This window comes from Bos indicus, chromosome 6 (assembly GCF_029378745.1).
Source record: "Bos indicus isolate NIAB-ARS_2022 breed Sahiwal x Tharparkar chromosome 6, NIAB-ARS_B.indTharparkar_mat_pri_1.0, whole genome shotgun sequence".
Lineage (NCBI taxonomy): Eukaryota > Metazoa > Chordata > Mammalia > Artiodactyla > Bovidae > Bos > Bos indicus.
The window spans coordinates 113,747,194-113,859,247 of NC_091765.1; the positions used below are offsets into that span (position 1 = coordinate 113,747,194).

The 112,054-nt window shown below is 50.3% G+C and overlaps 1 protein-coding gene across 12 annotated transcripts; it reads left to right on the forward strand.

The window, feature by feature from the left end:
- Positions 1-25,996: 25,996 nt before the first annotated feature.
- On the forward strand, positions 25,997-108,916 carry KIAA0232 (KIAA0232 ortholog). Of its 12 annotated transcripts, none has more exons than XM_070791853.1 (11): positions 25,997-26,152; positions 36,624-36,743; positions 57,556-58,054; positions 73,461-73,598; positions 84,058-84,124; positions 85,341-85,422; positions 89,528-92,837; positions 99,411-99,522; positions 103,870-103,967; positions 106,371-106,497; positions 106,720-108,916. In XM_070791853.1, exons 3-11 carry the CDS (start codon positions 57,824-57,826, stop codon positions 106,806-106,808), a joined length of 4,254 nt encoding a protein of 1,417 aa, XP_070647954.1. In that variant the 5' UTR covers positions 25,997-26,152; positions 36,624-36,743; positions 57,556-57,823; the 3' UTR covers positions 106,809-108,916. The 12 variants fall into 12 exon arrangements, 11 of the variants coding, with proteins under 11 accessions (XP_070647954.1, XP_070647963.1, XP_070647960.1 ...); XM_070791862.1 differs by having other exon boundaries at positions 57,556-57,617; XM_070791856.1 differs by having other exon boundaries at positions 25,998-26,152; positions 99,414-99,522.
- The last annotated feature ends 3,138 nt before the right edge of the window (positions 108,917-112,054 follow it).

Sequence of the window (112,054 nt, forward strand, 5' to 3'; positions counted from 1 at the left end):
CTCCACCTGAACACATCTGACCTCGCGTGGGGGGCACAGGTGTTCAAAAAAAAAAAAAACGAACACAGTGATATCATCACGATTGTGCCAAGGGCCCTGAAGGAAAGCTCTGGGTGCGGGGAGCATACAGCAGCCGGCGGGCGGTCAGGGGACGCTTCCCAGAGAGAAAGTGGGGCAGTGTGCTTGTGGAGGCCAGGAGCCCGGCTGGCAGGGAGGCAGAGGCGTGATCTGGACACGCAGTCCTGGGGGAGCCCGGCCTGCTCTTGGTGCCCTTGGCTGACCATCCCTGACCGCAGCCCTTCCGCAGACACCCCACTGTTCCCCATGGCTTTGGCCAGGAAACAAAAGAAGAGCCAGCCTGCATCCATGCATATGAAGTTCAGAAACAGACAAAACCAAACCCATGGGGCGGGAATCGGAACAGGGGTGGCTTTTGGAAAAGGAGGGTAGTCCATTAGAAGGGGTGTGAGGGCAATGGATTCATTCAGGTGGTGGAAACACTCTTTCTCTTGGGAGCGGAGGTTACAGAGTGCATATGTTTGGAGAGACTCGTCAAGTAGTTAAGTTCTGTGCATTTTACTTGGAGAAGGCAGTGGCACCCCACTCCAGTACTCTTGCCTGGAAAATCCCATGGATGGAGGAGCCTGGTGGGCTGCAGTCCATGGAGTCGTGAAGAACTGGACATGACTGAGCGACTTCACTTTCACATTTTACTGCATGAAATTATTCCTACAAAAAGAGAGAGCGGGGTGGGAGGTCGGGGGGAGGTTCAGGAGGGAGGGGACATATGTACACCTATGGCTGAATCATGTTGATGTGTGGCAGAAATCAACACAACAGTATAAAGCAACTATCCTCTAAGTAAAAATGAATTAATTAAAAGCGAAATAAAAGGCAGAGAGATGGAAGCGGAGAGGGCGAAGGACGGGAGGGAGAAAGGAAAGAGAGACGGAAAGTAGGAGGGAAGGAAGAAAAAGGTAGTAATAAGAAAATGTGAGATGAAATATCAGAAAAATGAAATAGGGGCCTCCGTGGTGGCTCAGGAGTTAAGGCTCCACCTGCCGATGCGGGAGACATGGGTTCAATCCTGGACCTAGAAAGATCCCACGTGGCATGGAGCACCTAAGCCCGTGGGCCACAACTATTGAGCCTGTGTCCTAGAGCCCGGGAGCCTCAGATACCGAGTCCACGCCCCATGACTACTAAAGCCCGAGTGCCTGGAGCCTGCGCGCCGCAGCAAGAGAGGCCACCACATTGAGAAGCCTGCATAGCGCAGCCAGAGAGTAAGCCCCGCTTCTCTCCAGCTAGAGGAGGGTTCCGGCAGCAACGAAGACCCAGCACAGCCAAAATAGAAAAATAAATAAAAGAGAAAGAAATGGAAGGAGTCAGCCTCGTGACCTCAACTAGGCCGTTTAGCCTCTCTGCACCCCAGCTGCTACATCCGTAAGACCTGATCCCTGCACAGAGTCTGGTGCCCAGGGCTCCTCCTGGGCCCTTCTGGACTCTCCCTCCCCTCCTCTCTGAACCACACCCTCCTCACCGTGAACGGACGAGGGGCTGATGGCAGCTTAGAGAGGCCCCCGCGACTCCGCAAGGATCATCTGCCCCAAACCAGCTTCGCATCCCGCCGCCTGCCCCAGACACATCAACCCGGAGAACGATCCTTGTTCGCGCTCCACCTGCGCATTGCAGTTCACAGCTACCTGCAGCTGAGCCGTGTTCAGCTCCTGGGACCGTGCAGCCAGCAGCTCCTCCTTGGTCCAGGGCTCGTGGCTCGGTCATCCACTCCCATCGCTCAGAGTCCTCTGCTTCCATCTGCAAGGGGGCGGGGGGAGGACCCCAAGGGGACCGTGGTGACAACTCCCCCACAGTGAACAGAACTGCTTCTTCCACATCACCAATAACCCGGGGCGCGTGCACTCCCTAGAAAGCACCTCCACACTGTTCCTTCTGTAACCTTGGCCTTGGCCTGCTGCCAGTGCCGGGTCAGGACACTGAAGATAACATGGAGTAACCTCCACGGGACTTTCACCTGGGGATGAAAATCAGGCCCGGGGACAAGGAAAGTCCTAGGGAGAGGTGGGGCATGGCAGTAGAAGCCCAACAGTGAAGGGCTTGCAGCTCTGAGCAAGAAGTCTGAATTTTGCATGTCCACACGAAGGGCAGTGGGGATGGTTCAGCCAGGGAGTGAGAAGGCTGTGGGAGAAAGACAGTGTTGCAGAGATGGCTGCATCCTTCTTCTCCATTCCAATGAAACCCTGATTTAAATCTGTCCCACCAAAGACTACATTTCCCAGCTTCCCTTGCATCCAGGTGTGTGGCCTGTGACCTAGTTCTGACCAGTGAGCCATAGAAGAATTTGGTCAGAGCTCTGCAGAAAGCTCATTGAAAAGGGGACAGAGAGCTGGTAAAGGCTTATTTTGCCCATCCCCTCTTTCTCCTGCTTCACACCTGGGATGACGTGATGGTTGGCGTTCCAACAGCTATTTCAGACCCTGAGGTGACACCCAGGCTAGAGGCCAGGACTCAGGCAAGCAGAGCAAAGAGACACGTCAGTTGTTCCTGATCCCAAGCCAGTGGCCAGCAGTCCAAGGCTGTTGGGCAGAGTGGTGGCTTAACCCTTCATCTGCCTCAAGCAGAAAAGCATTCAGCTTTGCCCAGCTTATTCAGAACTCTTGATGCCAATCTCATATCCCCTCATACCCTCCCCATCTCTGTCAATGTACCGTCATCCCTCAGTTTCTTATGACAGAAACAGGTGGCATCTTCCACCTGCTCTTTCTCATCTATAAGCCCCTCAAGCAGTCCTGTTAATAAATCTCTAATGCAACCACTTCTCTTCTTTCCCATCATTGTTCATCTGACCAGGTCGCAGCTCCTCCCCCCTGGGATTCGACAGGTCTCTTAGCTGCTCACCTGGCTTCCACTTCCCTCCCGGCAGCCTCAGTGCTGCTTTACAAACATTAATCAGATCGTGTCTCTGTCTTGTGACTTCTCGCTGACCTTGGGAAAGAACCTGCATGCCTTACCTTGACCTCAAGCTGATCTTGGGCTTCCCTGGTGGCTCAGCTGGTAAAGAATCCTCCCGCAATGCGGGAGACCTGGGTTCGGTCCCTGAGTTGGGAAGATCCCCTGGAGAAAGGCTACCCACTCCAGTATTCTGGCCTGGAGAATTTCATGGACTGTATAGTTCATGGAGTTGCAAAGAGTTGGACATAACTGAGCGACTTTCACTTTCTTTCTTTCAAGCTGATCTTTCCACTCTCAGCTCCTGCCATTCTCGCCCAGGTTTCAGTCGAGGAAGCTGGGTGTGAGGATGAGACCAAGGTCACCTAGCTTAGCATAGCTCCGCTGGGCACTGCAGGCTCCCCGCCCCTGCCAGGAGCCTCCAGTCTGGAGGGAAATGCAGATGAGAGAGACGGTGACGAGACAAGGAAGCTATTTCTCGTCTCAGGGTCTCCTCGCATGCTGTTCCCTCTGCCCAGTTACCCTTCCCTTCGCTCCCCACCTAGTTTAGTCCCAGTTCGCCTTCGGGCCTCACTCAGATGTCAGTCACTCTGAGAAGCCTTCCTTGAGTCCCCCAGCCCCTAATCTAAGTTGGTCCCTTGTATTCTTACAGTCAGCGTTGCACCTGTGAGCAGGCAGGACAGGGGCCGGGTGGGAGAAGCTCTAATTTGCACCACCTGACAATGTCTGTGGTGCAAATACTCGTTCAGTCAGTAAGTCGTGTCTGACTCTTTGTGAGCCCGTGGACTGCAGCACCCCAGGCTCCCCTGTCCTTCACCATCTCCTGTAATTTGCACAAATTCACCTCCACTGAGTCCGTGGTGTCAGCCCACCATCTCATCCTCTGTCGCCCCCCCTTCTCCTCCTGCCTTCAGTCTTTCCCAGCATCAGGGTCTTTTCCATTGAGTCCGGCTCTCCATATTAGGTGGCCAAAATATTGGAGCGTCAGTCCTTCCAATGAACGTTCAGGGTTGGTTTCCTTTAGGATTGACTGGTTTGATCTCCTTGCTGTCCAAGACACTCTCAAGAGTCTTCTACAGCACCACAGTTAGAAAGCATCAGAGCAAACCGCAAAGTTTCTATAAATGACCTCATCCTCCACAGAAAGGATATCGAGAGCCCACCACAATATCTGCTCAGAAATGGGGTCCACTGTGTATTAGGGTTGTGTGGTTAATATGATTTTAGTCTTATCTGCTGGATGCTTTTACCTGTACCATCTGATTTTGCCCTGCCCACAACCCGTACAGTAGATTTTATTAATTGCATCTTGCAGGTGAGGAACTGAGACTCAGAGAGGTTAAGCAGCTTGCCCAATGTCACACAGCTGGTAAATGAGACAACTTGAATTCACAGAAGTCCGGGACATCCTATTGTGGAGGGAACACGATGTTACAGGATTTAAACACTCTTAGAGTTCTTATTTTATGAGTTTAAGGTTCAAATCAGCAATACCTAATGTCAGGGGAGTAGGAGAATTCTTTCGTGCACCCATCCAGCCTGGTTCTAGGCCCCGTCCCAGGAGTCCTGGCATGGGCAGGGTGGGGATGGGTACCCACCATGAGGAATAAGCTGTGGGTGGCCCTGCCTTCCAGAAGTTTAGGGTTTAATAAGGGCACCTTAGATGGGAACCAGAGTCCCAGTGATGCTTTGGGGGTGCTCTGATAAGGCATGGGTGAACACCTTTCCATACTGGTGTTGATTAAACACTTCCCGTATGACAGGGCTGTTCAGGGCCTGCCCTGCAACCTAGTTCTGGGCTTGTCATTCCCTTGCTATGTGACTTGGGGCGAGGCTTTGTCATCTCTGGACGTTTGGGCACCACAGGGTGTGGGCTGCCTGGCATGGGGCCCTCCAGCCTGACACTGGTGACTTCAGGAGGAAGGTGGGGCCCATTGGATGTGTGGGTGGCTGGGCAGACACATTCCTCCCTAAAGCTTGTCCAGAGACGTGGGGCCTTCACAGGGACAGCCTGGGTGTGCCTGACACTCTTGGAGCCTGGGACACTTGCCTGGAGCCGGGTCACCAGAAGCCAAGTGGCTCTGAGCACTAGGTTTTGGAGTCAAAAACCAGGGCTGATTCCTGGCTCTGCCATCAGCCAGCTGTGTGACTGTGTCAAGTCACCCAGCCTCCCTGAGCCTCCGTTTCCTCATCCATAAAACGGGAATATTTTCAGGGAACCCAGCACAGTGCCTGGTAGGTGCTCAGTCAATAAACAGTAGTTGACACTGACAATCCTGAAGCTGGTGATGTCAGAGGGTGAAGCATCAAAGCTAACATTTACGAGCACAACTGTGTGCCAAAGCGTGTGGCAAAGAATAGCTGCTCCAGTAACGAGGCGTGTGCGTCGCTGCTGTTCAGTCGCTCCGTCGTGTTCAGCTCTGTGACCCCCAAGGACTGCAGCACCCCAGACTTCCCTGTCCTTCACCATCTCTCAGAGTTTGCTCAAACTCATGTCCATTAATTCGGTGATGCCATCCAATCATCTCGTCCTCTGTCGTCCCCTTCTCCTCCTGCCTTCAATCCTTCCCAGCTTCAGGGTCTTTTCTAAGGAGTCAGTTCTGTGTATCAGGTGGCCAAAGTATTGGAGCTTCAGCTTCAGCATCAGTCCTTCCAATGAATACCCAGGATTGATTTCCTTTAGGACTGACTGGTTCGATCTCCTTGTAGTCCAAGGGACTCTTAAGAGTCTTCTCTAGCACCCCAGTTGGGGCTTGTTTACCTGTGTATAAAGATGAACACTCGGATTCTCATAACAACTCTGACTCACTCTCTCTGTCTCTTTTTCCCCCTCTTTTAGGCCACATGGTGCAACATGTGGGATCTTATTTCTGCAACCGAGGATCGAACCCTTGTCCCCTGCAGTGGAAGTGCAGAGTCTTAACCACTGGACCACCAAGGAAGTCCTTCTCTGCGCCTTTCTATCTATCTACCTATCTCTATTTCTCTATCTAACTATATCTGTATATCTATAGAGAGACAGAGAGAAAAGGAGAGAGGGAGAAAGGGAAAGAGGACTTTAGGGAAGGTAGCTGTGTGTCTGGGCACAAGGTCTGGACTTGGGAGTAAATAGCCCTTTCTATATTTTGAATTTTGAATCATGTGACCATTTTGCCTATTTAAAGTCTCATTCAAATTAGACGTATCTGTTTATCATTCTGATCATTCTGTCCTCCGGATGACCTGCAAGAGAGAGAGAGCAGCTAGGCTCCCGCCCACCTGGCAGAGGAGGGCGGTGCCGTGACTTGCTCAAGGTCACTCAGAGAGGGCATGGCTAATCCAGGCCCCGAACCCAGCTCCATGTTACAGGACTCTCCTGCGGCCTCGGGTTGGCGGCTCGGAGCCTTCAGTCTCCGGGTTGCTTGCGGTTGCTCCGTCCCGGGGAGGGGCCTCCCCGGCGGAGCGAGCAGCGTCTTCGCTGGATCTAGCAGGTCTCGCGGGTTCTGTTTGAGAACCTGCCCCGCCGGCCTCAGCTCTGCAGGGGAAGAAGTAAAAATAGCCGGGCCGAGCGGCCAGCCACCGGGCTGCGGGCAGCAAGGCATGCCTTTCCCATGACTTGGGTTCTGCAGAGCAGAGTCCTTCCCCGAGGCTGCTGTGTGCCAGGCCCCAGGGCCGCGCTGAGTCAGGCCCAGCTGCCCGGGGGCGGGCCACGTCCGGGGCAGCGCCCTAGGGTGGGGCGGGGGCCCGGGAGGGGCCGGCATTGGCCGGGGCAGCAGACTGTGCAAGAGAGGCCTCTGGCCCAGCCCCGGGGGTGGGGCGGGAAGGCTTCCAGAAGTAGGTCATGTGGGTGAACGCGGGGATTAAGGAGAGGTGTGTGGACGGGAGGCGGGGAGGCGGTGGGGTGGGGAGGGCGCGTTCCAGGCAGTGGGAACAGCGTCTGCAAAGGCCAGAAGGGCTCTTAGCCACAAGATCTAGAGGGTGGAGGGCCTGCTGGGGGTGGGGCCCCACGACAGGGGCCAAACGGGACTGTGGGGAGTAGGGAGCCTCGGGAGGACGTGCAGCCAGGGGAGGAGACGTCAGATCAGCATCTTAGAAAGGCTGTGAGTTCAGTGAGGCAGCTTCACAGAGGCTGAGACTCCAGTGTCCCCTACCCGTCCCTGGTGTACCTGCCCCAGGCTCTACGGAGGCCTCTTCTGGTTCCTGGCACCTGCAGCTCTTGAGGCTTCCCGGGTGGGACCAGTGGTAAAGAAGCCACCTGCCAATGCAGGAGACAGACACGGGTTCGATCCCTGGGTTGGGAAGATCCCCTGGAGAAGGGCATGGCAGCCCCCTCCAGTGTTCTTGCCTGGGAAATGCCTGGGACAGAGGAGCCTGGCAGACTGCAGTCCATGGGGACACAAAGGGTCTGACACGACTGAGCCACTCACACTTTCACTTTCTTTCAGAGGCTTCCTGAATTCCTTGCTTCGTGGCCCCTCCCTCCATCATCAAAACCAGCGGGTCAAGTTCCTCTCACTGACCCACTCTTCTGTCTTCCTTCTTCCACTTTTTAAAGGAAATATTCATTTTTATCTATTTCTTTGGCTGCCGCAGGGTCCTAGCTGCAGCATGCAGAATCTTCCAGCTTCGTTGCATCACACGGGATCTTTCTTTGTAGCATGCAAACTCTTAGTTGTGGCACATGGGATCTAGTTCCCTGACCAGGGATTGAACCCAGGGCCCCTGCATTGGGAGCTCGGGAGTCTTAAACACAGCACCACCAGGGAAACCCCCTCCCTCTGGCACTATTTTAGGACTCATGTGATTAGGTTATTGGCCAGATAATTCAGGATAATCTCCCCCTCTCAAGGTCCACACTATATTCACATCTGCAAAGTTCCTTTTGTCGTGAAACCTAACACATTCGTAGGTTCCTGGGAGGAGCAAGTGGACACCTTTGGGAGCCATTATTCTACTGACCCATCTCGATACTAAGCCACTTGCACTTAAACCCCTGCCCCAAGGTCTGAAATGGGGGCCCTCAACTAAGGATCCCAAACTTTACTTGTGGGCCCCTGGCCCCCTTCCTCATACCCCAGCTCTAGTCGGCATTGCTCCCCCTTCTCTGAGAATCTTGGCAGTTCAGCTCCAACAGACACTGGGTTTAGCTGACCTTTCACCATGAATTGCCTCCTCCAAGTCCACACCCCCTGACCAAGGCCTCGGCCACAGCCCTTGGAGGCTCTCTTAATCTAGGACAACCGAGGTGAAAAGCCAGGCAGAGAATTGGAGTCACACCTGGGATGAGAAAAGGGCTCAGGGCTGGTCACTGCCAGCTGTCGTGTAGTGGCTAAGTCGTGCCTGACTCTTTTGCAACCCCATGGGCTGTAGTCCTCCAGGCTCCTCTGTCCGTGGGATTTCCCAGGCAAGAATACTGGAGTGGGTTGCCATTTCCTCCTCCAGGGGTCTTCCCGACCCAGGGCTTGAACCCATGTCCCCTACATTGCCAGTGGATTCTTTCCCACTACCAGAGCTGGGTTCAAATACTGCCTCTGCAGCTTCCTTGCCCTGTGGCCTTGGGAGAGTCACTGGTCCTCACCAGGCAAAGGAGGGAGGGGTCTCAAGGGGTCACTAAGTAGATTAGAGAGTGGAAAGTGCCTAGGGCACAGCGGGCTCTCAGGAAACAAGAGCTGTTGTCAGAGACCAGGTGGTTCTAGACCTAGGTGGTTACTTTCTCCTTTACAGAAAATAGCAATGATAAATAAGCAACTGCTTTGCTACCATCCTGAACTGCCAATCCGATTAGGGGCCTGAAGAAGTGTGTTAGTTTCCTGGGTGCCAAGAACCAGCTGATTTCTCCAAGCTTGGTGCAACTGGCAATTATCCCAGAACAGATCAGAAGGTAGCTGAAATGTTGGGCTAACACAGGAGAAGGAGAGGGCTCTTCAGAGGACCCACAAGCACCTTTGCCCTAAAAGTGGGCCCTGTGCCAGCCAGCAGGGTAATTAGGCCAGATGCTGTTGAGGGAGGAATCCCAAGCCTCTTCTGCTGTATGGAGCCCCAAATGGGAAGGATGTCTGACTGTACAACAACTTTCCCCTTCAGGTGAGTCGTCCCTGGAAACGTGTGCTCTTCCTCCCATTTGACAGTGGAAATAAAGTTAGATGATAGGGTATTATGTTTCTTGGCATTAAATTAATGTGCTGTTCCCTAAGAATATTGTTAGATATTCCCCTTGATGATGTCAACTAGATGGAATGTGGTTTTTAGCCTTTTATTCCAAGGAGCTGTATGAAATAGGAGTTTCTACAGGATTCTGGAATGTGTTTTGTTGTGGTTTTGGTTTTCAAAAGCTGGGTTGAGGGACTTCCCTGGTGGTCGAGTGGCTAAGACCCTGCACTTCCAACACAAGGGGGGAAGGTTCAACCCCTCGTGGGGGAATTGAGATCCCACATGCCACGTGGCATGGCAAAAAAATTCTTTTTAATTTTAAATTAGAAGAAAACTTGGGTTAAAGGAATATCTTAATGTCTTCTGCTTCTGTCAGCTCCATACCACTTCTACTTTTAGGAACATCTGGGTGTGTTTCTGCTGACTAGATGGTCCACAGAGACCTCTGGTGCTTTTCCCCATCTTCCTTCCCAGGACTGACCCCCTCAATGACTTGCTCCCGCCACCAGGAATGCTTGGGATGCGTCAGGGAGTCAGCAGCCAGGGGTCATGAGGACAGTTCCCTGTGAGTTTGTGAGCACACTGCCTTTAGGCACCGCGGACAGGAAAACCTAGTCACGTGGGAGAATACGTAATTGACAGATACCTGACTTTGGAGCCTGTGACTTTCTGTCTCAGTTCTGCCACTTCCTTGCTGCAACCTTGGGCAAGGTCACTGCTTCTCTCTGCTTCGGTAAAATGGGATAACAGGGGCACCTGCCTTGCAGGGTTGTGAGAATTTGATGAGTCAACACACGTAAAGTCCAGAAGGGCACCGGGTAGGCAGAGAGTACTTGGCAAATACAAGCATTTTTACCCCATTTATGAGACCTCCGTGGCTTATTAAGCAAATGTCGAGGAAATTAATTCATCTAAAATATCAGGACAGGGACACCATTTTCCAAACGAGGAAAGAGGCTTAAAAAGAAATGAACCACTATTCACAGTAGCCAAAAGCGGGGAGCAGCCCAAGGGTCCATTGAGCTGTTTGTTGTTCAGTTGCTTAGTGGTGTCCGACTCTTTGCCACCCCATGGGCAGCATGCCAGGCTTCCCTGTCCTTCACTATCTCCCAGAATTTGCTCAAGCTCATGTCCATCGAGTTGTTAATGCCATCCAACCATCTCATCCTCTGTCATCCACTTCTCCTCCTGCCTTCAATCTTTCCCAGCATCAGGGTCTTTTCCAATGAATCAGTTCTTTGCATTAGGAGGCCAAAATATTGGAGCTTCAGCTTCAGTCCTTCCAATGAATATTCAGGGTTGATTTTCTTTAGGATGGACTGGTTGGATCTCCTTGCAGTCCAAGGGACTCTCAAAGGTCTTCTCTAACACCACAGTTAAAAAGCATCAATTCTTCAGCTCTCAGCCTTCTCTATGGTCCAACTCTCACATCTGTACATGACTACTGGAAAAGCCATAGCTTTGACTGTACGGACCTTTGTCAGCAAAGTGATGTCTTTGTTTTTTAATACTCTCTCTAGAATTGTCATAACTTTCCTGCCAAGGAGAACCCCATCAACAGTCCATTGAGGATGAATGGATAAACAAAGCGGATCCGTACAATGGAATGCTACAGAACCTTAAAAAGGAGGGAAGTTCTGACACTCGCTCCATGGATGGACCTTGAGGCCATTTTGCTAACTGAAATAATCCAGTCCCCCAAAGAGAAACTATGATTTCACTTCCACGAGGTCCCTAGAGTAGTCACCCTCATAGAAACAGAAAGTGGGATGGCTGCCAAGGGCTCAGGGGCCAGGGGCGGGGGATGGAAGTTATTGTTTAATGCATGCAGTTTCGGTTTTGCAAGGTGAAGATTATGGAGATGGTTGGTGGTGAAGGTTGCACAACATTATGAACGTATTTAATGCCACTGAACTGTGTATTTAGAAATGGTTAAGACAGTATAATTTACGTTATGTGTATTTTACTACAGTTAAAATTATTTGTAAAACTGTACCTCGCCTGGCTCCTCTGTCCATGGGATTTCTCTGGCACTAATACTGGAGTGGGTTGCCATTCCCTCCTCCAGAGGACCTCCCTGACCCAGGGATTGAACCCAGGTCTCCCACATTGCAAGCAGCTGCTTTACCATCTGAGCCTCCAGACTTAAAAAAAAAAAAGAAATGACCCAACTTTCCCAGGTCCCTTCCTCTTCTGAGAAGTGTGAGAGGCAGGGTTTGGACTCAGGACAGAGTGACCCCCTACCCAGCCAGTGGCTCCCCAACACAAAACCTCCCTGCCTTATGTCTGATCAGTGGGTACAATTCAGGGGAAGAGAGTGGTGCCCAGACAGACTGCTGAATATATTACTGAGGTAAGACAAGAAAAAGGCGACCTGGGAGAGAGGAGCGGTCAGGGGGCATGACATCAGGAGGGTGGGGTGTCAGGCGACTTCTGCGTGAGCTTGGGCACACCCCTCACCCTCTCTGTGCTCCTGGATGAGGGTTAGGTCAGAGGGCATCCTGATGTGTCCAGCTCTAAGGTCTAGGGAGGAGTGAGATGAGACACCCAGGGACATGCTGACAGATCCAGCAGGCCTGAGTGCCCACCCCACCTGAAGGTCCTTGCTGGGTGCCGGAGACTGCCTTCCCCCCTGGGCACCTACCATGCATTAATACCAAGCACCATTCTGGGCCAGGTCCCTGCCCTGGGGCTGATGTCCTATTGCGGAGGACAGGTGCTAGAAAACAAATAAACAGAAATCGAGGCTATGAAAAATAAAGATGAATAAGACGGCAGGTGTCTTCATTGGCGAGGCCAGCAGAGCTCCTGGGGAGGGAAGTGGCCCTCCCTAGGCCCCAGGGAGGCGTTCAGGAGGAGATGGCATTTGGGCCCCCAACTTTGAACCCGGTTCCACAAGCCCATACTGAGCACAGACTGTGCCAGCCAACCGGACGTGCAAGAGATAAAGATGTCGGGGGCCCAGTGTTGCGGGGCAGACAGACATGGCAACAGACACATTCCCGCTGCGGGGTGGGAATGGGGGAGGCGGGAATGGGGGGAGGCGGGAATGGGGGAGGTGGGAATGGGGGAGGCGGGAATGGGGGAGGCGGCAGACCACCTGATGGGAGAGCTTCCTGGGCAAACGGACACTTGAGCTGAGCTTTGGAGGATGGATGTGCTCATCAGAGCTGAGAAGTGCCTGCCTCCCCAAAGGCTTGGGGTCAGGACAGGCAGGGCTGGTGGACCTCCTACTACCGAGGTCTCCCAGGTTGAGCGGAAGGGGCCTCGGGGATCTGCCGCCCAGTCCAACTTGTCCACGTGGGAAGCAGAGGCTCTGAGACGCAGAGCCCCCCCCGCCTCTGGCGGCTTGCTCTGTGGCAGGCTCTGTGCCAAGCGCCTTACCTGACGTGTCTTCTCACCTCAGGTCACCACTTTCTGGAAGATGCCAGCTTCTGCTAAGGGTACTTAAGCATTGTCATCAGACTGTGACATAATTATGGCACACAAGCCGTTAATATTGTATCCATTTTAATAGGCATCAATTACACCTGTTTCCCCTGTAAACACCATAGTATCATGGGCTGTGAGGGATTGACCCGAACTGGTCTGTAAATCTTTGGCATCCTCTGATCTTTATTTATTCACTCAACTGGTATTTATTTTGAGCACCTGCTGTGTGGGAGGCCCTTGGCTAGGGGCTGGGAATGTAGTTGTGCTCAACATAGACAGAGCCCTGGGGACTTCCCTGGAGGTACCGTGGTGAGGGCTCCATGCAGCCCTGCAGGGGCATGGGTTCAGTCCCCGGTCAGGGAACTAAGATCCCCATGAGCCAGTCAAAAATTTAAAAACAAAACAAAGAGAAAAAGCGAGAGACACACGTATCCATATGCAGGAAAGCACGTGTGATTAGCGCTGTGAAGAGCAAAACCAGAAACACACCTGGAAGGAAAAGGGGCTGTGCTATTTTGTGACCATGAAGCATTTTTAGGGCCATAGTGTAGTGGGTTCAATGGTGCCCCCCAAAGATATGTCCATCTGGAACCTGTGAATATGACTGTCTTTGGAAAAAGGGTCTTTGCCAATGGAATTAAATTAGTAATACAAATATCAAGATGAGTTCATCCTGGTTTATCCAGGTGGGCCCTAAAGCTAATAACAAGTGTCCTTATAAGAAGAAGAGAAGACAGAAAAGGCCATGTGAAGGCCCCATGTGACCACAAAGGCAGAGACTGGAGCAATGTGGCCACAGGCCAAGGGATGCCTGGAGCCCCTAGAAGCTGGAAGAGACAAGGCACTTGTCCTCAGAGTACTTGGAGGGGGCATGGCCCCCGATGACACCTTGACTTTGGACTTCTGGCTTCTGGAACTGTGGGAGAACCAATTTCTGCTGTTTAAAGCCACCCATTTGTGATCATTTGTCACAGCAGCCACAGGAAATAAACACACATCATTTCTCTTCTTTTCCTTAGAATTTTTTTCTTTACTGAGCTGTAGTTGATCTGTAAAGTTGTGTTAGCTTCAGGTGTGCAACAAAGCGATTCATTCGTGTACACTTGTGTGTGTGCGCATATGTTCTCATGCAATTAACTCTCGTTTTTTCAACCTTTCATTTGATATTGGCATTTAGCCAATTAACCACGTTGTTATAGCTTTAGGTAAATAGCAAAGGGTCTCAGCCATACACATACATGCATCCGTTCTCCCCCAAACTCCTCTCCCATTCAGGCTATGACACTGAGCAGAGTTCCCTGCTCAGTGGGGACCTAAGGACAGTAGGACCTTGTTGGTTATCCACTTCAAACACAGCAGAGGGACACACATAATTTCTGACTGAGGCTCAAAAGCAATGAGGAAGTAATCACACAAGTGTGGGGAAGGAAAGTATTACAGGTCAAAGGAAGAGCAAGTGAGAAGGCCCTAAGGCTGACTGTGCAGAATCAGGGAACAGCAAAAAGCTGATATGGCCACAGCAGAGGGCGTGGGGGGTGCGGGGGGGACGTCAGAGCAGGTCAGAAGCGGCCTGGTGGGGAAAGGACTGAGATTTACTGTGTGACGTGAGAAACTGCTGGGGAGTTCCGGGTAGGAGGGGTAACATGACCTGGTATGATTTGTAATCAGACCACTCTAGCAGCTGAGATGGCAGTAGACTGAGGGAGTGGGGCTGTGGAAGCCCCCTTGACATGAGCTCCGAGTCAAACACAACTCCAAAAGCGTCGCAAGGCCTTATGGCTTACGGAAGGTTTGATGGGAAAACAGGGCAGTTACACGGCACAGCGTCCAGCAAGGCTCCTGCTTTCCTCCTTATGCTTCCCAGTTCCCTTCTGAGCTTCCCTGACAAACTACTGAATCTCCCTCTCTCCAAAGTCTCTTACGGCCAAACAAAGCCTCCTGCAAACCCTGGGAAATGACCCCAGCCTTCCCGCGTATCATTGTCCTCGTTATCTGCTTATGGTTCCGACAGGGAGCCAGACCATGAACAGGCAGTTAGTAGATGATCTGTCTCCCTCCAAACTCATAACACCCTAGAAGTGGAAACAACAGTCCTCATACCTATTTTACAGATGAGAAAGCTAAGGCTCGGAGAGGGCCAGGGACTCTGCCCGAGGCCATGCATCTGACAAAGACAGGAGTCAGTCCTTTGAACTTGGGCGAGAGTGTCAATTTAGCTTCAACTGGACAGAGGCGGGGAAGCGTCGATACGTATTTGCACAGGCGTGAACTGGCAAAGGCGTCTGCCCGCCACCCTTTTCACTGAGTTTTCACGGTGGCTTTGGAAGTGACCAAGTGCAGCCGGGAGACTCGACAGTGGCCTCTCTGATGTCAGAAGTTTCCAGGCCTCCGGCTATATCCCAGTTGACTGGGACTCAGGCCTCCAGACTCCAGCTGTAACCACCACCCTCTCTGCCTCCTCCCTAGGCTGTAGCTTAATTGATGCTCTCTTTAGCCAGTCTTCAACCCTATTGTCCCAAACTTGGCAGGATTGAAGGAGCCCTTGGAGCTCATTCAGCCCAGACCCCGTACCAAATTCTCCTCCTGTAGGATCTCAGCTGAGTGATCAGACCACACACAGATACTCCACTTAGAAGCTTCTCACCAATCCTCAGAAGCTCAGTCCCATCTTGGGACACCCACGCTGTTTTTTTCTGTGTTTTGTTTTCTGGCTGTGCTGGGTCTGAGGTACAGCATGCAGGATCTTTGGCTGTGGTACGCAGGATATAGTTCCTGACCAGGGATCAAACCTGGGCCCTCTGCATTGGAAGCATGGAGTTTTAGCCGTTGGACGACCAGGGAAGTCCCCCGTGGCTATTTAAAGTGAATGGAACGCCAGGAGGGGGAAGATGGGTTATGATGCTTGGTCCAGTCACCTGGGACCAGTCACTTCATCTTTCTGAGCCTCACTGTCCTCTCCTGTAAAATGGGGCTTTCGTGGGGCAGTGGGTGAGACTGAAAGGAAATAGCGCAGTCGAACGGTCTTTGCACAGACCGTGCACATGGTAGGTGCTCAGTAAAAGCATCCATTGCCAACAGTCCAAATATGTACAGCCTTCCCGGAGGTAATTCCAGGCGTAGCAAGCCTTCTGAATGCTCGTTCTCTGCACCAGGCACGTATTATTAAGCCTCTCTTACAGAAGAGGAAACTGAGGCTCAGTGGTCACCCAGACAGCATTGGCCACAGTCTGGCCCTTGGCACGACACAAACTTGCCACTTCACGTGAGTCTGAGATACGGTTAGAAGTCAAGGGCAGGGGGTCACTGAGAGGAAGCTTTTCTTTCTCTTTCAGAGGTTCTAGGAACACACACTCCACAGACAGCTCTGCAAGGGAGGAGGTAGGAGCCCCAGGAAGGGACATAACTCATCCAGGATCACCAGCAGGTGAGACTCGGAAACCTGGCTCTTTTTCCCAATGCACAGCTCCTGAATGGTGGCCTTGTCTTGGGGGCATTTTTGAACTGATACTTGAACTGGCATCTGGGAGAGCGGAAACTCCTCACAAACCCAGGAACTAGTCTTTCTCTGCTTTAAACCCATCATAGCACGAAGCATATAACATGGGCTCAATCTGAACACGTTGAAAAGGTGAATGAATTATTCCATAGCACACTCATCACAGAGTCATGCACTATGAATAAATTCCAAACTCTTTGCCATAGCTTACAAGGCCAGGTTTGACCTGCACTCCCTTCACACACACACACACACACACACACACACACACACACACCCCTCCAGTGTCTTCTGGAATCCTCCAGCCATGCCAAACTGCTTTCACTCTCTCATTGCTCTATGACCTGCCCTGCATCATGACCTTTGTATTTGCTATTCCTCTTCCTGGAATGCTCCCTTCAACCTACCTTCCCATACTGATCACAAAGAAAGACCTGGGTCCTCTTCATTTTCCAAACCTCAAACTATATATCACTTCCTCATAGAAGCCTCTTGCTGATAAAAGGCTAAGTAGATTCCCCCTATTGGTCTCTTCTTGTTGCATTTATCATGTTGTTGCTGTTGTTCACTTGCTTAGTCATGTCTGACCCTTTGCGACCCCATGGACTGCAGCACACCAGGCTTCCCTGTCCTTCACCATCTCCCAGAGCTTGCTCAAACTCATGTCCATTGAGTCAGTGATGTTATCTAACCATCTCATCCTCTGTCGTCCCCTTCTCCTCCTGCTCTCAATCTTTCCAGCATCAGTGTCTTTTCCAATGAGTCGGCTCTTCACATCAAGTGGCCAAAGTATTGGAGCTTTCGCTTCAGCATCAGTCCTTCCAATGGACATTCAGGATTGATTTCCTTTAGAACTGACTAGTTTGATCTCCTTGGAGTTCAGGGGACTTCCAAGAGTCTTCTCCAGCACCATAGTTTGAAGGCATCAATTCTTCAGCCCTCAGCCTTTTCTACTGTCCAGGTTAGTAATGGTATATTCATGAATTTTTCTTTTATAGTTGGTTTATCTCCGTCCTTAGATTGTAGGCTTCATGGAGCCATGCTCGCCTTACTTACCAGTGTCTGCCATCAATGCCTGCCAGGCTTGCTGACTCAGTGGACAGAAAGATGAGAGGGAAGAGAACTAGATTTGGGTTGATGGGGACCTACTGTTTCCTGGTCCTGAATCTGAACCAGTGGACCAGTAAACTGGTGAGAATTACTTCAGTTCCCTGAGCCTCAGTTTCCCCATCTGTAAAACAAAGATAATAATAGTTCTTCCTTTCTTATGAGAATTAAATGCAATAGTATGTGGAATGGGCTTCCCAGGCGGCACAGTGGTAGAGAATCTGCCTGCAATGCAGGAGCCACAGGAGATGTGGGTTCCATCTCCTGTGGGTCGGGAAGATCCCCTGGAGAAGAAATGGCAACCCACTCCAGCATTCTTGCCTGGAGAATCCCATGGACGGAGGAACCTGGCGGGCTACATCCATGGGGTCCCAGAGAGTCGGACACGCCTGAGCATGCACACGTGCCCGGTGCGTGTAACACACAAGTCCATGTTACAGGTTGAAGTGTGTTCCCTAAAAAAGATAAGTTGAGATCCTGATCCTCAGCCCCTCAGGGACCTTGTTTGGAAGTAGTCTTTTCAGATATAATTAGTAAAGATGAGCTCATACTGGAGCAGGCTGGGGCCCTACTCTAATACGATTGGCATCCTTATAAGAAGAGAGAGACGTGGAGAAGATGGCCACATGATGTCCAAAGCAGACACTGGATTGTTGGGTCTGCAAGCCACAGAACACCAAGAATGGCTGGACAACAACAGCGGCTGGAGGAGGCAAGAGAGGATTCTCCCCCAGGGCCTTTGGAGGGACACAGGCCTGCTGACACCTTGATTTCAGACTTCCAGCTTCCACTGCTGCAAGACAACCGATTTCTGCTGTGCTTTTTACAGCAGCACTAGGAAATGGACACAGTAGGCGCTCACCCAGCGTCAGGTCAGCGTGCCCTCCTCCTTTTTCGCTCTGTCATGTTCTGGTACGTACACGGAGGCCCAGAGAGAGGGTGCAGTCCTCAAAGCGTCTTAGTGTCTGATCCTCGTCACGTGGCTCTGACCCCAGAGTTAGGAAGTGGGAGTCAAGCACACCAGTGCCCTCGTAAGGGCCCTGTGCCCTGAGTGCTGGGAGGTCAAGGGCCCACGTCCTGTCGGGCTTGCCTGGCTGGGAACCACCTCCCCATTGTGCACTGACAAGAACGGTGCCGAGCTGGGCCGGCCCAAGACCTGGAGGTAAACGGAGAAAATCTGGGTTTGCCCAGACTTCCCAGGGGTGGGACCTGCTCTTCTGAACAGCATCCTCTCTTATGACTTCCCAGACTCTCCCCCGGGACAGCAGCTGGGGAGCCCCTCTGATGAGATGACTACCTTCCTGCTCACCTGCTCCAGGCTCTTAAATATCACCTGGATGGAGCATCCTCTCCTATAGAAGGCCTGGGTGCTGGCAAGCTGCGGTAGGCTATCCTCACAGTTTAATTGCTGTTTAGTCGCTAAGTCGTGTCTGACTCTTTGCAACCTCATAGCCTGTAGCCCGCCAGGCTCCTCTGTCCATGGAATTCTCCAGGCAAGAATGCTGAAGTGGGTAGCCAATTTCCTTCTCCAGAGGAGCTTCCTGACCCAGGGATCGAACCCAGGTCTCCTGCATCGCAGGCAGATTCCTAACTGCTGAGCTAATCCCTTGATTAAGAATCACCCCCAAGCCCTTTGCGTCTCAGTCGCCCAGATGCAGGGTCCTGCTGAGCATGGAAGAGCAAACCAGTGTAGAAGCAGCCCCCATTATTAATAACAATAACCTTATTATTACTGTGCTGAGGCTGGGAGTGCAGTCAGTGTCCAGCCTCCAAGCTGCTGGAGAGGGATATCAGCCTTTCTTTTCCTAGACTCACAAGGTGGGGGGTTCCCCAATCTCAGGATGGGCTTCAGATCCCGGGCAGCCCCATCAAGAGACTGGTGCTTGCTCCTGGAGTGTGCTTCTATTTTTGAGGTTTGAAAGCCAGCTCAGAGAGAGGAAGTAACTCACTTAGAGTTGCATCGTGGCCAAACGGCAGCATTGGGCTCCCACTCTGGTCTGCTGGACCTCGGAGCTGAACTGCAAGGGCATTGCCAGAGCAAATTTAATAGGACTGTGACAGGCTGGGGGAAGAGGCACTGGTTGACTGGGGAAGGCGATGAGTCAGCCGTGGACACGCTGGGGTGGGGGCCCCACCGGCAAGGCGACAAGTGCAGGGTGCAAGTCTGAGGCCTCAGGCAGAGATCAGGGTGAGGAGAGAGACACACGAGTCCTTCATCTGCATAAAACTGCCTCAGGGGTGTGCTGAGCCTTGGTGTGAAGCAGTAGGTGGGGCAGAGGCGGGCAGAGAAAGAAGAGGCCAGAGCTGGGACAGGCTGGCAGCAAGTGAAAGGGCCGGTGTGGGCCTTGTTTCCTGTGCTCCAGGCACTATCCTGACCCTCTCCATGGATTTGCGCATCCCCCACACAACAGCCCTCCCAATTGGGTATTTTATTACGAGACCATTTTGCAGATGAGCAAATTGGTGAGGCTAAACAGCTCATGCATGTCAGAAAACTCCACTAAGCGGTGGAGCACAGCTTCAGCCCAGTCGGACGGTCCCTGGTACCGCTGCTGAGGTTCCCTGTGGATTGGGGCAGAGGGGCGGGAATGAGGGAAAAGCCAGCAGCCATTGGACCAAATTTGGAAGCATATGGACTTGACATTTGTACGGTATCTTAGAGTCTGCAGAGGACACCACATCATGGATTCTGTTTGGCTTTGAACATAACCAACAGCTGAGCAGGGCACGTCCATGACCCCTCCATCTTCTCACAGAAATGGAAGCCCTGTGAAGTCCGTGGGCTCTGCAAGGTCGTACCAGGAGGCTGCGTCAGAGGCTTAATCTCAACTCTTCAGACGCTGGAAGGGTGTCTGCCACCTCTAAGAGGAATGCAGGGCCACTCAGAGGAGGGATGGCTGGTCGGGAGGGGCTGTAGGCCCAGCGGGCCTCCTTGACTGACAGCGTCCGAGCTGCGAATCTTATAGGAAGGAAAGGAACACAAGGGGGAGTCCACGGGGAGCTTCTCTGGTCAGAGATCATTCAGTCAAAAGCTGACTCTGTGGACTTCCCTAGTGGTCCAGTGGCTAAGACTCTGCACTCCCAATGCAGGAGGCCCCAGGGTCGATCCCTCGTCGGGTAACTAGATCCTGGATGTTGCAACTAAGAAATTGAACTAAAAAAATAAATAAAAGCTGGCTTGGGGTGGACTCACAGGACAGAGTGAAGTGCAAGGCAAAGAGCAGGCTACAGTCAAATTCCGGCGCTCGCCACACAGCAGCAGCGTGACCGGGGGCCACCTAACCCCTCCACAGCCCACGAGTCTCTAATTGTGTCTTCCTCTGCCGGCTGGGGTGGGGGTCGGAATGCTGTGAGGAAGGTACCTGACACATGGCTGGGGGTGGGGAGGCGTGTCAGCGAAGGGACCGCTGGTGTCAGGGTTGCACCCAGCTGAAGTATGTACACATTCTTTTATTTTTCAAACCAGGCTTTATTTCCTAGAGCAATTTAACGTTCAGAGCAAAATTGAGCGGGAAGGTCAGAAATTTCCCATACACCTCCGGCCACTGCTCTCCAGCCTCCCGCTTTCATCAAAGTGGTAGCTTGGCTGAAATTTTCCAAAAGTGAAAGTCACTCAGTCCTGTCTGACTCTTTGCAACCCCATGGACTATACAGTCCATGGAGTTCTCCAGGCCAGAATACTGGAGTGGATAGCCTTTCCCTTCTCCAGGGGATCTTCCCAATCCAGGAATTGAACCCAGGTCTCCCGTGTTGCAGGCGGATTCTTTACCAGCTGAGCCACGACGGAAGCCCTTGTTTCCAAAGTTCACAGGAAAAAGTTTAAAAAAAAGGAGACTTTTGAAATCTTCTTGCGTAAGTCCCCTTGGGAAGGGGAAACTGAGGCCCAGAGCAGGAGATTACACACCCAAGGTCACAGAGCCGAGGAGGACCGGCCCCTGCTCTCTGTCTGTCAGCATGGGGCAGCAGAGCATCACCAGGTACTCTGGGCTCAGCCTGGTCCCCACACAGGCTGCAGAACCACCGCACCAGCTGGCATCCTTGGGAATCCTTGCTGGCATACCGAACATCTAAGTCAGAGGGCACTTGGAGTTGTCACATTCCACTCTTGCTGACTTGTCCTCACGCAGGGGTCAGAGAGCCCAGGCAGGAGGTTTTGAGCCTGGCGAAATGAATGATGGCAGCCAGACACAGAGGCCTGCATCGGGACCACTCCGTCTCCACACCGACTGTGCATTAATGCCAGAGTCCTCGGCCCCCCTCTGCACTCCCTGGGGACCTCAGCCCACAAGAGCAGAGAAGCCACGGTAATCCCCAGTCTGTCCAGGCTGATTTCTACCCAGGGGCTGTAAGGAATGTCCAGGGCGGGCTGGCACACTAGAGTGTGGGTTCGTGCTTGGGAACACGGTTCCCGACCACGCCCGTGAACACAGAGCTGTTTTCTCACCTGTGTCTGCTTGGACCACATTACAGATAATCACTTAGTCCTTCATCTACAAACTGGCAGAGCCGGTGGTGGGTCGGTGAGCACCACGGACAAGCTAACTGCTCTCTGAGGATACGAGGATACGGGTCTTGGGCAGGAGGGAGGCTGAGCTTAAGGACTAAACACACATACAACCAAGATAGTTTCAGATACTGACCAGCGCTATGAGAAAACACCAACACGAAACATCGTGACTGGGGAGCTGGGTTCTCTAAAGTAGGGAACAGGGAAGGTGTTTCTGAGCAGGTGACATTGTAGCTGAGCCTTGAGCAAGGAGGAGAGAGGACGGATTTTTGAAGAGGAAGCATCAAGTATAAAGGCCCAGGTGACACTGTAGCTGAGCCTTGAGCAAGGAGGAGCCAGCTGTGCAAACATCTGGGGAGAGAGCGTTCTGTGAAGAGGAATCAGCAAGTGTTAAGGTCCAAGGCTGGAGTGACCCAAGTCTTCTAGGACTTTTATTAAAACAAATAATCTGAAGGCACCGGGGCATTTCTGTTAAGGAAACAATAAACAAGATGCTCATTCTCTCACCTGTAATCTTCCCCTGCCACCTCAAAATCATACTTAGTCCTAGTTCATTCCTGCTGCTGCTGCTGCTAAGTCGCTTCAGTCGTGTCCGACTCTTAGCGACCCCGTGGACTGCAGCCTACCAGGCTCCTCCATCCATGGGATTTGCCAGGCAAGAGTACTAGAGTAGGGTGCCATTGCCTTCTCCAAGTTCATTACTCAGCTTAAACACCTTTTCCACCAAAGAAGACTTCTGGTTCTACTAGTTTGTGGTTTATAAAAATTTGTCTGTGGCAAAATGAGAAAAATGTCAGTAAACCCTGTGTGTGTGTGTGTGTGTGTGTGTATGTACAAAGTTGCCAACCATGTTGCCTTTCTTCTGAGAACCTCTGAGATTTATTGTTACTACCGTCATCCCTCTGTTCAGCCACGGTTGGTTCCAGGACCCTTTCGATACCCAAACTGGAGGATACTCAAGTTCCTTATATAAAATGGCACAGTATTTGCATATAACCCATGCATATTCCCCTCCTCCCTACTGTAAATCATCTCTGCTGCTGCTAAGTCGCTTCAGTTGTGTCCAACTCTGTGCGACCCCATAGACGGCAGCCCATTAGGCTCCTCTGTCCCTGGGATTCTCCAGGCAAGAGTACTGGAGTGGGTTGCCATTTCCTTCTCCAATGCATGAAAGTGAAAAGTGAAAGTGAAGTCGCTCAGTCGTGTCCGACTCTGTGCGACCCCATGGACTGCAGCCTACCAGGCTCCTCCGTCCATGGATTTTCCAGGCAAGAGTACTGGAGTGGGGTGCCATTGCCTTCATTACCTATAACCCTTAACGCAATGTAAATAGTTATTACAATGTAAATGTTATGTAAATAGTTGTGGCAAATTCAAATCTTTTTTTTTTTAGAACAATTTTTTAATTTATTTTTTATTTTATTTTTAAACTTTACATAATTGTATTAGTTTTGCCAAATATCAAAATGAATCCGCCACAGGTATACATGTGTTCCCCATCCTGAACCCTCCTCCCTCCTCCCTCCCCATACCATCCCTCTGGGTCGTCCCAGTGCACTAGCCCCAAGCATCCAGTATCGTGCATCGAACCTTGACTGGCATCTCGTTTCATACATGATATTTTACATGTTTCAATGCCATTCTCCCAAATCTTCCCACCCTCTCCCTCTCCCACAGAGTCCATAAGACTGTTCTATACATCAGTGTCTCTTTTGCTGTCTCGTACACAGGGTTATTGTTACCATCTTTCTAAATTCCATATATATGCGTTAGTATACTGTATTGGTGTTTTTCCTTCTGGCTTACTTCACTCTATATAATAGGCTCCAGTTTCATCCACCTCATTAGAACTGATTCAAGTGTATTCTTTTTAATGGCTGAGTAATACTCCATTGTGTATATGTACCATAGCTTTCTTATCCATTCATCTGCTGATGGACATCTAGGTTGCTTCCATGTCCTGGCTATTATAAACAGTGCTTTGATGAACACTGGGGTACACGTGTCTCTTTCCCTTCTGAATTTCACAATTTGTATGGAAATACAAAAAACCTCGAATAGCCAAAGCGATCTTGAGAAAGAAGAATGGAACTGGAGGAATCAACCTACCTGACTTCAGGCTCTACTACAAAGCCACAGTTATCAAGACAGTATGGTACTGGCACAAAGACAGAAACATAGATCAATGGAACAAAATAGAGAGCCCAGAGACAAATCTTGCTTTTTGAAACTTTTTGGGAAATTTTTTTTGACCCATTGTTGGTTGAATGTGTAGAGGCAGACCAATGGATACAGAGGGCCGACGGTATTTTTATTTTTTACTGTTAACAAGTCCTTTTCACTAAATACTGAAGATGTCGTTGTTGTTCAGCTGCTGAGTCATGTCCAATTCTGCGACCCCATGGACTGCAGCATGCCAGGCTCCCCTGTTCTCCACTATCTCCCGGAGTATGCTCAGATTCATGTCCACTGAATTGATGATAATAAGTATAGATGACAACAAAGTTAACAATGTGGCAAAAATTAAAAGCTGACCACTCTGCCAATCCCTTATATTGGTAGGGAATTTCAGAGGTCTGTGAAATCCCAGGTCTGGGGGCACCTAAAAACTAGACTCCATTATTTGCCCTTTCTTTGCACCCAAGTCATCCTGGATTTCATACACCCTTTCATCCTCTCCCTCTTTCCAGAGTTTGATTTCCAAGAGGGCAGAGCCACCCGGGCTTGGCCTCCAGCCAGACCCAGAATAGGTGCTCAGAAGATACTGGCTGAATGCACTGTGATTCATGTTGACACACTCAACTGAAATAAAAGGGTGAGCAAGCTGATGAAGGGAGAGAGCTGTGTAAAGGAGCAGACAGACCCCAGACCTTAGAGCCAGGCACCTGGGTTCAAATCCCGCAACAGACTGCAGTTCAGGGGAGCCAGAAGACCTCATCTAGTCAGAAACAGTAAAAGTGAGAGTCGCTCAGCCGTGTCCGACTCTTTGGGACCCCATGGATTATACAGTCCATGGAACTCTCCAGGCCAAAATACTGGAGTGGGTAACCTTTCCCTTCTCCAGGGGATCTTCCTAACCCAGGGATCGAACCCAGCTCTCCCACATTGCTGGTGTATTGGTTACCAGCTGAGCCACCAAGGAAGCCCAAGAACACTGGAGTGGGTAACCATCCCTTCTCTAGCGGATCTTCCCAACCCAGGAAACGCAACGGGGGTCTCCTGCATCGCAGGCAGATTCTTTACCAACTGAGCTATCAGGGAAGCCAGAAGTTGAGGTGGAATCCTTTACTTTCTCAGAGCCTCAGGTTGAAGGATGATCATGCTTGATCCAGCATTCTTCTCAAGAACACAAGACAGGTGTACAGAGAAGGACTTGGTAGATACTGTGCAGACATCAGTAGCTCATGGTCATTTCTCCAGCACCTGCAGCTCATAGTGTCCAGTTTCGCGTCCCAGCCCGCAGGTCAGCTTCTCCCCCAAGGAGCTGGTTTGGGAACCTGGCCTTGGAAGTTCTGAACAGTAAAGCTCAGAGCCCGGCACCCAGTAGGCGCTCAACAAATCCATCAGGGCACCATAACATCTAGGCAGGTCACCCTCCCTCCGAACTTAAGTAGGTAACCTCTCAGGCTCCTTCCTGTCTGGTGCCTTTTTTCAGGACAGGTCTAGGAATCACATTTAGGAAAAGTAGGTGGGTGTGAAGAGAGTCTGCTTCAAAGGTTAGTGCCTATTTTTGGTTCCCACTTCCGAATCTTCCAGAATTTATTTTTGCCTCCTTAATAAAAAGAGCCCTGTAGCATTTCCTTAGCTTGTCTTCTGGATTTTTTCTTTTCTTTTTTTTTAAACCGGTATTTTAAACCGCCCACTGCAGCCATCCCAGGACGCGGAGAGGAGGTGGGGGGAGAGGGGGGTGCACAGACAGGTGGAGCGTGTGCCCGCGAAGGCGGGGACCCGGGCGGCGGCAGCCCGGGGGCGGGGAGGGGCGGTGACGGAGTTCAGGAGCCCCACGAGCCCCTGCACCCGGGGGCGGGGGGAGGGTGTGCATCTCCGCTCCGACACCCCGCACACCGGGGGTGGTGGTGGGGGGGCTCCCGCCTGCGACCCCAGCACCCACCCGCGGCTGCCTCGCTCCCACCAGGGAGAAGGCCCCTCAGCGCGCGCCCGCGCGCGCCCCCAGAGGCGCCCCTGAGTCGGCCGGAGGGGCGGGGCCGGGGCGGGGCGGCAGCGCTGATGTAATCCCGGCGCCTGGGCGGAAGGATATGGAGCACGGCCGGCTGGCGGGGCGCTGAGGCCGGTTGCCGGGTAACGGAGCGGAGCGGCCGCGGTGCACCGCCCCCCCCCCGCCCCCCCCGCCCTCCGCCGAGTGGCGCCGCCGCCGCTGCCGCCGCCGCCGCCGCCGCCGCTTTACGTCAGGCGCCCGCCCCGGCCCGCCCGGCGCTCGGCAGCCGCTCGGAGCCCGCGGAGCGAGGAGGCGCCCCCGCCGCGGCCGCCGCGCCGCCCGGCCGCTCGCTCGGCAGGTACCGCGGGCTGGGCCGGGGCCGGGCCGGGGTTGGGCCGGGGCGGGCGGGGCCAGGCCCCCGGCGTGCGGTGCGCTCCGGGCGCGGGGACCCCGGCGCCTGGGGGGCGCGGGCGGCGGCGGCGGCGGCGCGCGGGCCGGACGATGAGTGCGCACAATGGGCCGCGCTGGGAGCGGCTCTCCGGGGAGGCGAGGCGGGGCGCGCGGGGCCCGGCGGGCCGGGCCGGGCCGGCGGGGTGGGCACTCGCGGCGGCGCTGCCCCCTCCCGTCCTGCATTGTCTTTTAGGGGCTCTCCCCCGACCCCGGGAAGGGAAGCGGCCGGCGGGGGCGGGCGGGCGCGCGGGCCTGTGGCTCTTTGCGCGTGCGGGGCGGGCCCTGCGGCGCCAGGTCCGGCGAAGGTTATACGGCCGCGCGCGCGCCCGCTCCGGAGGGCCGGAGCCGGCCTCCTGCGCTGGCCTCCAGCGCGAGCGTACCCCCCGGCGCCACCGAGGAGCGGGCTGGTCGCCGGGGAGAGATGCCTGCGCCCCGGGACCCCCCGGCGCCCCGAGCAGCGGGGTGGTCACCGGAGAGAGAGATGCCTGCGCCCCGGGACGGAGCGGGGCGGCGCGCGCTTGTACTCGGGCCTGCCCCGGCTCCTGGAGCAGACAACCGAAATCGTGGCAGAACCCGGGTTTTCGATTTCTCTCCTTCGCCACCTTTCAGTTTGTGTCCTCTAGAGGCAAGCTCAGGAGAGCCAACCCCCCTAGCCAAAAAAAAAAAAAACAACAAACTGTAGGAGATTTAGCGGGTTGGGGGGACAGAACTAAATATGGTTTCTGCTAATCACTTGCGGGTGGATGCTTGGATGTCTAGCCCGTGCGTGTGTGCTGTGATCAGTCGTGTTCTGACTCTTTGCGACTCCCCATGGACTGTATGTAGCCCGCCAGGCTCCTCTGTCCATGGGGATTCTGCAGGCGAGAATACTTGGATGGCGTTGACATGCCCTCCTCCAGGGGATCTTCCCGACCCAGGGATCGAAACCGGGTATCCCGCATTGCAGGGCGATTCTTTACGGACTGAGCCACCAGGGAAGCCCCCTGGATGCCTAGGATAGTTGGATATCGGATACTTGGTCCAGGTACCTAAGAGTGAGTCTGGGTCTTTGCTTGTTTAAAACAAAAAAAGTGGTAGGAGATCGGTGAAGAGTTGGGGGCAAGCAGTTTTGATAATAGGTGATGTCCGGGGTAAAACTAACTATACAGTCAAATCCTAGAGCTAGCTAGGTGCCAGAGCACCTTGACCATTTCATAAGACTTTGAATCCGATGTGGGGAGTTCTCCCACTTTGCAGCCTGAAGGTCAAATATTCTTCCATCGGTTATTGTGGGTTGATCCATTCATAAGTGCCTTTTAGGCTCTTGATGACATTTCTTTGTGACAGAAATGATTCCTGAAATTGTGTCTTTACATGCCTGTATGTGTGCGTAGGTATACCCTATTGGGGCTTCCCTGGTGGCTCAGTGGTAAAGAATCTGCCTGCAATGCAGGAGACCTGGTTCGATCCGTGGGTCCGAAAGGTCCCCTGGAGAAGGTAATGGCTACTTACTCCAGTATTCTTTCCTGGAGAATCCCATGGACAAGAGGAGCATGGTGGGCTGCAGTCCTTGGGGTCCGAAAGAATTGGACCTGACTGAACGACTAACATTTATACTTACATGCAAGCTTCTTGCAATGAATGCTTATTGTGTTCTATAGTCAGTTACTGTACTTGCTAAATAATTTTTAGTAATTCAAAAAATATTTACTGTTTCAGTTTGGGCACATGTATAACAGTTTTTACGTAAGCCTGTGTCATCTAGTTTGGCCACTGAAACATTGAAGGAAGTAGAGAGTATTACTCTTAAATATTTAATATTGCAAAAGATAGAAGTAGAGGTACAGATGCATTGTTTTTCAGGAAAAGTACAGGTCTTTACCATGAGGCTAGCACAAGGCAAATCTGTAACTATTTTAAGGGTAATTAGCTTATTTGTTACACAAGTTGCAACCATTTAAGAAAAGTAAATGGAATTTTAGCAACTCTTAAAGATGTCATAGATCACTCTGTGCTTTATTTTGCAGTAGCGTTTTCGAAAGCAGTAAGATTGTTTTTATTTTGCTTTGTGTGGAGCAGTGGGGAGCCTAGGTTCTCCCTGTTGTAGCAGCATTTGACTTGGAGCAGTTAATGGCCCTCTGAGCCAATTTTCTCATCTGTAAAATGAGGAGAGTAATGATACCTGTCTCACAGGATGGTTGGAATGATCAGGTGAGGGGAGATGTGAAGTCGTTCTGTCAAGATTCAGTCCCGTTTAAAATATTAGTTGGTGCTAATGTGTCAGGGCTTCCGATTCCTCTTCTGGCTTACAGCTTTCTTAGGCTCCTCCCTGACCCTTCCTACCTGCACTTTGCCCGGCTGTCAGGCCATGTCTCCTAAACACAGATTGGATCTTGTCAGTCTCTGGCTCAGAAAGCTTCTAAGCCTGCCTGTTGTGTGGAGACCGGAATCCAGACCCGGCAGCACCGCGTTTCAGGCCCCCGCAGTCTGGCCCCAGCTGCTCTGAACCTCACCTGTCCTCTTGGTTCCCTTCTCACACTGCCCCGCGAGAGGGCTCTCGGTTCTCGCATCAGCCTAGCCGCTTCATCCCTCTTGTAATCTTTTTCTCCGGTTGGAATGCCCTGTCTCACTTCCACCCACTCCACTTTTTTAAAAGTCCACATCTGATTTTAGGTCCTCTCTGGAGCCCTTTGGAAACCCTATCAAAGTGAATTATTCATTTCTGCAGTCACAGTCCTCTATTTTTACTTTCATTATTGCCTGTGTCACGTGTTGTGCTTGTTCAACTCTGGCTGTGGTGACCGTGTCATTGTTTTATCCCCTACATGAAAATGTCTAAATGTTTGCTGAATAAAGCCAAAGTCTGTAATCCACCTTATGAAGAATATTATTATTATAAAGTATTTTAATAACAAACATCAGTACCAACCACGGCACTGGGAATCTGGGAATGAGGTTTTAGGATGTTGAAGATACTGAGCATATTGCTTTTCAATTATTTTTGATCTCTCATAAAACACCAAGTGGTATTTTTATACAAAAATAACAGCCACTTCTGCCCTGTGTGTTGAAACTTTGAGGGTTCACAAAGCCAGCACTGCCGACTGAAGCCAGTCTCTTGGGAGAGGGGATCGGAGCACACGTTTTAAGACATTCCTTACCTTTGAAATAAAATTGCATTCCCAGCAGATTACCAGCTTTTTGTTTAAAACATTTTTGGTGGGTTTATTTTTTGGAGATTTTTATATTCATAAAAAGTAAACTGCTTTTGAGTGTGCTTGTTTAGAGTCCGTCAGGTCCGGATTTGGAAGACTCAGGTTTGTGTCGGCTCATCCCTCACCCGTGGGTCACTGTAGGCAAGTTAGCTGAATCTCTCTTGAACTTCTGTTTCTTTATTTCGTGAGAAGTCTGTGCTATTCTTGCTTTGCAGTGTCACTTAGGGTGGCTGTTCTTTGTGTACCGTGTGGCCTCGTTCAGATAAAAGGTAAGAGGATGGCATAATTCACAGAACGTTCGTCCTCCTCGTCCCCCAGCCTGCAAACTTTCTTGAGTCTTCTTTTTCTTGACGAGATTTTTACCAAGTCTGCCTCCGTGTGCCTTTTCCATCAACCTTTTTTTTTTTCCTTCCCCCAGTAGTTCCTCTGTCCCTGCCGTCCCTGGCTCTTGTCTGTCCTTGTGGAGGTTGTTCCTGTAGGTAGGCCTGCTGACCGGCCTCCCTTTCTTGAGTCCTCCTGTGTTCTGTTACCAGAATTATTCAATATGTAAAATCAGGTCATATCATACCTGCCTCCCCCAACCCCGCCCCAGGCATATAGCAGAGGTTCTTAACATTTCCCTCCATTCCATCACACCTGAGGGTTATGACCTAGTTCTGTTGGTAGGCTTACTCCCACAAAGATTTTCACCTTGGAGGCATCACCACCTGGCCAGCTGAGAATTAGTGTTAAAGGGTTAGGAAATCATTGAGACCTGTGCCATCTGGCACCATTGTAACTTTCAGCTTCATCTCTCACCACCTGGTATTTCGACAGTTAGACCTCTGGCCACTTCCATGATTATTTGTCCGACTTCTTTACTCTGGAATGGCTTTTCTGCCTTTTTTTTTCTTCTTAGCAGAATCCTTGATACCGAAGGCTTGACTTCAGTGCCGCTGCGTCTATGAAAGAAGCTTCCTCTGACTTTCAGAATCAGCTCCTCACTGTCTGCTCACACGGTGCTTGAGGCTGCCCCACTCAGCTGTTTTTTCTTTCCGACTTTTTAGTTTATTCGTTCCATGGATTATAAACTCCTTAAGGAAAGAGAGGAAGTTCTTGGCCGTGGCTGACTCTCCCTCTACTGTGTCACGCCGTCTCTCACACAGTTCTTGCTGGTTAAAATGCTGGGTTGAGTGCACGCGAGCAGGCTCTGTTCCCTGAACTAGGCAGAAGGGGCGTGGGGTTGGGATGGCTGCACGTGCGAGCCTCATGGATCCACGTGACACTCGCAGCAGGGCCCAGCGCGTGGTCAGTGCTCAGGGAGTGGCAGCCTTCACCTGGTAATTGCAGCAGGTATAGTGGTTGGGTAGGTGTGTCGATTGAGTGTATACGTTGGTTACTGTAACAGCGTTCCCAGATTTAGTTCTGGCTCCTGTGTAAAGGGAAAATAATAATCATCCGGTCTCCCCGCCTTCACTCTTCCATTGGTTTTGGGAAGAAGCGAAACAGTGAGTGTTGGGTTGGAGGGCGCTTTTACAGAAGCAGATGCATGGTGGTGGTCCGGAGTCGCTCTGAAGACCGAGTACGTCTTTCTGTCGGTGAGCTTAAGAGAGTGGAAGAGGGATTGCCGTGTTTTCTCCTCTGTTGTTCTTTGGTGTTTTTGTTGTAATCTGGCAGTAGAATCTTACACCTATGTTTCTGTTTTCCTCTGCGGCTGCGCGGGGTCTGGTTGCAGCACGTGGGGCCACTCCGGTCGCAGTGCCCAGGTGTCTCCCCAATGGGGCTCCTGCTGCGGAGCGTGGGCTCGAGGACTGCGGCTTTGGCCTGTGTGGTGCCCAGGTTTATCTGCCCCTCAGCATGTGGACTCTTCGCAGACCAAGGGTTGAACCCACGGCCCCTGCACCACGGGCAGCTTTTTAACCACTGAACCAGAGGGCCGTCCTCCTTCTGCAGTATCTGTCATCACTTGAAATGGTGTTGCTGCCATCACCTCCGAAGCGCCTTCCTGTCCCTGGGGCTTCTCCGTAGTTCTCTGTCGCTTCCTGTGTCTGCTCAGCAGTCTTGCTCCCAGGCTGGAGAGGGAGAAGCTTGGTGCTGAAAGCCAGCTGTAATTCTGAAACTTTTAATTAAACATTTAGTTACTGTTTTTAAGATTATACGCATTACTGCTTGACAGGTTGTATCCAGCGTGGTGTCTTTGATTCTAACGTAATATGAAATTCCCTAAACTTGCAGCAGCATAAGAGTGTGTGTCGATTGCTACTTTACTTACGTTGACCTTACTTATGATTATGAACTTAAAAAAAAAGAATCATTGGAAATCTATATATTCCTAATCAGTCTCTCTTAAAACCCGCCCCAGAGAGTTGAGGGCGACAGGCCTATCCCAGGGGAGGAGCCTAGCGTGAGTTAGAACTAAAAGCAGTGGGACAGTTTAGAAGGTGAATGATCGAAAAACCGTCTGCAGGCGTGTGGCTTTGTGTCCGTGCTCTTCGTTAAGGGAGTGGTGGGAGAATGTGCGTTCTGTGAGCGCGGGCTGTGTGTGTGTGCGTGTGTATCTGCATGTGGTTATGTGACAGGAAGCAAGGCCGGGCGCCGTGTGTGTGTGTGTGTGTGTGTGTGTGTGTGTGTGTGTGTGTGTGTGTGTGTGTGTGTGTGTGTGTGTGTGTGTGTGTGTGTGTGTGTGTGTGTGTGTGTGTGTGTGTGTGGTCTCTAGTACTGGCACAGGCAGTGGTCACTCAGCCCAGTGCACCCCCTGAGCCAGTCACGTGTGGAGGCGGCGGCGGGCCTCGGCACGTCTTCAGATTTCTTTTTCGGTGATAAGCGTTGCTAACCTCAGTAACGGGGTGAGGTAGAGAGCAGACAGGGATTTGTTTTCCCTTCCAGCCAGGGGTCTGTTTCTAGCCCAGTTACATTTCCCAAAGTACCTGTGGTGTCTTAATCCCAGGACGCAGGACTGTTTCACAACTGTTTGCCCAAGTTTGGGCATCTAGTCAGACTTTTATTTATCTATTTTTCCTTCGGTTACTAGCCTTTTCTTAGGTGTCTGATAACCTTTTGCTCCTCGTTAGCATCTTCCTTGAAGATTTTCACGGTGAGAAAGTTGAAAACAATACTTCATTGAAGTATAGTCTACTTACAAAACTGGATTAGGTTTGGTCTCACGACATACTGATTCAGTTATTTTTACACATCGACAGAATGTCACCAGGAGAAAGCGGAAATTGAATAGACGCGTTTGTGGCCCTTTATTTGGCGATGGTGGTGGTGGTGACTTGCCACTACTTCCTTTGATTACCACCCTAGATAATGATTACTGATCATATTGTTAATTTTTTGTTAGTATTATCAAAGCTGTTTCTTATTTTTGTAAAATATAAAACTTAATTTATTAAAACTGTATTTTGTATGGTTTACCAAAACACTGTTTTGAATACCCGTGTGTGCTCAGTCACTAAGTCGAGTCCGACTCTGCAACCCCATGGACTGTAGCCCTCCAGGCTCCCCTGTCCATGGGATTCTCCAGGCAAGAGGACTGGAATGGATTGCCATGCCCTCCTCCAGATCTTCCCGACCCAGGAATTGAACCTACAGTCTCCTGCTTATCCTGCCTTGCAGGTGGATTCTTTACTCACTGAGCCACCTGGGAAGCCCCTGTTTTGAATACAGGCAACTCTTTTAAAACCTGTTTATTTACTTATTTTTTTAAGCCAATTTTTTTTTTTTTTTTTAAGTACATGTTGCAAGGCGATCCAACCAGTCCATTCTAAAGGAGATCAGCCCTGGGTGTTCTTTGGAAGGAATGATGCTAAAGCTGAAACTCTAGTACTTTGGCCACTTCATGGGAAGAGTTGACTCATTGGAAAAGACTCTGATGCTGGGAGGGATTGGTGGCAGGAGGAAAAGGGGACGATGGAGGATGAGATGGCTGGATGGCATCACCAACTCGATGGACATGAGTTTGGGTGAACTCTGGGAGTTGGTGATGAACAGGGAGGCCTGGCGTGCTGCTATTCACGGGGTCGCAAACAGTCAGACACGACTGAGCAACTGAACTGAACTGAAATCTAAAAAAGCAGTAAGTTTCAGTTGATTAGACAAGCCTCCTCTTTCACTCCCCGCCCATCCTGTACTCTTCTTAAAGAATGACTGATCAACTTCTTGGATGTCATAGAAGAAAAATTATGTCTGTACTTGTAACTTGTGGAGTCATAGTGGAGAGTGTGATGTGCAAACACTTTGTATCTGGAGTGCTTTCCGTGTCAGCATCTGTATCTTTACTGCTTGTGTAGATCCACTTCACTGTTTTCTTTGATGTGCCTGGTTTTCTGTGGTATGGATGTGCCAGAATTTAGTTGATGGAGCAGACTTCCAAGTTGTTATTGTAACACAATAACAACATTTTTGTACATAATGTTTTGGTGAACTTTCATGAGAAACCCCCTTACTCTAGGCAGCCTAAAAAAAGAAAAATGAACCAGCAAGTTTCTAATTTCTTTAAATTATCATTGATAATGATTATGATCATATTAATAATTGTCATAATCATAGTATTAATGATTGCAATCATTAATTGATCAATTAATGTGCTCGATTAAATGATATTAAACATTTTCTTGGTGGCTTTATTAGTTTTAATAATTTTAGGACATCAACCTGGACATTTTCTTCTTTAAAGTAGTTGTGAGGATTCAGTTCAGTTCATTCGCTCAGTTGTGTCTGACTCTTTGCAATCCCAGGGACTGCAGCACGCCAGGCTTCCCTGTCCATCACCAACTCCTGGAACTTGCTCACACTCATGTCCATCGAGTCGGTGATGCCATCCAACCATCTCATCCTCTGTCATCCCCTTCTCCTCCCACCTTCGATCCTTCCCAGCATCAGGGTCTTTTCCAAGAGTCAGCTCTTCACATCAGGTGGCCAAGTATTGGACCTTCAGCTTCAGCATCAGTCCGTCCAATGAATATTCAGGACTGATCTCCTTTAGATGGACTGGCTGGATCTCCTTGCAGTCCAAGGGACTCTCAAGAGTCTTCCCCAATGCCACAGTTCAAAAGCATCAATTCTTCGGTGCTCAGCTTTCTTTATAGTCCAGCTCTCACATCCATGCATGACTACTGGAAAAACCATAGTTTCAAGTAGATGGACTTTTGTCGGCAAAGTAATGTCTCTGCTTTTTAATATGCTGTCTAGGTTGGTCATAGCTTTTCTTCCAAGCAGCAAGCATCTTTTTATTTCATGGCTGTAGTCACCATCTGCAGTGATTTTGGAGCCCAAGAAAATAAAGTCTGTCACTGAGGATGACAGTCCTTAGGGTACTTACGGTCATTTGGGGCTTTATTTAATTTACAAGTGGTCAGAGTTGGTGGTGAAGGAGGAAGGCGAGGGATTCTTAGAAGCAGCTACAGAGGAGAGTGAGCTCACGCTTGTTAAAGCACTTCCTCCACATGAGGCCTCTTGTTGGGGACCTTAGGTGAACTGTCTGTTGTACTCCTCCTGACAGCTCTTGAGAGAGGTGGTGGCGTCTTCATTTTACAGATGAGGAAGCTGGAGCCCAGAGGTCTCAGGACACTTCCCTAAAGTTAACACACGACACATGGCAGAGGAGGAGCCCCAGCGACTGTCTCTGTAACTTAAAAATGGATGTCCTGTCCACGGCCTGGCTCTTCTGGAGATTCATTCATTTCCACAGTACTTGGCTGTGCTCACAGTGTCCCAGGCGTAGATGCCAAGATGGTTAGACGTGTGGGAGACTTCCACGAGGGGCCGAGGGAGGGAGTGGGGTGCTGGGAGGAGCCCTCGGCTTCCCCCTGACGCCATCCTGCTCATGCAGGAAGGAGCGGTGGCAGAGGGCTGGGCAGTCTGGAGACAGCCTCGGCCAGGCTTTGGGCTCTGTTGGAAGACGAGGGCTGGCACCCCCTCTTGGTCAGCACTGCTGGGAGCAAGCAGCCCGAGGGACACGTGGCCTGATGTCTTGGCCCTGGAGACGCTGCATGTGCAGCGGCCGGAGGCTCTGGTCAGCTGGGCTGCCCATGGCAGGCGGTCTCAGGGGGCTGTCTGACCACCCGTGGCCCCCCACACCATCCTGTGCCAGTGGGTGGGGGTGGGGGAGAGTCAGCAGATGGACACACAAGCCATGTGAAGACGTAAGGCCAGAGGGCTGCTGTGTGTTTAGGGTGGACAGGGAATGGCTCCCTGGTGAGAAGACCCTCGAGCGGAAACCTGGGGGAAACGAGACAGATGGAGAGCCATCTGAGAGGCAGAGCAGCGCTCAGGAGGGCAGAGCAAGTAGAAGACCCCCATCCTGGGTCATCATGAAGGCAGGACCAGGAGGACTTGCTGATGGGTTGGATGATGTGCAATGTGAGAGGGACCGGAGGAGTCCAGGCTGATTCCAGAGCCTTTGGCTTGAGTAGCAGGAGCATGGACTTGCCCTTGATTGATGTTGGGAAGGTCATGGCAAGGATGCTGGTGGTGGTGGTGAGAATGTGTGGGTTTTTATTTTTTTTATTTTTAAGAGACGTGAGTTGAGATACTGATTAGACACCTGTCTGGTAGCTTGATGGCTCTATAATTTTGGGATTCAAGAGAGAGGAGGAGGTGAGAGGAAGTGCGGAGTGATCTCTTTGTAGACATATTTACAGTCATGAGAGTGGAGGTCAGCTAGGCCTAGCTGTTTAGTAAGGTAGCCGCCTGAGCCACATGCAGCTTCAGAGTGCATGAAATGGGGCTAGATTGACTTGAGATGTTCTGTGTCAAATATGCACCAGATTTCAAAGACTTAGTATGGGGGGAAGAACGTAAAATAAGTCACTAATGACTTGTACCTTGGTTATATTTGGAGTGATATTTGGGGTCTCAAGTTATAAATATATTATCAAAATGAATTTCATCTGTTTTTCTTCTTTAATATGGCTGCTAGGAACTTTTAAATTACATTGGTGTGACTTGGGTTTTGCTGCTGGATCGTGCCAAAGGAGGAAGTGAGTGTAAATAGAGAAGTGCCAGTGAGGCCAGGGCAGAGGAGGGGTGGGGTGGGGGTGGGCATGGTTGTAGTCTCTGCAGCTTGAGGGAAAGAAAAGTGCCAGGGAGCAGGGCACCCCGAGCCCCTCTCCCAGACGGGCGTGATTCCAGGAGGGAGCAAGGCTTGGAGCTGGGCTGTCGAGTGGGCTCTCCCACTACCTTGTTTTGTTTTTGTGTTTTAAGTGCGTCTCATCAGAACAAGAAGGCACCTTTCCCACAAGAGCTATAACATAGCCTCTGCGGACGCAGCCCTCGGCAGCAGGGAGGAGCCCACATTCAGAGGACTGGACGCAGTTCACACAGGCAAGTGACTGTAACCCTCAAAGCCTTGCTCCCGAGGCTTCCCCTCATCTTGCAACCTTCCCCTGATGAAACGACCGTGAGAATCTGTTGCCTTCCTTTCCCCGTTCTCAGCCCCGGAGTGAACCTCGCTACCGTGTTACTGTCCGCTGCCTAAACCTCTGTTTGGTTTTCTGGTTTACAGGTAGCTCGGGTGGTTGGTACCTGCTCGGCGTGATTTCCACCCAGCCCCATTCCCCACCCCCAAGCCCACTTGTGGCCTGCCCAGGGCTCTGGGGCTGCAGGCGTGCCTGGGCCTTGGCTGGCAGCATGTGGCCCGGGGGTGCCTGGTGCCACTCGGGGCTGCTGTTTAGCGTGTCAGGAAGTGGACCAGGCGTCCCTGGTGGCTCGGGGTCAGCATCTGCCTGCAAGTGCAGGGGACCTGGGGTCAGTCCTTGAGTCAGGAAGATCCCCTGGAGAAGGGAGTGGCAACCCTCTCTAGTGTTCTTGCCTGGAGAATTCCATGGACAGAGGAGCCTGGCTTGTAGCATTGTACAGGAGGCAGTGACCAAAACCATCCGAAAGGAGAAAAAATGCAAGAAGGTAAAGTGGTGTTCTGAGGAGGAGTCAGACACGACTGAGCAACTGAACTGAAGTGAGGAGGCTTTACAAATAATTGAGAAAAGAGAAGCAAAAAGCAAGGGAGAAGGGGAAAGATATAGCCAACTGAATGCAGAGTTCTAGAGAATAGCAAGGAGAGATAAGAAAGCCTTCTTAAGTGAACAGTGCAAAGAAATAGAGGAAAACAAGAGAATGGGAAAGAGTGCAGATCCCTTCAAGAAAATTGGAGGTATCAAGGAAACTTAACGCAAAGACGGGTATAATAAAGGACAGAAACAGTAAGGACCCAACAGAAACAGAGGAGGTTACGAAGAGGCGGCAAGAATACATGAAGAGTTATGCAGAAAAGGTCTTAGTGACCCGGGTAGCACGACGGTGTGGACACGCAGCTAGAGCGGACATCCTGGACGGTGAAGTCAGTGGGCCTTAGGAGCATCGCGGCAAACACAGCTAGTGCAGGTGATGGAATTCCAGCTGAGCGATTTCAAGTCCTAAAAGATGATGCTGTGAAAGTGCTGCACTCAATATGCCAGCAAATTTGGAAAACTCAGCAGTGGCCACAGGACTGGGAAAGGTCAGTTTTCATCCCAGTCCCAAAGAAGGAAGGTGCCAAAGGATGTTCAAACTACCGCACAATTGCACTCATCTCACGTGTTAGTAAGGTTATGTTCAAAATCCTTCAAGCTAGGTTTCAACAGTTTGTGGACCAAGAGCTTCCATATGAACAGGCTGGGTTTAGAAAAGGCAGAAGAATCAGAGACCAAATTGCCAATATCCACTGGTTCATTGAGAAAGCAAGGGAATTCCAGGAAAACATCTGCTTCACTGACTGCGCTAAAGCCTTTGACTGTAGATCACGGCAAACTGTGGGAAATTCTTAAAGATGGGAATACTAGACCACCTTACCTGTCTACTGAGAAACCTGTATGCAGGATAAGAAGCAACAGTTAGAACCGGACATGGAAGAACGGACTGGTTCAAAATTGGGAGAGGAGTACGTCAAAGCTGCGTACTGGCACCCTGTTTATTTAACTTCTATGCAGAGGACATCATGCAGAATGCCAGGCTGGATGACTCACAAGCGGGAATCAAGATTGCTAGGAGAAAGGGCAACAACCTCAGATACGCAGGTGACACCACTCTAATGGCAGCAAGTGAAGAGGAACCGAAGAGCCTGTTGATGCGGATGAAGGAAGAGAGTGAAAAAGCTGGCTTAAAACTCAGCGTTCAAAAGACGAAGATGATGGCATCTGGTCCTAAATTCATGGCAAATAGATGGGGAAAAAGGAGAAGCAGTGACAGATTTTATTTTCTTGAGCTCCACAATCACTGTGCACGGTGACTTCAGCCATGAAATTAAAAGACACTTGCTCCTTGGAAGGAAAGTTATTGACAAACCGAGACAGCCGTATAGTCAAAGCTATAGTTTTACCAGTAGTCACGTGTGGATGTGAGAGTTGGACCGTAAAGAAGGCTGAGAGCTGAAAAATTGATGCTTTCAAACTGTGGTGCTAGAGAAGACTCTTGAAAGCCCCTTGGACTGCAAGGAGATCAAACCAATCAATCCAGAAGAAATCAACTCTGAATATTAATTAGAAGGACTGAGGTTTCAGCTCCAGTATTTTGGCCACCTGGTGCAAGGAGCCAGTTCATTGGAAAAGATCCTGATTTGGGGAAAGCTTGAGGGCAGGAGGAGAAGGGGGCAACAGAGGATGAGATGGTTGGGTGCCATCACTAACTCAGTTAACATGAGTTTGAGCAAGCTCCAGGAGATTGGTAAAAGACAGGGAGGCCCGGTGTGCTGCAGTCCATGGGGTCGCCAAGAGTCGGACACGACTTAGCAACTAAACAACAACCTATATCAGGTGAATGTTTGTGCTCTTAGATGTTATACGTTTTTTTCCCCTTCATTTCATTCTCTTGTTTCCAGAAAAACACACTTGCAAATCGAAGAACAGTGTTTCTAAGCTTTTTCACTGACCATGCGATAGACACTGTCACAGAACCGAAACGCGTCTGAAGTGGAACGTATCCGGGCCCTGCCTGTGCAGGCCGGTGGTAGCCTTGAAAGGGCTCAGGGAGCGCCCTGCCGTCTCTGTGGCTGCACTGGAGCAGGGCCCATCTCGCTTTCTCTCCAGCTCAGGCCTCAGGTCTCCCAGCTTCTCAAGATGCCTCCAGACCTGTGGGGACAGTGAACCGTATCCAGAAACCACGATTAAGAAAGATATGCTGGGGGTGGGGTGGGGTAAGAATCTGCCTACGCACACAGGGGACACAGGTTCGATCCCTGGTCCAGGAAGATCACACCTGCCTTGGAGCAGGTAAGCCTGTTCACCACCACTAGCTCAGAGTAGCCCTGGAGCCTGTGCTCTGCAACCAGAGAAGCTGCTGCAGTGAGAGACCTGGGCACCGCAGCTGGAGAGGAGCCCTCGCTTGGCTCAGCTTAGAGAAAGCCCAGGCGCGACAGTGAAGATCCAGCACAACCAGATGAGCAGATTAATAAAAAGAAGGATGTGCTAGATGTGAAGCAAAACGGCTTGTCTTTGACTTCAAAATCGTATGCCAGCAAGGCTGCAAGTCAGATGAGGGGTGAACGGTATGGCAGAGAGGACACAGCTTTGGACCTGGGCCCACAGTGACCCCATCCTGACCCGGGACCTTGAGCGCTCGCTTCAGTTTCGTAACCCCTAAGACGAGGAGGTTTGGCTGAACTCAGTGCTTGTTGATGGCTGTGAAGGCAGGATCTGCACAACTTAGGGGCCCAAACGTTTGCTGAATGAATGAATGGGGAGAAGAATTCTTAGCCCAGGGGACTTACTGCATGAGGCAGTGGGTGGGGGGACGGGCAGGCCCCCCACCCCTCCCTTGCCTGTGCCCCTTCAGCCCCTCTCAGATTTAGTCCTGGGATCTACCACTTGATAGCTCACATGGTAAAGAATCCGCCTGCAATGCAGGCGACTCCGGTTCGATCCCTGGGTTGGGAAGATCCCCTGGAGAAGGGAAAGGCTACCCACTCCAGTATTCTGGCCTGGAGAATCCCATGGACTGTGTAGTCCGTGGGGTTGCAAAGAGTCGGGCACAACTGAGCGACTCTTCCTTTCACTTTCTACCACTTGGAGAAATGTTTGAACAACCCTGGGTTAGGTGACCCCTCTCTGAACGTGAAGATGGTGTGCTTCCAAGGCTTCCCCTGTCACTTCCCTGGACACCTTTTACCAGGATAGAAGTTGCAGGAGAATAAACGCAGTTGAAGTCACACGTAGGGTGAGCTGTGCCGCAGACATGTTTCCTGGCGCAGCTGAAATAGGGTCCCACTGCCCCGGCGGCTGTGAACCACAGATGTTTGTGCTCGGTCCTGGAGTCAGCAGTCCCCTGTTGTCGGCAGGATTGGCTCCTGGAGACTCTGCAGGACGACCCTCTTCGTGCCCCTCTCCTAACCTCTGGGACTGCATTTCTCGGTCTGCAGGCACACCAGTCTGGTCTCTGCCTCTATCTTCGTGTGATGCCCTTGAGTGTGTCTGCCCAGATTTCCTCTTCCTTCTGAGGGCATCAGTAGCTGACACAGGGTCTAAACAGGTAGATCGAATAATGAATAGTGGTTGGTGGGAGAATGAAGAGGAGTTACTAATGGAAAGTGATTACGTTGCCTAGAACTTTGGTTAGCGCACTCGAGTTCTTAAACATAAAACAGCGTTTCCATAGAGCGGAATCGTGGATTCTGCCTCTTCTGCAGAGCGAACGATGTGCAAGCACGATCGTTCCGTGCATGTGCTGAAGTCACGCTCTCTGAGCTTTTAAACCACTGGGCAGCACGCCACCACTGCCTTCCCGGTGAAGCCGCCTGTGCCCCCCACGGTGTCCTGCACGAAGTAGACTCACCCCAAGTGGCGGCTGTTTCTGATGTTTCAGCTGAGGGACCTGTGACTCCGATGGGGCCTTCGATTCCTTTGTGAGTCCTTTGGTGGGCGGGTGCTCTGGAAAGCAGGAGCAGACAGTTCAGCATGCAGAGTGGGGATTCGGACCTGCCCGAGGGGGCCGCACCTGCACGCGGGAGGGAGCCGTCGGGCTGCCGGGCAGGCCCCAGCCCAGCCTTGCTCCCCTCCCGCCATGGGGAGCCGTGTATGCGCGCCAGTCAGTCACCGCTTGTGGGGCAGTCCTGGGGAGGGGCACAGTGCAGCCAGTGGGGTGGCGTTTTTCTTAGAGTGTTTTTTGAGTGACTTGGTTTACTGGTTGACCTTCTGGAGAAATGCAGGATAGGGCTGTTCCCCTTTGTCTCTGACTCCACTCAACTCCGCCCCCCCACCGTCTGTGTGACATGTACATATGTGTGTAGGGGGGTGACACCCCCTGTGTATGTAATGTGTACATATGTGTGTGCAAGGGTGATACTCCCACTGTATGTGTAACATGTACACATGTGAGAGGGGCTACACCCCCACATGTATGTAACATGTACATGTGTGGGGTGACACCCCCACTGTGTATGTAATATGTACGTGTGGGGAGGGACACCCCACCATGTATGCAACATGTACGTGTGTGGGAGTGACTCCCCTCACTGTGTATGTCACATGTACATGTGTGGGGGGGGAGACAACCTGCATGTGTGTAACATGTACATGTGTGGGAGTGACTCCCCTCACTGTGTGTGTCACATGTACATGTATGTGTGGGGAGACAACCCCCATGTGTGTAACATGTACATGTGTGGGGTGACACCCCCACTGTGTATGTAATATGTACGTGTGGGGAGGGACACCCCACCATGTATGCAACATGTACGTGTGTGGGAGTGACTCCCCTCACTGTGTGTGTAACATGTACATGTGTGTGTGGGGAGACAACCCCCATGTGTGTAACATGTACATGTGTGGGAGTGACTCCCCTCACCGTGTGTGTACTATGTACATGTATGTGTGGGGAGACAACCCGCATGTGTGTAACATGTATGTGTGTGGGAGTGACTCCCCTCACCGTGTGTGTAATGTGCATGTGTGAGGGGGGGTTGGGTGGTGAACAGAGTGATGGTTCACATTAAGCTTTTCTTTCCCAGATTAAACACACTGGCTTCCTGAAACTTACATTATTTCACGTGTTATCTATGCTGACCCACTGTTTTCTTGGTGTGGTCTAGACTTCCTTGATTTTCTGCGTGTTTTCAGATATTTATCAGTCGCATGGAGATCCTTGGAGCAACAGCTTCTCAAAAATTTGAAACCCTGTATGCTTCTGCTGCTGCTAAGTCGCTTCAGTCATGTCCGACTCTGTGCGACCCCAGAGATGGCAGCCCACCAGACTCCCCCATGCCTGGGATTCTCTAGGCAAGAACACTGGAGTGGGTTGCTATTTCCTTCTCCAATACATGAAAGTGAAAAGTGAAAGTGAAGTTGCTCAGTCGTGTCCGACTCTTAGCGACCCCATGGACTGCAGCCCACCAGGCTCCTCCGTCCATGGGATTTTCCAGGCAAGAGTACTGGAGTGGGGTGCCATTGCTTTCTCCAGAAACCCTGTATAATGTGGATTAAACTCTCATCTCATTTAATCCTGCCTCTCTCTTTCCCCTGCTGGTTCAGCCGCTTTGATGATCATTGGGTCTCTTATAGAACCTGTGGTCCACTTGTGCTGTGTTCATGCAGGACGGGATCCCTGGAAAGCCAGACTTAGATGCAGACCAGCGCCTCAGGTCACCCCCTTTGGGGCCAGAGGACCCTCTTGGGTTGTTGTGAGTCCTTACAGGATGGTCTGCATCGGTGAGGAGCTTGACTGACTCTGGCGTCAGCTCAGCCTGCTTTCAAATCCCAGCTCTTCCTCTTTTTTTCTGGGGAAATTCATCTTCTCAGTTTCAGTTTCTTCATCTGTAAAAAGGGGACGCTTAGGTGGTAAGGCTTAAGTAAGCATAAGCTGCTTCTGCTGTTGCTAGAAGAAAACCATAGCTTCTGCTATAAGGAAGAAAGGATCTTTGCTCACTCATTCTGGATACAGGTGACTGAGCTGTATCTATGATCTTAGATGTCAAGTAGCAGGAAATGTGCTTAACCAATAAAGAATGTTTGTGGAAAACCTAGACAGACATCCTTCTTAGTGAGGAAGTGTGGAAACGTTTCCTGAATAATCACGTACATGACACAGGACGCCCCGCTGGGGCTGCTGCCCTTCCCCAAGCTCCGCAGCCCAGACCATGCGTCAGTGGGGGCGGGATGCGGGGAACAGAGCCACCGGCCTGCGCAGATGACGGCCGTGGAGAGGACCTAGGAGCATCTGGAACCTGGTATCTGGGAATAAAGCTAACAGCCATGGTCCATGTAAAAAACTTAACGATTTGAACACATCCATGAAATCTTAAGGTTTTGACCTGTATTGGGGCTCTTTATATAAATCATTTCACTCTGTCTTTTGAGGGAAGGAGTTACTTGGTTTTGTTTTTACATTTAAAAAGAAAATTTTTTTTGGCTACACCTTGTGGCTTGTGGGATCTTAGTTCCCCAACCAAGGATCAAACCCACGGCCCTGCATTGGAAGCATGAGTCTTAACCTCTGGGCCACCAAGGAAATCCCAGAGAGTTTTAATTAGTATCAAATTCCAATCCAAAATGTATCACCTTTGTTGAGTACAGTTTTTTAAATATATATTTTTAGGAATGTTGTACTGTTAGTTTGTCTTTAAAGTACTTATATTTTGGGGGTTTTGGAAAAGTATGTCTGTTTCACTGATCTAAGGAGAATTACATAAGACAAGTAGGAACTTGGGCTCCAAGTATCATCGGGCCTCTCAGGGTGTTTCCCAGGTTCAGGAGTGCCTCGAAGCCCACTGAGTCAGTAGCATTTCTGAGGTTTTCCGCACATTTGTTGGATCAGGTACTGTACTTCTAGCCCGTGTCTCCACCAGCCCCAGAGTGTACCCTCTGAGAATCATCCTTTTTCCTCCAGTGTGGATCCACTGGCCAGCTGGATCACTCTTGGCTGTGGTTTAGCCCTTAACATCGTGTGTTAACATCAGGTGCCTGCCTTGATCCCCTGAAAAATAGCTTGGTGGTTGTGTGAAATAGAAGCAGACCCGAGACCATCTCAGTGGCTGTGGGCACCCCCACGGTGTTCAGGTGCCTGCCTGCCTGCTGTGCTTGTCTTCTGCGCCAGTAGATAGTCACAGCGCGGAGGATTCGGGCATCAGCTGGTGGCCTCTATGTGTATGTCATCAAAGATAATAAATGAGGACCCAGGCATGCCTGGGGAAAAGGGAGACTCTGGAAGTTTCCAGTACCACAAAGGGGTGCTGATTGATTTTACTAAATAGAATAGTACAATTTATGCAGATTATTTATAGAAAAGGAGAAGGATACACCTAATGATCTCATTCCTAAATTTTCAGTTTTCTTTTTAAAAATTTTTTTAAATTGGAAACTTTTGAAAATTATTGTTTTGGCTGCGCTGAGTCCTTGTGGCTGCTTCCTCTGGGTGCAGAGATCGGGGACTGCCCTGCAGTTGTGTTGCGGGGGCTTCTCATCGCGAGGGCTTCTCCTGTTGCAAAGCACAGGCCCTGGAGCACTCGGGCTTCAGTAGTTGTGGTGCACAGACTTAACTGTCCCGCAACATGTGGGAGCATCCCAGACCAGGGATCGAACCCTTGTCCCCTCCATTGGCAGGTGGATTCCTAACCACTGGACCGCCAGGGAAGTTGCAGGTTAACTTTTCAGCCCTCTGGAAACTGAGGCTGTAAGGACCTTAGGTGATCTGTGTCTTGCTTACAATGTGGGCCTTAGAGAAAGTGTTAATTCTTTGTGGTTAGAAGATTATGTTTACCAAAGCACATTCTGAGGAACACAGAACCAGTTGGTCTTCAGCAAGCGTGGAGATGCAGCTTTGTCTCCTTCCTGGAGGCGCCACAGGCCTATTACTCCCATAGTAAAAGTTTCAAGGTGTCCTAAAATTAAAAAAGAAAACACTGCTTTTATTTCAGCCCTGGTATTTTCCTAACTCATGCAGAAAGGAAGTAGTTCTATAACAGAAGTGATACATTTTTATGCCACCTAGCAGGCTCTCTCTTAAACCTTGACACTGTTCATTTAAATAGCTTCCTAGGGGCTATACTATGGTGTCTCAAGAGTCGCATCTAAACCTTGGTTTAACCTTTGAAGCATGTGATCAGTGGGCGCAGAATGGAAGTGTGTATAGCAGCCCTGTTCTGAGTTCTCAAATCTATATCACTTTGCAAAATCAAATAGACAGTTTTATTTTGATTCTTTAAAATTTCTGACTAGTAAGATACGAGTCAGATAATCTGTATAAAATTTTTATACTGAATTAGGTATCTCTCGTTGACAGACCTAAAACATTACCAAATATTGTTTATTACCTAGGTTCATTTTAGAGAACTGTAATATGTATTAGTACTACTGTTCATGGGGTTCTCGAGGCAAGAATCCTGGAGTGATTTGCTGTTTCCTCCTCCGGTGGGCCACATTTTGTCAGAACTCTTCACTGTGACCTGTCCATCTTGGGTGGCCCTGCACGGCGTATTTCATAGCTTCGTTCAGTTAACACAAGCCCTTCTTCCATAACAAGTCTGTGATCCATGACAGGGGAGCCTGGCATCTGCATTCCACGGGGTCACACAGAGTTGGACGTGACTTAGTGACGGAACAACAACAATACGTATTGAGTAATACAGTGGCTTTTAATAGTAACTACCAAAAAATTGGCTCACTTGTCTTACTCTTAGTGAGTTGTAGGATTTCCGGCCATTTTTCTCCCACTCATTGAAACTCAAGATAGATGACTTTGTAGTTTTGAGATGAGTAGTTGAAAGCTGTAAAATTTCTGTACATAGACATTTTGACAAGCAGCAAGTATTTGAAAATTTACTGTAATACACAGTGATCTGCTCTTTTACTTGATAGAATGTTTCATCCTTGACAGAGTAGTTTTCATTATGTTGGAGCTTTTTGCATTTTTAAAAATTCCAAAAATCTGCCTTTTTTTTTTGTTTGTTTTGTTTCCAAATAAACTTGCTTTTGAAACTTCACCGGGATCCAGTGGTTAGGAATCTGCACCCCACTGCAGGGGCACAGTTGCCATCCCTGGTCAGGGAAGATCCCTGTGAAAACAAAACTAATAAAATCACTTTAGGTTTGTGAAAATATGCATTTCTTAGAGTAAGATCAATTTAACTTGCTCCTAACTGAAGTTTTTAGGTTCCTAAAATTTAGTTTGTCTCTTTTCCAACATTTTTTCTAAAAGCTGTTTAGAATTTCATAGTAGTGAACTTTGTTTGAATTTTTGGGTTTTCTTTGATAGCTGCTTTGTAATCTTTGAGACTACTTCTTCACTTCATATATATTTCCATCTCCCTTCCCTGGTGGCTCAGACGGTAAAGCGTCTGCCCGAAATGTGGGAGACCCAGGTTCAATCCCTGCGGTGGGAAGATCTCCTGGAGAAGGAAATGGCACCCCACTCCAGTACTCTTGCCTGGAAAATCCCATGGACAGAGGATCCTGGTGGGCTACAGTCCATGGGGTTGCAAAGAGTCGGACATGACTGAGCAACTGCACTTTCCTTTTGACCCAGATGGCTTCATATATGTTTTTTAATCCTAGGAACTGTATGACATGAAATTTGCCCCTTTTAGGGGAAAAGGGGGCATTTTTCTAAATCTCTATAAAGACTTTTTTAAAGGCATAAAAACTACCATTTTACAGCCCTGCTAAAGAATTCTGATGTCTAAGCTAAATACCTCATTGGTTACTGTACTGTGACAACCTGCAAATAAATTATAATCCTTGAAAAAGCAGTTCAACTTTTCAGACCGGAAGTATTAAGTGGTGAGTAGTGAATCAGCAAGTAACTGCCAGTCAGGTCAACACTTAGAAACAAAGCAGGGTTACTTGACGTAAGCAGTTCATCTCCTTCATATTTAGCCCAGGTAAAGCTATCGGAACATAAAGGCTGGTCTGGACTTTGGTTTCTATAAGCATTTGGCAACAGCACGGTCAGTAGAGAAGAATCCCCCCAGGTTGGACAGTTCTTGCCTTTTATTCATTCCCATGTCACACTTGATCTGCGCCTCATCTGTTTGCTTTAATGGGAGTCTGTTCGGTGCTTCTGGTTCTTACGCAGAGCGGAGCGCTTTCACCTGTACCTTACCTTCACGTAGTCGGTTCTTCCTCTTAAACAGACACTAACCAGGGTCTGCTACGTGCAGCAGTCTATTCAGGCATTTGCTGGTTACTTTTGCTATCAGGTGGTAGTCTGATTTTACCCCACTCCGGTACTCTTGCCTGGAAAATCCCATGGACGGAGGAGCCTGGTGGGCTGCAGTCCATGGGGTCGCTAAGAGTCGGACACGACTGAGGAACTTCACTTTCACTTTTCACTTTCATGCATTGGAGAAGGAAATGGCAACCCACTCCAGTGTTCTTGCCTGGAGAATCCCAGGGACGGGGGAGCCTGGTGGGCTGCCGTCTACGGGGTCGCACAGAGTCGGACACGACTGAAGCGACTTAGCAGCAGCAGCAGTAGTCTTATTTATAAGAACTATCTTACATTCATGAAAAAATTCATTTTGTTTGTCCCTGAAGAATCTACATTGATCATTTCTGGTTACCTGGCTAGTAACAGTGGAATTTCTTAATCTATTATGCAGTTCTTCCTGTTTGCACAGAAGGAACTCATGTCCTGCACTAGATTTGTTGATTGCGTTATTTTATAATGGAACCTTATTTCCTAGGTCTGGACACACTTCTAGATGGGAAAGAGACTGTAGATCTGATTGTCCATTTCTGTGTAGTTTTCCAGTTACATGGCTGAATAGGTGTACATGACCAGCTTTTAGCCCCTGATCCTGTCCTCAGTGACAGAGCTGTGGGGTAGAATCCATAGATTCTCTGTGGGTTTTCCCTTCTAGCCATACATTGGCTCTGGAGCCAGGCTACCTACTAAAGAGAATAAGCTGTACCTTGTGTTCCAAATCTGTGCACTGAGATCTGAAAATAATTGGCAAGGATTAGATGTATATGCTTAACTCACGCGTTATATGAGTGCCCACTCTGGTTTCCTGGCAAAAGTTATTTAGGAATTTTGTGAAAGTGGTAGAATATGAAGAGTCAGTGTTTCAGACGTCTATCTCTTTATTCTCGTTTCTGTGTTCTTTTTTCTATTTTATACCCTTTACCCTTCCCCTTCAAAGGCTTTTCAATCCTTTGGACACCCAAATTGAAAAATTATGAAAAATTATGAAAAGATAGTCTCAGGTAATATAGGCCCCTTTGATGAATACTGAGCACTTTTTAACAATTTTTTGATGAAACTGGTAGTGAAAAGGACCAGTTAAAAATAGAGTGAAGGCATGAATTACCCCATACTAGGCCACAGGGAGGGCAGTGGGCTCGGTGGGGAGAAGTCTGCACCATGCCTGAGACGCGGTGAGCCCCTGGGAGGCGTGTGTGCTTGGGGCTTCCCAGGTGCCCCCGAACACCCCCTCCCATGCCAGTGTATGAATACTGTTTTCTCTCCCAGACTCTCTCCCTCAGAATTCATTCCCCCAGTTAGACTGGGGAGTATTTGGCCAGACAGTTTTGATCACCTGCTAAAGGGCTCAGCACTCTGCTGTATAGCACCTGGACCATGTCAGGCTAGGCCCTGAAGACCAACCTCATTTGGAGGGAACCCCCGCACAGGAGGCGCTTGCAGAAGCATGTGAATGGGGGGTCCCTGAAGGACGAGGCTGCTGAGGACAGTGAGAGGCCTCAGTGTCGCCAGAGAGCACAGATCGCCCTGTGCGGAGAAGGCTGCTTAGGGGCCCAGGGCGGGACTCCACCGCATTACCGCCTAGCTGCTTTTATCTCTGCAGCGTTCATGCCTGCCAGAAACCTTCCTGAGTGTTAAAATGAGTCTCTTGTATGGATTCTTTTTGCAATGTTTTAATTCATCCTTGGCTTTGAATATTCCATCTGAATATTTACCAGATGGCTGGGGTCAATGTTTGGAGAAGGCAATGGCACCCCACTCCAGTACTCTTGCCTGGAAAATCCCATGGATGGAGGAGCCTGGAAGGCTGCTGTCCATGGGGTCGCTGAGGGTTGGACACAACTGAGCGACTTCACTTTAACTTTTCACTTTCGTGCATTGGAGAAGCAAATGGCAACCCACTCCAGTGTTCTTGCCTGGAGAATCCCAGGGACAGGGGAGCCTGGTGGGCTGCCGTCTATGGGGTCGCACAGAGTCAGACACAACTGAAGTGACTTAGCAGCAGCAGCAGCTGGGGTCAACGTTAGACTTACCATGTCAGACTGTAGAGTTGTTTCTTGTCTAGCCCCCTATTTGTTGCCCCTTGAAGTAACAGTGAGGACTGGGGCTGTTGACGCCTGTTGCTGCCCGCCCTTCTCCTCCCTGGCACCCCCACCCACCCACCCACACCCCTTGTGTAAATGAAGTGAGCCCCTGAAACTTGGGTTGGTTGATGAGGTGGGAGTGACTCGCTCCAGGAGAAGCTTTCAGAGCTCGGGTACACACTTGGGTTCAGATAGTCTGTTTTTTCTCTCACTTCTGGACTGGCGGGGTTCAGGGCTGGCGGCCAGGGTCGTCCTGTGTCCCAGAGTGGTTCTGCTCAGTGATCATGCCAGGCACCCATGCCCGTCCAGGACGGACACGTAGCATGAGCAGGATACTGGCATTGGTGTTCGTCTCCAGCCATTGGGAGTGGTTTCTGCAGCACACCCACTCCTGGACTAAATAACCTTCCTCCCAGATGTTGCCCTTGGCCCCCCTGTCTTGTGTATCGTCAGCTTTCTTTTGTCTTTTATTTTTGCTCTGTTCAGTTCAGTCGCTCAGTCTGTTTGCGACCCCAGGGACTGCATCCCGGAGCCTGCTGAAACGCATGTCCATCACGTCACTGATGCCATCCAACCATCTCATCCTCTGTCGTCCCCTTCTCCTCCTGCCTTCAATTGTTCCCAGCATCAGGGTCTTTCCCAGTGAGTAGGTTCTTCACATCAGGTGGCCAGAGTATTGGAGTTGCAGTTTCAGCATCAGTCCTTCCAATGAATATTCAGGACTGATTTCCTTTAGAATGGACTGGTTGGATCTCCTTGCAGTCCAAGGGACTCTCAAGAGTCTTCTTCAGCACCACAGTTCACTGCATCTCTTACCATTCTCTACAGTCTCGCTTTGTTGTTCCATAATCATAACTGTGTGCGTATGTTCTGCTGTAATGGAGTCTGACTTGTTGAGATGTTTGAGGCCTCTCAGACCTAAGGGTGACGCTTTGCCAGGTCCCTCACACAGCTCCTCTGGGACGCAGGTAGGCACCCCATCTTCTGGTACAAGGAGGAGTGTCAGTGCAGTTTGCAGGCACGTGAGGGGCGTGGGAACTCTAGAAAAAAGAGCTGACGGTTCTCATTTAGCCCAACACAGTCATCTGCTGGAGAGCATCAGAGCCAACCTTGTCAAGTAGAACTTCTGTGATGAGAGAAATGTCCTGTGTTCCGTATTCACAGGGTCACCGCTAGCCACATGTGGCTGTAAGAGCACTTGAAATGTGGCTGAGGAACTGATTTTTTTTATTTAAATAGCCAGTGTGACTAGGGGCCACTATTAGACAACGTAGTAAGGCTCTGGAGCAACACTGGGGTGACATAATGTTAGGTGAAAAATGCAGAATATGAAAGTACATATTCATATTTAATAAGTAGAAGTGATGAAAGCTTTTAAGTTCTGTGTGAAAATAGTCACACAAACACTGACAATCATACCAGTATACTAACAGTGAACTACACTAGAGTGGAGAAATTGTGTATGTCTGCCCTTCTGCTTCCATATTTTAAAAAAATCCTTTAAAAAACCTGTACAGTAAGAATTACAGTGTATTATAAACTTGCACATAAAGAAAAGGGCTCCGAGACCCTAAAAGAATGCTTCAGCAAGTGAATATTTGCTCGAGCAGAGCTTCGCAAGATTTACACCTGGCCCAAAGAAGCCACGTTTACGACTGGTCATGGTCCAGTGCTCTCTGCGATTGGCTGTGCTGTGACACAGCTAAGTTGAGAAGACAGCCCACAAGTAACATGTATGTTCCGTGTCAGAAAGAGTGTGCTTTTTGAAATAATTTTTATGAGTCTTCGAGCAAACCTAAAAATATGTATGTCACCAAAAAAGAAGTGAGGGGGAGCACCTTAGTATGTTTTAGTTTCTGCTGCGTGTCTTTTCCACTTGAGCACTAAGGAAGCTGAGCTGCAGAGAGTGTCTCCTGTAGATTTGAGAACACTGATGGGAGCTGCCGTTTGAATTCTTTTCATCACTGTTTGTGGTGCTGCAAAGAGTGTAAGAGGAGGGCACTGTGTTTCTTACAACATTGTTACACAGGGGAGGAAAATTTGAAAGGTCAGTGGACTTCTTCAGAACCCCCCATCAGCACCCCCAGCCCTGCAGGAAAAAAACCGAAACTGCTTCATCATTAAATTACTCATTTGAAGATTGTGGCATTACCATGTTTTGTCTGGCAGTTTGCTGAAAAAATTCTTACGTAATGACTTAGGTACTTAGACGTGTTTTCTTTTCTTCTAGATAGAGAAATCATTTGGGACTAATTGTATCACTCTGAAAACATGTGGACCAGATAATTAAAGAATTAAATGCTTTCATGTTTAGGATTCAGTTTGTGGTTCTGGTTCCCTGTCTGATCGTAATGTGTCACAGGCCCCAGGGCCCTGACTGCTGGAGACGGAGGGTGACGTGTGGTTTCTTGTGTGGGGGGCGGCGGCGACGTGGGAGTGAGCAAGGCTTGACGGACGCTACCCGCCCTGCCCCCCACTCCACCAGGCTCACAGTAATAACTTGGCCTGGAGGCTCTCTTCAACCCCCAAGTGTTCGCGGGGTGATGTTCATTCACTCCCCAGACTATTTTTAATTCTAGAGCCCTTGAAACACGTGGAAATGGTACAGTGGGCCGCACAAGGAAAGTGCTGTGTGCTGAGCGCCCGCGTCTGTATTACTGGGGACAGTGTGGCCTAACAGTGCATCTGCGCATGGTCCAGACCACGGGAACCGGGCCGAGGGGTCCTCGGTGCGCCTGCGGATGCGCGCGGTCCAGAACACGGGAAACGGATCCAAGGGGCCCATGGCGGTTCTGCGGATGGGCACAGGCCGGAGCACGGGAAACGCGGCCGAGGGGTCCATGGCGCTTCTGCGTCCATCCTCTGCACTCCACCACTTGAGCTCTTCACAGTCCCATTGGAACTTGTGCTAGAGACAAGACTATTCCTCACAAAAGCAAAAACTCTGCTATGACTAGAACTAGGTTATTGTAAACGAAGGTGATTTCATAGTTTTTTTTTTTAAGGATAGTGAGGTAATTGAGTATTTTTTGTACTAAAAGCTTAACGTATTTTACATAATTACTGTTCTTCAGATAATCTTATTAGTGAAGAATCCTGTAAGAGTAAGCAGACAGTTGACAAGGGGAGTTTACAATAATACCCCCTTCCACGGGTGTGACATTTGGTGAAATGCAGAGGCCACAGATACTTGGAGGCGTTTCTCGCTTGCTCATTTGCAGCAGCCTTGTGAGAAGTCGAGGGGTCGGGAGAGCAAGGATTTACTATTCTCTTTTCCAGATAAGTTACGGGCACCAAACCTAGGTCTGTGCGCTTTCCACTCGTCTGTCTTGCCTACATGAATTAAAGAAGGCGCATCCTCCCATGGGCATTTGATTAGCTATATATGTATTTTTTGGTTTCAAACCATTTAAAATTTAAAGTAAAGACAAATTCTAAAATGAGAGTATTATTGTCGGACCTTTAAAATGATCATTTATGCAGCTCACTCATTAGGATGGTTTGGGTTAATTTTGCATGGGAGAAGGATGCTCAAGATAATTTGAAGGCCCTTTTTTCTCAGTGTAAACCTTTGTAGAAGAAAAAGTTGGAAAAATGGGACAAAACAGCCTGTGAATATATATGGTTGTGCTTTTTCTCTTAGAGAACTTTAACTAAATGCAGTTTACCTTCATGCTAACTAAACTTCATGTTCTGAAATGAGTGTGAAGGCAAATAGACAGAGTTTGGCATTTTGGTGTTTGCCAGCTGTGTTCTTGAACTTGCCAGGTGAATAATAAGTGGGTTTTGCATATGCTTGTTGCTGCTGCTGCTAAGTCGCTTCAGTCATGTCCGACTCTGTGTGACCCCAGAGACAGCAGCCCACCAGGCTTCCCCATCCCTGGGATTCTCTAGGCAAGAACACTGGAGTGGGTTGCCATTTCCTTCTCCAATGCATGAAAGTGAAAAGTGAAAGTGAAGTCGCTCAGTCGTGTCCGACTCTTCGAAACCCCATGGACTGCAGCCTACCAGGCTCCTCCGCCCATGGGATTTTCCAGGCAAGAGTACTGGAGTGGGGTGCCACTGCCTTCTCCAATATGCTTGTTAGATCCCGGCATTGTTTTGGCCAAGTGGTTAAGCAGGTAACTCTCAGTTCAGAACTAGAATATAAAGGCTTCCATTGGGTCAAATGTTTGCTCCTTTGCCAAAGGCTTGCAGCTTAGGAGAAGGGAAGCTTAGTTAACAGCCCACTGTTTATCCCTGGGTCACCTGTTAACAGTTCAGGTTCATAGCGAGGAGCTTCAGGAACGTTTAGACCTGTCACTGTGGTACTGGAGTGCTGTCTCAGACCCTTGTTGTTAGGGTCCTCTCCCCGGCACTGCTCCGCTGACCACGTAGTCTGATGCCCCTCCTCCCTGACACACTGGCCTTTCCTCTCTTTCCTCCAGTCCTCTGAGTCTGTTCTGTGTGGACAGTAAAAGCAAACTATAACCCCTAATGACTGTAAGGATACGGGCAATTTAAAATTTATATGAAATTGACTATGAACACATTACGGCAAGACTCTCTTAGGGGTAATGATGCAAGGTTTTAGCTGGCTTTGATGAGATTATGGGCACTCGGTGTGTTTGGCTTTATTTTGTCTCTCACCTACTTCTTGGATCCTTTCCCTTGGCTAAATCTCTTAATGACAACAGAGAGAATCCCACAACCATTTTAAAATAAACATAGTACACTAAATAGTTTTTGTTTTGTTTTGTTTTAATCAGTCTTTACAGTGAACCGAGTCTGTTGTGTGAATTTTTAAAGTCTTTATGCATTTAAACAATGGAGAAAAGCCTTCCACTAAGTTGCTCGCAGTGAAACAGATTTGTAGAAGTTCTCTGGCCAAGACAATTAACATCCCCTTCATTAATGGTGTTTTTCTGATTCCACTGTACTCTGGATCTGACGTATATTGTTGGATTCAGGTTCCTAAACTTTTGTTTAGAATTTTTTGCATCTGTGTTCATGAGCCATCAGTTCAGTTCAGTCGCTCAGTCGTGTCCGACTCTTTGCGACCCCATGAATCGCAGTACGCCAGGCCTCCCTGTCCATCACCAACTCCCGGAGTTCACTCAGACTCACGTCCATCGAGTCAGTGATGCCATCCAGCCACCTCATCCTCTGTCATCCCCTTCTCCTCCTGCCCCCAACCCCTCCCAGCATCAGAGTCTTTTCCAATGAGTCGACTCTTCGAATGAGGTGGCCAAAGTACTGGAGTTTCAGCTTCAGCATCATTCCTTCCAATGAACACCCAGGACTGATCTCCTTTAGAATGGACTGGTTGGATCTCCTTGCAGTCCAAGGGACTCTCAAGAGTCTTCTCCAACACCACAGTTCAAAAGCATCAATTCTTCGGCGCTCAGCTTTCTTCACAGTCCCAACTCTCACATCCATACATGACCACTGGAAAAACCATAGCCTTGACTAGACGAACCTTTGTTGGCAAAGTAATGTCTCTGCTTTTGAATATGCTATCTAGGTTGGTCATAACTTCCTTCCAAGGAGTAAGCGTCTTTTAATTACATGGCCACAGTCACCATCTGCAGTGATTTTGGATCCCAAAAAAATAAAGTCTGACACTGTTTCCGTTTCCCCATCTATTTCCCATGAAGTGATGGGACCAGATGCCATGATCTTCGTTTTCTGAATGGGGAGCTTTAAGCGAACTTTTTCACTCTCCACTTTCACTTTCATCAAGAAGCTTTTTAGTTCCTCTTCACTTTCTGCCATAAGGGTGGTGTCATCTGTATACCTGAGGTTATTGATATTTCTCCAGGCAATCTTGATTCCAGCTTGTGCTTCTTCCAGCCCAGCGTTTCTCATGATGTACTCTGCATAGAAGTTAAATAAACAATATACAGCCTTGACGTACTCCTTTTCCTATTTGGAACCAGTCTGTTGTTCCGTGTCCAGTTCTAACTGTTGCTTCCTGACCTGCATGCAGGTTTCTCAAGAGGCAGGTCAGGTGGTCTGGTATGCCGATAGTTGCATCCTATATTTTTAATCTCAGACATTGTAGTTTTCATCTTTAGATATTTGATTTTTATTATATTTTTTGAACTTATGGAATATAGTCATAATTGCTGTTTTAAAGTCTTTTTCTCCTCCTTCTAACTTTTGTGTCAATTCTGGATTGGTTTCAGTTCATTTTTCTCCTCATTTCCACTCCCTTTGTGTTCCATTTCTTTGCATGCCTCCTAATTTTTTAATTTTTTTGGCCACACTGTGCAGCTTGTTGGATCTTAGTTCCCTGACCAAGGACTGAACCCAGACCCTCGGCAGTGAGAGTGCAGACCCTAAGCCCTGGACCGCCAGGGAATTCCCACATATCTGCTAATTTTGATTAGGTGCCAGATGTGGTAAATTTTATCTTCTTGGGCGGTGGATATTTTTGCATTCCTGTAAATTTCTTGAACTTTGTTTGGGGGCCTTAGTGAAAATAGTTGGAAGCAGTGTGGCCTGTGGGGCCTTGAATTTTAAGATGTACTAGGCAAGTCCAGAGCAGTGTTTACTGTAGGGCTAGTGACTCCCATTACAGCGTCGAGACCCACTGACCCCTCTGCCTCATGTGGCCGGAACTGTGAGGTTTTCCAGCCCCGACTGGCGGCAGCAAGCAGTGCCCCCGGCCGTGCTGAGCCCTGGGCCCGTCTCCGCCTGTGCTCTGTGATGACCCTCTCCTGTGTACTGGCCGGGTCCTCGCCTGCGTGCCCCGATCAACACTCTGTGGAAGGTGCAGGAGCAGCCCTTGCCAGTGTCTGCTGATTTCCTCTGGGCAGCTTTCCCCTCCTGGTACATTTTCCCTGTGATCTTCAGCTGCCTTACCTTCTCTCACCTCCTAGAGCCCCTGCTTCAGGTCCCCGCCTCGTCGTGGGGCGCCGTCATTGGATGAGCACTGCCTCGTCTACCTGCTTCAAGTGGTGTCCTGATTGAATGTATTGTTTAATTGGTGATCCGCCTGGCATCCTGAGATCCACACATGTTAAAAGAATTTCGGAAGATGTTTTAATTTTGAGAGTCAGCTGGAAAAGTTTAGCAAGTAAAAACAGAAAATCTTTGCTTTGATTTATCTAGTTTTTATAATTCAGAAAAGACAGTATGGTAAGGAAGATTTTAGAAAGTAGCAGAAGCCATATGACTGTGTTTGCATAGTCAGTCGTGTCCAACTCTTTCTGACCCCATGGACTGAAGCCTGCTAGGCTCCTCTGTCCATGGAATTTTCCAGGGAAGAATACTGGAGTGGGTTATCATTTCCTACTCTAGAGGATCTTCCCGACCCAGAGATCAAACCTGCCTCTCTTGTGTCTCCTGTGTTGGCAGGTGGGTTCTTTACCACTGTGCCACCTGGGAAGCCCAGAATACATTAACCTAGTAATACATTAATCTAGTGATATCGTCCTGGGGTGGATTTAAACCTGTATGTAACATCTAATGTGTAGTTCGAGATGAAATGCAGGAAGCTGAGTCTAAAATTTTTGGTAAGGAGGGTCTGTCTTTCTGGTTTATGCTCTTACTAGAAATAACTATTGATACATTTTTTAAAAGTCATTTTTGGTAGCCCTCTGATTGTCTGCCAAAATTCCTATAAAAGCTGATCCAATGAGATTTACCTATTACTGTTAGTCTTCATTTTCTAGTGGCATAAATTAATCAGAACTCTAGCATAAAGAATATTATGACTTAATAAAGCCATTGTTAGATTAGTTTGACATGTTGAAAGGGTTAATTTAGTGAGAAAAGCTATTAAAAGAGTGGCCTGTATCACAAGTGATCAGAGAGTCAAACAGGAATCGTTTATTTGGATTTTTTTCAAAAGATCAATAATTTATATCTGTACATAATGCTACCTTTTTTCTCTCTTATTTTTGTAGGTTCTGCTGGAGACTTACATTTGGCCTCGATGTGAAATTAAAGTAGAACATCGTATCTAAATGTATGTTAATATCAGGATGTTGATTCATTGGTCATGCCTGCAGAGGGAAATTCAGTTGTAGATGGCTGACTGCCAGCAGAAATAAATGTTTACCCTAGATGTCCAACATCTCTCCTTTTTACTGGAGTGAATATCCCCTCCAGACACCAACAGAACGTCACTGCAGAAAATGCTTCGCATCTTAAGGATGTCAGCCACCTCAGTTCATGCGCCCTGTCTGTGCAGTTGCTGTGGACGATTTACCATCTGAAAGCTCCTCCAGCTCTTACCCAGGCCCCGTATCTGTCTCTGAAATGTCTCTGCTTCATGCTCTGGGTCCCGTGCAGACCTGGCTGGGACAAGAGCTAGAGAAATGTGGCATTGATGCCATGATTTATACTCGATACGTCCTCAGTCTTCTGCTGCACGACAGCTATGACTACGACCTGCAGGAACAGGTATTTACGTGCTGTGAATGTTTTGTGAAAGCTCATGATTGTGTCTGCATGTCTGCATTTTCCTCCCGAGAGTGCTTTCGTACTCTGGAGCAGGTAGACGGCTGTGGTCCAGAAACTTTTAAGCTGATGAGCCAAGTCACCGAGCACACTGGTGCAGTCACTGTCTCTGAGACTTGATCGACGTTCTGGCAGACTCTGGATCTTCTCGTGGATGGTAGTAGTTAGGTGACCTGCTGCCTTGGAGTAGCACTGCTCCAGAATGTTGGTTTAGGAAAATGAGACATGATGATAACAAGTTTTAATCATTGTGTCTATTAATACTGCTTAACGTTTCAAACTTGAATATTTCATCTCCAACAGTGATGATAAGCTGCTTATTAATCCAAGTGTGTGTTTTGAATCAGGAGAGTTAAAATTTTGATAAAGCATATAACTTTAAATACTCAGTGGATATGAATTTGAGGAAACTCTGGGACATAGTGGTGGACAAAGAGCCTGGCATGCTGCAGTCCATGGAGTCGCAAAGAGTTGGACACGATTTTTCGACTGAACGATAACCAAATGACCTTAAATGAGCCATTATACATATTACTTGATTTAGGTGCATAGGTGAATAAAGCGAACAAATCTGTGTTCTTGACAAAGATCTCAACTTTGGTCTCACTCACCAGGAGAAGCTGCTGAGTATGAGGCTTGCTGAAAGGGAAGCAGAGCTCTCAGCACCGAGCGGGTGGTTTCTGAGTGACTGCGGGGCACAGATTTCACCTAAAAGGGAGTGGTTGGGGACTTCCCTGGTGTTCCGGTGGTTAGGACTCTGCGCTTCCATTGCAGAGGCCACAGGTTCAATCCCTGGTTGGGGAACTAAGATCCCACATGTGGCGAGGCGCAGACAAGCCAAAAAAAGAGTTGAGTGTTTTGTGGGCAGTTCTTAGTTGTTGTTTTAAACCATTGTTAGGAACACTGAAAGCAGGAACAGACGTTCATTGACACCAGAAACTGGCTTTGACGTTCCGAACCGCAGAGGAGTCTCATAAACACGGGGGCTTCACGGCAAGCCCCACCCATCACGCGTTGCTGGTGCAGCGTGCTCTTCACTGCTGGGGTTTGCTCGTTCTTTCCACATTTTCCTCGCTTCCAGATTGGCTACTGGCCTGTCTGGTGACAGTTGGGTCAAGTAAGGTTTTGAGGGAGTTGACGTGTAAAAACCTAATCATCAGAAAATGTGTTATTTTGGTGGTCAATAGTTTGTATGATTTTCTTGCCGAAGCTCTATTATTTTCCATCATCTTTCCAGTAAGTGTAAATATACTTTTTTAGGGGCAAGTAAAATGTTAAATCCACCAAATAGACTAGAGATCTGTTCAAGAAAATTAGAGATACCAAGGGAACATTTCATGCAGAGGTGAGCACAATAAAGGACAGAAACTGTATGATTCTAACAAAAGGAGAAGGTATTAAGATGTGGCAAGAATACACAGAAAAACTGTAGCAAAATGGTCTTAATGACCTGGATAACTGTGATGGTGTGATCACTCACCTAGAGCCAGACATCCTGAATGTGAAGTCAAGTGGGCCTTAGCATGACTATGAACAAAGCTAATAGAGGTGATGGAATTCCAGCTGAGCGATTTCAAATCCTAAAAGATGATGCTGTGAAAGTGCTGCACTCAATATGCCAGCAAATTTGGAAAACTCAGCAGTGGCCACAGGACTGGAAAAGATAAGTTTTCGTCCCAGTCCCCAAAAGCACTGCACAGTTGTACATATTTCACATGCTAACAAGGTAATGCTCAAAATCCTTCAAGCTAGGCTTCAACAGTATGTGAACCAAGAACTTCCAGATGTACAAACTTGATTTAGAAAAGGCAGAGGAACCAGAGATCAAATTGCCAACATCTGTTGGATCATAGAAAAAAAACAGATAATTCCAGAGAAACATCTACTTCTGCTTCATTGACTTCACTAAAGCCTTTGACTGTATAGATCACAACAAACTGTGGAAAATTCTGAAAGACATGGGAATACCAGACCACCTTACTTGCCTCCTGAGAAACTTGTATGCAAGTCAAGAAGCAACAGTTAGAACTGGACATGGAACAACAGACTGGTTCATAATTGGGAAAGGAGTACATCAAGGCTATATATTGTCACCCTGATTATTTAACATCTATGCTGAGTACATCATGGGAAATGCCGGGCTGGATGAAGCACAAGCTGGAATCAAGATTGCAGGGAAAAACATCAATAACCTCAGATATGCAGATGACACTGCCTTATGGCAGAAAGTGAAGAAGAACTAAAGAGCCTCTTGATGAAGGTGAAAGAGGAGACTGAAAAAGCTGGCTTAAAGCTCAACATTCAGAAAACTAAGATCATAGCATCTGGTCCCATCACTTCATGACAAACAGATGGGGAAACAATGGAAACAGTGACAGACTTTATATTCTTGGGCTTCAGAATCACTGTGGATGGTGACTGCAGCCATGAAATTAAAAGATGCTTGCTCCTTGGAAGAAAAAGCTATAACAAACCTAGGCAGCATATTTAAAAGCAGAGACGTTGCTTTGCTGACAAAGGTCCGTCTAGTCAAAGCTATGGTTTTTTCAGTAGGCATGTATGGACGTGAGAGTTGGACCATAAAAAAGGCTGAGCACCAAAGAATTGATGCTTCCGAACAGTGGTGTTGGAGAAGACTCTTGAGAGTCCCTTGTATGGCAAGGAGATCCAACCAGTCAATCCTAAAGGAAATCAACCCTGAATATTCACTGGTAGGACTGATGTTGATGCCGAAGCTCCAATACTTTGGCCACTTGATGTGAAGAATCAACTTATTGGAAAAGACCCTGATGCTGGTAAAGATTGAAGGCAGGAGGAGAAGGGGTTGACAGAGAATGATATGGTTGGATGACATTATTGACTCATGAGTTTGGGCAAACTCCTGGAGACAGTGAAGGACAGGGAAGCCTGGCGTGTCACAAAGAGTCAGAACTGACTGAGCGACTGAACAACGAGCAACAACCAAAGTACAAGAATTAATATTTCCAGAAATGAGGAAGGTGTTTCTGTTAACTTAGAAATCATATACTTCAGTTGTAAATATATACTCATGAAACAAGTCAGAAGTATTTAAGTGTTAGATGCTGTAGGACATTGAAAGGGAAAAAACGCAGGACTGCTGCTGAGATTCCAGTTGAACACTTAGGTGATCAGAGTTGTCTGTGAACTCCTGAGTTCTTTCTTCACTGTAGGAAGCTGGGGACGGGTCCTGGCCGCCATCAGCACGCTCCGTGTTTGCTCCTCCCTGTTCTGGTTCATGTTTAGGACACAGGACAGATAAAGGTCAGTGGAAACAGAGCATGCCGAGAATCACAAGGAGAATCCACTGGGAACCAGAAGGATCCTGAAATCCTTTTCTGCTTGTCCCAGGCTAGCACGGTGCCAATAAGTCTCATGCTGATGGGGAAGGTCATATTGGAAATGTCCTTTCATAGGAGAGGACCCAAGGGTCAGCCAGCCCGTCGGTAACTTTTCCGATCCTCAAGGAGGAGGAGGATATGCTCAGAGTCAGGGCAGGGAGCCACGGAAGGCGCTGAGCTGACCTCCTGTGGCTCAGTCTCCGGCCAGCAGGTGTGCTCGGGAGCCCGCTGTAGGCGACGAGGCATGCCACCTCCCTGGTCCCTGGGTCACACCCACGGTGGCCTCACCCCCCCACCCCCGCCCTGTCCATTGGAGGTCAGGTGACTCCGCCTTGGGGGTGTTTGTTTTCTCACATCTTTTCTCATCCCTCAGTCCTTGAATTAGCCTGACCTTGAAGACGACTAGTTTTAAGGTCATGGCTGCAACTACTGACCTTATTTGTCATGATGAATTCATGGCTTTCTCAGTTTTGGTTAAAAGAAACAGAGCTCCTGAGGTCTAAGAAACAGGTCTGTGCTTGTCCCACCCTCCCTGGACCACCAGGGAGGAAGTGAAGCTGATCAGGCCCTCATCTAGGTCGAGGCTGACAGGCAGCCAGGGTTTTAAGTGTGACCCTCTGATCTGGGCGGGGCTGGGAGTACATTGTGGCATCAGCTGATGCCTGTGTAGTCCTGGGCAACAACCGCCTTCTAATGTGTAGATACTGTAGTTGGGTCACAGTAATTTTACTTCCACAAAGTTTTCTTCGTTTTTTTTTTCCTTTTTGGTTACGATTACCATATTCTGATAAACGTATGCTTAGCTAAACCAGGTATTCAGTATAAACTACTTTTAGCTGTAAATATAAACCACTTTTCTAATGCATCCTTTCGAGGCCCAGATCACCTTTCTGTGAATGCACTTCTGACAGCTCCTGACGAAAACAGTGTCTTCCAAACTTGACCAGGTTTCTGCTCTTCATTATGGTTATTTGAATGTCTCTCCCAGTAATTTATATGATGTTTAATGGCAGAAATCCTATAATCATCTTAAAAATTTTTTGAAATGATTTCAAACATCCGAAGAATTGGAAGAATAGAGCAAAGACTTTCAGTCAGCCCCTTATTGCTAACACGTTCCCACTTTTGCTTATTTCTCCCCTCTGCTTTTGATGCCCATCTCTCCTACATGAATCAGCCTATTATTTGTTGGTTGCATTTTCTCTAAGCCACAGGACAATTATAAAATCCAGGAAATTCACTCCAGCACGTTATGGCCTAGTACACTGCTGATGCTCAGTGATGTCCTCCACTGTAGTTTTTTCCTCGCCTAGGGTCACGCATTGACTTTCGTGGTCACGTCTCTTTATGATTTCTTTTAACCTGGAGTGGTTCCTCCTCTTTCCTTTGTGTCTCATAACGACATTTTTGATGCGTACAGGCCAGTTTTCTTGCAGAGTGTCCCCCTATGGGTACGTCTGCTTCCTCTCATTTAGAGTCCGCTTACGCCTCAGTGGGGAGAAGGCAGTGGCACCTCACTCCAGTACTGTTGCCTGGCAAATCCCATGGTCGGAGGAGCTTGGTGAGCTGCAGTCCATGGGGTCACTAAGAGTCAGGCATGACTGAGTGACTTCCCTTTCACTTTTCACTTTCATGCATTGGAGAAGGAAATGGCAACCCACTCCAGTGTTCTTGCCTGGAGAATCCCAGGGACGGGGGAGCCTGGTGGGCTGCCGTCTATGGGATCGCACAGAGTCAGACACGACTGAATCGACTTAGCAGTAGCAGCAGCAGTATGCCTCAGGGCAGTGGCATTACACAGGCGGCGAGCCTCCTTCTTGGTGCGTCACGGCAGACAGCACGCAACACCAGTCTGTCTCACTCTGGTGGACGCTGACTTTGGTTCCACTGGTGGCCGCCAGGTTTCTGCACTACGAAGCTGAGCCCCTCGCTGTGTGGTTTTCAGGTCACCTGTTCAGAGGAGACTTGATGAGCTTACGTCCATGGATGGCTCCCACCTGGATCCGTTGTTACTCTGATGGTCACGAAATGGTGATTCTTTGTCTGACTCAGTTATGCCTGCTCCTTCAGTCGTCAATGTTCTGCTTGCAAGAGCCTTCATCTTCTTAGCGTTCGTGTTCCTGTGGTGTAGAGAGCAGACCTCAGGCCAGGTGCAGTGCCGCCGGCCGCTTCCCGCCATGTCTTGAATTGGTTTACTTTTTAAAAGAGGGTATTTGTTTGTTTACCTGTTTAGTTAGGTGTTTATTTGGCTTGTCTTAGCCTCAGTCTTTCTTTGACCACCATATTTAAAAAGAAACCTCCCATTCTCAGTCTTGTTTTCTGCTTTATTTTTCTTCATAACACTTGTTTAACCAGTGAAGTTGCTCAGTTGTGTCCGACTCTGCGACCCCATGGACTTTGGCCCACCAGGCTGTTCCATCCGTGGAATTTTCCAGGCAAGAATACTGGAGTGGGTTGCCATTTCCTTCTCCAGGGGATCTTCCCGACCCAGGGATCGAACCCAGGTCTCCCGCATTACGGGCAGATGCTTTACTGTCTGAGCCACCAGGAAGCCCGTGACACTTGTTACTGCCCAGAATTGTGGGATTGTTGGCTGTGTTTTCTGTCTGTCTGTAAGCCTCCTCCGCTGGGATATACAGTTCACAGAGCTAGGGACCTTGCTTGCCATGTTTTCTGCTGTATTCGTAGCCCTTGAGACAATTCATGGGATGCAGGAAAGGCTCAGATGTTTATTAAAGAAAGGAACAGACGTGTGCTTCTTTCTCAGGCGTGTGACTTGTGTGTGGGTCGGGAGGGGAGCATGGTGGAGGTGAGTGCAGAGGCCGTAGCTGCAGGCTGGGGCCTGCCCTTCAGAGAAGCTACTGAAGTTTCTTCCTTCCTCAGCACTGCCATCTCTTCCATCTTGAAGTGTACACATTTCCGTGGTATCATATGCACTCATAATGTTATGCAGCCATCATCCGTCTCTGAACCCTTTTCATCTCATAAAATGGAAGCTTTACAAAATTCCCCCTTCCCCCAGCCCCAGGCAACCACCATCATGTCGGTTGGCCAAAAGGTTTGTTGAGGGTTTTTTCCCCAAAAATGTTAACGTAAACTCTAGTGAACTTTTTGGCCAACCCAATGCTTTCTGTCTTTATGATTTTTGACTCCTCTTAAGGACCTCTTATCAATGGAGTCATGTGATATTTATTTGTTTCTTTGTGACCAACTTATTTCACTGTGCATCACGTCCTCAGAGTTCATCTGTATTGCAGCAGGTGTCAGAATCTCCTTCCTTTTTAAGGCCAAGTAGTAGTCTATCATCGGAGAAGGCAATGGCACCCCACTCCAGTACTCTTGCCTGGAAAATCCCATGGACGGAGGAGCCTGGTGGGCTGCAGTCCATGGGGTCACTTAAGAGTCGGACTCGATTGAGCGACTTCACTTTTCACTTTCATGCATTGGAGAAGGAAATGGCAACCCACTCCAGTGTTCTTGCCTGGAGAATCCCAGGGATGGGGGAGCCTGGTGGGCTGCCATCTATGGGGTCACACAGAGTCGGACACGACTGAAGCGACGCAGCAGCAGCAGCAGCAGTATTCTATCATACGGATATGCCACATTTTGCATATCCATCCATCCAACAGTGGACACTCGGGTTTCTCGAATGTTGAAGCTACTGTGAGCAGTACTGTTGTATGAACGCAGGTGGGCGAATATCTCATCAAGACGCCGCTTTCAGCTTTGAGAGGTATTTGTCCGGAAGTGGAACTGCTGGACCTGTGGTGGTTCTGCTTTCACGTGAGCTGCACTCTGGTGCACTCCCACCAGTGGTGAATGGGGTTCCGTTTCTCCACATCCTCACCAGCACTTGTTCTGTCCTGTTGGTTTGTTAGTTTTTCACAGTAGTCATCCTAATCGGTATCTTGTAGGTTTCACTTAACATTTCCCTGATGAGTAATGATGTTGAGCATCTCTTCATTTGTTTATTGGCCATTCGTGTATCTTCTTTGGAGACTCTCAAGTCTTTTTCCCGTTTTTGAATCTCTCTTTGTTGTTGCATCTTAGGTATTCTCTACAGGTTTTGGATACTAACCCCTTATCGGATATGTGGTTTGTGGATATTTCCCCCTCCTTGGGGTTTGCCTTTTCACTCTGTTCATAGTGTCTTTCATTGCACTAAATTTAAAAAACTTAATGAGCCCAGTTTGTCTGTTTTTTCTTTTGTTACCTGTGTCTTTGGTGTCATATCCAAGAAATCTTTGCCCAGCATTTCTAAGTTTTAGCTTTTGCGTATAGGTCTTTGATCCGTTTTGAATTAACTTTTATATACGTTGTGGGTTAAGAGTCAAATTTCCTTCTTTCGCATGTGGTTATCTAGTTTTCCCAGCATCATTTGTTGACAAGACTGCCCTGTCCTCATTGAATGGCCTTGACACCCTTGTGAAAAACATTTTGAGCATGACTGTAAGGGTCTGTTACTTGGCTCTCTGTTCTAGTCATTGGTCTGTATGTCTGTCTTTATACCAGTACCTCACTGTCTCGATTTCTGTCTCTTTGTCACAGTTTCTTGTCTCTTTTTTGGCTTCTCCATGTGCTATGTGGGATCTTAGTTCGCTGACCAGGGATAAAACTCCAGCCACCTGCATTGGAAGTACAGAGTCTGCACTGGAAGTACAGAAGACCACTGGACTACCAGGAGAGCCCCAGTTTCAGTTTCTTTTAAATCCTTTAATTAATTGTATCTTCTCCCTCAGAGTCCATCATTCTACAAATGTAGCTGGATTACTGCATTTTCTATTTTTGCCTACAGGTTGAGAAAGAATAATCCTAGAACTAATTGCTCGTTGAGATGGATCATTTCTGTATTCAGCAGAACTTTTTGTTCTTTTAGCCCACTTGTAAAGTACTTTGCAGTATATCCCCATTAGCTTAGCATTTCACAGCTTGGAAAGGCTAGCATTTGCAGTGTTTTCCTTTACCATAATCTTTAACAATAGCAACTGACCCATCCTGCGTTCCTCAGGCGTCTTGCTGCATATACTGTATTTCAACAACCATTCACTTAACAGACATTAAATTAACTTTATACATAAGGAGTAGGAGTTAGTAATAATGGTGGGTGCACAAGTTCATGTCTGCAAACTCCCTCAGATACCATAGTAAAAAGGGTGGGGTTTTTCAGTAAAATCTTTTCATGCAATAGAGAAGATGGTCTGACTAGAAATACTGCATTTAGTGCACATTTATAGGTTTTTACTCACCACGTGAGTGCCCATGACATGCTGGGCATTGATGGCGGCAGGATGGTGGAGATGACTGGGGATGGGCCCTGAGAGACAGCTGCCAGGTTAGGGGTCCCTGCCACGCTCTGGCTGCAGAGTCTGGAGCAGAACAGTCTTGAAACAAACGAGCGGTCGAAGAGGCAGCAGGGCCTGATGCTGGGAGCCCGGTGGGGGGGGCGGTGCAGTGAAGGGTGGGAGGAGATCAGCCTGAGAAGGGTGAGCAGGAAGCAGGTTCGCAAACCTGTCATTGTGCTCCACTGGGGGATGGATATTTTAGTCCCAGAGACAAGACCACCTGCTGCTGTATTTAGTCAGCAGTGCCAAATGGCAGCATTGTGGTGGGTGAGCTGGGTTGGGCAACTGAAAGCAGGAAGGCCAGTGATGAACATGTTGTCTGATGACCTAGTAGGAAAAAAAGGATGTACTTAAGGTGACATTATGCTCATTTAATTTGTGCTACTCACTGAGAGGCAATTTACAGTTCCTTTGAGCTGTTAGAAGTGAATTTATTACTGAGGCCCCTCTTCAAATTCTAGCTGCATCTTTCATTCACACGCAGTCACAAATCTGGCATACATTGGCTTAATTGGGAAGGAATGTCATATATCTAGAAGTCCGGAATCAGGACTGCCCCCGCCTGGTTCAGCAGAGCTTCCCTGGGTGTCCTCAGGGCATCCGCTCGGCGCCCCTCCCCGCCCCCGCCTCCCCTTGGTTCTGCAGCTTGGTTCTGCAGCTACTCCCCAGGGCTGGAGGGCACAAGAAGGTGAGCATCACATTTGGCAGACGTCCTGTGCACACGCTGTGGTTTTTCCAGTGGTCGTGTATGGATGTGCGAATTGGACCATAAAGAAAGCTGAGCACCGAATAATTGATGCTTTTGAACTGTGGTGTTGGAAAAGACTATTGAGAATCCCTTGGACAGCAAGACAATCCAACCAGTCCATCCTAAAGGAAATCAGTCCTGAATATTCATTGGCAGGACTGATGTTGAAGCTGAAACTCCAATACTTTGGCCACCTGATGCGAAGAGCTGACTCATTCAGACCCTGATGATGGGAAAGATTGAAGGAAGGAGGGGAAGGGGACGACAGAGGAGATGGTTGGATGGCATCGCCGACTCAATGGACATGAGTTTGAGTTCACTCCGGGAGTTGGTGATGGACAAGGAGACCTGGCGTGCTGCAGGCCATGGGGTCGCAAAGAGTCTAAGCGACTGAACTGAACTGAACCACAGGCTCCAGAGGGTGTGGTCCCTGCGTTCCCAGCAGAAACCTTTCTGGGCAGGGGAGGTGCTTTATTTAAACTGCTCACTTCTGATTGGTCGTCTGCCTCTCAGCCAATCCTGTGGCCAGATGCATGAAACGAGCTTATTACTATTCAGCCAATCAGGGCGCAGAGCTGGGAGGAGCCTTAGTCCCATTCAGGCGCTGGTGGTTCTGGAGTTCCAGGACTGCTAAGGGGAAGCAGTGGGCGACGACAGCAGACATCAGTGATACCAGCTGTATTTCAGAATGTTGTGTTCTTTTTCTTCCTCCAGCTCTCAATTGCCTTTGTGATAGAAGACAGCAAGACAAAGTCAATCAAAACTCTAGCTTTAAGTTCCCTCGCGATAGTGTCCTAAGAAGTACCTAATAATAGGTTCTCGGCCGTAGCTTCTTTGGGGACTTGATAATTGCGTTTTATCTTCAGGGTTATGACTTTGAAAAATCATAAGTTGGTGTAGTGAATTCATTGTTGATCAGTCGCTCAGTCATGTCCGAGTCTTTGGCGACCGCATGGACTGCAGCATGCCAGGCTTTACCGAGTCTACCTAGTGCATGTTCTGCACACGCTTAATGTTATATGTTCGTGTCCAAGTGGACTTTTAATGACTTTGCAGCATAGAAAATATAACAATAGAAGTATAGAGCTTCTTTTACACTGTTCTTTTAAAACCTGATTGCTAGTTTAATTCTAAAGGTTAATAAGTCATAATACATTCACAGAGTACATGAAGCCCGAAAATAGAAAAAGGGAGCTCTCAAATATAGTAAGTGGAAAGAGCAGAATACAGAACAGTTGTCGCATATGCTAGCGTGTGTATAGCTTTACCTATAGACTTGATGCTGTTTCTTCATGAATTCAGCCTAAAATCACAAGGCAAAATAGCACTTAAATGAAAATTTGTAATATGGTAGACTCACTCTGGAGAAGGCAATGGCACCCCACTCCAGCACTCTTGCCTGGAGAATCCCATGGATGGAGGAGCCTGGTAGGCTGCTGTCCATGGGGTCGCTAAGAGTCAGACACGACTAAGCGACTTCACTTTCAGTTTTCACTTTCACGCATTGGAGAAGGAAATGGCAACCCACTCCAGTGTTCTTGCCTGGAGAATCCCAGGGATTGGGGAGCCTGGTGGGCTGCCGTCTATGGGGTCGCACAGAGTCGGACATGACTGAAGCGACTTAGCAGCAGCAGCAGACTCACTCTAACAGCTAATGTTGCTTGAGTCACAATTAATGTCAGGTTGCATCATTCATTATGTCAAAAGTTAAAACAAGAAGCAAAACCTCCATTCCCGCACAAATCTGCACTGGGTATGTTGTGCAGTTCCAGCAGCATCTTTCATGCCTTAACACAGTGCAGAGGAAAATGTCTTATTTTGGAATCTGTAACGGTTCGATGCAAAGCTCCCACTTCACTTTCACTTGGGAGTGATTGATCTGCAATGTGATAACACGTTGAAAAGGTACATATCAAGAGAGGAAGCGAGCAGAATTTTATAAATGCCTTCTAAGCAACAAATAGTTTCCATTAAACCCATGCCTGTTGATTAATACCAGTATTCGGCAGTATCTATTTGTGTGAAAAGGCATTTTCAAAGATGAGATACATAAAATCTTACAAATCAGCATTAACAGGACAGTTAGGTAAGGGGGGAAAAGTCATCAGGTTGGAAAGGAAGAACGAAAACTCTTTCTAATGACTTGATGTAGTGTTATATAATAGAAAATCCTAAGGAAGGAAATTAGAAAAATTCCATTTACAGTAGAATCAAAAAGAATTAAATTACTAGGAATAAGTTTAACAAAAGAAGTCAAGACTTGCACAGTAAAAGTTACAAACATCATTGACAGAAATCAAAGAAAACCTAATAAATAGAAAAGCATTCCATATTCATAGTCGGAAAGCTTAATATCCATAAAGTTTCAGTGCTCACTAAGCTGATCTGCAGGTTCAAGGCAACCCCTGTCAGAATCCCAGCTGCCTTTGTTGCAGAAATTGGCAAGCCAATCCTGAAATTCATGCAAAATGCAAGGGATCCAGAATAGCCAAAAGAATTTGAAAAAGAACAAAGTTGGAGGACTCACACTTCCAATTTTAAAACCTACTGCACGGCCCCTCTAAGCAAGACGGTTTGATCCTGGCCTGCATGTGACTGGGTGTATGTAACAGAACTGACAGTTCAAAAATAAACCTTTGTAATTTCCAACTAGACCCTTCAGTGGGCAAAGAAACACCTTCAGTAAAAGGTGCTGGGACAACAGGGCAACCGTGTGTAAAAGAATGAAGTTGGACTCCCACCTCATACCACATGTAAATATTAAGTCAAAATGGGTTACCGGCTGAAATGTAAGAATTGAAACTGTAAAACTTGGGAGAAGACATGACTGGGGTTAGGCAGTGATTCTCTAGATAAGGTACCAAAGCACAAACAGCCAAAGAGGACATCAGTGAATTGACTTCATCACAGTGAAAAGCTTTTATACGTAAAAGGACATCATCAAGAAAGTGAATAGACAAGCCTGGTGTCTCTTCAGAAGGTTGAACCCTAGAGTTAACCATGTGACCCAGCAGTTCCACTCCTAGATATATCCCCAGCAAGACTGGAAATGTATGTCCCTAGAAAAACTTTATTTGAATGTTCATAGCTGTGTTATTCACAGTAGCCAAAAGGTGAGAAGAATTCAGATGTCCCTCAGTGGATGAATGGATAAACAAAATGCGGTGCATCCATGCACTGAAACATTGGTCATAAAAGAGGATGAAGTACTGATGGTATGCCACAACATGCTTGAGCCTTTCAGGTATTACACTGAGCAAGAGCAACCAGGCAGGAAAAGAAGTGGATTGTGTAATTTCATTTATACAAAACACCCAGCCCAGGAAAATCCATAGAGACAGCAGGTTAGTAGTTACCAGTGAGCTGGGGGAGAAAGGAGATGGGACCTGACTGCTGGTGGGCGCAGGGCTTCCAATTGGGGTGATGAAAAATGTTTTAAAATAATGATTTTGCATTACCCTGTGAATTATACCCCAAACCCCTGAATTGTATATTTAAAAAGTAAATTCTGTGGTATGTGACAGACGAAGCAAGTACCAGACACTTGTTCTAGGCGAAGAGCTATAGGAACTCTTTTCATTTCTCTATTTTTGACTTACAAATTTTCCATTAAAAAAAAAAAACAAAACAACTTTTGACTGTTCAGGGAGTCTGACCTACAAGAAAAATTGTAGACTCCTCTTCTGTTCACCAAGAGTCAGGCTCCTTGGTGGTCTCTTCGTACATTTTTCTCAGACATTTGAATGCACATTAACAGGTGTGTGTGTTTACTTGAACCAAAAATGAAATCATACTGTTGTATGAACACCTTGTCTCATATATGTTGGGAATAGCTTCTCATGTCAGTGGGTGTGCTTCATAATCTCCTTAACGGCTGTGTCTTACTGCCTGGTCAGTTATAACTCGTGCACCAAGTCCTCCTCGCTTGACATTTAAGTTGTTTGTCCATGTTTGCTGTTGAGAACTATATGACGAACATCACTATAGCAAAATCTGTGCACATTTTGGTGTGTTTTTTTTTTAGGCTAAATTTCCAGAAGTAGAGTTACTGATCAGAAGTGCATATTCGTGTTTAAGACATTGGATGTGTATTGTCAAACTGCCCTCCCGGAGGACTGTGTGTCCATGTGAATTTTGAAAGTCCCTCTGTCTGTCTATGAAAACTTTATTTGGACCTTTAAATGTGTTATTACTCCTGCTGAGCTTAAATATGGCTTCAGTAGAGAAACGTGTTCATAATGCTCGGTAAAGGGAAAGCCAGTCTCAGCAACTGAAACAGAAAGGAGCTCTGTTCTGAGTAATTACACAGAAGTTTTCTACCTTTACTTTATACACCCTGAGCAGCAGAGCCAGATTATGACGGTTCTCTGCCTTCAGAAGCTTTGGCTCTCCATTGTCATGGGTCTGTTCCCATTCTGTGAAAGGACAAGCTCTATCTCCAGAAGATATCACTGATAAGAAATGTCAGTGTCAGGCTTTAGATGTCATGTAGCCAAACATTAGATAAGCTGGAACAGACTTGAGAGCTCTCACTTGGCCATCAGGCACATTTTCCCTTGGCAAATGGAATCGACACCACTCAGCCAGAAAATGGTTTTTGGATTCATGAGATCATGAGACGTGCCCAAGAAATTACGTAAAAAGTATGTTAATTACAATGTGTATGGAGAGAAGGGTCCTCCCACTCTTTACCTGGTGTTAGAAAAGTAATTTTTATGTATTTGATCAAAGTAAAGACTAGATAGTTGATGGTATATGAATTTGATCCTTAAAGATCTTTTGAATTAATTATTATTGTGCTTTTCCTTCTTTATTCCAGCTCATTCATTAATTCATATCCATTTCCTGAGGGCTTACGGTAGGCCAGATATTCTTTGGAGTAGTTTTCTTAATTTGCCTTAGTCTTTCTTTCTAATCTTTTTTTTTTTCCTAACTTGTTGTATGTCCATTGGTTTTAATAATAACTTACCAAATGAAAGGCAAAGTGAAATAGCCGAGCAATTAAAAATATTCAAGTCCCTGTTTAGGGAAGTGAAGTAAACCTATTGGAATATTATGTAGCCAAAGAATTTGTAGTAACATGCAGGTAATTTTTACAATATAAGTTAAGTGCAAAATTATACAGACAGTGTGAAATCAATCATGCTTTTTCTTTTTTAAGTGTGTGAAAATTGTTCTAATTTTCACTGGTGGTAGGATCATGGAAGATTTGCTTTCTTCCTATTTTTCAAATTTTCCTTAGTTTTTATAACAGGCATATATAATCAAGGGGAAAATAAGAATACTAACATAGAATATTTTATATCTGTTGCTTTCTGAACTGCAAGATATAGAAATAGGAATGAACCATCCAACTGTTAAATGTTAAAATCTGTTAGTAAGGGACTTCCCTAGCTGTCCAGGGGTTAGGACTTTGCCCTTCTACTGCAGGGGGCCATGGGTTTGGAGATCCCGCATGTCATGTGGCATGGCCAAAAAAAAAAAAAGTAATATGAACACTTGCTATTGACAGGTGGGAAGTACAGAAAAGAGGACATTTGTGTGTATAGTTTTTTATACTGAAATTTAAATAACACTGAAATTTGCATATGAATGTCTGAGTTGTTTATTAGCATTTCCTACAAACATAAATGGGTGAGATTTATTGAGATCATAAATCCTAAATAATAATGTAATACTAATCTCAGTAATAGGTATTAAAATGATGGATTATCCTGAATAGTCTGGTTGATTATTCATTACTGTTCTGATTGACAGCGTTCTATGGCCTCATAATTTATTAATGTGTACCAACTTGTGAATGAAGATATTTGTAGAGGAAATGTGTATGTAAGTATGTGGGAAATAATAAGTGTTTGAAACTATGTTGATCATTGAATCTGGTCTTAATTTTATTTCAGGAGAATGACATCTTCCTGGGCTGGGAAAAAGGAGCTTATAAGAAATGGGGAAAGAGTAAGAAGAAGTGCTCAGATCTAACTCTTGAAGAAATGAAAAAACAGGCCGCTGTCCAGTGTCTTCGATCTGCTTCTGATGAAGTGAGTTTACATTTGGTTTCTAATACTTAGGGGAGAAAAAGGGGGGAGGTGTTTCATAAAAGTTTATAAATAATAAATCTTGACAAAAAAAAAAACTTAGAAAAATAAAGTACTCATTATCTTACCACTGTTATGTAAATATTACCATGTTTTCCTTTGTAGCATTTTTCTGTATGTATTGAGTTTTCTATGATGTGTTTTTTTTAAGTACTATTGTGATTAGAGAATACCTCATTTTATATCTTTTCCCCACTCAACATATATTTCATTTTGTTATTACATTACCTTTTAGTGGCTAAGTTGCATTATCCAGTAATATTCCAATAGCCATCTGGTATTGGCGTGCTGCGATTCATGGGGTCACAAAGAGTCGGACACGACTGAGCGACTGAACTGAACTGAACTGATGCTCTTTGTTACTGGATGTGTAGATTGCTCTTTATTTTTCGTTATACTGTCTAGAATATTTTCATGTGTGCTGTTTCCACGTCTCTATTATTTCCTTTGGACGCGTTGCTAAAAGTGTGATAACGACTCTCCCATTTAAGATCACTATATTTGCTTGATTCATAACTTTTTGGTTGTTTTTAAAGAAAATACTGTAGGATGATGTTATTGCTCTTTTAACATTTCATGTCAAATATTTCTCATGTCCTTCAGCAACCTGAAATAGAATCGTTTTAGAGTATAATCACCTATTTAAATTCATGCAACGAGTTCTTTATTACTCACTATAAGATGTAATCTCTAAGATCATAACTACTTAGAAAATTATTTTGCTTTTACCATGCTATTTGACCTAGGCGCTTTAGGTGCCTTTATAATACAGAGTTAAAGTGAGAAGATTCCTACAGCGTTTCTATTATAGAGAGGCTTCTGGCCTTCAGAAACTTCCTCCCTAAATTATCTCATGGTCTGACATTGGGGTAGCCAGCTTCGCTGCACTTGATAATCCGCATATTCTGTCTGACTGCCGCCTACCATATGTGTCTTTCCAAGCTCGTTCAGCGCTTCCCAGCTGTGTGTTCTCGTCCCGCTCGGAGCCGTCTGTGGGAGCCCTGTCTGTGCGTTCCTGTCTTCCCTTCACAGCTGTGCCAGGACTCTTGCGTTCCCCTGCTTTTCATCTCCGGGTGCCAGCAGAGTGCGTGCCTGTCACGTGGAAGGTACTGGCTGTCTCTCGAGCTGAGTGAACCCCAGTCTCTGCAGGAAGAGTTCTGCGTTCACCCCGTCCTCCTCTTCCTTTCCCTCCCCCACTTCAACTTTGTTAACTTCAGGTTTCTTGAAGCTGTTGCCTCATAGACTGTGGGCTAGGAGTTTGGAAATACCGCTCAGGTGGCTGTCTTAGGAACCTTTTCGTTACAGAGCGTAGAAACGTAATGAATCTCGTTTAAGACAAAGTGGAAATATACGTGAAGGAAACAAGGGTCTCTCACTGCAAATGCAGCAGCCTGAGCTGGGAGCCCAATGATTGACAGCCAGAGTTATTGTGTCTAATGACCCACAGACTCTCATCTGCTCCTCTCCCTGTTTCTGGGTCATTCCTTCTCTACCTGAAGTCTGGTATCCAAGCCCGTCCAGTTAGAGGGAAAATCTGATTGGCTGGACTCGGGCCATTGTCCACCTCTGGTTTGATAATCTGCATCAAGGGGACAGAGCCGCCTGGAGCAGGGGCTGAGTGACAGAAAGTCCTCAGAGAAAAGGGGGTGGCTGGACAGTTACCCAAAGAGTGTTTCCTGTGTGACCCTGAAGAGGGTAGTAGATTGGGAAAGGAATTCAGAGCTTTTAAAGGAATTCAAAATGCAGACGGCTTTTGAGTGAGAGGTTAGTTCAGGTAAATTCTCTGGGCCAGACCCAAAGGCACTGCTGCTGAGTCATGGCTGGGAGGAAATCTGAGTAGGGGCTTCAATCTGGGAAAGGATCTTATTTCTGCTTTGGACCAAAGTTGCTGAGAAATGACTCTAGCCTTTAACTCGTGGCGAAGTGGAGCGAAAGATGAGGAGCTGAGGTCAGTGGGCGAAGGGGGAGTAGAGACAGCTGAAGTGCAGGACAGGACCCTGTCCTCCTGCAGCGAGGAGCCGGTGGGGGGTCGGGGGTGCCCACGGGAGCTTGGTCAGGCAGAGAAGACAGCTCTTTAGCCTGGCTGTCAAAGGTGGGGTTTCTGTTTTCAAAACCAATGAAGCATATATGTCTTCTTTCCTCCTTTTATTAAAAACTGTTGCATTGCTTTTCCCTAACAAGGTTTTTTTTTTTTTTCCTAATCTTATCAAATGAAAGTTGGCTGAGGAAGTGGACGTGCCAGGCATTCACCAGGAGCTTGGTGTAGGCCGTTTGCAAGTCCCCTGGTTTTTCTTTCTAGACTCTGCTTCATTGAAAAGAGCAGAGCCGAGAAGGCCCCGTGTGGGTAGTTTCAGCACAGATGTCTTCTATTTTGGACACAGTGTCTGTTGTATGCGGGTGTGTTGTTCCTTCCCCAAGTACCGAGGACGGTGATATCTGCGGTTCTGCGCTTTGCTCTCTCCCACGCAGGTTTGATACCAGCTTCACGTCCTTCTCCGTGCAGCTCTGTGTGGTCACGGCAAACTGATGAGGGCCAGAGCCACTGACAAGTTTACAAGCTGATCGACTGCAGGGTTAGTGGCGCAATCGCGAGACAGGGACGCAGGTGATGCTCCTGCTGTGTTAGGTAGGTAGATAGGTAGCGGTGACGTCACGTGTTACGTGTGAGATGAGTCTTGTTTCTTGCCTGTGTGTGCGTGTGACCGCTGCAGCTGCCGCGCTGGCCGTTCCTGTAAAAGCACGAACCGTCTTCAGGCTCTCAGCCGCACCGTGGTTTACGCAGAACGGCGGCCTTCTCTGACTGCACTCCACATCCCTGTGATGTGATGCTCGTCCCCATTCAATCCTGGCACCAAGCTGTCCCCATGCTGGAGTGGGCCTCTGGACCTGCCCCCCCGTGTAGTCCTCTGAGAGGAGCTCAAAACCGCAGGCGGGTCCAGTCATGTCAGAACCTCGTACGCCGGCTGGTTTGGTGGCACTGTGAAGCGGCGTGAGCCGCGGCTCACTCCTCCAGGGGACCCTGCTCTGGAATGGGCTTCGTGGTCGTCAGGTCCAAGCTGAAACTGCCTTTGCTACACTCTTCATTCGCACATGCAGACAGCATGGGATTCTCTGGTACTCGTTGTTCTCTGTGACATTTCGCATTCTCTCCGAGTGCAGCTGGTCCCGGGGCCGTAGAGAGGATGGTGCTGTGACTCGGTGATGGCCACTGGACGTCCCCAGTGGGCGTGTCTCACACGTGATGTCAGCCTGAGCTGCTGTGGACAAGGGCATGTGCTGCTGTGGTTAAGTGGACGTGGCCCCCCTTTCCCCCTTTCGAGAACGTAAAACAGAAAGTTGAACTGTGCCAGTGATTGTTTCTTGAATCCTCAAGTTTACTTGGTTTTGTTTTCTCTCCGTAGAGTTAGAGCTTTTCGTATCGTTTGGTTTTGTCTTTAATAATTATATTTCTGTTTCATTTTTATTGAGCTAGTTAAAACTGAATCAAAGCTAGTATTTCATCTCCCATTTGGGGAATGATTAGGATATTAGAAACTCAACAAGGGCCCTGTTTGGGGAAGAAATAAAATTAGGATGCAATGATCACTTATTGAAAGTTATTTCTGTTAACTTAGTTTTGAAAGTAACAGCATGCTGCTTACCCGGGGTCCCTGACTCGATCTGGTTATTTAAAGACCAGAGCCTTGTAAAGAATCTATGTCTTTGGTACAGTGGAGTCTCATTGCAGTTGCTCATGTTTTCTCAGTGAGCTAAGTTCACCAGTGACATTCTTTTTGCCAGTAAAAGTTCACAGTACATCTCAATATTTCACATACGTATTGTTTATGTGCTCTACAGAGATGTGTATAAAAAAACACGGAAGGTTGTTCGTGGCGGTTTACTGTCAGGGTGAATTTTGACCAGGTCCATTGTTCCTTTGCCCGCCAGCATCTGAACTTAATTCATTCTGGATTGCAGAGCGTCCAGTGATGGCTGATACTTACCGAGCCTTTGACTGTGCAGGGCCCGTCTGGGCGCCCTGTGTGCACCGCGAGGGGTGACGCCGTGCTCCCTCTACAGGCCAGACCCCCGAGAAGCCAGCGGGTTTCAAAGCTGAGATGGTCCCAGTCGCTGTGTTTCACAGCCAGCCCTGCCCGCGGAAGCCCAGGCCTTATCTCCTTGGGCAGAGATGGAGCTGGGCTTTCAAGGAAGCCTATAGGCCCTAATGAGGGCTCCGGCTCTTCCTCGGAGAAGCCTCGAGTGTTGGAGAGCTGGGAGCAGAGGAGGGATGCCACTTGACTCACCTGCCAGCAGCATGCCATTGGCCGTTACGTGGAGTGCACCGGCTGGGAGAGGCTGGGGAGGTCGCCGGGTCACCTGCCAGCAGCGTGCCGTTGGCCGTTGCGTGGAGTGCACCGGCCGGGTGAGGCTGGGGAGGTCGCCGGGCAGAGGTGGACCCAGAAAGCAGGTGAGAGGCTGTTACAGGAGTCCAGAGGCTGACGACGATCAGGCCTGGTTGGATTCTAAATACATTTGGAAGCAGAGCTGACAAGCTCGGGTGTGGGGTGGAGCCGCAGCCCCCAGCCTTTTTGGTACCAGGGAACAATTTAGTGGAAGACAGTTTTTCCCTCTGATGGGATGGGGGGCAAGGGGGATGGTTCAGGCCGTCCTGTGAGCCATGGGGAGGGCAGATGAAACTTTGCCGTCCCCCCCAACCTCCTGCTGTGCGGCCCCAGCCCTGGGGGGGTGCACCCCCTGCAAGGACGGCAGAATCAAGGAGGACAGCCCTGAGCACCTGCAGGAGTGGACACGTCCCTTACCAAGGAAAGGGAGTTCGGGAAGGAACACTAGCTCTGAGTGGATGCGTATGAATTAAGACTTGAACGTGAGGTGCCTGGGAGAGCTGGCAGAGATCTTGAAAACGCAGTGGGATATGCGTGTCTGGGGTGCAGGGGCTGGTGGTCTGGGCCGGGAAGTCATGTAACAGCCCACCTGACGCTGGTCTGGCTGGGGGCTGAGTCTGTGGTCTCGAGCGTCTCCAGGGGCTGAGCCGGCTGCTGGGAGAGGAAGACATTGGGGAGCGCAGTCCTGGGGGTGTCGGGTCTTTTTCTCTCTTTAGGAAAAGGTGGGGATATTTATAGGAAATTTCCTGAACTCTTAAGCACTCTAAGCGAGGGTGTGAAAAAGGAAACAAATGGGAGGTGCCCCCCTAACCATCTGAGGGTGAGGGCATGAAAAGAGGCGTACGGGGGCTATGGTGTGAAGCCCGGAGCAGTGTTGAGCCCCTGTGGACACGGCCGGGGAAACGCGGAGCTGTGAGCAGGGCTTGAGTGGCCACGTGCCCTCCCTGAGCATGCCCTCTCTCTCTGTGGGCACCGCCACTCAGAACCCACCGTTCATCTCCTGTGCACGTCCGTGTCCTTCTACTGGACGTTCTGTGAGACGGCACCCAGACGCGGGACTGTTCTGCATGTAAACTTTCGATGAACGGTATCGTCCTGTATGTGTTTTATAACTTGTTTTTAGTTAACGTTTTGAACGATTTTATCTATGTTGATAGTATGACCTTTTCACTGCTCACTGTCCATTGTAACACTTATAAAGCTGCTTCTTCTCCGGGTCATGGCCCTCTCGGGGGTTTCCCAGTTCTGACCGTGGTAAAGACCACAGCAGGGACTGTTTCTGAGTCCCCATCCTGGGCAGTGCTTTTCCTCAAGGATGTCCTCTGTCGTCAGCCTGCTGAACTCAAGTCGGCTGTTTTTCACCATTTTTTGGCATCACAGGCTGAGTATCTGATGAAAGCTGTGGACCTCACCGGAAAGATCGTCTTTTCTTACACACCTTTGGCCCGTGGTAGGCTCTTCTCTCCTCCTCTGTAACGCAGACTAGAGAGTGCTCAGCAGTGAGAGCTGGGGACAAGGCCGTGGGCGGGTGGGTGTCGACGCTCCTGTGTTCAGGGATGGGACTCAGAGCCCTCACAGGAGGGCAGAGACAGCCTTAAAGTTACTTACCCTTGGATGTGTTCTCATCATCGTGACCACGTGTCCCACTGCTTCCTGTGGCACCGTGCTTGTATGACTCCCTGGCCACCAGAAGGCCTGAGCCTGTGAGCCCTGGAGTACATTTTCGGCGCCCTCCCTGCTCTCCCGTCTGTTTCTTCCTGAACGGTGCTGTGGGCCGGGCTGGGCCCCTGTGTGAGGGCTCAGCCCGTTGCCACCCACGGAGCGGGGACTGGGCCATCCGGGCTTGCCTTCCTGGCTTGTCCGGTGCCTCCGCAGGGCCAGCTCGGAGCCGAGACCCTCTCCGCACGAGGCTGAGGCTCTGCTGATGGCAGATGGAGCCAGGAGTCAGCACCCCCAGAGGACAGGCGTCGCCCCTGCCCGTGTCTCGCCGAGGAGTCCCTGCAGACCCGTGGGGCGAGTGCCCAAGACCCGGTCCCCAGAGCGCATGGCGAGCAGCTTCCCCATCCCATCAGTACTTCCAGAGAGGTGGGAGCCAGGCAGGAGTGCAGCAGCCAGCGCCTCTGCGGGAAACTGTGAGATCTCACGGTGAAACCCGGAGGCTGACGGTGGATCCGCATGGCCCTCTTCTCCCTGGCTGCCACAGCTCTGAAGCCTGGGGAGCTCCTCACTGAGGAGAAGGTTGCTGCAGAGAAGAAACAGTCAACTGGCAAGATGGTCTCCTGAAAATCCTAAACGTCATGATGGAAATGAAAGGCTGGAAGAAGGATGGGAAGGTGTAGCTAAGGAAGTCTCCCAGGAAGTAGACCCACAAATGAAGCAGCGGCAAATAGAAAAGATAAAAGAAGTTGGGGATCAGTACAAGAAGTCAGCTTCCCTGGTGGCTCAGAAAGAATCTGCCTGCAATGCAGCAGACCCAGGTTCGATCTCTGGGTTGGGAAGTTCTCCCTGAGAAGGGAATGGCTACCCAGTCCAGTATTCTTGCCTGGAGAATTCTGCTGACAGAGGAGCCTGGTGGGTTACAGTCCATGGAATCGCAGAGTCGGACACGACTGAGCAACTGACATGCATGAAGTGAAAACCCCGCTATTTGGAAGCGGTGCTCTTACCATTCCCAGACGTGGAAAGTAAGGCTGCAGTAGGTGGATGAGTCACAGGCGGCCACGTGGCTAACCCTGAGGTGAAATTCAGACCCACGTCTATCTGACTGCACCCCCAGCCCCCGGTCCTGCATGAAACAGGCAGTTGAGTGTCCCTGCGTGTCACACCTGTCAGTGATCACAGGGTTGGTGTGGGGCTATCTGTCCAGCACTTAGGGGCTGTCCAGTCCAAAAAGGTTCTCCATAAAAGGTTAGCCTTTGAGATGATTAACATAGCCACAGAAACCTTTGTGGAGAGGAGGGATAACCAGGCAGGACAAGTCAAGACTGCCTTTGTTTTCTTGATGCTAAAGATTAAAATCCTTAGCTGAGAAGGATGGGAAGAGAGGAGGAAGAAGCACCGTGCTGTGGGGTGGGAAATGATAGAAGTTTGTTGGGAAACCAATGAAAAAGCTTTCCCAGAAGCAGGGGGACAGTACGTCGCTGAGGGTCTGACCGGGGGCTCCCTCATCCCGGAAGTGCCCCGGGTCCGCCCTGAAGCCTGGGGGGAGTGAAGGCAGCAGGGCCGCACCGTGCCGTCCAGGCAGGACCCGGAGGACCTTGCGTTCTCCGGATCAGGTATGTTTCTCTTTCTTAATCGTCCAACCTCAGACTCAGAGCAAAAACCCCAAGTGTTGGAAAAGCTATGAATCAAAAAATGAGACTCTAGGAAATGAAAATCATATCCACTGTCTAGAGATGGCACCAGTATGCGGGTGACTTGACGTGACAGGCACGCTCACCTTGGTTTACTCTGGGGAACCTTGAGATGGGGGCGTTCAGAAACGAGGAGCGGGCCTGTGCTCGGGGACCCAGGCCCAGGTCCATTGCTCTGGGCTGTCTCCTGGGACGTGGGAGTTGGTGGAGTGTAAGCTCCATGGGGACGAGGGGCTCATCTCGCAGGCTGTTCTGAGTGAGGGAGGAATTAAAGAGTGAACGGTCGTTATGGAAGACTGCCTCCCGGACCTCTCCTGAAAGCACCAGGCTCTGTGTCTGGTTTCCCAGTGTAAAGATGTGGATACTGTAATTTCCATTTTAGAGTGATCCTATAGCCTGCAGAGAAATTTTTCATGTTGGTTTGATACTGGGTATTATCCATCTTGCAGCCAGAAAAGTGGTTCTTGAGTTGAGTGGTAGAACGTTAGTGTTTCTTTTTTTTTATCTACAGCATTTTTCTCCCTTTGAGTTATCCCTAAAGCATGAATATAATATACTTCTTCTTCCTTAAAATACTGTAGGCTCTGGGTGTTCTTGAATGCCCTTGTGGATATGCTACGCTATTAAAATATGATAATTAAAATTATCTAGTTAATATAATTGGGAAGCAGGATAAGATTTCTCATTAGCAGCACCAAGTCCACGCTTCAGAACGCCTGCTGGGAGATGACAGGGTCCAGTACAGCTTTTGACGCCCTTTTTGTCTCTCAGTTTGCTCATGTGATAATCCATGGTCTAATGATTGTGTGTGTGAGTGTGTGCGTGTGTGAGTGTGTGTGCGTGTGCGTGTGTGTGAGTGTGAGTGTGTGTGAGTGTGTGCGTGTGTGAGTGTGTGTGTGTGTGCGTGTGTGTGAGTGTGTGTGAGTGTGTGTGTGTGTGTGTGTGTGTGTGAGAAACTGTAGTTAGGATGCTGCAGGAATCAAGGAAGGAAGACAGGCCTGATGGGAGTGCCTGTCCCTTGTGGAGCACGCATGTTGCTTCTCTCCCATTTGCACTCCTAAGCTGCATTACTGTCCAGAGCAACTGAATTTTACAGTTGCTTGGAAGGAATTTCCAAGACAAAGCCAAAAAGTGAGTAGTGTCCGGTGACTGTTGTCATGGCTGGCCTGTGGAGGACAGTACGTGCCCGCCGGCTCAGAGCCCTGACCGGAGTGGAATAAGCGATCCCTCGGGCTCGGTGTTCGGCACTGGAGGCTGGCGCCGGGTTTAGGAACGGCGACACAGGCTTGCTGTACCGAAGAGCAGCGTGCCGCCGGCAGTCAGCTGACACTGGTGTTAGGTTCATGGTCCGGAGGAAATGGAATAAAGCAGCCATACTCATCCCACCTTGAACACTATGGTAAGCGAGTCTCCCCGGTGGAATTGTGTAGTTGGAGCTGTGTTTATGACTTAGTCCTTGCCATGGTTTCTAGGGCTTCTTCAGGAAAGGTCAGCTCTCTCCTGGCCTGTTTCCCCTTTTCTCCTTCTGTCCTGTCTCCCGTCAAAAGCTGTGCTGTGATGTGGATAGCGTGTAACTTAATCAGTGTGTACAATTAGCTGTTCTCATTGTGATCCTTCTCGCTGCTCAGACGGTGTGACTGTGCGGTTTCTCCTTTAGGATATCTCTAATGCTCGTGCTGAGTCATTTTGAGGGACGCAAATGGGGTAACGTTCTATTTTTAGCTCCTCGCGGCCCCGAGAGGGCGAAGGGCATTGGGATCCTGTGTGTCCGCTCGGGTCATGCCCACCTAGAGGGATTCGGTTCCAGTTTAAGTAGGACTTTTCAGCTGCTGAGTAAACACAGAGCTCCTGGGAAATGCGTTCACTTTTCCGGTACCTTGTGAAAGGTTGTTTCCTTTTCCTCCCTTGAGAGAGAGAGAATTTTACAAGTTTAAAAGTCTGCCTAGTGAAAGGTTTGCTCACGCCTGTTTGCATCATTCATTTTTCCGTCGAGTGAGGCTCTTATTCTCCCCCCGCCCTCCCACCAATTTCCGACTCTTCCACACCCTCTCTTAAATTTTACCCTGATTCTTCACAGAGGCCAGTACCCTATCCATGACCCGTGCGGTGCAGCTTCACATTTGTTCACAGTGATGACATATGTTTTCCATCTGCTCTTTCTGTTCCAGTCATGAGTGTTCACTTTAAAGAGAAAAAAAGAAAAAGAAATCACCTGTTTTCTTTAGACCGTGAACTGCTAAGAGGACCGGAAGGCGATTTTTGTGATTTTTGTGATTTTAATTTGTATTGAGCCCCGTACAAGCTCTTTGCTCACCAGATGTTACAGATGTTGGATAATGTTTTTTTGATAGTGACGGACTCTTAGCTGTAAGACAGGCATTTAGGTCCTGAGGCTCCCCTGTGAGCAAGCTGCTGTACCCGGCGGAAGACAGAGCCAGTCCGGGAGTTTCCTAAGAATTGTTACATTGTATCGGCAAGTGCCGGCGAATATGCTTTATTAGTAAACTACGTCTGCTGGGTTGAATCTACTGTGTTCATTTAAATATGGATGGTGTATTTCTTTTGAAACGTGAAAGATTTCTAAAGCTTTCCTGTTAAGACGACAGTGTACAAACAGCTTGACTCTTCCGTACCTGGCAGTTACCATGTGCGTTTCTGTCCCCACAGAGCTCTGGCATTGAGACTTTAGTGGAGGAGCTCTGCTCCAGGCTGAAGGACCTGCAGAGCCAGCAAGGTGAGAGCGCTGTCCCCGAGGGCTGTCCACGTCCACCACGCAGGGCACAGGTCTCAGAACTGATCGGAAAGAAAGAGCACGGAACCACAGTCTTCATACCTGGTGTGTCGCCAGGCCGGTGTCCTGCCCCGTCTTTGGCTGTGGGGGTCTGCTGGTCAGCCCATGGCCATCCTCTGCAGAGAGGTCCCTGCTCTCAGAGGAGTGACTTCATCCGCCGGAGCACTCCCGGAGAGGAGATGAAGCTCTGGATCGGGAGCAATCATCTCTCGTCTTTTCCATCCTCCCCGCTCCTCCCCATCATCCCAAACTAACACTTGCCCGTGTGGCAGCGAGGCCTGCAGAGGTGTGTCGCCTGTCAGTTCAGGTTTGCCGCAGGAATTTCTGCCTTGCGCATTGACGGTTTGGGAAAGGCAGACTCGACAGGTCCATCGAGTCATTGTGATCTGTGAATGCTCACAGCTTCTTTCCCCAGGATTTCTGCATGCCCGTAGAATGAGAATTACCTGTTAAGGGTGTTTCTTTTGCTTGTCCCCTTCATGGTCATCTTGCTGTGCACCCCCAAGTCTCGAGCCTTTTTAAAGGCACAGTTTGTTTCTAATCTGAGGGCAGGATCGTGAGCTAAGAGTTGAAACACAGCCCTTGCTCCCCTAGATGCTAAGTAACAAAGCTAATTGTAGTAACTTTCTTTACATATCAGTTTTAATCAGGAAGAGGCGATATAAAGTCCGTGAGTGCGGAATCTTGTGAGAAAGTATTTTTGGAATCCAAACAGATGTTCTGTTCTTGCAGTGTAATTAATAAGCACCCAGGGGATTGCAGTCTTGTAACCAAGTGCCTCTAGCGTGCTCTGTCAGGGATGAGGTCAGAGGTCTCAGTCCAGTGTTAATGTGGCTGAGCAGAGTTTTCCCTGGCTCACTGAAGAAAGAGGTTTCTTTCTTTGTGGCCGTGCCACGGAGCATGTGGGATTTTAGTTCCTTGACCAGGGATGGAACCCACGCCCTCTGCAATGGACCCGTAGAGTTTTAACCCCCGGACCGCTAGGGAAGTGCGTGAAGGAATAGATTTTTATTAAAAAGATAAACTGGTGTACAGGTCTTTTTAAGCCACAGAAGCCTGTGTAATTTCTGATTAAATTTACTTGAGAAACTTTCAAAAATACGAGCATTTACCGACTTGATACAAGACAAATCTTTCTGAATTTTTGTTTCGTTAACAGAAGAGAAGATTCACAAGAAGTTAGAGGGGTCTCCCTCTCCAGAGGCAGAATTATCGCCCACAGCGAAGGATCAAGTGGAAATGTACGTCAGGTTGTTCCGCGATAAAGCCGCGCTAACGACTGCCCTGCTGCGTGGTTGACAGGTTTAGTTTGCCATCTTCGGTTTAGTTGCTATTTTATGACTCAGGAATCTATTGAGCACTTACTGTGTGCCTGACACAGAGAGCTCAAAGGTGAATGAGCTGGTCTTATCTTTTTTTCACACACATTGAATCAATATTTGTGAAACTGATAAAATGAACAAGGTTATTATTTATGGTCCGTTCACACGTGACCTTTGAAATCCAACGCCCGTCCTTTGAGCCAGCTGTGGGAATTAGGATTGTCCTTGTTTTACACACAAGGAAGCCAGCTTCCCACTACTGATTACCGAGGGAACCTGGGCAAGTCATGAACCCGCGTCAGACTCGTTTCCTGAAGATGCTTTTCTGCTTTCTTCATAAATGGTTTGTATTTAAATTGGCCTCATTGTAAGCAGACTTCCTTATCATACAGGTCATTGGAATCTTCCAAACTTGTAAATCTTAAGCGGAAAGCAGGATGTCGTTGGTCGTGTGGTGTGTGCTATCCGGTGTGGCGCGTGCTGTCCAGCGTGACACGTGCTGTCTGGTGTGGCGTGGCGTGTGCTGTCCAGCGTGGTGGCGTGTGCTGTCTGGTGTGGCGTGGCGTGTGCTGTCCGGCTTGGCGTGACATGTGCTGTCCAGCGTGGTGGCGTGTGCTGTCCAGTGTGGCATGGCATGTGCTGTCCATCGTGGTGGCGTGTGCTGTCTGGCATGGCATGGCATGTGCTGTCCAGTGTGGTGGTGTGTGTTGTCCGGCATGGCGTGGCATGTGCTATCTAGCATGGTGGCGTGTGCTGTCCAGTGTGGCGTGTGCTGTCCGGCGTGGTGGTGTGTGCTGTCCAGCGTCATGGCATGTGCTGTCCGGCGTGGTGGTGTGTGCTGTCCGGCGTGGCGTGTGCTGTCTGGCATGGCTTGGTGTGTGCTGTCCAGCATGGCATGTGCTGTCTGGCATGGTGTACTCTGTCCGGCGTGGCGGTGTGTGCTGTCCAGTGTGGGTTGCATCCCGACCCCTAGAGTCCAAAGATTTCATATAAAAAAGAATGTAAAGCATTACATTAGTGTTTTTACTATTGCATATATGTAAACTGATCATGTGGATATATTTGGCTGAGTAAAATACACTGTCGAAATTAATTTCATTTGTTTCTTTTTACACTTCTAACGGGACTCCGAGAACATTAAAAATGACTTACAAAGCTCACAGTATGTTTCCATCAGACAGCTTGGTGTAGACTGAAAAGGAGAGTCCAGCATAGGCCCTTGAAAATCCGGCCCTGCATCACTCTGTGTGTGACCTTGGCTGGCCTCCGCGATGACAGTCCCCACTCTGGCAGCCAGTCTGACTCTCCTGAGTCTTCCTTGGCCAGTCTAGTCTGTCTCGCTCTGAAACTTTCCGTGGCTACCAGTTTCCTAGCAGACCGAAACCCTGTCTCCAAACGCTTCCACGCCAGCCTCCTGGTTTCCCGCCCCATGTTGCAGGAGCCACTGCTCTCCCGAGGCGTGGGGCCAGTGTCTTCGTATCCTCGCCCAGGTTCCCACGCCGCACAGCCGGCGCTCACCAGACCGCAGCATGCCTGGAGCATCAGGCTCAGGTGTGGTCCACCTCATCTGATTGTTTCGGGCCTCGCCAGAATCCATCCCCTTTCCCGAACCCTTAAATCCCACGATCGCTGCCATTTCCGATGGCCTGCTTAACCAGCGGGGCGTCGCACTTGGCTTCTGAGGAGGAGACACGGTGGCAGTCAGCGACTCACTGTGCATGTTAATTCCTCCCCTCTTCACAGCTCTGTGAGGTAGGTACTGTGTTCAGCCGTTTTCTAGGCCACGGGTTTAGGACCTGTGCCTAAGGTCACAGAGCTGGCAGAGAGCAGAATGAGGACTCGGGCCCAGGGAGTGTGGCTTCAGAGCGTGTGCTCGCAACAACTTTGCTCTCCAGCTCTTCACCCATATGTTTCTAGTGCGTGCGGCAGCCGTGTAAGAGAGGCCCCGGTACCCCCGTTTTCCAGGTTTTCTGTGCGTGCCAGCCGTGTGAGAGAGTTCCCGGTACCCCCGTTTTCCAGGTTTTCTATGCGTGCCAGCCGTGTGAGAGAGGTCCCGGTACCCCCGTTTTCCAGGTTTTCTGTGCGTGCCAGCCGTGTGAGAGAGGTCCCGGTACCCCCGTTTTCCAGGTTTTCTGTGCGTGCCAGCCGTGTGAGAGAGGTCCCGGTACCCCCGTTTTCCAGGTTTTCTGTGCGTGCGGCAGCCGTGTGAGAGAGGCCCCGGTACCCCCGTTTTCCAGGTTTTCTGTGCGTGCGGCAGCCGTGTGAGAGAGGCCCCGGTACCCCCGTTTTCCAGGTTTTCTGTGCGTGCCAGCCGTGTGAGAGAGGTCCCGGTACCCCCGTTTTCCAGGTTTTCTGTGCGTGCGGCAGCCGTGTGAGAGAGGTCCCGGTACCCCCGTTTTCCAGGTTTTCTGTGCGTGCCAGACGTGTGAGAGAGGCCCCGGTACCCCCGTTTTCCAGGTTTTCTGTGCGTGCGGCAGCCGTGTGAGAGAGGTCCCGGTACCCCCATTTTCCAGGTTTTCTGTGCGTGCGGCAGCCGTGTGAGAGAGGCCCCCGTACCCCCGTTTTCCAGGTTTTCTGTGCGTGCCAGCCGTGTGAGAGAGTTCCCGGTACCCCCGTTTTCCAGGTTTTCTGTGCGTGCCAGCCGTGTGAGAGAGGTCCCGGTACCCCCGTTTTCCAGGTTTTCTGTGCGTGCGGCAGCCGTGTGAGAGAGGCCCCGGTACCCCCGTTTTCCAGGTTTTCTGTGCGTGCGGCAGCCGTGTGAGAGAGGCCCCGGTACCCCCGTTTTCCAGGTTTTCTGTGCGTGCCAGCCGTGTGAGAGAGGTCCCGGTACCCCCGTTTTCCAGGTTTTCTGTGCGTGCGGCAGCCGTGTGAGAGAGGCCCCGGTACCCCCGTTTTCCAGGTTTTCTGTGCGTGCCAGCCGTGTGAGAGAGGTCCCGGTACCCCCGTTTTCCAGGTTTTCTGTGCGTGCGGCAGCCGTGTGAGAGAGGCCCCCGTACCCCCGTTTTCCAGGTTTTCTGTGCGTGCCAGCCGTGTGAGAGAGTTCCCGGTACCCCCGTTTTCCAGGTTTTCTGTGCGTGCCAGCCGTGTGAGAGAGGTCCCGGTACCCCCGTTTTCCAGGTTTTCTGTGCGTGCGGCAGCCGTGTGAGAGAGGCCCCGGTACCCCCGTTTTCCAGGTTTTCTGTGCGTGCGGCAGCCGTGTGAGAGAGGCCCCGGTACCCCCGTTTTCCAGGTTTTCTGTGCGTGCCAGCCGTGTGAGAGAGGTCCCGGTACCCCCGTTTTCCAGGTTTTCTGTGCGTGCGGCAGCCGTGTGAGAGAGGTCCCGGTACCCCCGTTTTCCAGGTTTTCTGTGCGTGCGGCAGCCGTGTGAGAGAGGCCCCCGTACCCCCGTTTTCCAGGTTTTCTGTGCGTGCCAGCCGTGTGAGAGAGGTCCCGGTACCCCCGTTTTCCAGGTTTTCTGTGCGTGCCAGCCGTGTGAGAGAGGTCCCGGTACCCCCGTTTTCCAGGTTTTCTGTGCGTGCGGCAGCCGTGTGAGAGAGGCCCCGGTACCCCCGTTTTCCAGGTTTTCTGTGTGTGCGGCAGCCGTGTGAGAGAGGCCCCCGTACCCCCGTTTTAGGAGATGGCCTGTGCCATTGCACGCGTAGCTTAACGTCACAAGCGGAGGAAATGAGCTGACTCACGTTCAGACAGTCCTCATCAGAATGTTAGCATTCTTCCCACCGTATCCCATTTGTACTTTGTGACTTTACGAAAATCCAAAGTTTAAAGTCGTCAGCTTAACATACTCTCTAAGTATTCCTGTAGCACTTATCTCGGTGTTGAACTTCGAAGGTGCTTGATCCATGGACCTAAATTTAAAGGTTTTACTGTACTGTCAAATTTTTTTTAAGTTGCTCACTCATGGATGCCGTGTAAACACTGACTCTGTTGAAATGAAATACCCCATTTCTAGACGGGTGACATTGTTTTTCTATATTGGGTAACGCCCTGAGCGCCCACTTCTGGAATCTCTTGCTTGTTTTTCCAGGTACTATGAAGCGTTTCCACCGCTGTCCGAGAAGCCAGTTTGCCTGCAGGAAATCATGACCGTGTGGAACAAGTCCGCCGTCGGCTCCTACTCGAGCTCGTCCTCCTCGTCCACAGCCCCTCCAGCCAGCACAGACACGCCCTCCCCCAAGGATTGCAACAGCGAAGGCGAGATCATCCGGGAAAGAAGCGGCGACGCGCCGCCCGCCAGCCTGCACGAGAGAACACAGAGCGGCCGCAGCCACAGCGAGAAGGAGAACAGGTTCAGGAACGGGCCCAGCGAGGAGAGGTCCGCGCCGCCGCCACCGTCCAAGAAGCAGAGCCGGCACCGGCCGGACGGGAAGCCGCGCCCGCGCTCCTGGTCATCCGGCTCCAGCGAAGCCGGCTCGAGCTCCAGCGGGAACCAGGGGGAGCCCAAGGCGTCCGCGAAGTGCGTGAAGTTGAGGCACAAGGTGCGAGAGATCCGGAACAAGAAAGGAGCGCGCAGCGGGCAGAGCCGGCTCTCGCTGAAGCGCGGCGAGAAGGCGGAGAGAAGCCCACACGCCGCCGGGAGCAGCAGCAGCAGCGGCGGTGGCGGTTCCTTCCGACAGCTGTGCAAGCGGGGCAAGCGGCCGCTGAAGGAGCTGGGCAGGAAGGAGGCGGGGGGTGCCGAGGGCAGAGACCTGTTCCTGGAGAGCAGGACGGACAGGGAGTACAAGGAGGAGCCGCTGTGGTACACCGAGCCCATCGCCGAGTACTTCGTCCCTCTGAGCAGAAAAAGCAAGCTGGAGACCACGTACCGCAACAGGCAAGACGCCGGCGACGTGACCTCAGCAGCTGTGGAGGAGTTGTCCGAGTCAGTGCACGGCCTCTGCATCAGCAACAATAATATTCATAAAACATACCTCGCAGCAGGTACTTTCATCGATGGTCATTTTGTAGAAATGCCTGCAGTCATAAATGAGGACATCGACCTCGCTGGGACCTCATTCTGTCCTCTGCCAGAGGACGACAAATACTTGGATGATATTCATCTGTCAGAACTAACACACTTCTACGAAGTGGATATTGACCAATCCATGTTGGATCCCGGTGCCTCAGAAACCACGCAAGGAGAAAGTCGGATTTTGAATATGATTCGACAAAAAAGCAAAGAGAATACCGATTTTGAGGCAGAATGTTGCATAGTGTTAGATGGAATGGAGTTGCAAGGGGAACGTGCAATATGGGCAGACTGTACCAGCTCTGTGGGCGCCGAGGGCTTTCTCCTGCAAGACCTTGGCAGCCTGGCCCAGTTCTGGGAGTGCTGTTCGTCCAGCTCTGGCGATGCCGACGGGGAGAGTTTTGCGGGAGACTCCCCGGTTCGACTCTCCCCGACCTTAGACAGCACAGCGCTCAATCCGCATTTGCTGGCCGGCAATCAAGAGCTCTTTTCAGATATTAATGAAGGATCTGGTATAAACTCCTGTTTTTCAGTGTTTGAAGTGCAATGCAGTAATTCTGTTTTACCATTTTCTTTTGAAACACTCAACTTGGGAAATGAAAATACAGATTCTAGTGCTAACATGCTTGGGAAAACACAGTCTAGATTACTAATATGGACCAAAAATAGTGCCTTCGAGGAAAATGAACACTGTTCTAATCTTTCAACGAGAACTTGCAGTCCGTGGTCCCATTCAGAAGAAACACGTTCAGACAATGAGACGTTAAGCGTCCAGTTTGAAGAGTCCACACAGTTTAACGCAGAGGATATTAACTATGTAGTTCCTAGAGTCTCGTCCAATTATGTAGATGAAGAACTCCTAGATTTTTTGCAGGATGAAACTTGCCAGCAAAACAGTAGGACTTTAGGAGAAATCCCAACGTTAGTTTTCCAAAAAAAATCTAAACTAGAATCTATCTGTGGTATTCAGCTAGAACAAAAAGCAGAGAACAAAGCCTTCGAGACGACGCAAGCGTGTAGTGAAGGCAGTCCGCGTGGAGATGGCTACAGCTCAGGGGTTATTAAAGACATTTGGACAAAGATGGCAGACAGAAATTCTGCAGCTCCACTAGAAATAGAAAGCGTTGACGATGAGTTGTTTCCGACAGATGTAAATAACTACTGCTGCTGTTTGGATGCTGAGGCTCCAATGGAGCCCCTCCAGGAGCCAAACAAGGCCGTGCAGAGATCAGAATACCACCTGTGGGAGGGCCAGAAAGAGACCCTGGAGAAGAGAGCCTTTGTGTCCGGCGAGTTGTCCAAGGTGGATGGCGGGGACTACACCACCCCGTCGAAACCCTGGGATGTGACCCAAGACAAAGGGAGCTCATTCATCCTGGGAGGGGTTTACGGGGAGCTCAGAACGCTCAACAGCGATGCAGGGTGGGCGGTCGTACCGCCCAGTCACGCCAAAGGGAGTTTGCTGCAGTGTGCCGCTTCTGACGTGGTGACCATAGCGGGCACAGATGTCTTTATGACCCCCGGAAACAGCTTCGCTCCTGGTCACAGGCAGTTATGGAAGCCCTTTGTGTCCTTGGAACAGAACGACCAGCCGAAGAGCGGGGAAAACGGATTGAATAAGGGATTTTCCTTCATCTTCCATGAAGACTTACTAGGAGCTTGTGGCAACTTTCAAGTTGAAGATCCTGGACTCGAGTATCCCTTCTCTTCTTTTGACTTAAGCAATCCGTTTTCACAAGTTCTCCACGTAGAGTGTTCCTTTGAACCCGAAGGGATTGCATCTTTCAGTCCAAGCTTCAAACCGAAGTCAATCCTCTGCTCTGATTCCGACAGTGAAGTTTTCCACCCCAGGATATGCGACGTCGACAGAACACAGTACCGGGCTATCCGGATCTCCCCCAGGACTCACTTTCGCCCCATCTCTGCATCTGAACTCTCCCCCGGAGGAGGAAGTGAGTCAGAATTTGAATCCGAGAGAGACGAAGCAAATGTTCCCATTCCTTCTCAAGTCGACGCATTCGAAGATCCACAGGCAGATCTCAAACCGCTTGAAGAGGACGCAGAGAAAGAAGGCCATTACTATGGGAAGTCCGAGCTTGAGTCTGGGAAGTTCCTCCCCAGGTTAAAGAAGTCTGGGATGGAGAAGAGTGCCCAGACATCCCTGGATTCCCAGGAGGAGTCGGCCGGGGTCCTGCCAGCAGGAGAGCGGAACCCGTGTCTGGAGTGCAGCATGAGCGAGCCTCTGGAGATCGACCTGGAAAGCCCAGAAGCAAACTGTAAAATAATGGCACAGTGCGAGGAAGAAATTAATCATTTCTGCAGCTGCAAAGCAGGTTGTCAGTTCCCTGCTTATGAAGATAATCCAGTTTCTTCAGGACAGCTGGAAGAGGTATGTGTCAGTGGGGATCGGTACTTGGTGAAAGGATTTGATCAGACTTTAAGAACAGCCATTTCAGGCAAAGAAAAGATAGAGTTAAATTATTGGGAATTTAGCTTGAACGTCTTAAAACTTAGCATCCTTGGATTTGATGTTTATCAATTTGAACTAGACAATTGACATTTTTAGATAAATCAGAGTATGAGGTGTTTCTGAGTGGTTTAACATGCATGTGCTATGCTGAAAGCAAAGCTTTCCCAACTGATGAATCCAGAAGTGGCCGTTCACTCTTCGGAAGGCCCCTTGCTCCTCAGAAATGGCGGCGAAAGGTTTCTTGAAGTAGGAAGCCTGTCTGACTGTCTCTGCAACACTGATTAGTTTATAAAAAGTTAACGTTTTACATGTAAGATAAATTACATCTCTGTAGAATTCTCTGAAATTTTTTGTGGTACATGTAGCAATTAACCCTCAATACAAATGTAACAAAATAACTTCCACAGAACCCCTGCAGGTGTACCCTTGCTTATTACAAAGTATGTATTCCTGAAGTTACCTGCACTGTATGGGTCAGTCTGTCAAATGAGGTTAATAGGAATAGTGTTTTAAAGGAGTCATTGTGCCGTCTGACGTTGCTGAGAAGTGATCTGAGGGTAAACTGTACAAGAAGAAACAGTGACACTGATGACCTGTGCCCAAGGAGAAGCCTGGGGCTCTGCCCCCGCCCCAGCCCTTTTCCAGGTGCAGCTTTTTAAAAAGTCAGGTGGAGGTATCGAGAAGTCAGGCCACCTGTGGCTGGACAGCCGCTGGGTCATCCCTTCCTCGCCTCCGTCGTCCTGCACGCTCCGCCTGCCTGCCCGCCCTCCACGTGGTTCTGTCCAGCTGGACCCAGGAGGCGCCCCTCCCTCCCACGTCCCCCGTTCCTCTCTGCTCCACCCGCAGCAGAAATCATTTCTGCTGCTGCTAAGTCGCTTCAGTCATGTCCGACTCTCTGCGACCCCATAGACGGCAGCCCACCAGGCTCCCCCGTCCCTGGGATTCTCCAGGCAAGAACACTGGAGTGGGTTGCCATTTCCTTCTCCAGTGCATGAAAGTGAAAAGTGAAAGTGAAGTTGCTCAGTCGTGTCCGACTCCTAGCGAACCCATGGACTGCAGCCCACCAGGCTCCTCCGTCCATGGGATTTTCCAGGCAAGAGTACTGGAGTGGGGTGCCATCGCCTTCTCCAGAAATCATTTCTGCTTCCTTTTAATTTTCATGTGCTTTATGCCTTTCCTCTTAGTTGCATTTGCCATTTTTCATGAGTCATCGGTGTCCTTTCTTTGTTAAGTTGTGAGCTCCTCGTGGATTCAGATGCCATATCATTCATGTGTCCAGTCAGTGCACAGGTGTGGCCCTAAGCACAGGTGGTGGTGGGAAGCCCCCACAGCAACCCAAGAATCACTCTTGGAGGCACTTGCCTGGGGATATTTAGCCAGGAATTGAATCCCACCGAAACACTGACATCTGAGTTGCTCAGAACAGCAAAAAAGTATAACGCTGTTAGCCTTCATCTGTTTGCTGGTCACCCCACCTTTCATCCTTAAAAGTGTCCTCACGTACTTTGTGTCTCGCCTGGCTCCAGACGGGGAATGAAGAAAAAGAGTGAGAGCGAGTCCGCATCACAGCCACCGCTACAGGCCTCCACCTCCTGGTGTGTTGGCATCTCTGTGTGTTATCAGAGCTCTGGCTTGTCTGACAGGTCTGTTCAGTTCAGTCGCTCGGTCGTGTCCGGCTCTTTGCGACCCCATGGACTGCAGCATGCCAGGCCTCCCTGTCCATCACCAACTCCTGGAGTTTAATCAAACTCATGTCCGTTGGGTCGGTGATGCCATCCAGCCCTCTCATCCTCTGTTGTCCCCTTCTCCTCCTGCCCTCCTCTTTCCCAGCAAAGCTGACAGGTCTGGGGCGCCAGCTAAGTCCTCGGAGGACCCTCGCCGTCCCGGGTCCTCTCAGCCCTCGTCTCAGCATCGTTGCCTACAGCTCCCACCTCGTAGCTTCATCTGAGCTGCAGAAAGGTTGAGGGTGGCCCGAAAGGCCCCAGTTTGGGGCCAGGATCTTGCCTCTTCACTCTCACGCTGCCTGTCCGTCTCGGAGATCTCCAGCCAGGTCATCTCCCCCCCACTTCCCTGAGTGAGGGCAGTCTTTGCAGAGGGCAGGGCTCTGTTTTTTTAAAAAGTCACTAGTTGCCCATCTGTTTTAGAGCATAGGTGGTCTAGAATGTAGGGTTTCTGATAGAATTGGTACGCAGGAGCCTGAATTAATGATGCTTTTCAAAAGGTTAGTTGAGTTCAGTTCAGCAAACATTTATTAAACACTCGCCCGTCCTGGGCACATCCCTGCGGCAGGTGCCCTGAGTGAACCAGAGGCTGTCCTTGCCCCGGGAGAATTCAGCCTGGTCCTGAAGACCAAGCGCGAGCAGCTGATTTGCTCTCCGTCACGCAGGTCATTGTCTGCCGTGGTTCCGATGCGGGCGCTCCGGGAGGGCGTGTCCGTGGCACCAGTCCCCTCCTCGCCGCGACATGAGTCCCAGCGTGCTGCCCCTGAGGACCCTGCATGCTTGTGGAAGCACATACATGCGCGTCCACATGTGTTCTGTCTGCTGTTTTTTTTGGTCCCACTTTTCTTTTTTTTTTTTTTTTGGACTGAAATGACACTTTATTTATAATCACCCTTCTTTATTTTCTGCATATTATTTCTGCACATTCTGCATTTTCTTCATCATTTGGAGGTACTATAATTTCCTAGCTGGTTCCTTACATTTGAGGGTGTTTGTGTGTGTGAGTCACTCAGTCGTGTCCAACTCTTTGCGACCCCATGGACTGTAGCCTGCCGGGCTTCTCTGTCCATGGAATTACCAGGCAAGAATACTGGAGTGGATTGCAATTCCCTTCTCCAGAGGAACTTCCCAACCCAGGGATCAAATCCTGGTCTCCTGCTACAAGGAAGTCCTTTGAGGGTGTTCCGGCCCACATAATTTGAGGTGGCAGGGATGACAGCCTGGGGAGGGTGAACACAGGAGGAGTGGGAACCCAGAGGAGGACCGACCCGGCCTGAGAGTGCAGAGGAGGCTGGTGCACAGACCGGCGTGTCCCGGGGAGGAAGGGAGGAGGCGGGGCCCGCCAGGCAGAAGCAGCAGCAGTCGAACCGGTGAGCGGCTCACCTGTGCAGGGTGGCGGCCAGCACGCGGTCGCGGCAGCTGAGGTGTGAGGGAAAGGTGAGGACAGGTGAGCCGTGGGCCTCGGTGCCCAGCTCTGCGTGCCCTTGTGGCAGGAGCATCTGCTCTGTCGTGCCCTCGAAGGCGCAGAGCAGCAGCAAGAGGCTTCATCGTGCCTCCAGGAGTTTGCAGTCCAGGAGGGGAAGGCGTCCCTTGGGACAGGCAGCAGTGCCATGGGGGTCAGGGGCTCTGACCAGCGGAGGGCGTGAGGGCCCAGCCCACCTGCGCCAGACACTGTGCCCTCTATTACCACCACCCCCCTACCGAATGCCTGCAGTGACATTCCCCACCCCTCCCCAGGATGGCTCAGGGCACGTGGGCCCGGAGGGTGGGCCACCCGCCCCAGATCCCTGCATGAGAGCCAGAGCCAGAGTTCCTTCCAGGGAGGGGGCCCGGACTTCAGTCTTGTCACCAGAAGCAGGAGTGTGCAGTGTGGATTTAAAGCAGCGAGCATTTACCCAACTTTCATCTCCTGGAGAATTACTGACCGTTACATCTCCTGCTACAGATGTTTTCGATAAGGCTTTCTGGGTAGTGTTCACGTCTTCCCTCTTTACCATTTCCTTCATCCATCACACGTTTGTTAAGAGCCGCTCTGTCTGGGCACTGCTCTAGGGGCCAGGTATAAAGGAACAGAGAGAGATGGCTCCTGCATCCTTGGACGTACGTTCCGTGAGCAGCGTGAAGCTACGCGTACGTTAGAACACCTGTGCCGTGGGAAGGCAGAGCGGATGAGGACGTGGCGGGAGGGGGTGCTCAGAGCAGTGTGCCGCAGTTGACCCCCGCATCAGGGCAGGCCTCGTGGCCGAGGCGCGGTTGAAGAGAGGTGTCCCAGTAGCTAGTCAGCCTGGAGCGGCCTGGAGGGGAGGGAGCAGAGCTGAGGCAGAGGTTCCGGGACCACCCAGGGCTGTGCCCCATTCTGTTCTCCGTCTCCTCCAGCATGTCTTCATTATTTCATGCTCAGCCATGGCAGAAGCTGAATTAATACGTTAAACAGACATTAGTCAAGCAAGGCCTCCTGGTCATCTTTGGCGTGCAGGCTTCAACGCTGGAAATAGCTGAGTGGAAAGATGTCATAATGTAATGCATATTCACTGACCACATATTCAATGTAAACAAAACAGAAGAAATAAGTCCTCGCCATTGGAATTGACACTCAAAGGAAGGATGCAGGAAAAAAAACTTAAGAGACGATGGCAGAAACTGCATGACCCAACCAACAGTGGTCTCAGCAGGCCGTGGGAGCAGCGTGCTGGGCCATCAGGGCCTCTGGCTGGGAGGGGGGCTGTTCTCAGGCCAGCGGCCGTGGTGTCCCCGCTCTGTGCCAGCCCTCCTCCTGCAGGGGTGCCCATCAGTGAGACGCGGCTCCTGCCCTTGCACTCACTGTCCGGTCGGCTTGTGTCTGTCTCATCTCCTCCTCCTGTCCTTGCTGACCCAGCCGCCTGTCTGTCCCTTGACGCCCTCTAGCCTGCTCTTCCCCACCTGTCCTGTCCGTCCTGATGGGTCCTCTCCCTCTTCCTCTTCCTACTCTTTACCCCACGCCCTGAATCCCAGGAAAGGATTAAAGGATGAGCAGTCCAGCTGCGCCCACCTGAACAAACACTCGATCGTCCCACGGCCGCCCCAGGTGTTTTTCTTCGCAGGTAGGAGCTGGTCACCTTCGAATCCATCGCCCCTCGGTAGTGCCTTGGGTGACGGAAACGCGTTTGTCCAGGGAGCCGTCGTTAGCACTGAGGCGCTGAGGAGGGCCGGGGCTTTCCAGCGAGGCCTTCCAGTGCTGTGAGCTGCGTGCCCAATGCAGGAATCATCACCTCGAATTAACCGCAGCCCTGGCACATTGCTGGCTTCATCTGCGAGCCCTGGCCTCCTCCGTGCAGTTGACCTTGGTGTCTGCTTGTCTAATAGCTTTGCTAATCGTTGTTGTTAGGATACGCTGCAAGAGAGAACGGTGGCGGTTGAGTGGCTGCTCTGGGTGGACAGAACGAAGTCCTCTTCAGCTTCTGATTGAAGAGTATTTCTAAAAAGTTAAATGAAAATCAGGATCTGACATACATTTGCCATTTAGCTTAATAAACACACATTCCTGAGTCCAAAAAGTTTTTGATAAAGTGATTTACGTTGTTTGTTTAGAATTTAAAAAATCCTATCAGAGAATTGAAGATCATTGGTTGCTGAAACAGATCAGGTTTTAAACTTGTGATGAAACACCTTCTGAAACCAAGGTCTATGCAGTGTTCATAGAGCACGTGCCTCGGTCCAGCAGACCCTTGTTGAGGCTGTGAGGGGTGGTGGGAGGTGCGGATTTGCCCAAAGCCGGCCTCACCCTGGAGGGCAGGCCGAGCAGGAAAGGAGCAGGGAGGGGGGGTGCCCTGTCCCCAGCATCCCGGGGTGCACCTGTGGTGGCCGCGGCTGGCCCCGCCCAGGATGGTGGGCAGGTCCTGCTGGAGCTCAAGAGCTCTGCCAGTGAAGGGTGGGGCCTGGGCTCGGACTTGGTCCCCCTCCCCGGCATGGGCGCCTTCCGCTGTGCCGGGGCCTGGGGCCTGCACAGGATGTGGGGTCTCTCCTGTGCTCCAGAGTCCCGCTTTCCTCTCTTTTTCCATGTATGTTTCCTGTTTTGAAGCTGAATTACTGTCCGTTTGGTTATTTGGTTTTAGTCTCAGCTTCCTTCTGGTTCTCACTGAAGCAGATCATTGCTGTAAAGACCATTAGGTTGGTATTGCTTCTTTGACTCCCTCCTGCCTGAGTGTGTGAAGAAGAGAGTCCTCCCCACACTTGAGTGGGGAGGAGGGGCTCAGGGCCACACACACCTCCCCCCGCCACCCCCGCTAGGTCTGCTGTTCCAAAATCTGGAAACTTGCTTTCCTCAAGGCTGTTTCCTGTTGTTTTTGTCTTGTGATAATCTGGTTGTACTTTTCGTATTCCATTTCCAGTATCAGTGCTTTTCTTAAGAAAAACTTCCTTTATGTGCTGTGAACGTGGCTTTTTTTTTGTTCACCTTGTCTAGTAGAACAGTGAGAGTGAACATCGCTCAGTCGTGTCTGACTCTCTGCGACTTCATAGACTGTACAGTCCGTGGAATTCTCCAGGCCAGAATACTGGAGTGGGTAGCCTTTCCCTTCTCCAGGGGATCTTCCCAACCCAGGAATGGGACCCAGGGTCTCCTGCTTTGCAGGCGGATTCTTTAGCAACTGAGCTATCAGGGAAGCCAGTAAAATGGTAAAAAATAAAACCAATTAAAAAAATCCTGGGTTTGCAGTCACTAGTTTCTAATGCCTGAATTTTCCCTTTTATCTTGAAAGTTTGTAAACTTGGTCTGTGTTTGGTTTACTCTAAGCAGTTCCCTGTACTGAACACTGACGTGCATGGAATGAACCGGAGTCAAGAGAGACAAACCTGGTGGGAAAAAGCCTTGTACTCGCCTCTCTTCCCCGCCTCGGAGTGTGAAGGTAAGGAGGCCTGACGCGGTCCTTCCCCTGCTCAGATCTCTTAGCTCCGTAAAGAGCAGTCTGTTCCTTTTGCCGTGAATATCGGTCCAGGAGCATTTGTGTGGCAGGCGTTGGTCAGGGGCAACTGGGGACACAAGAGGTGAGCACGGGCTGGAACCCACTCTTATGCCCACCAACAGCCTAGGGCGGGGTGGGCCGTGGAGACACGTAAGCCCCCAGTGAGGGGGGCAAAGGCGGGAGGGGCGGTGGCCAGTCAGGGTGGGAACCAGAGGTCCCCCCAGGCCCAGCCGAGGCTGGAGAGACCAGCAGGGGATGAGCCGAGTTGGTCAGCAGGCTCGTGAGTTCTGCCGCGTTAGGTGGAGTTTGAACAGGGAGGAGGAGAGGGCCGCTTGCAAGAGCTCACCTTGGAGGGTGTCAGGTCAGGTGCTTTTTTTTTCTAAAGCAATTCTAGCAATAGAATCAGAGTGGGGAAGGAATGGAAAGACTGGAGGACACCTGCCGGGGCTCTTGGGCTCTTGCTGTGGTCTGGGATGACAAGATAAAGGCCCCTGTTGGGGAAGGAGAGCAGAGAGCAGCCCTGGGGGGCTGTGTGGAGGAGGCCAGAGTTTGCTGAGTGCCTTCTGTGACAGTGAGCCGTGGGAGAGCACTTGGGCAGACCAGGGAGAGGGACATGGGGGCAGACTGGGGAAGGGCTTCTCGAACCTCCCGGCAGGGGCACCTCCTCGGAAGCAATAAACAGCCCGGGCCTGCCATTCTGGGGGAGGAGAGAACCGAGGAGGTGGCCAAGCGGTCAGCTCGGCCTGACCCTGTGCGGCCAGCCGTGGTCGCCTGGGCTCCGCCGGCTGCGGTGCTGGTCTCGTGGTCTTTCCGCTCAGAGCCCTGGGAGGAGGCCGGGCTCCGGTTGGTATTCACGTGTTCACGTGTGCGTCCCATCTCCCCTCCCCGCCCGCGGGGCAGTGCCCTCGCAGCCTGGCCTCAGCTGACAGGGGGACCTGGGGTTGTCCACGTCTTTGTCCTGTGGGCACAGAAGCAGCTCCCCACCTCTGCCTCCCCAAGGGTCATCAGGGCAGCAGAGTCTTCATTTCCAGCATCTTTTTTATTTAACAGCCTCTATTGAAGGCCGGCTCCTCTGCCATTAGCTAATATTTAGCCACTCTTCATTATTTCCAAGGTGCTTCAATCTTTACAGCCCCCACAAAAAGCCTGGTTTTGCCTCAGATGGTGCACCCATCTGAATGGTTCCAGCTGTTCGGCCCAGGCCTGAGTGCTGGCCGTAGCCCTGAGGTCCAAGCGTGCTCTCTCTCCAGCGGCCTCTGCACACTGCGCTCTGGAGATGCAGGGATGATAGGAGTGCAGAGTGGACCCTGACCTGAGTCCGGTGGGAGCCCTGACTGAGCAAGTCCCAGTTGCGGTCACGGGGAATGCAGATGGGGAGGGCCAGGGGGCCCCACACCCAGGAAGTGCCGCCTGGAACGGGGGCGGGTAGGGGCCTGCACGGGGTGACTCCCAAGCACCCTGGGTTGGCTTCATCCCTGGGCCGCGGGGGTGACCCCCAAGCACCCCGGGTGGGCTTCCCCTGGGCCACGGAGACGTCATGGTGGCCTCGGCCTGGTTTCCTGTCACTAGCGAGGCAGCCGCTCCAGCTCTTGGCCTGTGGTTTTCCGTGCCGTGCCTTGTAGGTGCTGCACCGGCTCGTGGCACACAGAGCTCTTTGTAATTGCCGTGTGGCGTGCAGGAACGTTCTCAGTGGACAAAGCACGGTAGCCAGGTTTTCAGATGACCTGCCACTCTCAGCTACCCCTGGTGGTTGCCTGGTGGTGATGTCATGAAGCCTGGTTCTTCCAGCCCGGGGTAGGGGGGTGCCGGAGGGCAGGGTGCAGTCTGAGGAGCAGCTCAGCCCAGAGAGCAGGTGGCCTCACCGGCTCAGCAGCCAGGCCTGCCAACTCCCCTCTCTCCTGAAGCTTCTGACGCCGCTCACACCTCATAAGAAGCCTGTGCAGCTCTGAGTCAGGGCCTGACTGGAGAGCCCCAGCCTCCCTGTTGGGGAGGAGGAAGTGTTCCTTTTTCCGAGCAAGTCGGGAGATGGAGGCCCCAGAGGGCAGCAGCACGACCCTGGAGGGCAGCGAGGGAATGCCCCCTCCCTTGCCCTGCTGTGTGTCCACACACACACTCCTTTGGTCAAAGCCTTCTTGTACACTCATCTCATGCCAGGCGCTGTTCTGGGCGCTGGGAACACAGGGACCCCAGGGAATCAGGACCCAAGCCGGGACTACCTGCAGGCGCGGTTCATGCAGGGACCGGGGCAGGTGGCATGTGAGAGCCGAGAGCATGTGCAGACAGGTGCCCGCAGGGGCGCCCGCCGGGGGAGCAGGAGCGCACTTGCTGTGCCCAGGGCGCCCGCCGGGAGGGCAGGAGCGCACTTGCTGTGCCCGGGACGCCTGGCCACGAGGGCCATGCAGACTGTGCCTCCGCTGGGCTGTCCTGAGCTTCCGCCTGCAGGGCCCACGCACTGGGTTCGAAAAGTGTGCGTGTTCTTTTGGTCTCAGAGGGCCCTGCAGGGACTCAGTGCAGGTGATGGTTAAGGGTTCAGCATACAGAGCTGAGCTGGAACCCAGTGCTTCCCTTCACCAGCTGCTAGACCTCCGGCGATGACAGGCCTTTCTGTGCCTCCGTAGTCTGTATTTGTAAAAAGAGGCTAAAAGTGATGGCTCCCTTAGAGAATAGTTGTAAAGACTGAAATGCCCAGAACTGGCCTGGCCTGTGGTCACCAGGGACGTGAAGAACCCTGACAGCAGTCAGCATGGCCCTTTCCTGATGCCTGTGGCATCCACTGACCCCTTCTGTCCGCATAGAACCCCTAAAGCAGGAAGAGAATGGGACGGCAGTGGGGTTGGGAGAGACCTGCTCCACCTACTGGCACGTCCCAGCCAAGGACATAGTCACCTTCCCACCTCATCCAAGGGGTAGCCGAGTGCCGTGGGGCGCCGGGATGATGAGAGCTTGGCAGGTGAGCTGAGAAAAGCTGAGGCCTGGGCCGGGTGCTGGGTTCCTGCCTCGGCGGAGCCGGGGTGTCTTCACCAGCTGTCCCAGGGCGGGTGGGCCCAAGGCCAGGCTATGGGCAGCAGCACTCGAGAAGACGCTTACCGTGTGTACCAGCCTTGCACTTGAGGCCGCGCGCCTGTCTTAACTTGCACAGAAATCTCTCTAGAGATGAGAGCACTGGGGCTCTTTCAGTAACTTGCCCCCAGTTACAGCACAGTTAAGTAGAATCTCCCCGAGTCAGCTGACTCACGAAGGAGCACCAGGGAGGTTGAGGGCCCCAGGCTGTTGGAACTGAAGGTTGCGGAGAGTGCAGCCTTTTGTGGGGAGGCCAAACAGGGCACACAGGCCCTCCCCTGGGGGTGGCGGGAGGGAGCAGTCCTCAAGCTGGCCTGCCGCCGCTGCCGTGGGCCCCATTTCATCGCATGCAGCGCAGTGACTGCAGGCAGCCAGATGATGACTCACGTGACGTCAGGTCTCCTCCCCTGCACCCTTCCCACAGAGCGAAGGCGCCTGGGGGCTGATCTGGGTTAAGTTGGGCCTCAGTCTAACCCTGCGTCAGGATCGCGGGGAGCCCCGCCGGAAACGGCTGAGACCAGAGCCTGACCAGAGCCTGACCATAGCCTGCCCCAGAACGAGTGCGCCGAGTCTCAGGCGGGCCTGGGGCTTCCAGGCTGGTCTTAAGGCTCCCCAGGTGATCCTCACGCAAAAGCAGGGTTGAGAACCACAGGGCCAGGTGACTCGCGCTTGATGCCTTGAGTCCCAGCGTGCAGTCCCGAGCCCCGCCCAGTCAGCCCGCGAGCCCCTCCCCGCACACCACACCGCGCCCCGCCCCCCCCCCCCCCCTCGTCAGATGGCTTAGTTTGGTGCTGAGCTGCGATGCGTCTGTCACCTTGTTCCAGGAGCGTGTTCCTGGAGCATCCTCCGTCTCCCTCCACACCACGTCCACCCCCGGGGCCTCGCGGGCCTTTTTTATTCTGTGTTCCCAGGGCCTGTCACTTGAGAGGTGCGAGTGTGTTGTTGAGAGAGCGTCTTGTGGTGGGATTAACAAGACTGTGAGGTTATGTTGGCCTCTTTTTTGTTTGTTTGTTTTTACTCCATGAACAATTCATTAGAAGCATTTTTTTTAAACTGGCCTAACGTTTTCCTGGCGCACACCTGGCTAGCTGATGCTGACCATGTCTGCTTTTAGTGATCTGACTGTTCAGCAAAGAAAAATGAAACAAGAATGGTACGTTTCATGACTGTGTCTTAATGAAATCTCCCCCCCTTTCCCTCTTTTCCCTTCTCCATTCAAAATGATTTAAGAATGTTATACAAATGCCAAGGGAGAGAATGGTATAGAAGAGTATCCAGATGTTAAAGAAATGCCCAGTAATGAAGAGCGTCTGTTAGATTTTAATAGGGTAAGTGGACTGTCCTCCTCCTTACTACTAACTCGCAGTGGCCGCCAGCGCCCCGCACAACCCGGGAGTCTCGCGGCTGCCTCTCCCGTCACCGAGCTCTCGGCTGCGACCCTTTGGTCTGCCTCGCCTCCCACTCACTGCCAAGGCCTCCCGCCGCCCCCCTTCTCCTTGCAGTCCGTCCCTCACTCCTGCCAGAGCGTGTTTGCCCCACACACGTCTGACCCTGTGGTTCCCCCTTAAGATGCTTGGGTGGACACCCTTTCCATCTTTCAAAATGCGCAGCAGGAAGGAGCCCCTCCAGTCACACCTGCACCTCCCGGCCACCACCCCCCTTCCCAGGGGTGTGCCCTGCCCGCCCCCTGCCCCCATAGAGCTCCACTGTGGCCCCCCAGCAGCAGCTGAAGGCACCGTGTGTCCGCCGCCCCCCGCCTTCTGCCCTGCCTGAGCTCTTGGGGGGCCAGCTCAGGAAGGGCCCGGACCTCGCCTGGTTAAGCAGGCAGCTGAATAAATCCAAAGGAGCCCCTCTGGCTTCTCTGCGTGATTTGTCAGTGTCAGTGGAAGTCTGGTGAAAGTCGTCCGGCCCCCGCCCCCGCCCCGAGCGCCCCCGGGGTCTTTGTGTCCGTGGACCTGCTGGACTTAACGCATCAAGACAGGCGTCTGGGGCATCCCCAGCGTTCTCTGCATCCAGCTCCGTGACCGTTCTGACCCGACCGCCACCCCAGCTTCAGTCCCCAGACCGCCTGGCTGCTGGTCCCTCCTCCTCACCTCCGCACACAGCCGGTGTGCCCGTCCCGCGCACCCACCTTGCAGCCGACCGCAGTCCTCCGGGCTCCTCCGGGCTCTCCCGCCTCCACCGTTCACACTCCCCCGCCCCCTTCGCCGCCCCGCCCCGCTGCCGTGCGCTTCGCCGCGGGCTTCCTGCTTCCACCCGCCCCTCCACCCCCCAACAGTCTCTCTCACACCACAAGGCACAGCGGCCGCACTGTTACCTCACTCCGTCGCCCAGGAGGTGGGTGCTGTTCTGCCAGTCTGCAGACGAGAAAACTAAAGGCCCAGAAAGATTCTGAGGGCCTTCCCCGCTGGCTCAGGGGGTAAAGAACCCGCCTGCCAGGCAGGAGACGCAGGTTCAATCCTGGGTCGGGAAGATTCCCCCCCCCGGAGGAGGACACGGCAACCCACTCCAGTATCCTTGCCTGGAGAATCCTGTGGACAGAGGAGCGGGGGAAAAGGGGGGGGGCTTCAGTCCATGGGGTCACAGAGAGTCCAACACGACCGAGCACACACGAGCACAGATTTTCCAAACACGCCTCTGAAGTCGCACAGCCAGAGCCTGCGCGTCGACTGAGCCGTGCTCTCAGCCCCTGAGTTCAACGCCCCCGCCACTGACCGCGATATCCTTCCGCCCTTGTGCACGGAGTGGGTGCTCTCTCCCTGCCAGGCCTGTGTGTCCGCCCTCGCGCGCCTCTCTGCTCCCATGCCCTCCGCTCCCCGGTTGGTGTGGCAGTCTTTCTGTGCTCCTTCCTCGGGGGGCTCTCAACCACGGACAGTACTGCCATCTGGAGATGGGGGTGGGGGCGGGGTGGGTGTTTCTAAGCCACTGTGACTGGCGGGGGGGCATTGCTAGTTACTGTAGTAAGTACGGGGTGCTGGTCACCACGAGGGAGGGGCTTTTTGCTAGCCACTTGTTAGTTACTATGAATGAGGGGCACTGCTCATCATTGGGGGAACGGGAAGAATTACCCAGTCACTGTCAGGGGAGGGTGGCTTGGCTAATTAACCGTGATGCAGGGAAGCACTGCTGGGCACTGTGACGGGAGGGGCCACCACTTGCAGCTAGAGTCCCGAGGGCCGGGAAGTTGCCCGTCTGCTGGGTGGGGGGCAGTCCCACACAGCCAAGAGTTTCTCTAAAACGTCCCCCATGCCAGTGGGCCCCCCATTCAGAAGCACTGCCCCCAGGGTCCCTGCCAGCTCTGCTTTTTCTGTGGCCCAGCTCTCTTCTCAGCACCTCCTCAAAAGAACTGCTGTCCCCGCCACTCCTGTCTGGACCCCTATCAGCGACCCCCTGCCCGCCCCAGCTGGTCGGCGCAGCAGGAAGCCGGGAGGAGTGTGGGTGGATCTGTCTGCTTGCTGTCCGCCCCTGGAATGGAGCCCCAGCAGGGCAAGGCGGCGCTCAGAGACTCCAGAGGGCGGGAACGTGGAGAATCAGGGTCCGGGGTCCTTTACAGGTCAGGAGGGAGAGCTTGTTCGTTTTGCTTTCAAACAGGAAAACTTCAAAGTCTGGTAACTCTCCACCGGAAAATATCCACCAACAGTGTGTTCCTTAATCTCTGTATGTGGAAGAAAGCGTCTCCCCGGCCCTTCTGTGGCCTTTCGAAAACTCGTTCCTTGTCCCTCTCCCCTCAGGTGTCTTCTGTTTATGAAGCGAGGTGCACAGCAGAGCAGGACGCCGGAGCCCAGCCCAACGGCTTCCACCGCACGCCGCGCTGCAGCGCCGGCTCCGCCGCGGAGGACTCCGGCTCGGAGGGTGGAGGCGAGTGGGCGGACCCCGGCGCGGAGGCGCTCTTCTCCCGGACTCATCTCTAACCCCGCCCCCCCGCAGAGCAGTACAAGTTTTTTTTTTTTTTTTTTAATTGCTATGTGAGGGGGAAAGTACCCTTTTGTGAGGCCTGTTAATCTAAAACAACAACTTAGGTTTCTTCTTCAATTAACTGGTTCAGATCAGTAATTCTCTTTCTCTTCTTGCTTATTTTAGAGTTGAGGACAGCTGTCCTGTTGAAGATTTTCTTTCTTTTTTTTTTCTTCTTCTTCCAAGCTGTTAAAATTCTTGGCTCTCTGAACTAGACTAGAACCGGTGTGCATGTGCTCGTCTTAGAAGCATCACTGCCTTCCGCGTCCTCTCGCTGCCGCAGCCCTCCCCACCTCCGGCCGCAGTCCGTCACCGCCCCCCCTTGCTAGCACCGCAGCGTCAGCGCCCACGTCCACTCCTCAGAGACTCTAGCTTCGGGGACACGCAGGCTCTGTCCTCTCCGAACTGGGGTGTGAATGCTTACCCCTGCGGCGGGTCAGTGCCTGTCTCCGGAGGCCAGAGGGCAGCCTGGGTGACTCATCCCCGGTCTCCATTCAGTAAAAAAAATCTCATGTACATTTAACGTAGGAACTGCAAGGGTGTGCTTTTAGAGACTTAACAAAAATACTGTGTTTTCTATCTTAGGATCTTCCCCTAGAGTATGTACCATGGACAGTGCCATGGTCGGTGACCTCCTCGCTAGCTGAGGCAGCCAAGGACTTGGAGGTATGGGGTGGCATGTAAGGCCAGGTGGGGCAGAGGGCGGGGCAGTGCACCCCAGCCTGCTGTCGTCGCAGTCTCTTTGCCCGCCCCCGACACCGGTCAGGGTTTGCGGTGAGTCTTGGCAATACTCGGTGAGGACCTGGGTTGCAGGTGAGATTCTTGCAGTGACCGACATGGAATCCAAGCCCCTCCCCCCGCCCTAGAACTTGAGATTGTAAACGTCTGACCCGAAACAAAGGCCACCTCACGACCCCAAAGAGACCTTGGCTGCAGCAGCTGGCTGCGCTCCTGGCTCTGACTTAGAGTAGCTTAGATCTCCTTTTGTGTTTGAGAGAATGTTCTGGGCAAGTTCTGTGTGGCGGGTCTGAGAGCAGAGTCCTGGTTTCTCCCGTACCGGTGTGAGGGCTCCACGGGGCCACTGGCCCGTGTCGTCGGGAAGCCAGGGCTCGGTCAGTCTCGTCCAGGCCCATCCGTTTCACGACGGTCACTTCCTCAAGCTTTTCACACCGCCGCGCAACAGGCTGAAGTTAGAAGGAGCAATATTTGCAAAACCTAAATGTTTAAAGTTACTTTTCTTTTTTTAACCGACGTGTGAGATCAGTTGAGCGTGTCTGTAACGTCGGGAAGTCTTAACTGGATGAGACAGCTCCACCACTGATTCTGGCAGGCACTAGACACTTAATATGTTCTAGCTGGGAGCTGAGCTGGCCGAGAATATGAGGTTTGCTTCAAGCATTGGGTTTCGTTGCCTTGCCTTCATGATGACACAGGAAACTCCCTCCAGGGCTGTGGAGTCACCCCCTCCCCCGGCACTCTCTGTCCTCACTGTGGGAAACCTGATGGGCCGTGGGGTTTGGTCTCACCACACGTCAGGGTTTGTTTTTATACAGCACATCTTTGACACTTTAAAGTGGGTTTGTGTGTGTGTGTGTGTGTGCGTGTGTAAGGTTTTTATGTTGCTGTTATTTATTTATAGACTTTATAAGGGTTTATGTATTTTTCTTTCTTCCAGAGCTTCCTAAAAATTGATTAGCATCTGCACTGAAATATAATTTTTAACAGCAAAGGCAAAAAAAGAATTGGAAGTTGTAAAATTCCTTAAAAAAAATCACTACAGTGACGATCATCCTAGAAATCGTTGCTCGTGTAGCCGAGACCAAATAAATAGATTTCAGACACAACCTTTAGCTCGGTGATTTCGGACAGCTGCTTTTTTTTTTTTTTTTTTATCATGAAAAGGCTCCAGGTGGTCACGTGCAGACTTCCTCACGCTGGTGGGAAGGCGAGGCACCTCCCACGGGAACGGGAAGGGATTAGAAATGGGCGAGGGAGTGAACAGATTACTTATTTATTTGTTTTTATAGCTAAGTGGCTGAAGCCGGAGGCGCTCAGCGACAGAGTTGAAAGTTGTGGCTTTCAGGTTTGTGAGTGAGTGATCACAAGGAAAAAGCATCTCTTTAAAAAGCTGGCAAAACGCCGGAACACACTGTGGTATGAGGCGCGCTGCACGTCTTGGCGCTGAAGCGCCCGTTCCCCTCCTGGGCCGAGATTCTTTTCCCGTGGCCGTATCGTTCTGATTTCACGTGCACCACAGTAACCGATTTTTTGTTTTGTTTTGTTTTCTTGTGGAGTTAACACCAAATAAAAAAGTTAAAAAGCCGTTGGTTGTCTTTGTTTATCACAGCAAAGATTCTTTTATAAAAGAACACCAGCCTCCTCTTAGCAACTCACTGACCAAAAGTCATGTCGATATTCACTTATGTAACAAATCACCTTACGTAACACCCACTTACCTAACACCCACAGGTGTTAATTTCTGCAAAGATCACCCTGAGTCAATAATGTGTTAAATTCCAGATGAAGGTTATTTAGCTCTTCCTATGGGCACTGTTGAAAGTCCTGGCGTCTGCTTTGCTGGAGAAGAAAGTGGGTGGGGCCTTGCTGAGAAAAGAACCTACCCCGCCCCTCCACCCCCCATTCCCACCTCTGGGAACTACTGCCTGAATCCTGCTGAGAAAAGAGGCTACCCCCACCTCTCTGTTCCCACCCCTAGGAACTACTGTCTGAATCTTGCAAAGAAAACACCTTTTTGTCCTGTGGTGGTAGAAAAAGCTTAGTCTTTTTGTTCGTGGCGGGGTGGGAGGGGGGTGAATGTGTATTTATATTAACATAATGACTGTACATTTCAAGAAAGCAATATAGTATTTTAAAAGTATAAAAGAAAACTCATCCATACTTCCATCACCCTGAGAGGATAGCTTCTAAGCTTTGTGTGAAACACCTTCCTAGACAGCTGAGTGCATATGTGAATATATGTATAGAGAGAGACATTTACAGTAAGGGTTGTACTACGCTTGCTCTTCTGTAGCTTCAGAAATAGGTTTTTCCTTAAGAGATCTTCCCATTGTCAGTAACGATCTGCATCACTTTTACAGCTTATGACTCTATTACATGGATTTAATAAGTTCTGCCAACATGGAGAAAGTTCCCCTCGTGTCTGTTCAGTACCCTAAGTCACATTTCTCTGCTGACGACCTTTAACCATGGGCGTCCTTGGGCAGTGGCTCTGGAAGGCCAGTTCCAGCTTTCGGGACGCCTGCTGCTGGATGGACATCCACACGGACGCGTGGTCTGTGGACCCATGTGTGAGCCCAGACGTCCTTTTCTCTCACCATCCGGACGCTGGGCACTCGCCTTCCATGGGCACAGAGGGTTCGAGCTGTGTTCAGCCCGTCCTTCTGGCTTCTGGGATGTGCAGGCATGTTTTTACACGCTTCCCAGTTAGTGCAGTGGTCAAGAATCTGCCTGCCAATGCAGGAGACACAAGAGACTCAGGTGAGAAACCTGGGTCAGGAAGATCCCCTGGAGTAAGAAATGGCAACCCACTCCAGTATTCTTGCCTGGAGAATCCCATGGACAGAGGAGCCTTACGGTCCATGGGGTCGCAATGAGTCGGACACAACTGAAGCGACTTAGCATACATATATTCATCTCCCTCTGAAGAGGGTAGAGCTGCTCTCCCACATTTATGGGGGGTAGATCTCTGAAGCATGCGTCTCATAGACAAGCCAAAGGGGTCAGCCTCACTTTTCCCAGCCCGCCTCAACCCCGCTTTCTGTGAAGTCCGTTGGCAGCCCAGGCTGAGAGCACATCTGTAAGGGGACGCCCAGGGCCCAGCTCCTGGCACTAGGTGAGCCCCTGAGCGCCGACTTGCAGGCCCAGCACCGGGCGGCATTGCTCCGGCATGCCCCCATCACCTTCGCCGGCCGGACTGTACCTCTTCCCATTTGGCCCCGGCACTGGCTGGGTGGTCAGTGCGGCAGGGGCCGTATGTCCACGGAGACGGGCGGTATCCCAGGAGCGCGCCCTCCGCTGTGTCCAGGGCTTCTCTCATCCGTCACCTCCCGGCGCAGATGTGTGCCTTACGGCCACACCAGCCATCAGCTCCACCTTTTCACAAAGTATCGTGAGCTTCACAAGGGCACCCACCTGCCAAAGCAGGGTTGGGGAGGGGGCGCCCTGGGCACGGTAACTAGTCACCTGGAGACTTTCTGTTCCCGGGAATTGAGGCATCAGAGCCAAGTGGACGGCGAAGGTGTGGCGGCCCGTGTGGGTGTGTGCCTGCAGAGCTGGGGTTCAGTGGGTACCACTGCAGGTGCCACCCGGCAGCCCGGGCGCATGGGCTGAGTGGCTGAGTGGGGGCCTGGAGGCCAGCTTGTCTGCACAGTGGTCTAGGGGGGCAGCAGGCGGGGCCCGGCTTCCCCTGAGCGCTGCAGGTGGGCGGCCTCCCCAGCTGGGCTGTAAGAAACACAGAGACCAGGACGTGGGCTGCTGCCTTTAGACTGCAGCTGGCCTTCATCGCTGGTGGGGAGTTAACAGCTTTTCAGGGGCAGTTGCCTTGGTTTACCGAACTAGCGGCAGCACCTGGCCACGTGGTGGGGGCGCAGGGATCACCCTGTCTGTACCAGGAACACTACCAGCCAGCACTGGGGGCTCGCCATGTGCCAGGCACTCGTCTAAGCAGGGTTTACTCACAACCCTGTGAGGTAGGTACGGTGGCCCCAGTTTACAAGTGAGAAAACAGACACAGCGATCGCTTGCTAAGGTCTCACAGCTTGTGACACGGCTCAGATGATTAAAGAATCCGCCTGCATTGCAGGAGACTCCGGATTCAATCCCTGGGTCGGGAAGCTCCCCCGGAGAAGGGAATGGCTTCCAGCATTCTTGGCCCGGAGAATTCCACGGATGGAGGAGCCTGGTGGGCCACAGCCCATGGAGTCACAAAGAGTCTGATGCAACCGAGCGACTTAACATTTTCTTTTCCCTCTCTTCACACCTGGTGGACGGTGGAGCCAGCATTCGAAGTGGACTCTGACCACAGAATCCATCCCAAAGAAAGCCTATGTCTCGCCAAAACCCCACTGTATGAAGCGTGTGGGGCCAGTCGCTTCCGGCAAGCAGTCTCTTTCTGGTCCTGTGCAGTGAGGCCGTCGGGGGCCAAGTCCTGGCCTAGCCACCTGCCCCCTACCCCAGCCCTCTCTGGCCACACACTCCTGGGTGAGCGTCCACTCCTCACCACCCTGGCTGTCAGTGGAAGCTGGCATGCCCAGCCTGGGATGGCTGGGTACCCCTCCTCCCCTCCCTCCACCCAGTGGCTGCCCAGCCCTGCCTCAGGGTCAGGCCCTGCAGAGCACGGGGGGCTGGGTGCTCAGTGTGGTCACGTGGCCTTCAGGCGGCGCCTTAGCCCTCCTCTCACCTGTCACGAGATCACCGTGTCCCTCCTGGTGGGGGGGGGGCC

Bases quoted from the DNA above. Each gene is read 5' to 3' on its own strand.
- KIAA0232 (XM_070791853.1), top strand. From the start codon at position 57,824: ATGCGCCCTGTCTGTGCAGTTGCTGTGGACGATTTACCATCTGAAAGC. The intron at 85,423-89,527 runs GTACGTCAGGTT...TTGTTTTTCCAG, and splicing joins GCGAAGGATCAAGTGGAAAT to GTACTATGAAGCGTTTCCAC. The intron at 103,968-106,370 runs GTAAGTGGACTG...CTCTCCCCTCAG, and splicing joins GTCTGTTAGATTTTAATAGG to GTGTCTTCTGTTTATGAAGC.